The 142,514-nt window shown below is 44.7% G+C and overlaps 6 protein-coding genes and 2 pseudogenes across 7 annotated transcripts in view; 3 read left to right on the plus strand and 5 right to left on the minus strand.

The window, feature by feature from the left end:
- Window positions 1-1,758: 1,758 nt before the first annotated feature.
- On the minus strand, window positions 1,759-18,249 carry RRP8 (ribosomal RNA processing 8). The gene is made up of 6 exons (XM_043993815.1): window positions 18,244-18,249; window positions 17,606-17,688; window positions 16,724-17,102; window positions 11,892-12,114; window positions 2,226-2,322; window positions 1,759-1,795 (listed from the first exon to the last, which is right to left on the minus strand). The coding sequence occupies exons 1-5, from the start codon at window positions 18,247-18,249 to the stop codon at window positions 2,312-2,314; spliced, it is 702 nt and encodes a 233-aa protein (XP_043849750.1). The 3' UTR covers window positions 1,759-1,795; window positions 2,226-2,311.
- ILK (integrin linked kinase) lies at window positions 16,999-25,848 on the plus strand. Of its 2 annotated transcripts, XM_043992626.1 has the most exons (13): window positions 16,999-17,105; window positions 18,228-18,336; window positions 22,741-22,906; window positions 23,114-23,209; window positions 23,323-23,419; window positions 23,557-23,640; window positions 23,840-23,925; window positions 24,310-24,419; window positions 24,498-24,625; window positions 24,787-24,908; window positions 25,001-25,100; window positions 25,200-25,330; window positions 25,432-25,848. In XM_043992626.1, the coding sequence occupies exons 2-13, from the start codon at window positions 18,248-18,250 to the stop codon at window positions 25,579-25,581; spliced, it is 1,359 nt and encodes a 452-aa protein (XP_043848561.1). In that variant the 5' UTR covers window positions 16,999-17,105; window positions 18,228-18,247; the 3' UTR covers window positions 25,582-25,848. The 2 variants fall into 2 exon arrangements, with proteins under 2 accessions (XP_043848561.1, XP_043848560.1); XM_043992625.1 differs by having other exon boundaries at window positions 25,200-25,848.
- On the minus strand, window positions 24,370-28,024 carry TAF10 (TATA-box binding protein associated factor 10). Its single transcript, XM_043992627.1, has 6 exons — window positions 27,706-28,024; window positions 27,014-27,171; window positions 26,501-26,565; window positions 26,249-26,363; window positions 25,901-26,029; window positions 24,370-25,557 (listed from the first exon to the last, which is right to left on the minus strand). Exons 1-5 carry the CDS (start codon window positions 27,911-27,913, stop codon window positions 25,940-25,942), a joined length of 636 nt encoding a protein of 211 aa, XP_043848562.1. The 5' UTR covers window positions 27,914-28,024; the 3' UTR covers window positions 24,370-25,557; window positions 25,901-25,939.
- Window positions 28,025-31,678: 3,654 nt separating this feature from the next.
- Window positions 31,679-37,310, minus strand: TPP1 (tripeptidyl peptidase 1). Its single transcript, XM_043992624.1, has 13 exons — window positions 37,210-37,310; window positions 37,024-37,107; window positions 36,474-36,613; window positions 35,067-35,217; window positions 34,825-34,952; window positions 34,552-34,736; window positions 34,226-34,424; window positions 33,782-33,970; window positions 33,431-33,500; window positions 33,077-33,197; window positions 32,741-32,899; window positions 32,370-32,495; window positions 31,679-32,191 (listed from the first exon to the last, which is right to left on the minus strand). Exons 1-13 carry the CDS (start codon window positions 37,224-37,226, stop codon window positions 32,051-32,053), a joined length of 1,710 nt encoding a protein of 569 aa, XP_043848559.1. The 5' UTR covers window positions 37,227-37,310; the 3' UTR covers window positions 31,679-32,050.
- A 564-nt stretch (window positions 37,311-37,874) lies between these two features.
- On the minus strand, window positions 37,875-120,941 carry DCHS1 (dachsous cadherin-related 1). Its single transcript, XM_043992623.1, has 21 exons — window positions 120,687-120,941; window positions 102,357-104,229; window positions 84,725-84,913; window positions 84,385-84,616; window positions 83,723-83,959; window positions 81,063-82,106; window positions 77,931-78,124; window positions 77,545-77,641; window positions 62,211-62,368; window positions 60,989-61,850; window positions 60,658-60,897; window positions 60,194-60,319; window positions 52,590-52,799; window positions 51,256-52,143; window positions 50,899-51,012; window positions 50,310-50,521; window positions 49,970-50,124; window positions 49,568-49,698; window positions 49,135-49,418; window positions 42,075-42,213; window positions 37,875-41,658 (listed from the first exon to the last, which is right to left on the minus strand). Exons 2-21 carry the CDS (start codon window positions 104,160-104,162, stop codon window positions 39,032-39,034), a joined length of 9,945 nt encoding a protein of 3,314 aa, XP_043848558.1. The 5' UTR covers window positions 104,163-104,229; window positions 120,687-120,941; the 3' UTR covers window positions 37,875-39,031.
- LOC122746205 lies at window positions 53,575-55,086 on the plus strand (annotated as a pseudogene).
- Window positions 120,942-130,378: 9,437 nt separating the features above from the next.
- LOC122750401 lies at window positions 130,379-130,915 on the plus strand (annotated as a pseudogene).
- Window positions 130,916-135,061: 4,146 nt separating this feature from the next.
- The window catches only part of MRPL17 (mitochondrial ribosomal protein L17), a 14,277-nt gene continuing 6,824 nt past the window's right edge, over window positions 135,062-142,514 (minus strand). Inside the window, exon 3 of the mRNA XM_043995250.1 lies at window positions 135,062-138,786. Coding sequence (XP_043851185.1) covers window positions 138,529-138,786 — 258 coding nt within the window. The 3' untranslated portion in view covers window positions 135,062-138,528. The remainder of the gene's footprint in view (window positions 138,787-142,514) is intronic.

Below are 142,514 nucleotides of genomic sequence, written 5' to 3' on the forward strand. Positions count from 1 at the left end.
AAGACATTACTTACAAGAAAAGTGCAAATTAAAACTGCTCTGAGGCTTTACCTCAGACCCCATAAATTGGCAACAGTAACAAATTATGGAAACAAATTATGGAGAGGCTGCAGGAAGACACACGCTTCTGATAGTGTAGTTATGACCAAGTGCAGTTGTTCTAGAAAACAATACCCTTTGACCCAGAGGTCCCACTGCTAGAAATATATCTCAAGGAAGTCAAAGACAGGATCCACATGTGCCAAAATATGAACAGCACTCACTGTGATAGCAAAATGCTAAAACCAAAGTGTATATACCAACCAATGATTGTTTAGTTATTTTAGTCATGTCAGACTTTTCATGACACCATTTTGAGATTTTCTTGGCAAAAATACTGGAGGAGTACTTTGCCATTTCCTTTCCCAGCTCATTTTACATTTGAGAAAACTAAGACAAACAGGGTTAAGTGACTTATACAGGGTCACACCACCAGTGCCTGAGGCCAGATTAATGGCCCCTAATTGGGCAGTTAGGTGACACAGTGGACAGAGTGCTGGGCCTAGAGCCAAGACACTATGTGACCTGTTTGCCTTGGTTTCCTCAGCTGTAAAATTAGTTGAAGGAAATGGCAAACCACTCCAATATCTCTGCCAAGAAAATTCCAAATGGGATCAAGAAGATTCAGACATGACTGAAAAACAATGAAACTACAACCAAAAAAATGCAGTACATCAATGTAATAGCTATTTCTTATATGAAAACAATGAGAGGAAGAGATGCACCTTTTTCCTTTTGGTGGAAAGGGGGTACGAGGATGGAAATGCTGGCAGAGTGTCTGAAGAGCTAGTGAATTTTACTCAGTATTTTTTCCTTTTGCTAGAAGTTAGGGAGCTGGATATATTCAGAAACGACTGATATTAAAAAAGTAATCAATACACCTTTTTTAAAAAGCATCTACGATGTTCTTGGATTCTGCCTCTCCTATTAGTAAAGTATTCTTTGATATGTGACAGTCAGCATACCTCTGAAACTTGTTCTCCATGTTCTGGGTCAGTGATTTCTAGTCATGGCCACTGATCAAGGACATTCTCTATAGACCTATCTATCCTTCCTGCCTACTTAGCCCACAAAGTGGCTGCATCTCACACAGGCAGTTCATCTAGGTCTATTTCTGTTTCTGTTTCATTCTAGGGAGGCTTGAAACTTGCTGAAACCATGGATTACACAAAAAGTCAGAAAAGGGGCTAGGATGGGGGTTACAAAAGAGTCAGGAGTCAAACGCCACAAGTTTATTTCTTCAATGAGACATGGAAAGCTGGACAGAGGCTGGCATGCATCTTTCCCATCTCCACTCTTAGAGTTTGGAGCAGGCTGGCTCTCAGATCTCACCTAACTCCCATTTCTTATTGCATTTATGAGGAGAGATGAAGTTTATTGGTCTTATAGGTTGCCAGGGCCCCAAGTCAGGGCTTGAACCCATGTCTATGGATTCCCTCTTAGATCTCTCCACCCTGTTGCTTCCATACAAGTCAGCTTAGCCTTCGCACGGAGCGCTCACCTGCTGCCCTGGTCCATGTCCTATCACAGTGCTCCCCTGCACGAGCTTCTGCACTGTCAAGGGTCCTTCATGGTTGGGCCATAATAGTAGCTGAGTCATGATGCCTCAGGCAGGATGGAGGCAGAAAGGAGCCAGCCTGGGTCATCGGCGCTTGTACAGACATGGCCTCAAAGTCAGGCCTTGAAGGGGACCCTGAGCCTTGGGAGGTCCTATCTTGTGGAAGTCTAACAGGTAGAAGTAGCTGTTGGTTAGATCCTGGAAGGAGAGGAGATGGATCACATAGAGAACTGAGTATTAACTTCTCCTACGGCCCTCTTCACATCCTCTAGCTACTGGGGTGGGATGGAGGGGGACAGGGTGGGAAAGGGACTCCATCAATCAGTCACTGCCATGAGGTGGGGACTCTCTTCCCTAGTCACCAATTCTTCAGGGGCCAACAATTATAATTTCTACAAAGGGGGTGGGCAACTGAGTCAGTGACTATTATTCCTTCATATGCTTTCCACACCAAAAATTCTCACTGTCTAACCCATAGGACACAGGCTCAGGATGGATGTAGACATGGCTGAAATCCTGTGGCAGTGCCTAACCAGCATATCTGCATGAATTTGGGGGGGGGGAGGGAGCAGGAGGTTAGGAGTGGGGTGATGGGTGGGGCTGGGAGAAAGAGGGACATTCCTGTTACCTTGGAGACAAGCTTGAAGCCCAGCTGGGCTAAGGCTCCCAAGAAACTCCTCATATCCACAAACCGGCTGGCTACCTCTGCCACTTTCAACAGGCCTCTGTAAGGGAAATAAAGAAGATGAAAGAAGGAAGGAATCATGACAGAGTCGGATAGGGCAGAGGGGTACAAAACACAGTAGCATATTCAAATGAATGGAATAGATGAGAAAGTGTATGTGAGCTCATGCATGTGTGTGTGTGTGTGTGAGAGAGAGAGAGAGAGAGTGTGATAGAGAAAACTATCAGTGTATGCACTCACATAAGCAAATCAAGAAACTAGATCAGGGAAGCATGGTGGAAAGTATCTGGATAAAGAGTAATAAAGGAAGAAATAAAAGCAAAATTGTTGTCAGGGTACTTGGGCAAAGAGATTACAGGCCTGGCACAGAAACATGATATAGTAATGATAGGGGATTTCAACTATCTGTATATTTGCTAGAGCTTTTTCTCTGCCAAAAATTAGGCTGAAAAACTGATTTACCTTAAGTAGCATAGATCTACAGCAGTGTGGTAAAAAACAGCATACTTCTGAAGCAGCTTTTGAAGGACAGATGGGATCCTATGACCTGAAGATTCTACAAGGAAAGCTGACCCAAGAGCATCAGGAGATACTGAAGAATAGAATTCTGATAACACAAACACACAAATGATTCCCAAGATGAAGAAAATGGGAAACAACCTACCAAGACCAAAGTGGATGCACAGGTCATCAACCAATGTCTGTTTTAAAAGTACATGCAGGGGGCAGCTAGGTGGCGCAGTGGATAAAGCACTGGCCTTGGATTCAGGAGGACCTGAGTTCAAATCCAGTCTCAGACACTTGATACTTACTAGCTGTGTGACCCTGGGCAAGTCACTTAACCCTTACTGCCCTGCAAAAAAACCCCCAAAAACCCAAAAGTACACTCAGAGGGGGCAGCTAGGTGGCACAGTGGATAAAGCACTGGCCCTGGAGTCAGGAGGACCTGAGTTCAAATCCAGCCTCAGACATTTGACATGTATTGCTGTGTGACCCTGGGCAAGTCACTTAACCCTCATTGCCCTGCCAAAAAACACAAAACCCAAAAACAAAACAAAACAAAAGTACATGCAGAGATGAAAGTTGGAAGCAAGGGTAGATTCCTATGAGATATTTCACTTTTTTTTCTATTTTTGTTCATTCTTTTGACATTGTTTTATTGTTTCTTGAGGTCTCATGGAATCTTCAACGACCAATTCTAATTTTTAAGGAGTTCTTTTCTTCAGTGAGGATTTGTATCTCTTTTACCATTTGGCCAATTATGATTTTTAAGGAGTTATTTTCTTCCATTTTTTTTTGTGCCTTTTACCAAAAAGTCATTATTCTTTTCACAATTTTCTTATATTACTCTCACTTCTTTTCCCTGTTTTTCCCTCTTGCTCTTATTTGATTTTTAAAATCATTTTGCTCTTTTAAAAAATCTTTCTTATTAGGTAGGTCCCCGGCTTTCTCATGATTGTGACCTCTCTTCTCCACCCTAAAAAACTTCAACCCTGAACTGGATAATGGGTAATAGAGCTGCCAAATGACACCTGATGCTTTCTTTGCCCAGGGTTACTACAAGAGTCCCCTGGGATTTCTTTCTGACCAGGTATTCTGTCTCCTTATTGTCCGTGGGCACTGCTGCTGCCCCAGAGCACCTGTCACTCCCACCATGCCACAGTATCAGCCAGTTCCAACCTCAATGTCTGCAGACTTCTCTTTCTGTTTTCCTAAGCTGCCCTGGGCTGGAAAAATGATTCACTGCAACCTTTTCTTGAGGCATTCCTGCTCAGAATTCTGTTTGAAGTTTTCTGTGGCCATTTTGTAGTAGAGTTTTGGGGCACATTTGGCAGTTGTGACCTTTCACTCTGCCATCTGGACTCCATCCTCCCTCATTATGTAACACAATGGCAGATTCCTGAGTGGCATAATTGCATAAGAAAAATTTCAGGTGTATTAATGTTTGGTATGAGCTGAAGCTAGTGATGAATGCTAGGTATGACAACATGGCTTTTTAAACTTTACCTGGGAGCAAAAGGAAGATCAAGGAATAGAACACTTCTTGGAATGACTGGGATGATGAAAATATATGAGAAACAGACTGGGGAAGTGAAAAGTATAATGGTCTTGAAGGCAGAAGCTCTGGGACCTAATCCTAGTTCTATCTGTATGATCTTAGGCAAGTCACTTCTTCTCCTTAACCTCAGTTTTTCCAACTGTAAAATGAGGGGGGGTTTGGACCACTTGATCTCTATGGTCTGTTCTACCTCTAACCCTGAATGTTATTTTTCCCAAATCATGTCAGACTAACCACATTTTCTTTTTGACCAGGTTACTAGTTTAATCGGGGAAAGCCACAGCCTTAGGCTTTTAGAGTTGAAAGACCCTTAAAGGTCACAGAAGTCTAACTTCCTCACTTTACAGACTGAGGCTCAGGGAAGTGATGTGACCTATTAAGGTTTGAATCCAAATCCAGTCTTGACACATCTGCCTCTCCCAATTTCACATGGCATTTAATAAGTTCTTTCTTTCCCTACAGTCTTATGGATAAAATGGAAAACTTTAAGCTGGGTGATAGTATAGTTCAGTAGATTCCAAACTGCTTGAACAACTTAAAATGTCCATGGGAACAAGTGGGGTTCTCAGGTGGAATGCTCAAGGGACCTGCTCTTTGGTCCTGTGCTAGTCAATATTTTTTTGTCAGTGCTTTAGATAAAGGCTAGGTAACACATTGATCAGATTTACATATGACATGAAATGAGTAGAGATAGCCAACACACTGAATTACTGAGTTAAGATCCAAAGAGACCTCTGTCAGCTAGAAAAATAGTCTGAACCTAATAAAATGAAACTTAAGAGGGACAGATGTAAAGTAATACATTTGAAAGTTCAAAAATCCCCCCATATAAGTATAGGACTGGTGACGTATAGGTAAGAAATCATATGAAAAGACCTTGGCATTGTAGTGGGAAAGCTAATGTGATTGCAAGCTGCATTAAGAAAGGCAGACTAGGGCAGCTAGGTGGCGCAGTGAATAAAGCACCAGCCCTGGATTCAGGAGTACCTGAGTTCAAATCCAGCCCCAGACACTTGACACTTACTAGCTGTGTGACCCTGGGCAAGTCACTTAACCCCAATTGCCTCACCAAAAAAAAAAAAAAAAGGGCAGACTAAGATGACTAATGTAGAAATATGTTTAATGTGATTGTACATATACAACCTATATCAGACTGCTTTCCATCTTGGGGAGGAGGGAGAAAAAAAATTTGGAACTAAAAATCCAGTGAAAACAAATGTTGAAAGCTATCCTTATATGTAATATGTAACTGGAAAATAATAAAATAATAAAAAAAATAAAATAAACTACCAAAAAAAAAAAGGCCGAGTAATTCCCTTATCTATAAAAAGAGGTTGAATTTGATCATCTCAACAGCCCTTCTTGACTAAATCTGTCACCTACTACATTAATGTCCTACTAGGCCCAATCACATCAAAACCTTAACACTGTGTTCACTTCTGAGTGACACAATTTAGGAAGGACACCAACTGAAGTATGTCCAGAGTGTGACCAGGCTGGTGAGGAAACTAGAAAGAACATCATATGTGGATCGGCAGAAGGAAACAGAAACCCTTGTCAGATGTATGCAGAACTGTCACAGGGAAGAGGATTTGCTCTGCCCAGGCCCAAGTACAAACTCCAAGCAGTAAATGGATGCTGAAGAGCTATTCCTTCAGGAAATAGTTTTCTAAAAACTAGCACTTTCTAAACATGGAAAGGGCTTCTTCACAGATGCATTCAAGAGGAAGCTGAATGATGCCTTAGAAGGAAGGGTAAAGAGGGGATTCTTCCTCAGGTACAGGTAGAACTAGATGCTATGATGCTGTTTGACTGGGGGAACTGTGACTGGGTGGGGTGCAGTGGGGGGAGTGGCAGAGCAAGGCAGACAGTGAGGAGAAGGGATTCTTCACACAGACCCCCAGCTCCCAGAGGCCCTCATACCCTGGTTTCAACACTCGGTTTGCCTCCTTCAGGAAGTCGCTCAGGTTTGTTCCCATCAACGAAAGGCAGAAAACAGCAATGTCCACAGACTCATTCTTGAGGGGCACCTGGAGGGGAAGGTGAAATTATGAAAACTAGGCCCTATTACCTCAAGCAGAAACATGAATCCCCTATGAAAGGAAATGTGGGCGCTCAAAAGATGCTTATACCTATGGAAGTAAGGGTTTCCAGGGAAACATGAAGGCTCAAGGAATGAACTGATGATTTCCAGGGGCAGGGAAAGCCTTCATGGATAAAGTGAGGGATTATGGAGGTAAGATCAGGGTTAAATAAAACCTCGCGTGACTTTCTTGTGGGAGGGTAGGTCTAACATGAGGAGGTGAAGGTTTATAAGAGGGAGTAAGAGCTGACACAGGAAAGTGACACCTTAAATGAAGTTGAAGACATTTATGAGAAAGTAAAGGTTTCTGGGGACAGGTGAGGGGAAGGAGATATCTTCTATTAGAAGTTAAGAATTTGGATGGTGAAGTAAAGATTCGGAGAACTGGGATCTCACCTGGGCCATGTCACAGACTGTGACACGGGGGTCCAGTGCAGCCAGGTCAAAGCAGTGAACAGTGTTCCTGACACTAGAGGCAAGGCGACAGTCCCCACAACCAAAATCTGCCACAACCAGGGATGCTGGCCTACAGAGACGAAGAGGCAATAGTCAGAGGCCTATCTCAGTATCAATCCTAGTCATCTGGACCATATCCCCCACCTAACATGATTTCCTGTGACCAGTCATGTTACTGGCCTGGTCTTTACTTACATAACGTCCCCCTACACACAACATACCAGTTATTTGCCATCTCACCCCTCCCACCCCCACCACCTGCCTGGAACCTCTTCACCTCTCATCAGCCCTATGCCACCTCTCTCAGATATTCCTTCCCAACCTGTGCCATCCTCCTTTGCTTTTTAAGGGGTCCCTCCCTTGCTCACCGCTGTTTCAAGTGTTTCACGATTAGGTCCACAGGCTTCAAGGGCCATCGCTTTATTTGGTTCTGAAAGCCACGATGATAGAGCTCAAAGGCCTCAGGGTCTTCTTGGAATATGTGGCTTGCAGCACTGCTGGTCACAGAATAAAGCTGCTCATTGATGAAGCGGAAACGTGCTCCCTCAAGACGCTGCTTCATCTTTGCCCGTAGAATCCCACCCCGGTCCAGAGATGCACCTGGCTCCTCTGCTTCCAACTCTGCCTCACACTCCCCTGTAAGCACAGGGGAGATTTCCTCCTCAGGAACTGTAACGCTCTGTGGCTTTGGGGGCAGAAACTTATTCTTCTGTCTCCGTTTGTTCTTCTGGCGGTTTCTCCATTGTTTCCGGCTTAGCCTGGGTTCTTTGTCATTCCCATCTTCTTTTGGGCCCAGGGAGGTCCTTCTGAGGCTTACGTCATTCTGGGGAAGCACAGGGGCCAGATCACCATTCTCTGGGGCTCCAGAGCCTGCAGCAGGTAAAATTTTGGAGGGCTTTTTATTGGTAGGGGCTCCTGAACCTAAAGACCCTTAAAGTCACCCCAACCGTTCTCCAGCTCAGAGACGGATTGCTTCCAAGAATGAGAAGTCCAGATCCCAGAGAAGGCATCGAGTATAACAGAACTAAAGGATATCAGTGGAGAGGCCAAGGAATTCACAGGAAGCAATAATGAGAAAGAGGAGTAGATGCAATACTCCTAGATTCAGAGACATATGCACTGATAACAGGAGTAGGGCTTATAAACAAGGAAAACTGAAGCTTGTAAATGGGAAAGGTAAATAGTACTTCAAAAGTGTCTTTGAGACTTGCTGGGATGTCACTGGTACCTGGAATGCAGTGATAGAAGGGGCTCAAAAGGAAAAGAATGGGTAGGAAAACATCAAGAAGATTGTTCACTTGTGTAGAATTAAAAAAAAAAAAATGGGGGCAGCTAGGTGGCGTAGTGGATAGAGCACTGGCCCTGGAGTCAGGAGTACCTGAGTTCAAATCCGGCCTCAGACACTTAACACTTACTAGCTCAGCTGTGTGACCTTGGGCAAGTCACTGAACCCCAATTGCCTCACTAAAAAAAAAAAAAAGGCAGAAAGTTTTCTGTGTAATATTTATGAAAACTAATGCATGGAGTCCCAAGAAAGAAACTGGTTGGCGAATACCATAGACTGGACAGCCAGATGGAGGAAACAGATGACAAATTTGAGAATAGACCACAAGTCTAGTAAAGCGGTATGATAGGGGACATGATAGGGCACAGCAGAGAGGGAAAACAGAGCAGTGATGGGGCTAATTTTAACATTTACAATAGTGACCTTCTCTCTCTGCCCCCTTGAGTTCTTGCCCTCAAGAATCTTATACTCTTTATGTCAACTGCTCTGCTTTTGGCAAAAAAGCAAGTTCCAGTACATGTCCAGATAGTTAAAATCCCCCCCCCCGGGGGAGGGGAGCCTGAGGCTAATTCCATATTTTCAAAAATGCTCTCAGTCACTAAAAGAGAAACGAAAATTGTAAGAACTTTGAGGTTCTACCTCACATCAGATTGGCAGAGCTGACAAAAAAGGAAAAAGGCAAATGTTGGAGGGGGCTGTGGGAAAACGGGTGCTTTAATGTTAATTTACATTAATGTACTGTTGGTGGGGCTGTGAACTGGTTCGGCCATTGTGGAAAGCAATTTAGAACTACTGCCAAAAAGTTATTAAACTAGCAATACCACTACTGAAGCTAGACCCTCAAGAGATCAAAGAAAGAAGAAACAGATTATTAAGTTCAAGAATATTTATAAGCAGTTTTTTTGTGTTTGCAAAGGACTGAAAACTGAGGGGGTATCCATCAGAGTTGGGGAATGACTGAATAAGTTATGTTATGTGAATGTGAGGAAATACCATTGTGCTCTAAGAAATGATGAAGAGTTTCATAGAAACTGGGAAGACAAATGATGAAGAGTGAGGTGAACAGAACTAGGAGAACAATTTATGAAATAACAATGATATTGTAAAGACAGACTAGTTTGAAAGACTTGGGAACTCTTATCAACATAGTGACTAGACAATTCCAAAGGACTCATGGTGCCTACCTTCTGACAGAAAAGGGGATGGACCCAGAGTGCAGACTGAGCCATATTTTTTTAACATGACCAATGAGGAAATTTATTTTGTTTGATTATGCGTGTTTATAACAGAGGGTTTTTTTTCCTCGGAATTTCAATAAGGTAGAGGTTGGAGGGGGGGGAATAGGCAGGCGAGAAGGAGGATCTGTTAGAAAATAATTTTTTTTTTTATCAATCAGCAAGCATTTTTTAAATTTTTATTTTGGTGAGGCAATTGGGGTTAAGTGACTTGCCCAGGGTCACATAGCAAGTAAGTGTCAAGTGGCTGAGGCTGGATTTGAACTCAGGTCCTCCTGAATCCAGAGTCGGTGCTCTACCCACCGTGCCACCTAGCTGCCTCAATAATTTTTTTTTAAATATCATAGAACCAATACAGTAACAAGAATATCATTTGAAGAATAACTGTGAACAACTAAGTTATTCTGAATATTAAAAATACTCAGATCAACTACAAAGGACCTATGAAGGAAGATACTAACCACCTCCAAAAAAAGAACTGAGAAATACAAGTATGCATAGTATGGTTTCACATATACATACATACATACAAACAAATATATCTGTGTTAAAGGGTGGCCTTCTTTAGTGTAGGATGGGGAAGGAGACAGTTCAGAACTTAAAAATGTAACAAATAAATAAAATTAATTTTTAAAAAAAGATTATATATAATTCCTCAATAGGTTAAATGCGACATAGGAATTCCCAATAGATGGGAGATTTTCCAGATGTTCTTATTTCTAAAGCTTATTACACGAAGGCTCATAATAATATAGAGCTTCTTTAATGTTAATGACACTCATAGGCACTGAAAAAAAGATCAGTCTAACAACCTACATAGGAAGAACAAAATGGATGAAGAATGCTTATTGTCTACACATCAGGGTCAAACTCAAATAGAAATGGATCCCTCCTGGTGACAAAATGACTTAGAAAACCACAAACTAACATAATCTATGTTGCATTTTAATTTATTTTGTTAAACATTTCCCAATTACATTTTTATATGGTTCAGGCTACAGGAAGGAGTTTGAATTTGACACCTCTGGTGTAGACCATAACATGGAGCTGGATGGTAGCCATTCCATCAGTATACATGTGTGTGTATAATAAAATCTGTACTAGATACTGCAAATGCACAAATAAGGTGGTTCTAGAATTTAATAAGAGGAAGAGAATAGGTTGAATTTCAACTGGTAAATCACGCATGCAGTGATTTCACTGATCTCTCACAGCTCTAGGACTCCGTATCCTATCTTTTTCAACACCGATATGTTCCTAGAGATGCTATAGGGCTGTTATGATCATAGAACACTGCAATCCCTAAAGAACCAAATTCTGACCCTAACCCCCCCTCCCCCTCAACCAAGAGCAGAATGGGGAGAAGCCTAGTAACTCTAAGTAGCCTACCCTGGATTACCAACAATGACATGCACAAAATGTAGCATAAAAAATATTCAGGAAATTTAATATCAGAAGCATTACTTAGTTAATTATTTGAGTATAGTCATTTAGCCAGAGTGAAGAGAGAAATACAGCCCAGGGGCTGCTATAATGTAGTTGATGGTTGAGGCCTTAGGGGAAGGACAAAGGTTAAGAGACAGAAGGAAATCTACTTCCCTTTGTGTAAATGGGCCTCTGGCCCTTATACCCAGCTCTATGTATTTAGGTCTATCCCTGCTCCCATTGAGAAAAGCAGGAGTCCCAGGAACTAGGGACTGTACTTATTGATTCAGTTTGACAATAAGTATTTATTAGACCTCCTATGAACAAGGGAGGCCCTGTGGTCATCAATTGGGATACAAAGACAAAAGTCAAACAACTGCCTGCCAACAAGGTTACATTCTACTGGGGAGGAGGACAGGATGGGGATGGGGATAAGATGTCTGGGATTCCATGAACTTGGATGGAAATCTTGATCTAGTCAACCCATATATGAAAGAAATTCCCTTTATACTATACCCAACAATAAATCAGTCATCTAGCCTCTTTGTGAAGATCCTCAATGAGGCAGAATGTACTTCTTTTGGAGAGGGGAAAAGTCTATTCTATTTTTGTATAGGTCTAAGCATTAGGAAATTTTTCCTTTCTAATATCAAAACTAAATTTGCTTCTCAGCAACTTCCACCCACCACTCCAAGTTCGATTTTCTGGGGCCAAACAGGACAAATCTAACTACTCTGAAAGACTACTTGTGTGACTGTTCTGGGTTTTTTCTTCTCATCTGGCATGAAGTCTGACCAGGGCAAAGGACAGAGAGAGGATGACTCCCTTATTGCTTGAAGCCATACTCTACTTAATGCCACATGAGGTGAACTAAGTGGACCCTCTATGAAAGACTGATGAACAGGCAAATGTATATCACAAAGGATAAGAATGTATGAGTTGCAATCTGTACCACTGGAGGAAGTACCCATATTGATGAGATCTCAGATCCATTATAGCACCATTATTACTATTTGGAATGAAAAGGAAAGACCAAATACAACTAATTGGGAAATTCCTCCCATACCTTTGCTGTCTTCCTTTTTAGTTTTCACTCGCTGGACTGGTAGCTCCGAGTTTTCTTCTATAAGTGGAGCCTGTTTAGGGACCTTCTTCCTCTTTTTTCTTTTCCGCTCCCCAGAGTCAGAATCCGAGTTGCAGCCATTGTCCCCTTGGCTAGGGAGCTGGCAAGGCAGTGCTTCAGCCTGTAGTACCTGTAATGTAGCTTGGAGACGCTGGCGGCTGAAGCCCTGGGGGAAGGACAAAGAGTTAAGAGACAGATAGAAGGACATCCACTTCCCTTTGTGCAATGGGGCCTCAGTCCCCTGCACCCAGCTCTGTGTGCCTAGCTCTATTCCTACTCCCTGAGAAAAGCAGGAGCCTCAGGAACTAAAGACTGATCTCATTAATTCAGTTTGACAAGAAGTATTTATTAGACACCTACTATGTATAGGGCCCTGTGGTCATCAGTAGGAATACAAAGACAAAAATCAAACCATTGCCTGCCATCAAGGTGTGATAAAATAATGGAATCTGGCAGACACCCGGGGTCCCACCTGATTGATTTAGTATTGTTTGAGAAACCAACTAAGTACCTACTTGGGATGATTAGATTTAGGCCACACCCGGCCTACCCTGAGTGATGTATAATGATGATGTCAGCAGAGGGAACCACTCTCTCAGCCATCCAGCTTGAAGGACCTCCCTTTTGGGGGAGGGAGATAACTCTGAGGCTGGGAGCCTTCTCTTTCCTGTTGGTGAGCTTCTGAGAGCAGACTGGAGAGGGGGCTGCACAGCTGACTCCCATAGAAACTATGGACCCCAGGTGGTGCATTAACAGAAACGAGGCCAGCTGGAAGCAAGTTTGGGCATCGAGTCAGTCTTTGCTAAAGCCAGGGAGCTTATCCATTTTTCTCTTCCCCTATTCCCTTGTCCCCAGCTTTATTAACTTCACCTTTGTTATATATTTTATTCCCATTAATAAAACCTGATTTGTTTATGGAAAAGAGGCTGTTAATCTCCTTTCTTATTAGCCTGGAAGAAATAACTAAAAAGGCAGTTTGGAGGGGCAGCTAGATAGCGCAGTGGATTAAAGCACCGGCCCTGGATTCAGGAGTACCTGAGTTCAAATCCGGCCTCAGACACTTGACTAGCTGTGTGACCCTGGGCAAGTCACTTAACCCCCATAGCCCCACAAGAAGAAAAAAAAAATAATAATAAAGGCAGTTTGGAAGAAGAAACTTTAGACCTAGAGGTCCCTCATTATTTTCTGAATCCCAATATTACAGTGAACTACCCAATTAACTCTCCCCATACTAAATTTGGCCCTTACAAATGTTATATCCTACTGGGGAGGGGGAGAGGATGGGGATAAAACTTAGAAGGTAAGCAAGTATATATACAAAGCAAACACAAAGTTATCTTTTAAGAGGAAGCACTAACAACTGGGGGCAGAGGAGGCTGGATCAAGAAAATCTTTAGGTAGGAGCTAGCACTTGAGCTGAGTCTCCAAAAGATGGTGGTGAAGAGTAAAAAACATCCCAGGCGCTGGGACAGGCAACCTGTGCAAAAGCTCACATGTAGGAGATGGAATGCTAGGCATAAGTAATAGGAAGTAGGTCAGTCTAGCCAGAATGTACAGTGTATGGGGAAATAATATGAAAGAAGTCTGGAGAGAAACGCTTGCAATCAATGAAACATTTTAAAAATTTAATATACAACATTTAAAAAACCATACATAACTTTACAATTTAATATCTAGTCCTCATTGTCTTTTAAAACAGTTGTGTTTGTTAAGTTCTTGATAAAAAAAGAAAGAAGAAAGGCTGGAGCCTGTGACTCTGTTCAGACATCAGAGTGGGGTTCTTACACATGAAGGGATGACTCCTTCCTCTTCCCTGACTTAGGCACAGAATCATGGATTGAGAGCTGGAGGTTTCATTGGACATCAGACCTCTGGCCATCTAGTCTAATCCTCTGATTTTAAAGATTGGGAAACAGAGACCTGGAAAGGCTAAGTGACTTGCCTGAGGTCACAAACATAAAAAGGGAGAGACAGGATTTGAACCAAGGTCCTATGACTTCAAAACCAATGCCCTTAGTCAAACCTCCTAATTTTATAGAAGAGGATACTGAGACCAACTGAGGCAATGTGACCTGGCCCAGGTTTTGGGGTTTTTTTTTGAGGGGGAGGTAGGGCAATGAGGGTTAAGTGACTTGGCCAGGGTCACACAACTAGTGTCAAGTGTCTGAGACCGAATTTGAACTCAGATCCTCCTGAATCCAGGTCCAGTGCTTTATTCACTGAGCCATCTAGCTGCCCCCACTAATCATCTTTCAAAGCCAAGTTCAAGTAGCTGCATCCTCCTCCAGGAAGTCTTCCCCCCCTCTTTCCAAGCTGTTATCCCCCACTCCAAATCATTTAGCACTAACTTCTAAATTTCCTTGGGTCCTGATACAATCTTGCCAGTCTTGGGGTTCTGAGTCCTCATATCGTATCTTCATCTTCTATTTTAGCATGATCTCCACACCCCCCAATCCCTCCCTATTATCCTGGATCATTCCCACTTATACTGGCCTCCTTTCCCTTTCTTAATAATCGGGGCTCCAGAGTGTAATTCCATTCCACACACCATGGCCTTCTCCTTTTGAATCCCTGGTCTTTCTGCTGTTCCTGCACATCTGAGTCACCCCTACAACCTACCATCTGCACTTCTATTCCTGAGATGTCAATGATGGTGGAGAAAGTCACTAGAGTCATTGCAGATTCATGTTATCTTACCTCCTAGGAGTATGGCAGGACTTTAATTGTCATGTTGATGTCTGGGAAAGTTGAGTTATAAGCTGCTTTTTATAAGGGTTCTATGAATTCTTGCCTATTCTAAGTCGCCTTATTTTTTTAAATTCTGAAAAGTTTTCTTGAATTGTTTCTTGGAAATGAAGCCATTGAATTCTTCCCTTTTTCTATATGTTCCAGAATGTCAGTGATCCAGAGATCACTGTGTCTTGACTTGTCTTCTTAGCTTGTCACTTACATTGTCCTGGCTTCCAACTCCTTCCAGTTGCATTATTTTTTAAGCCAGTTTTTTCCTCTTCTGTGTTGTTTTCAATTTTGCCTTAATTCAATTAAATCTGTTCTTGGTTCTATTATATATTTGAGCTTCTTATTATATCCTCCAGATTGGTCATTTAAAAAAAAAATTCCTCCTAATCTTTTTCAGCATCTTTTAATTCTAGCTTCAGTTCATTTTACATTTTTCTTATCTGAATAAAATCCTCCCCTAGCCAAGTCTACCATCTTTCTGGATAGTGTGCATTAATCTCTTCTTCTTTGTCCAATCACTCATTCTCCTGAGACTCCTAAGATCCATGTTGTGCCTCCTAATTATGAGAGCTCCCAAATCTGTCTTTCTATACTTTCTCCCTAGGTGACCTCACCAGCCCCATGGCTATAACTACCACCTTTGGTCCTGGATCCACTTCTCTTTTCTCTCTACTCTGTTTCCCTAGGTTATTTCATCATGTCCCGTGACTATGACTGTCACCTCTGCTCTCAGAACCACCACCTAATTCTGGTCCTCATCATGGCTCCCTAGGACTGTTGTCAAACCTCTTAACTATGCCTTCAGTCTTTTTTTCTCATTAATTTTTCACACGTTCTATCTCTTATTTTGCTGATCAAAAATCTTCAAGGGTTCCCTACTGCTTCCAGAATAAAATTCAAACTCCTCAGCATGGCATCTAAAGTCATGAACAATCTGACCCCAACCTATCTTAGCCTCTTATTTCTGCCAATTTCACATAAACTACATTTTCACTGGTCATATATGTCTTGTCTCCAGCTTCAGTGAATTAACATTAGCACAGGTTTCCCCTGCCCAGATAGGAATGCACTCCTTCTTCTTAAGACTCCTGGGAACCTTTCTTAACTTTAACACTTAGCTGGGGGCAGTGAGGTGGCAATGGATAGAGCACTGGCCTTGAAGTTGGGAGAACCTGAGTTCAAATTTCCCCTCAGACACTAGCTGTGTGACCCTGAGCAAGTCACAACCCAAACTGCCTCAAACATCCGGGCCATCTCCAGTTGTTCTGATATATATCTTGCCACTGGACCCAAATGGCTCTGGAAGAGAGATTGAGGTTGGTGACTTCACAAAGACCTCCCTCACTTAAATCCAATTCACTGCAAGTCATGATATCACCCGAAAGATGGAAGTACAAAGAAAAACAAAGACTCAACTCAGTTGTTACCTCCTATAGGATGACTTCCTCCTCATCTTCTTCCCCATCTACCCACAATATCCCCTTTCCTCCTTCCAGGAAAATGTCGATTTCAGGTAGAAATTGTCACTTTTCATGCCCACTTTCCTAGAGATCCTTCTTCCTATCTACGACCCCCGGGAACTTCCACCAACACTTAGCTCCTAAATTAGGGATAGACCAAACCCAGACGTGAAGAGGACCTATCCCCCGTTCCCCGCCCCCTACCCCCAGCCACTAGAACAGGTCCTGGCACACAGCAGACCGGGATGAGTTAGAACGAGCAGCCCCAGGGTAAAGCTGCTCCCTCCTCCTCTGGCCGAATACTGGGGTACTTAGAACAGAGGTGTGGGTCATACGGACACGACACGTGGGGTGGATCATACGAACACTAGGGCTCCGCGAGTCCTGGGGCCCACAACAAAAGAAGGGTTAGGACACACGGACACTGGGTCCCAAGAACCCTGCAGCCTACGACAGGAGGGAGAGGGTGTCATGCAAACAAAGTGAGTAGGACACACAGCCATGGAGCTCACATGAACCTTGGGGCCCACGACAGAGGGACAGGTATCACCGACAACGCTCTGAACAAACACTCACCTTGGCACGGGGCCCCGGCCCGACCCGAGCGCACGGGAGCTGGGGCACGCGGGCGGCCGGGGCCGGGGGCTCCTCGGCCCACTCGGGCTCCTCGAACATGGGGTGCCGAGACCACGTGTGCCGCCGCCGCCAGCCAGGTACCAACCGGGATGAGCACTCACAGAGCAGCCGCGGACCAGCGAGAGGAGGATGTGAGCGCCCAGAGCGGCCGCTCCGCCCGCCGGGAACCAGCGAGAGGAAGCTGTGGGCGCCCAGAGAGGCAGCGTAACGAGGGGCGGGGCCAGACCGGGCCGGGCTCCGAGGCGGGTGTGGCAGGGCTAGCGGAGGAGGTTGCGACCGGAGCAGGAGGCAGGAGCGGTTGGACCTGGCCCCTGGAGCCCTGGTAAGGAATCGTGCAGGCCTGCACTAGCCGCTGCGGGGGGGAGGGGCCATGAGCCCATTTTACGGAGTAGGAAATTGAGACCCGAGGGTGAGAGGGAGCTGCCTGCGCTCCGCGGGCCTGGAGAGAGGGCGGGAGGAGTCCCGTATCTAGTCCCAGTGCTGCGGTCGGGTCTCTGTGTGATCCAGGGTCGGTCTTGACTCTCTCTGGGCTTCGGGCCCCTCCGCTGTCAGGCGGGGTTAGGGACCGTATGCGCCGGTGCCTCCCTCCCCCACCACCACCCTTGTTGGGGTGGGGGTGTCTCCGGGGTGGGGAAGGGGACAACGCCCAGCACCGACAGCGGTCTTTTTGCTGCCCGAGGGGCTTCTTCCCCTACTCAGCTTGGATGGTGTTGTGGTTTTCCGTCTGTGGGCACTCCCAACACCCACGCAGATAGCAGCTTCTTAGTTTACTGTCCGTTGAGTTGCTATGGCAGAAGAGAATTTATCCCCTGGGGGACAAACTTCTCGCGTGGAGCCTCCGCGCCTTGGCCCACCCGGTCCTCCCGAGACACACACTCTAGCTTGGCTGGTGGAGCCCGGGAGGACTTGGTGGAGAGGTTAGAGGCTTATCTGCACACTTCGGGCACTTGTTTGGAGACAATGCATAAATTAAAGGGTGGGTAAGGGAAATGTTGAAAAACGTTCCTTCTGTAGCTCAGACACTTTCTGCACCTCCAGTCTAGGTTCTTATGGCTGGGGAGGGGTTTCTCTGACTGTGTGTTGTTAGGGACCAAGTAGCAGAGAGTGAGTGAGTGAGTGAGAGAGAGAGAGAGAGAGAGAGAGAGAGAGAGAGAGAGAGAGAGAGAGAGAGAGCGCGAAGGATGGGATGGGGGGTTGTACCTAGATATGAATATCCCAAGAGTGCGACCTTCCTCTTGGCAACTGCTGATGAGGGGTCTTGAACAACCCAGGCAAGAAAGATGATCTGGTAAGATACAGTACTTAGGTGGGAGGGTGACCAACTTGGACATAATGTGGGAGGGAAGGTTAAGGGGATGACTAGCTCCTCTCTTTTGGGGGTAAGCTCTGATAACCTTTGCCCACATTGATTAGTGCCTCTCCCCCTATCCTCCTGACTACCCAGGGCCCCAAGGAGCTGCCATCATGGACGACATTTTCACCCAGTGCCGGGAGGGCAATGCTGTGGCTGTTCGTTTGTGGCTGGACAACACAGAAAACGACTTGAACCAGGGGTGAGAGGATTTGAAGGGAAAGTAAGAGAGGAGGTGTGGCTGGGCAGGGCAAGCAAGGCTCAGGAAACCTTGGCATAATAACGTGTATTGTTGGTATCTAGTCCCCAGCTCTGTCTTGTCCTTTTCGTGGGCAGGGTATGTAGGATTTAGTTTCTCTGATCCATATCTTGTCCTAAGACTGGGTCATATGGAGGGGACTGGTGATATTGGGTGGGATGTTTTGTTCTGCAGAAAAAATAAAGGAGAGACAGGACGTCCACAACAGGACTGGAAAAACATACATTGGAAGTAGAATATGTTTGATGAAAACACTGGAATAGGGTTTCAGGGCCTGGGTTCCTGGTACAGCTGAATAAGATGAAGACCCCAGTTCTTTCCATTAGGACCTAAGATAGATGGTAGGGGAGATGAGGTCCCTGTACACAGAACTCTGAAAGGCAGAACATGAAAGTGCTAGGAAATTCAGAAGAGATCACATGGAGATCTTGGACTAAATATTCATTTCTATGGTCTTAAATCTTTGATTCTATATTTCACTTTTTGCCAGGATTACTATAGTGGTAGATATAGTACAACTGGATTTCAGCATAGCCTTTGGCAGTGTTTTATTCTGTGTTTGTAAGATACAGAGTTGTGAGCTCTAGCCTCTAGTTGTCTAGACTCTGTGCTAGGAGAATTAGGCAGATTGAGACCCAAAGGATAGTGGCTCAGTGTCAGCTTGGTGGGAAGTCTCTAGTGAATTGACCCAGGCATATTGTTGACTTTCCTGCTCAACATTTTCATTATTGCCTTGAATAGAGGCCTAGATGGCATGTTTATCCTATTTGTAGATGACATGAAACTAGAAGTGATAGCTAAAAAACTGGACAACACAATCAGGCCCCCAAATCATCCTATGAAGCAATGGTCAGGCAATGGGGATGTTAAAGTATCTAGTCTTATTTTTGCATTAAAAACTTTAATTGCAAAATCCCAGGTTGTGAATGTGCAGTTTAACAATTCCTGTGGAAAAATCCTGGAGGTTTAAGTGGAATACATGTTGAACATGAGTTAATGTGACAATGCAACTAAAAATGCTGACTGCTTCCCAAGTCTCTTTCAGAGGCAGTCATTCAACACACATTTTATTAAACACTTACCCTTTGCCACACAGTGGTAGGACAAAGATAAAAATGAAACAACCCTTCCTTCCAAGGAGCTTCCATTCCATTGGGAGAGGGGGTAGATGCAACATGTATACACAACAATCCAAAGGGAATATAAAGTGATTGGGAAGAGCACTGATACTAATGACTGGATGGGGATGAGGAAAGACCTGTTTTACCAAATAGCACTTGAGCTGAGCCTGAAAAGAAGCCAGAAGTTCTAGGAGGTCTGTGTGAGGAAGGAGTTCATCGCTCTCATGGGGGATAAGCCTGTGTGTAAGGGCATAAAGGCTCGAGATGGGATGTCAAATTTGGAAAATAACAATCCAGTTTGCCTGAAAATGAAGCAAGGGAGAGTAATGGGAAGTCAGTCTGTATAGATTGGAACTTCATTGACAAGAGTTTTATAAATAAAAACAGAAGTGTTATATCGTAGTGGCAGTCGAAGCACTAAAACTTGATGGGAGGAATGATAGGGTCAGACCTGCATCTTAGAAACAATTTGGAGGCTATGGATAGAAAAGGCCCAATTAGGAGTCTTTTGCAGTAATCCTGGCAAGAGATAATGAGGGGCTAAAGAAGGGTGGTGCTCGTGTGAATGGAAGGAAGGGGACAGGTGTGAGAAATATTGTGGAGGTGAAATCTCACAAGACTTGGAAACTGATTGATTAGCTATGGTAGGTGAGGAAGAGTGAAGAATCAAAAATGGACTCCAGAGTGTTTGAATTAAGGTGACTGAGAGGAACAGAAATAGGGAAGTCAAAATGAATGAGTTTGGGAAGAGAGTTGAGTTCCATTTTGGACATGTTTAGGTTGAGATTCCTGTGGAACATCTTATTAGAAGCATCTAATAAATGGTTTAGGATTTAGGAACGAATTCAGCTTGAGACACTAAGTCTAGATATAATGATCTTAGAATCATCTGCATAGAAATGATAATTGGACATGTGGGAGCTGATGCAGTCACCAAGAAAGGATAGAGAGAAAGAAGAAAGGGGCAAGGTCAAAGCCATGGGGCCCACCTAAGTTTAGGGAGCCAAACCTAAATGCTGATTCAGCAAAGGAGAATGAGAAAGAATGGCCACACGGACAGGTAGAGAACCAGGAGAGAAAATATTGAGGAAGGATTTGGTCAGCAGCATTAAACATTGTCTGGAGGTGAAAGATCATGATTGCAAAATAACCATTTGGGGCAGCTAGGTGGTGCAGTGGATAGAGCACCAGCCCTGGATTCTGGAGGACCTGAGTTCAAATCCAGCTTCAAACACTTGACACGTACTAGCTGTGTGACCCTGGGAAAGTCACTTAACCCTCATTGCCCCACAAAAAAGAAAAAAGAACCATTTGGTTTTAGTAATTAATATATCTTTGGTAACCTTGGAGAGAGCATTTTCAGTCTAGTGGTGGGATCAGAAGCCAGTTTGGAATGAGTTGAGGAGAGATTTTAGAGGAAAGGAGTGTAGATGCCCTTTTTTTAAAAAAAAAAAAAGAATATTTTTATGAAAAGGAAGAAAGATAAAGGATGATAGCTTGAGGGAATGCCATAGCCAAATAAATTGTTTATTTAGGGTAGGGAGCATTTTTGTAGGCAGTAGGGAAGAATGAGCTATATAGGTAGAGATTGAAGATTAGGAATGGGGAAGGAGATGGAGGCTTATGGGGGAATAAGGGGGCTGGTGGAGCACTGCTGGTGATGACGGGGATGAAGTCAAAGGCACAAGTTAGAGGGGTTGACCTAGAGGAAAAGGGGGTGAATAGGGGCTGGTATTAAGGGGTTTTTGAGTTGTAGAAAAAGAGGGGAAATGGAGCCCACACAAAGGACTTCTGTTTCCTCAGACTAGGTCATCAGCATGGGGGGTGGAGGACATAAGGAAAAGAGATTTGGGCCAGGGCCAAAAGGAGGAAGTTAAGTGGAGTCAGTCAGGCCCAATTGAGATTAGATGATACAATAATGTAGTCATCCCAAGCAGCACAGTTATGTGACTTCTTCCAGCATTGCTCTATAGCATAGTGATTAGAAGAAGCTAAGTTTGGCACGAGTAAAGGCACAGGGAGACATAGGATAGGATATTAAGGTGAGATAGAAGAATTTCAAAGTTCTGGATTGTAGGAGTGCATTCTCTTGGGTGATGGTGAGAGCAAGGCTATGACAATCCTGTTGAAGATTAATGAAGAGGGAAGCCAAATCTTGGCCTTTGCTTTGTTGGACCTCATCTGGAATATTATAGGGTTTGGCTGGGTAGAGAAGAGGGTTGGAAAAGCTGACCTGTGAAATGGGGCATAGGGCTCTGCTGTAAGGAAAATGAATAATTAGAGCATCCTGGAAGATGCAGTAGAAATATTAAGTTCCTTATCATTCAACATCATAAAGTGGGTGGGGGAGGCCAGTTGTCAGGCTGTTTTAGAGGAAATTGTGGGTCAAGTATAAACTAGACCTGAGCAGTCTCAGAACCTCAGGGTTCAGCCACATTTGTGGCTGAAAGAAGCAGAAGAGACTAGCGGAATAGCTGCACTAACTAGAGCCTCTGCTCCACCCCTCTGGGAAATGACCCAAACCCTCCAGGCTCAGCCACACCCCTCCTCCTCAGACTAGCCAGTGCCCATTCCTCCTGGAGCCCTTGCCCCACCCCAGTCCTGCCTCTTCACTCTGCTTGGGTAGCCTTCCTACCCCCAGACCTTGTGGGAATTTCCTTTTATGGCTATTTGACCAGAGGCTCTGTGCTGGAGGCAGGCCCCACCCCCCAGCAGCTTCTGACTTCCCCCTCCGTCCCCAGAGTTTTTCCAGAACGCTTAAGGATTCTCCAGTTCTGGTGACTGTTGTCCTCTTCTAGCCAACAGATCCTGATGTCTCATTTCTGCCAGTTTTTTGTTCTGCCACTAAGCCCCATCCCCACCTAACCCCCATTAAAAAAAAACCCTCGTGTTTATGTAGAATTTTAGTTTTACAAAGTGTTTTCTTTGCTTCTCTGTACAAATTTTTTCCATTTTAGAGATTAGGAAACGGAGACTCAGAGAACTTAGATGACTTGTCCGGGGTTATATGTCCAGCATCAGCTAGAAAGAGACATATTAGGATTCCAGTCGTTTTCTATTCTACCCATCACACCAACCCTTAACTATGCTGTGACCTTAAATTATCTTTAACATGGGATTGATTCTACTTCCACAACCCACTTCTCAGGGTAGGGGCTGAAAGTACTCCATAAAACTTTAGACAATGTAGAAATGAGTTATGGCCTTGTTTATTCCCACCTCCTAGGGATGACCATGGTTTCTCTCCTTTGCACTGGGCCTGCCGAGAGGGTCGATCTGCTGTAGTTGAAATGCTGATCATGAGGGGGGCCCGAATCAACGTGATGAACAGGGGTGATGATACCCCCCTCCACCTAGCAGCCAGCCATGGGCATCGGGACATTGTACAGAAAGTAGGCAATCTTTTCTCTCTCTGGCTTTATATCATCTATATCAGACTCTTAGAGGAATGGGAGAAAAGGAGAAAGTCTGGCCCTTGGCACTGGATGCGGAACACCCACCTGCCAATACTTATCTGGTCATCTAGAAGATAATTGTCTGAGGGCGGGCTTGAGGTACTGAGTTAAAGGTGCATAAATGTCCTTTGTGTTTATTCCCAGTTGCTCCAATACAAGGCTGACATAAATGCAGTGAATGAGCATGGGAATGTGCCCCTTCATTATGCCTGCTTTTGGGGCCAGGACCAAGTGGCAGAGGTGAGGACTACGCTCATTTCCCTTAGGATCAGATTCCTGATCTTCAAAGGAAGTATAAACTTATGTAGTGGGGCGGGCAATAGCCCACTATGGTCACGTCTTCCCTTCCCCAGGACCTTGTAGCTGGGGGGGCACTGATCAGCATTTGTAACAAGTATGGGGAGATGCCAGTGGACAAAGCCAAAGCCCCACTTCGTGACAGCCTACGAGGTGAGCCTCACTTCCTATACTCTCATCTCCAACCCCCAAGATCTTTCATTATGAGGCTGTATATGGGGGGGGGAGAGAGGTTGGGGCTCTTTCCTGTCATCCTGTGGGGCTGTGCCCTTCATTATTTTCCTTCACAGAACGTGCAGAGAAGTTAGGCCAGCCAATGGGCCGCATACCATACAAAGACACCTTCTGGAAAGGGACAACACGCACTCGCCCCCGTGAGTTTGGAGTGGCTTGTTCTTTAACACCCAATAACTCAATGTACCTGCCTTACCATTCTACTCCTCAGTGCACTCCACACCTCCCCAATCCCACTAGCCTCAAAGAGGACTGGCCCTGGATACCTTCCCCAACCCCACTTCCCTTCAGGGAACTACCCTTACATAGCTCCCCTATCTAACACCCCGCTCCTCTCAGGGAACGGCACCCTGAATAAACACTCAGGCATCGACTTCAAGCAGCTCAACATGGTGGTGAAAATCAACGAGAACCAGTCAGGAGAGGTGACCTGTAGACCCTTAAGAACCCCTTAGTTCCAAGCCCAGATCCCCTAACAGCCCTAGCCTTGCCCTCCTAACCACAATCCTCCCCGCCCAAGCCTCCTGGCTGTGCTAATAATCTCACGATGTGCTTCCTCTTGCCCCTCTAATCATTCCTTTCCTTAGTTCACTACATAGAGGGAAAGCCCTGGATCCAGGAGACGCTGGGTTTGGCTCCAGCTTTGCTTATTTGGCTGTATCAATCACCTGATCTCTCTAGGTCTTAGTCTCATCTATTAACTCAAAGGGGTTGGATGAGGTGATTTGAAGTCCCTTCCAGCTCCAAATTTTGTGATCTTGTCCTCCCTGGCCCTAATCCCTAACCTGATCCTGCCTGTCCCAACCCAGCTGTGGAAGGGGCGATGGCAGGGGAATGACATCGTTATCAAGATGTTGAAGATTCGTGACTGGAGTACAAGGAAGAGCAGAGACTTTAATGAGGAGTATCCCAAACTGAGGTGGGGGAATTGGGTACATGGGTGGAGTGGGGGGGTTATTGAAGGGACAGCAACATGTTCATTGTCTTGTCTTTGCAGGATTTTCTCACACCCCAACGTACTGCCTGTGTTGGGAGCCTGTCAGGCACCCCCTGCCCCCCACCCCATTCTCATCACCCACTGGATGCCTTATGGCTCCCTCTACAACGTACTTCATGAAGGGACCAGTGAGTTGTCATTGTGCCCAGAAAAGGCTGGGATTAGAGTTGTGGACAGGAGAGGGTGGGAGCAAGAACAGGAGCCTGAAGCCAGCTGTCTGGTCTGAGGCAAAGGGGCTTTGGGGATTAGATTTGGGGTAACTCCTCCCTTCTCTGAACTTTACTCCCAGATTTTGTTGTTGACCAGACTCAAGCTGTCAAGTTTGCTCTGGACATGGCACGGGGCATGGCCTTCCTGCACACACTGGAGCCTCTTATACCCCGGCACGCCCTTAACAGCAGAAGTGTCATGGTGAGGCTCAAGGCTACAATGTAATGGGGAGGTCTAAGCCAACTGTCACTTGAGCACAGATTCCCCACTACAGCCTTTGTCTTTTCCCTCAGATCGACGAGGATATGACTGCCCGTATCAGCATGGCTGACGTGAAATTCTCCTTCCAGTGTCCAGGGCGCATGTATGCCCCTGCCTGGGTGGCTCCTGAGGGTAGGGGGGAAATGAAGGCAGACAATAGACTTAGTAGTGGGGAGGTAGGGGCCAGGTAAAGAATCAGGGTTCTTATACCAATCCTCTCCCTTGACCCAGCCCTGCAGAAGAAGCCAGAAGAGATTAATCGTCGTTCTGCAGACATGTGGAGCTTCGCGGTGCTGTTGTGGGAACTAGTGACAAGGGAGGTACCATTTGCTGACCTCTCCAACATGGAAATTGGCATGAAGGTCTGGAGGATGCAGGGGACATGTTGGGACGGAGGGGCAAGTAGAAGCAGATTTATGGGACACAGAGAGGTCCTGAATCTGGGGATTCTTGCTTGTTGTAGGTTGCCCTGGAAGGCCTTCGACCCACCATTCCTCCAGGTATCTCCCCACATGTGTGTAAACTCATGAAGATCTGCATGAATGAGGACCCAGCCAAGAGGCCCAAGTTTGATATGATTGTGCCCATCCTGGAAAAGATGCAGGACAAATAGAGCCTTACGGGAGGAACTGGGGAAATCTATCCCCCCCCCCTCCTAGCAGCAGGGCCCCTCCCTCCCCTGGCAACGGTACAGCCACCTCAGCCTTCCCTTCCCCCCAGCTTTAGGGGCTACCCCTCCTGCCCCATCTGCCAACCTTGGGGGGATGGGAGATGGCTCAGCTTTGTTTCACACCACACCAAGCCCCACTTCTCGGTGTCTCCCCAATGTGGGAGGAGTAGCCACCTGCCTCAATCACAATAAAGGTTTATTATGAAAACAGGCTGGTGTGGGGGTGGGTGGAGAGGAAGGAATGGGACAAATGTGTACACACCCACACACACCCCGGCCAGCCGGGGGGGAAGAGGTGAACTTAGGTGAAATAATGTGGCTTCTTGACATTAATGCCATATTCGCTGAGTGCAGGCGTCAGGTCTTCCATGGTCAAGGTATACTTTCGGTCCTTGGAAAGAAAGTTGAAAGAGCAATAGTATGAGCCTTGGTTCTTTCACTAACACATTACACATCCTGAGGCAAATAATTTAACCAATTTGGATTGAATTTCTGTGAATCTGACTTTCACAGGGTTAAAGAGGCCTACCAGCAAAAAGCTTTTGAAGTTCCACATGCCACCAAGAGCCCCAGGGGAGTGCTTAATACATCCTAGTCCCAATCTACTCACTTTGCTCTTGCTCCTGGAGCTGCCTGAGGCAGTGCCCTTCATCTTGCAGTGCTGTAGGGCATCATTGGCAATGTCAGAGATGAACTTCTGGGCTGCCAGGGAGATGAGCCGGACACTGGGAAGGTAGAAGGAGTTGGCAAGTGGGGATAAAACCAGCCCTCCCTCAAGATGAAGTCTGTACTTAGTGTACAGGAAGGAGCCAGAGATGCCCACTAAATGCTGGGGACCAATTTCCTGTCCCAAATCACTTACATTCTGGGATCAGAGGCTTCAAAACCAGCACGGTTCAGATAGTAGCCAGTAACAGCATCTGGAATCTGAGAATGCAACAAATTTGTAATCTTTAAGTACATACTGTATCAGGCACTTGGAATACAAAGAAAAAAAAATCAAAACCAGTCCCTAGCTTCAAATGGGGGGGGGGGGTGTATGTGCATTTACACACATCTATAGACAGAAAGGGGTTGAAGAGGGGTGATCAGTAATCAGGAAAAGCCTCATATAGATGGTAGCTCTTGAAATGATCCTGAAAAGAAAAAAGAACCTTTGGGAAGAATATAGCTATTTGCTATATGGACTATGACCCATATGATAAATGAGAGGAAAAGATAGATATATAGATAGCTTTGCTTATCAAAGCTTTTACAGTCTTGATGGAAAGATGAACCTCATAACTAAAAATTAACGATAGAGAGCAATGGCGATGGATTGGCCAGGAAAAGCTTGTAGGAAACTGAAAAAAGGTTGACTGGTAGTTATACATACTGTGGGTGTGTAGTCTTCCAGTTGCATGAGGAAGTCCACCAGGGGTGTACTAGACACAACAGGCTTGACCTCTCCATTGGCAGCCCCAGGTAGCACATATACCCCATTAGACATGGCACCTTCAGGGGGGGCAGTACCCCCAGCTGCAGATACTGGGACTGGGAGAAGATATTACAGGAATTTCAAATGAGAGCGAAGTAGGGAGAAGAATGTTAGGCAAAGAAACCAGTATCGAGTTCAAAAGGACGCCCTACTCCCACCTAATGATGTGGTCCTGGCTGATCCTGGGAGTTCGTAACACTCGGTCCTCTTCTCTCGAACTTCTCAGCCCCTCACCCTCCATTTCCTCGTTCCCCCAGAGCCCCAGAAGGCTCGCCGTCCCCCCTGCCCTACCCTTTTAGGGACCATCAGAGACTCAAGGGCTAGAAGGGCCCTCGGTCGCTATCCAGACAGTCCTCTCTGAAAAAGAATCTTCTACGATGGCAAGTGGTCCGCCAGCTTCTCTCTGCGGACCTCCTGGAGGGGAGCGGGGGTCGGGAGCTTTCCATCCTAGGGCAGTTCTGCTTTTGTCGGCACGATTTTTCGGGACGTCGATGCCTTAAGCTGCACCTCCCACTGAAAGCCCCAGTTCCCTCCAGCTCTCCTCACCCCATAAGGGTCCTGGCTCGCTCCCCCCCGCACTCCCCGCTCACCCGAGGCCCGGCGGTCGGACGTGTCCCCCCGGCCAGGGCCGGGGCCGGCGCCTCCCGCAGGGCTGGCCTTGCTCTCGGCTGGGGCGGGAGCTGGCGCCGGTGCTGGAGTCTGGGCAGGAGCAGGGGTCGGGGTGGGAGTAGGGGCCGGACCCGGCGGAGCAGGGACAGGGGCCGGGACCACTTCGGGGTCCGCGCCACTGCCACTCATGGCGCCGGGCAGGAGGCGGGGAGCAGCGGGGAATGGAACCCGAGACCGAGGACTAGGAGGACAGGACCGCTTCCGCTTCCGTTCACGGCTTTCCTCTCCCCCAAGCGACTTCCGTCTACTTCCGGCTCCAAGCCGCACCCTCCGAGCCTGTCGGCGCAACCGCGACGCCGAGTCCGATGGCCTGTCTTCGTTTTCTACTGGCTCCCGCTCAGCGCTCTTCTTTCGCCCCGCCCCCAGACCATAGAGAGGAGCGAGGCTAGAGGGTCTGCGGAATAGCTAGGTTGCTATGGAAACCGGCCTGTTTGCTTGCAGATGACTGTGAACGTTCCTCGTGGGGGACCCGGGGAGGGCCGGCCCGGCTTGGGCCCTATGTGATTCTGGTCCACGGCGAAGCCTCGAGCACTCTGTCTCAAATCCAAGTTCATCTGTTGCTTACTAGGTGGATGACCGGGTAATTAATTAACCTCACTGGGCCTGTTGACTTATCAGTTAAAAAAAAAAAGATGGTTGGGCTAGATGAGCCCCGCCCCCTCCGCCCCCAGCACTCCAACTCCCACTCCCGCCTCTTCCAGCGCTAAGCCAATGACTGGCCCCAGGGAAGCGAAGAAGCGTCTGAAGGAGGCAGAAAGGATTATGGAGGTATTGAGAATCTAGCCCAATAACCCCAGGGCTCTACCCCCACCCCCATACAATGTTCAAAAATCTCTTATGTCCCCACCCCGTATATGGCAAATTGCTACGGTAAACTCAACTCCACTCTTTACAGGGATTTTACTTTTATTAATCAGTAGCATCTACACTTTTAAGAAACGGTAACATGGGGGCAGCTAGGTGGCGCAGTGGATAGAGCACCGGCCCTGGAATCAGGAGTACTTGAGTTCAAATGCGGCCTCAGACACTTGACACTTACTAGCTGTGTGACCCTGGGCAAGTCACTTAACCCCAATTGCCTCACCAAAAAAAAAAAAAAAAGAAAAGAAACGGTAACATGAATACATTTGGCATTAAGTATGCAGAAATTGTCAGTTCCCTCTATTTTAGTTCTCTCTCCAATAGCTAGTTACTCATTCTTCCTGTAACTCACTGCACTGCCCATCCAACTACATCTCTTAATCTGGGCTATGTCTACTCTATTTTTGCTTTTTTTCTTCGTGGATTTTTAGGCTGGTCCATTTTCAAGTGGCCAAAATTCCCTTTCTTCTAGGAAGCTAACCCTGAGGCCAGAGGCATTTTTTTTCTTCCTCCTTTGTGCCTAGGGGTGGCATTTCCCTTGACAGTATCTTCCCCTTAAGACCTGGTCCATATTCCCCTCTCACACACTGAAGGGTATTGTAGTGAAAACTGAAAGCAGTGGAAAAGTGTTGGACTTGCAATCCCAGGACTTGGTTCCAACATTAATCTAGCTGTTTGCACTTGAACAAGCAATGCTTATCTATTGGTGTTTTTATTATGCATATTGTTAAATATCCTTTATTTGTAAATTTTGCACATTACACTTTGACATATTACATCCAAACATTTTTTGCAAGTGGTTGTGTCCTTAGCAAAATCTTATGTTGAGCTCATCATTTCTGTACAATGATACTTTTTGCCACTATGGGCAGCTAGTAATAGTGAATAGAGCACTGGGCTTGAAATCAGGAAGACATCTTGAGTTCAAATCTGCCCTCAGACACTGGAGCTGTGTGACTCTAGGCAAGTCACTTAACCCTGTGTGCTTCAGTTTCCTCAACTGTAAAAAGAACTGGAAAAGAAAATGGAAAATACTCCAGTATCTTTTCCGAGAAAACCCCAAATGGGGTGGCGAAGAGTTGGCCACAACTGATCAACAATAACAATTTGTAAAAAACAAAAAACAAAAAACAAACCCTGCTCCTGACCTTTACAATGTTATTTGTAAAGTGTTGTAAATTATTGTAGGCTAGATGACTTGTCACAGACGTTGTAGACTTTGTTTTTTTAACTGTAATGGTTTTGTCATACAATATCAAATATTATAATTATCTACATTATACTACACTGCCCCTATATGAAATGATATTTAATAATTAATATCTTGGTGAGATTCAGATTTCTCCCTTCTTTGGAAGTCCTGACTCTCCCCCTCCCCCTCCCAATTCAGTTTTTTCCTTCTTGATGAGATTAAATTAACTTTCTTTTGATCTTGATCAGCCCATCCCAACCCAGTTTGTGTTCTTCTACTCAAGCATAGGTGAAGACAAATTCATTTGTCTAGATGGGAAGACTTCCCCTTCCAAGAAGGGGCCACTCAGCCCACCCATTGAAAAGGATATACATATTTTTAATTGATTGGCCAAGACTGGGGGTGGTCTGGTATTAGTCCTTCATTTTAATATAACCCACTCTTCTCTCCAAATTCCTTACCTGCTTTTGTTTAAAATGTATATAAACCCCTGCAGTCCGTTACCTGGTGTCTTATTCAGCAATAGGCTGGTTAGTATCCATGATCACGTTAAATTTTCTTCCCTACTTAATAAAACCTTTCTTTTTCACAGGCATTGTCTTTCTCTGATTTCCTTCCCTTTTTAGGAAGACAGGAATTTAAATCTCAAGAACTGGCCTTTGCTTTCTCCAGTCTTCCCCTTTGGGGAGAGATCTAAATTCCATTAAGAGAGCGTTGGCCGGGGCAGCTAGGTGGCGCAGTGGATAAAGCACCGGCCCTGGATTCAGGAGTTCCTGAGTTCAAATCCGGCCTCAGACACTTGACACTTATTAGCTGTGTGACCCTGGGCAAGTCACTTAACCCCCATTGCCCCGCAAAAAAAAAAAAAAAGAGAGAGAGAGAGAGCATTGGCCAGGGGCAGCTAGGTAGCACAGTAGATAGAACACTGGCCCTGGAGTCAGGAGGACCTGAGTTCAAATATGGCCTCAGACACTTAACACCAGCTGTGTGACCCTGGGCAAGTCACTTAAACCCAATTGCCTCACTGCCCCTCCCCCCCAAAATACCTGCAGTCCGTACTTCAAGGGGGTTCTGAGGCTTAAATGAGATAATTCAATGAGAGGGCTGCTAGGTGGCATAGTGGATAAAGCACTGGCCCTGGATTCAGGAGGACCCGAGTTCAAATCCGCCCTCAGACACTTGACGCTAGCTGTGCGACCCTGGGCAACTCACTCAACCCTCATTGCTCCACAAAAAAATAAAAAGGAGAGCATTGGCCCCAGTTTTACATCATTTATACTTGTACACTGCTCCTGCCTTCCCTTCCCACTAGTGCCTAGCCCAGTATTCTGCACAGATAAATTTTTTTAACTTCATTTACTGTTCACAGGGAGAAAGATGATTGCATGGGTGACACTTCTTCCTTCCATCCCACTTGCAATCAAGCTTAGCTCCAGCCTGCTCCAGCCAAGTTTTCTAAAAGCAAGGTAAAAGGTCACGGTATCTGGAGCCTTCCCCACCTATGTTCTATTTTCTCTCCTTGGGTTACCAGGCAGTAAAAATTCATGTGGAAATCTCAGCAAATGACAAGGAGGTAAGGATCAGGCTCTGTTCTTCCCTGGCACAGGTGTCCTTGCTTACAAGCCATTTTCCTCACTTTGAAAATTAAACTTCTCTTTAATTCCCGACTCTCTCGTCTTTAGCCTGCTCTGTTCAGCTCCAGTTTTTTATAGGTCAGAGGCTGGTTCCACACAATATGCAGGTCCATGGGTCAGAGTCCAGCCCTGCTCTCAGAAGACTAAGGAAACAATGCCCTCTCTGCCCCTCAAGCAGTTCAGAACGTGGTAGAGAACAAGAGCACACAAGAGCATGGGCTTTATTTTCGTGCAAATACAAACAGCAGTGGGCAGTGTGGAAGTGTATCTGTGGGAAAGGGAACACTCATGAAGAGATGAGGACATCTATACTGGCTCTGACTGCCTGGGGCATGTTTGGCTGCAATAGCCTGGCAGGGAAAATTGAAGAAATAGGAAGAATTAAGCCCTACAAATATTGGTAAGGGGTAGTGATGTTGATCAGTGCCTAGGGAAGTTATAAGATTAGTTGTTGCAGGAGTTGACTTAGTGGCCACAGCAAGAAAGAGAGATTGTCTGTGAGGGGAGGATCAAATAGCAGGACCAGCAGCAGGGTAGGGTCAGGGTGGCATCCTTCCAGAATAGGGTTAAGATCAAGTCTCAAGGGTCTAGCAGTGCTTTCAACAGGGCAGGATAGTTGGGGGTTCCCCAACCTGTGACTGGGTCCCAGCCAGGCTTGGAGCAGAACCCTTGACCCTGTACCTCTTCATCCAGGCAAGCCTCATGGCAGCCTTTAGTCACCTGTGGATAAAAGGGAAAGGGCTTTTATATCTGAGGGCCTGTCCAAACCCCCTCCCCGCAAATGCCTCATAACCCTCCCATATTCTCTACAAACGTCAGCCTCTCTGTCTCTCCCATTTCACCCCTTCATCTCTTCTCCCATTTACTCCAACCCCCTAAAACCCTCCCTGCAACTTACGTCAAACAGGCCACGGCCCTGCAGTGAGTAGAGTCGAGGGTTGAGGAAGCCAAGAGGAGGACGGCCTTTCAGGAGTCGCTGCTCATTCACTAAGGACAGGAGGCCCCCAAACACAGGGGTGGATGCCTGTGGAAGGAGGAAAGGGTGCATGTGAGCTAGAGCATAAGGAGTAGAGGAAGGCAGCATGCCTCTCTGCTTGGCAGGATTAGCAGCAGGGATAGTGTGCGGCCTGAGGAAGGAAAGGGTACGAAAGGATTAGTAGTGAGGGGACAGGAGAGGCCCCATGGGCTCTCAGTGAGGCACTGAATACTCAAAGCATGAGAACTGGGACAGGGGAAGGACCGGAGAAGACAGTGCTTGGAGGGACTCACCGAAGTGCCAGACACCCAGGGGATGGCTACACGGTTGCTAACTACCCAATAGCCATCCGAGAGTGCGGCCACATCAGGATAGGCCCGGCCGCTTGCATTGAAGTATTGGGACGGAGGCAGTTGGGTGGAAGAGCCCAAAAAGTGGGACACGGCTTCATCCTAAAGTGGAAAAGAGAACAGTCATGGGTCCTCTGAGCCCAGCCTGATTCTCCCTCTCAGGCCCAGATGCAATTATCTCTCTCAGACTAGGAATATTGGGAAGGGCCATGTCCTTCCTCAGGACTTAGGCCTGAGCTCTCCTGGAGCCTAGAAGGGACTAAGTTATCACTCTCACACCTGGTACTGAGGCCTTGGGAAGATGTTACTGAAGCCACCACCACTGATGTAGTCCACAATCTCTTCTGTAACCAGGAAGGGATTCCGGAAGGAGGTCCCACCCACTGTGGTAACATAGGGGCTGCAGACATAGAGGTCACAGGATTAGCATTTGGGGATTTAGGTCAGCAGAAGGGGTCAGGGCCCCAAGAATCATAGGTTAGCCAGTCCTACAGGTCCTAGGTTAGAAGGTCCCAGAGGTCACAGGTCAGGGGTCTCAAAATTCACCATTAAGAGAAGAGAGTATCTCAGTTTGGAGTTATAAGCTTGGGAAAGAAGTAGCTAAGTGATGGTGGGGAGGAGGGTCACTGTTACCTGGAGGCTGGGAAGCTGGGACGGAACAAGTGGCCCTTTGGGCCTGAGAAACAGCCGGCACCACTGTCCCCTAATAGAAGAAACAGGGACAGGCCAGGGGTCAGTTTCTTAAGTCAGGAATTTGGAAAAGAGAGGAAAAATGAGGATTTCCTTGAAGAGGCTTAGGGGAAGTTAGGGATGAGGAAAAGAAAGGTCATTGGGTTGGGAAGAGATGGGAAATCCTGGCTGGGGTAGGAAATCAGGGTTAAGGACCAGGGTAGGAATCAATTCTATTGGATCATAGGGGTTGGGGGAAGAACGGGGCAGGTCATTGGGTCTTATATCAGAATCAGGGGTCCTAAGCACCAATACCGGAGGCAAAGAGCAGAGTGAGGCCTCGGGCAGCAGCCTTCATGAGCTCAGTGTTGACACGGTGAAGGTAGGCGGTACTGAGTGAGTCTTCATCATCCCCATAGCTCACAGTGTGTACCAAAGGTAATGAAGACTCGTTACTGAGCAGGAGGAGCCACTGCAAGAAAGGCTCCTGGGTCTCATGTCGGCCTGAGGGTCAGACATACCAAGGTCACTCTCTCTACCCTTAGATGGGGGAGCCAAACATGCCAGGGTCACCTTTCTCCCTTATGCCTATGCTGGGGGCTGGCCAACCACACTAGTTACCTTTCATCCTCCAAAGAAGGAAGGGTTCCTTAGGTTTGAAGAGTTTCTAGGGGGGATCTGTTAGGCTCGATTTTTGAGGGTTCCGAGGATTCTCGAGTTTTGAATCCCTGAGTTTGGGGAGGAGGGGGGATGGCCTACCGGGGCTGCTGTAGACCCAGGTGGAGATGTTGGCTCCAGCACTCATGAGGTACTGCACATCTAGACTGGCTTCCAGACCAGCTCGGCCATGCCCCTGCTGCCCAACCACTCGACTGACAGAATCTTTGTGAGGGAAGCTCTTTCCAAAGAGTTTCATGAACTCTTCAAGATCAGCATTATGGAAGTACTGCTCCAGGAACTAGATGGGAAGCAGGAGTAGAATAATAGAGGGAAAAGGTCACAGTCAGCTGGGTAACATAGGGAGAAATTAATTTTTCTTCTCAGTGGAGTATGTGCTCTATGTCACATATGGGAGAGGGGCTCACCTGGGCACAAGCCTGGCTATTGTTGGGAGACCCAGAGCCTACATCTTGTGCAGTCAAGTTGTATCTCTCACGAATCACAGCTGGAGTCACCCCCAAGTGCACACCTAGGGAGTCCTCCAGCTCCAGCCGTGGTCCTGGCCGTTGCTGTAGGGAAGATGCTCGAGGGAATCGGTGCAGTCCACCCACTGTGCATTGGGAGGAAGAAGAGTTAGCTTCTAGGGAGGACCCCATTTCCCTCCCTTCCCGACGTCCAATCTCCCCCAAACCAATTACCAAAATCCACATGGGCAGCCAGGACCCCAGGGAGGCTGTATGGGCGTGGGGACCTCACAACACGGCCTCCCCCCAGTCTCCCAACAAAGCGATGGAACTCTGCCCCAGAAAGGAGCTGCTCTGCTTGCCTGGAGATAAGAAGCCATAAAGATGGGAGTCAGAGATGACTAGAAGTAGGAGTGTGGGGAGAACCTTTACAGCCCCTTATCCCTCCTTCATTAGGCAGTTAGTCCCCCACTCACTGGACGGTCATCTGGCAGGTCAGGAAGTCCTCTGTGATCACTGTCTGGCAATCCTGGGCTCCCGCTGCTAGCAGCCATTTGTGTACAGTGCTAAGAGTGAGTGCTGATGGCCTCACCAGGGTAGCTACATCTGCCAGAGAGAGGTACTTCCCTGGTGGGAAGAGGGGGAGGGTAGATTGAAAGAATCATTGCTCTCTTCAGGAAACCTCTCACCAGCACAGGAGTTGGGAGCTCAGCCCCAGCTTTCAAGATCCTTGAGGGATGTTGGCTCATCACAGATCTCCTCACTTAGCTGGTGTTTTTTTTTTTTTTTTTGGGGGGGGGCAATGAGAGTTAAGTGACTTGCCCAGGGTCACACTGCTAGTAAGTGTCAAGTGTCTGAGGCAGGCTTTGAACTCAGGTCCTCCTGAATCCAGGACCAGTGCTCTATCCACTGTGCCACCTAGCTGCCCCTGGGCTGGTGATTTTTATTCTTTCCATTCACTAAGCTTTGTCATCACAATTCTTTTCTAGGACACCAAATCCAGTGCTCTTTTCCATGCTACTACACTCTACTCCAGCCAAGCAGGACTATCAAGTCACTCATATTTTTGTACCTTTGCTCATGATGTGCTTTTTCTGGAATGTGTAACCTTCCTTCCCCATACCCTCAAATTGCTGTCAAAATCCTACCCTACCCACTCTTTTTGTGTGTGTGTTTTGTTTTGTGGGGCAATGAGGGTTAAGTGACTTGCCCAGGGTCACACAGCTAGTGAGTGTCAAGTGTCTGAGGCCAGATTTCAACTCAGGTCCTCCTGAATCCAGGGCCAGTGCTCTATCCACTGTGCCACCTAGCTGCCTCCCTACCCATTCTTTATGGTATATCTCAAAGACCACCACTTCCAAAGAGTTTTCCCTGGTTTCACTCAGCCAGAGTTTGGAAATAGGGGACTGACGCTAAGGGCAGAGGTTGGGGCTGGATTTATAAGCTTGGGAATCACCTGCATATAAGTAGAACACCGTAAAAGATTGGTCAGGGGATTCAAGTTAAAGACAGAGAAAGGGGCTGTCCAGAGAGACAGGGAGAGAACTAATAGACAAGTCTCCCTAAAACCAATGGAGTAGAATATTCCAGGAAACAGTTTGGTTACCAGCTTCAAAAACTGCATTTTCCAAGAAAGAGAAAGAGACAAAAGCCCACTGGGTTTAGTACAATTGTGTGTTATGGGAGGCAGGGGGGGAGTGAGGGGGTAGGTGAGAGCCCCTGGCATGGGAGAAAGAAGGGATTAATTAATATGCAGCCTATACTACCCTGTGAGGGCCCATTCACCCACTCCATATATTCAGCCCTTGGGCACGGGAGATCCTCCCTCCAGTAAGTACTCATGTGCGCACACCGCACTGTCCCCCCCTCCCCCCCACACACACCGTAACTGGGGGAGCCAGGGTCGGACACATCCTGCACCAGCTTCTGCAATTGCTGCAGGTTCTGCTGCCTCAGAGCGAAAGTCAGGCTCAGTGATTCATTAGGACTCACACGGCCAAGGGACACCCACCCTGGCGGCGGCCTGGGGACATGGGGGAAGAAGTGTGCGAAACTGCAGTTTAGCTTCTGTTTTAGAGGCTCGTACCAGCCTTGGGGTGATGGGAGAAAGGGGACTACGAATGTTGGGGCCGAGGCTTCGCACCAAGGGCTGCTGGGGAATTGGGGGGGGTGGAGGGAGAGGGAAAAGGCAGTGGAAGTTGGGAGTCAAGGATCCATCGCTAGGAAGCGTCTGATGGGAGAATTGTGGAGAGGAGGGGTGGGGATTTGGGGAAGGGTTACGGGGGGTGGGGGGGTGGGGGTGCTACTCGCGGAAATAACAAGAATTCTCCTTATAGTACTTTCCCCAAATCAACCACATGGAAGAAGCGGGTAATCTAAGAGTTGGTGTGGGGGGAGCAGGGAAGCTGGACGAAGCTAGGGGCGAGCACTCACAGGAAGGGCTGGTCAGGCTCTGGACCAAGGCCTCGGGCACAGACACACAAGGCGACGAGCAGCAGCAGCAGGGGCCCGGGGACGCTGCGGAACACGGGGGGAGGGGAGGGCAGATGAGCTGGGCCGGGAACACCCAAGAAAGAACCCGGTCCCGAGCCCCCGCCCGGCCCCTGGCCCCGGGCTTACCAAACCTCTGGCCCCATGGCCGGCACTTGGAAATAGAAAGAACTCAGGTTCAGCGTGGGAACTTTCCCAGGTATATGGGCGGGGCGGGGTGGGGGACGGGCCAGGGGAACCCCGCCTCACCACAGACACGCGCAAACCCCGTGCCTGGGCGGGTCCTCACAAACAGAATCAGACGGCCACCCCAACCCCCACCCCGTGCGTATGGCCGCTCCGCACCCACGTACGCGCACCAACAGGCACAACACCCCCAAACAAAGGGAGGCAGCTCCAGGTACAAACAGTCTCTTTATTAAGGCTCCGGAGTGAGAGTATTTGGCACTTTGGGTCTGGGTACGAGGGCAGCGTGAGCTCCCCCTCACCCAATAAATAAGGATCCGGGGCCTTGAGGGGGGATTCTGGGAGCAGCAGAGCCCCCAGGGCAAAGCCCCTGCCCTGAGCTCTCCAGGGCTGGGGTCCCGAAGTCTTACCCCTGCAGAGTCCCCATTCTCCGAGTCCCCAGGACAGAACTCCTCTAAGCCCCTTTCAGAATCCACCCCCAACCCTGGACTATACCCAGGGCAGAGTTCCTACTCTTGTTTACTCTTCCAAGGACAGTGTCCCCTCAGTTTACCTCTTCCCGAGGGAGGCTTCCTCCTCCTCCTCCCGCCCCCCCCCCACCTGCCCCATTCTATCCCCCCCAGTTCTTAGCTGAGTTCCCACTGACAGCCTCCTTTCCACTCGCTTGAGAACCCCTGGGGACCCAGCCTGGTCTGCTCCTTCCTCTCCTGGGCTCAGGGAGACCAGCCTTGAAAACATCAGGGCTCAAAGAAGTAAGCCCCCTGCCTGGGAGTGGGGGTGTGGGGAGTGGAGGGACAGTACAGGTGCTGGTAGGAACCGAGGCAAAGAAAAGAGGGACCTAAGAGGCAGATTCTGGTAAATATATTGCCCTGCTCAGTTCTGGAGTTTTGTAAGATGGGAAAACCAGCACAGCACTGGTTTGGGGAGATGTAGGCAAAGGGAGGAAAAGGCAGTTTGGGGAGATAGAAGGACACAAGTGTTGTTCCTGAGTCAGTTCGCAAGGGAAGAGGATGGTCACTGACCCAGGTCCGGTTTGGGGAGGTAAACTGAAGGCCAGGATTGTCTGCTTTCTGGTAGGAGAAGGCTCCAAACAGGCTAGATGAAGTGTCTGACCATCTGGGAAGAGGGTTAGAGATTGGATGAAGACTGGGAGGATTCCTAGCCAAGGATGTCTGGTGCCAGATCTCAGAGCTGGTAGATCTGGGGAATGTGTTTGTGTCTATGTTGGGCTTCAGGTTGAAGATGGGAGATCTAAGAAAAGGGCGTGGTCAAGAAGGTATACATACTGGTGTAAACTTTGGGCTCTGGGGGAATATATATGATAAGCCCAGGTCAGAGGAACAAAGATTGGAACCCTGGGGACCTGGGATATGCATATACTGATTCCTGGAGACCAGGGGATGTAAGCTGGGCCTTTGTATATGCTGGGCCTCAAGAGTTGTATATGCTAGGGCCTGTAGGCAGGGTATATATATACTGGGCCTGGGCCCCAAGGGATATATATGCCGAGCCCTGGGGGAATCTAGGCTGGGCCTGTTAGGGCCCCTCTGTCAGGGTTGGTGACTGAATTTATTGTCTAGGAGGGGGTATCTCTGGGGAGCCAGATAGTATCCCCACCAGGGGGAATCAGTGGACCCTGGAGTAATTCCTTCCCCCAACCTAGTGATGAGAGGAGATGGAACTGGGGAAAGGCCTCTAGGGGACAGGCCACTGGGCTTATCCTGTGTCCTCATGACTATGCAGAGGGCCCTGGGAGCTTTCCAGTCTAGATATGTAGCTCTGCCTCATCAGGGGCCTCCAGGCCAGGCTCTGCACTCAGAGCTGAGGCAGAGGGTCCTTGTGCCACCCCAAAGGGGGAGACAACGGGGGAGCGGGCAGCCAACGGTGACAGTGAAGGTGAAAAACTGGGAGACATGGCAGCTGAGGACAGGGATCCTTCATGGCTAATGGGGGAGCGGTGGGTGGGCAGGAAGGGACCACGGACTCCTGGGCCTGAAGAGGAGCTAGCTGGCTTAGGGGGTACAGACTTAGCCCCAGGGTGAGCCACGGCAGTAATGAGGGGGGGTGGGTCAATGCGGGGCGCAGGCGGGCAGGGCCGTGCCTCGTCCTTGAGCCGAGCAATCTCAGTGAAGACACTGGCGAGCGGCTGGAACTGGGGACACCAGCTCAGCAGGTAGTCCCAGTTGTAGCTTCCCCGGAGCTCCTCTTCGCCCGCCACGATGGCTGTCAGTGCCCCTGCTACACAGGGTTTGCCATCAGCTGGGAAACCATAGTCTCCAGGAGGAGCAGGGCTCAGGCCACAGCCCCCTAGGAAGGCCCCAGCAGCGCTGGCAGCTGGTGGGCCCTCCTCTCGATAGAGCCCTGGGCCAGGACCGGGGAGCAGCAGCCCAGCTTTTCGGCCCTTGTACCAGGCATCGGGTGGTGGCGGCTCACAAGATGTATCACTCAGTCCATCAGCGTCAGCGTCCTGCTGGATACCAGAGTCAGGGCCACGGGCAGCCAATGAAGAAGCAACGCTGGCCACTCTGGGGAACTCATTGATCATCCGTATCTCATCGTCTTCGGCTGCCTCCGCAGAACCACGCCCGCTGGAGTGGGAAGGGTCCAGGGAGCCACCACGGGGGTAAGGACCTCCTGTACTAGGCCCACCGTATCCAGGTAGTGTCTGGTGGTAAAGGTGTTCAGAATGTGGGGGGCTGGGGGCATCCCGGCCTGGTTTTTGCAGGGAGCTGGTGCTAAGGGGGGCAGGTGGAAGAGTGGGCCCTGGGGCTGCCTCCGCCTTGTGAGCACGGGCACGTACCAGCCCCAACACCAAGGCTGCTAGTGCCAGTACCACCACCACACCCAGCGAGGCTGCCACAGCACCCACCAACAGCAGGTTGAGGTCAGGTGCTAAGCCTAGAGCTGTGTGGGTTATGTCCACAGTGACAGGTACTGCGGCGCTTCGGGCTCCAGGCAAGGGCCCTCGAGCCACCACCTCAAGCTGTAACTCTCGAGGTGCTTCCCTCCTTGCCCGACCCCCTCCCCCAGCTTCGCTGGTCCCTGTGCCTGGGGCCTGGCTGTCCACTCGAAGGTACAGAGCACCTGTGGTCTGGTTGATCCCAAAATATGGGGAGGGAGCAGAAAGGGAGTACAGGACCACACCATCAGCACCTCCATCCTCATCTGTGGCCACTACATGGCCTAGACTGTAGCCCCGCCGAGCACCCTCCGGCACCTGAAAGTGGAATGAAGGTGCTAGGAAGACAGGATCATATTCATCTTCACCAGTGACTAGCACAGACAAGGTGACTGAAGCTGAGAGGTTCCCTGCATCTGCTGCGCCCACAAGCAACCGGAAGCTACGGGTATGCTCATAGTCAAAAGGCACTCTTGCCCGAAGTTCACCTGATGAACCATTCAGTGCAAACATGTCCCAGTGTGTGGACCCCAGTCCTGGTCCTAATCCTGGCTCTAGTAGCGTGTAGTGGAGACGCCCAAAGGCCCCAGTATCCTTATCCAGGGCGTGGAGTGTGGTCACCAGTGTTCCTGGAGGCTGGTTCTCAGGCAAGCTAGCACTCAAGGTAAGCAAGGGAAAGGCAGGCCCATGCTCGTTAACATCTTGGACCTCCACAGTAACTGGCACCAGTGCAAAGTGGGCTCCGGGGGGGTCAGCTGCCTCAACCACCAGTTGATGCTGTGCCTGGGCTTCTCGGTCTAGCTGTCGTGCCAGCCGGAGGACACCTGAGCTTTCATCTAGCTCAAAGAGGTGTACAGGGTCACCAGAGCTGATTGTGAAGTGAACCAGACCATGGGGTCCAGGATCAGCATCAGAGGCTGCTACACGCAGTAACTCAGTGCCTACAGGGGTGTCCTCTGGCACAGCCACACGGTAATGGGGCTGGGCAAAGACAGGCGGATTGTCATTGACATCTTGCACAGTGATGACAACGAGGACACTTGTGCTTCGTGGAGGCTTCCCTCTATCTGCTGCACACACAGTCAAATTATACTCAGTGACACTCTCAAAGTCCAGTGGCTCAAGCAATACAAGGCAGCCCAAAGCCTGTGGGTCAGACCCACCCTCTGCCAGGTGCCTTTCCAACTGGAAGGCTTGACCACGGTTGCCACTGATGATAGTATAATCCAGTGTAGCATGGAGTCGGCTTTGGTCGGCATCTGTAGCTTCTAGGACTAAAACCGTGGAGCCTGGTGGGAGGTCCTCAGAAACAGTGATGTGGTAGTGGGGCTGGACAAAGCTTGGAGTGTAATCATTCTCATCCTGCAGCTGAATATGTACTGTGGCCTGTGCTGTCCGCCCTGGGACCCCATGATCTCGTGCTTCCAGCACCATGTCCATTGTGCCCAGACCTCCTGAGCTCAGAGAGGCTGCTTGAGTCATGAACAGGGTCCCTAAAGAGGGGAATATGGGTATTAGCAGGAAGAAGGGGAGTGCAGGGACGGGGGGACTCAAATTGGGAGTGGAAGGAAGCCAGTGGTCAGGATATGGCTGGGGGGAAGTAAGTAGGTGAGGACGAAACAGGCTGGAGAGAGTAGGGTGAGGGGTGAAGGCTGGACCAGGCCAGCAGGGGCACAAACATAATATTGTAGTTCTTTATGCTATCCCCCCATTATACTGAGCTCCATGAGGGCAGGAATCAACTTCATATCTTTCCCAGTGCACATAACAATTGCGTATTATATATTTGATTAATGTATGAGTGAATAAAAATGGGGCAGGGGAAAACTGGAGAAGAGATAGGAGTCCATGGAGGAAAGGCAGGGAGCGAGGAGGGAACTAGGGAATGAGGTGGGGAGGGAAGTGGCACCATTGCTGGGGTCGATGTCAAAGCCCTCTGAGGTGGACACCAGGTGGTAGGAGATGCGGCCATTGTCCCCAGAATCAAGGTCAGTGGCAGAGATGGTGAGGATTGCACTGCCTGGAGTCGTGTGCTCTGGCAGAGTCACCTGGGGAGAAAGGATGGGTGTGAGCTTGACTCTGGGAGCAGCCTGGTCCTCTTCGTGCGCTGAGCTTCTTCCTAACTTTCTACCTACCCTAGGCTTGGGAGCCATGGCTAAGGCTCCCTAGATGGGGATGAGAGAGGGCTGGAGCAGCCCACCTGCCTGATAGTGGACTGACTGGGTGCGTAAGGTTTGATGAAGGCAATGTGCAAGAAAGGAAATGACCATCGCATCTTTGGGACAGTCATTGCTAAGATTTCAAGGGACTCTAGGGTTTTTCCCAGGATGTTAACAACTAGGGACTATACTTCTCCATCCCTATACCACTTAATCTTCTGTGGGCCTTGTGCCCCAAAAGAGGGAGCCATGAGGGTCCTACTCCTCTTGTGGACCCTGCCTTGCCCCCTAGCCCTTTCCTGCTTCACTGCCAGGTCCCAAGCCCTTGACTCTGCCCTCCTCCCAGGCTGCCTGGTACAGCTGTCCCAAGAGCATTCTCCTCCTAGGGCTGTCAGTGCTCCTATTCTGAGCTCAACTGTGCTATTGAGGCCTCTGTCAGCCTATCATTTCCCACATCTGTCAGACTTTGGGCTCCCCAACAAAGATGTCTGAGAAAATGGACATCTTTTATATCTTACTAGTTGCCTGTGCGTTTACTATGTGTAAGTGTGCTGTGTTTACCCATGTGTTCCCTTAACTGTCTTGTCTCTTTGGAGGTCTTGAGGTGGGGGTTACTTAGCCCGTTAACTTGGGGCAGATGAATTTATGAATGCTGCCCCACCCTGGTAAAGAGATTACCGATACGTTCCTGTATTCATTAGGCTTTTGGCACCGATTTGTGGCTATGATTCCCTAGAGAGGTAGTCTGCTGGGCAGGTTTTAGATTATTCTTACCTTCCCATATAATAAATGGCTAACATTTGTATAGTGCTTACTATGCGCTGGGCACTATGCTAAGCCCTTTACAAGTATTTCATCTGATCCTCACAACAACCCTGGGAGGTAGGTGCTATTGTTTCCATTTTACAGATAAGGAAACTGAAACAGGTAGAGGTTAAGTGACTTGTTCAAGGTTACACAGCTAGTCTGTATTTGAACTCAGGTCTTCCTGACTCTAACCGCAGCACCGTATCCGATGCACCACCAGCTGCCATGGTTAAGTCATTCTCTGTTTAGTCCAGAACAGGGGCAAACAACAGGGGTTAGCTAAAGGGTGGTGTCCCATGTTACACCGCTGACTCACAATGAACTTCAGTTCACTAAAACACCCAGTTTTTTGTATGAAAATTATTTCCTAGCTATGTCATTCCATCCTGAACTCTTGCAGTTGATTTTATGAATCCAAGTGAAGGAGTTAATAGTTATTGCTGTTTAAATTTTTATTCTTATATTTCTCCTATTGTTCTGGCCTATAAAGGTTATTTTGGATCCTGACTCGGTCATCCAATATACTGGTTATCTCTCCCAGTTTCAAGTCATCCACAGATTTCATTATGTCATCTATGGATAGCTTACAACTTTGGCCTGGAACTTTTCCTCTGACTACCTAAGACAGGTTTTTATTTAACTTCCAACTGGTTGTGTTTATAGAGAGTTCCAAAGAGTAGTTATTGAAGGTCTTCAATGACTCCTAATGGAAAGAAATGGCAAAGTAGTGGATGTGAGGAAGTAGGTCAGGGACAGGATGAGAACAGCATCTTCCAGCAGATGAATCTAGGGCCTGAGATAAAAGAAGGTAGCCCTAATGGATTAGTTCTTGTAGAACTTGGACAATCCATTTGGTTTGAATTGACCTATGGAAGTCTGCAATAGCCATACTAGAACCAACCCAATATTGTTTGTATATGGGATGTCCTTAACTTCTGTCCTTGGGGCCGTTGCCTATGTTATAATTGATGAACCCACTATTCTGTCACCCCCTTGCTGCCAACTTCCAAACCTAGGAAGCTGGAAGAGGCCTGGCCTCAGCTTCTCTGAAAAACAACATCCGTGAGAGGGAGGCTTTGTTTATGCTTCAGGCTAGCTGGCCACTACTCCAATGACTACCCTGTCAAAGGCTGACAAAATACTACAAAGAAAAAGAAGCACCACAAACTGTGCTGTGATATTCTGCCCGTGGGCCTGGTAGAACTTTCTAAAGCCTCTTCATACCTTAGTCCTAGATCGTCTCTGGAGACCAGAGGCCTACTATGATTGTGGATGCTAATTTATGCATGTGTGACATCTATAACTTGGCCAGGGACCCTACTGAGAAGCCCAACAGCCTGCTGTTGACGTTCTGGGACTCTAGTTGTCCCTCAACTTCATTACCAACTTGCCCTATCCCAAAACTAAATCATTTACATCACAGAATATACTCTTACCAGAATAACTCCTCTGCTCTGAACCACTTCTCCTAGTCAGGCTACCTGTTCCTAAAGGTGTCTTGCCTCTATGATTCCCAGAATCAGACTCTCAGAGCTCAAAGAGACTTCATTCAGTGGCCATCTAGCTCAACTCATAGACGATCAGGAATTGCCTTTACAATATCCTTGACAAATAGTCACCCAGTCTTTGTCTGAAGACCTCCAGTGATGGGGAATCTACCTTTTTTTCCTTGATTTTTTTTTTTTTGGCAGAGCAATGAGGGTTAAATGACTTGCCCAGGGTCACACAGCTAATAAGTGTCTGAGGCTGGATTTGAACTCAATTCCTCCTGACTCTAGGGCCAGCACTATTTCCACTGTGCCACCTACCTGCCCAAAAGAACCTACTTTTTAAAGACTGTGTCTCCCTATCCTGACCAGACTGAAAATGATATGGCCCTTCACAGGTTGATCACATTACTTATTGGAACAGGAGATCTAATCTACTCCATTTCAAACTTGTCTCAGTTTATCCTCTTCTTGGGCAATCTTGTGGGCTCCCCTCCACCTCTCTGCTCCTGTTGTTTCACCATAATTATTGCTGGACTCACTGGCTTAACCCACTGCAGCAGAATTCCCAAGCCCAAGAGATGCACCAGCCTCAGCCTCATTAGTAGCATGGATTTCAGGTGTGTGCCATCACACCCAGTGGTGCCTACTCTGCCTCTTGAGACAACTCATTTCCACTTTGAGATAGGTCTAATTGTCAGTAAATTTTTCCTTATTTTCAACTGAAATCTCCTTTGCTGCACCTTCCACCTACTCTTCCAAGTTCTGCCCTCTGAAGCCCAGCAGAAATCTCTACTGGAGCTTGTTCCAGCAGAATCTCTTTCCTCATTCTTTCACATGATGGCCAAAAAAAAAAAAGAGAGAGAGAGAGAGAGAGACAACTTTCATGTCTCCCTCTAAGTCTTCTCTTTTCAAGGCTAAACATCTCCACTTCCTCCAGTCAATCCTTGTATAATTGTTTTTGGCCCATGGACCCCATTAGTCTCCCTCTTCTGGAATGTCCTTCTCACCACTGTTCAAGTTAATGGTTATCTCCTCTAATGGTCTTTATCAGAAGAAACTTAACTGGTATCCATAATGAATTAAATGATGAGACTGTTTCCAGAAGTAATGAGAAGTCATCTGCAGTTACATTGATATTTTGAGGTGACTGGTTATAATCTTTCTCACAACTAAAACATTTTAAATAACTGTCTTTGTGTTTTTACTCAGTTATTTTGTTGATAGATTGGATAGACAGTAACTTTACTGTTTATTTAATCCTAAGAGATTGGGGGGTTTTGAAATAGAAAAATATGAGTAACCACTTACGGGAAAGGAGATTTATCCAGTTTATTAAGATGATAAATTGAGATGGGTTTTCAACTGGTTAATAATAATACATATTGCCATTTGTTAATTAATGAATAAGTATTCAAAAACTCCTCTAAAATACCCTAGAATTCAGGATGATGAGAATGAATATAGTAAGGAGTCAAGTAGCAGGCTGAGGGGTGACCTAAAAGTGAATGGGGTCTACTCTGCTTAAAGCCTGATATACCTGATAAGACTTACATCTGGGATTTTTAAAAAATATTTTTTGTTTCTCATAGGCAGTTTTTCTGATTGTAAAAATGCAAAGTGCTTGACAGTGCTGTGTCTTTCCCTGTCAGAATATAAGCTCCTTGAGGACAGAAATGGTCTCTCTTTTTTACTTGTATTTGTATTCCCAGACTTCAGCAAAGTGCTGGCACATAGTAAGCATTTAATAAATGCTTTTTTATCTTTCTTTCCTTTCTCTCATTTCATTTTATTCCTGTTCAGATTGTATCTTTAATGATTAATTTAACATAATTGGTTTGCTAAATATAACTTACATCATTACCATTTTTGAAATGGAGAATAAGATTTTTAATACACTGTGATGCTTTGAACTGATAAATCATAAGAGTGCCCTATTTTAAGAATATTGAAAAGAAAGTTAAAAGTATTGGGAAACTGTATAGGAATTCATAGCAAAGATCAGGATTGGAAAAATCCCTCACTTGATATTCTGTGAATTACTTGATCTTTTGTATCATACAGAAATACTGGTTACACCAATAAGAGAAGACAGTACCTGGAAACTTATTTAGACACCCTCTTCCCCTTGTGGGAAAGAACTGATCAGGAGAACAAAAGCCCTAGTGAGAGAAGGGGGTCCAACAGCAAGGAGACTTAAGGGAATTTTTAATTGTCAAGAAGAGACAATCCATTTATGAGAAGGGCCACAGCTAGCTCTCCTATAACAGAAAGAAATGGTTTATCTATAGGTGAGGCAAGGGCTAGATCTCCAGAATAGAATGGGAAAGTACCATGAGTGAAATTTTGTAAGTCCAAACTGCCATCTTCTAAGAAATAGAAGACCCTGTACCACTGAGACAATAAGAATCATGGGAAGTGTCGGTCATACCTGTAATGGATTCACTGCAGACCTGGCAGTTCTCTGACTTAGAGAAGAGGAACATATCGATGAAAAGTCTTCAAGGAGAAACATGAGTCAGCTGAAGGCCAGAAAACCAGGCAGTCTGATATAACATGGTAAGAGTGTCTGCAAATCCCACAGGATGATTTCAATGATGGTGAGATTCCAGAGAAAGCATATACTACTTCCTGCCCTTCTCCTATTCAATGTGTAGGAGAAAAAGGCAACAAAATTCATGATTCAGGTAGATGCTAAACTGAAAAGACTTATACAGAAAGGGACAGCAATACTGAATGTATACAGTTAAACTGTATAGCAAGTACACAATGGTATGGCACACCCACCAGATATGCATGTGACTCATCCAGTTCTAGAGACGTAATGGATACCACAACACTTTTACAAGGTGATGAACACAGTATGCAAAATGCACAACAGGAGTGCAGTTGCCAAGAGGGATTCCCAAAGGGGAGTCCCAACCTTGATGAACTCTAGAGCAACCTCTGCTGTATGAACTAAAGAAGCATCCCACTAAGATAATGCAATTTGGATGGCAGAGTTGACAAAGAATTTGTGAAAAGGCAGAACAGTAGACAAGAGTGTTCTATTTGTAAAATCAAAAGACCAAGAGAACAAAGGTCTCAACAGTTGGATGCAAGAGCACCCCCAGCACATATTATGTACAGTAATGAATAAAACAGAAGATCTGACTCGTTATAACTGTCGCTTGGGTGAATCACATGAGTGATGAATGTATACAAAAAAGGAATGTGGGGTTGGTTTGTGAGAGGCTGAGTGCCAAAGAATCAACATCAGGAAATGAAGATGGGGACCAAAGATTGAGGTTGTCCCAGAACCAGAAAAAGTAAAAAGGACCTCATCCTCAGATTACACAATTTGATAAATGACTATCAGCAACCGGGTGTGGGGGAGGTGGGGGAGAAGAGGGAGAAAATTCAGAATAGACAATACAATTGAGTTTTCAAAAGAGCTCACCAAAGAGGCAAAACTGTCTTCTGTTACGTATGTGGATTAGATGGCCACAAATATGTTAAGCACTAGAGAGGAGAAATTCCGTTCAGAGCAATGCCACCAAACCAACATCAAGAATGGTAGTGCATAGAGCCTGCATTTTCTTATCAACAACTGAAGCAAGATGATGAGGTTTTGCTGAAAAACTCAGGTGTTCCCAGACCATTGAAAAAACTTGTTAAAGTTAGCATTTTACAGGTACTTTAAGGTCTGCAAAGTGCTTTATGTTCTCTCATGTGATCCTCACGACGACGACGACCCTGGGAGGCAGTTGCTATTATGACTTCCATTTTATAGATAGGGAAACCAGAAACCCCAGAGAAAAGCTTCAACATTTGCCACTGGGGCTGAAAAAGAAATGGGAGCATAAGATAGAGCAAAGGCTTACATTTCTGAGAATTTTTGGTAGCCATGCCTCAGTCATAAAAAGACGGTAAAGTCCTCAAGAGATTAGCTTGAGACAAACTATTCAAAAGTGCTCAAAGGAAAACTGCTGCATTGAAACAGCAGCTCAAAAATGTTGAAGCTCACCTTCTTTCCCTTCATGGAACAGGCAGTGTTTTGAGGCAGACACTGCACATAGGAACAAAATCACCCTACCCACAATTAAAGAGGACCCCAGTTCAGACAAGTGGAAAGGATTTCTTGCCTAGAACTTCAGCTAAAGATTTCCCTAGGGTAAAAAGACAAACCAAAGAGTTTAGAAATAAAGGTAGTGAGCCTCTAATATCAACTAACTAAGCTAAGTTCCTCAGTTTTAGGAGACTTGAGGGACAATTGAATCTAACCATCTTTTATGGTGGGGAAACCGAGGAGGAGTGGAAGAGACTTGTTCAAAGTCGTCTACTGAATGAGTTGGGAGTTGGTGGCAATGAGACCACAAAGAACCCTTACACTGAGGTGTTTCTGTTTGGGGGGATTCTGGGGCAGAGGAGGGGCTCAGGAGAAGTCTTGGGAACGCTGTAGAGGAGTAGAGGGTATGAGGGGAAAACCCTAGGCATCCTTGTAGAGGCTATGGAAGAGGGCTCAGTGCAGACATACCTGATAGAGGCTTTGAGAGAAGGTGGGCGCATTGTCGTTGACATCCTCTACCTGTACCGTGAGGTTGGCACTGCCCTCATGCTGCCCATCACGGGCTAGCAGGTGCAACTGATAACAGTCCATATTTTCAAAGTCAAGGGGCTCTGTGAGTGAGATGCGGCCTCCATAGCGCCCCACACTGAAAGGGCCCTGGATCCCAGGCGGGTTCAGCACATACCACAGGGCAGGTCCTGAGTCCACATCGTTCCCTGTCACCCGAGCGATCTCTGACCCTAGAAGTGCATCTACAGCATACATGAGACATAGGACATAGGTGTGGATACCCATATGGGATGGTACCACAGACCAAAAACATGAGCCATATAGGACATAGGTAGAGACACTCACCCTTCACAAATAAGGATGCTACCCCCAAGCCGTAGGTCACACTTACCTTCTGGCACTCTAACCTCCCAGGGCTGGGGGATGGTTGGCCGGTTGTCGTTGGCATCGATGACCAGCACGGTCAGTGTGGCTGAGCCCACTAGGGGTGGGGAGCCTCTATCTGTGGCCATCACCACCAGGCTGGGGGCACAGGATCAGGGAGGACCAGGTCAAGAATCACAGGATTGGGGTAATGGAAAAGGTGAGGGCTATTAAGGGTAGTTGGACCTTCAGGAAATGAAGACAGTGGAAAGACACTGGGATAGGAGGAAACTCAGGAAGGAAGGATACCAGAGGGATACTGAGGGGACCTCTGGAGACATAGTGTGGGGTGGTGGCTTTGGGCACGTGACTGGGCAAGGGGAAGAGAAATAGAGGGCCTGTGGATTGGGGAAGGGAGCTGAGTCCTCACCGAGTCTCTGCCCAGATCTCTCGGTCCAGGATGGCTGTGGTGGTAATCGTACCCATAGCTGGGTCTATGTGGAATAGCCCCCGAGTGGCCTGGGATGGAGCCAGGCTATAAGTGACTTGTCCCCCTGGGCCCTGGTCCAGGTCATCAGCCTCTACCTGGAGGTGGCAGGAGGACAGAATAGGGCCCTGATCTCATCTCAGCCCCTGTCCCCAGCCTATGAGTGTGATGTAGAAAGTCTGACAGTTCAGGGCCCACCCCCATTCATGGTCTGTGAGGCCCTCCTTTCCCTCCACTTTCATCCATCTAAAGTCCTTCCCTCCTCCCCCCTCCTGCCCCCCACCTTCAGGAGAGGCCCAGACAAAGGCCTTGACTCAGGTACAAATGCTGCATAGTGTGGCTTTAGAAATCGTGGAGCATTGTCATTAGCATCCTGTAGGCTCAGCGTCAGCACTGTGAAGCCAAAGGAACCACCACTCTCTGCCTGAAGAACCAGTCGCAGTCTTGGACTTGTCTCGAAGTCCAGTCCACCTGCTGCCTTCACCGAGAGTGCCCCTGGGGGAGCATGAGAACCGTCAGATCTCAGGGAGGCCTCCAGACATTCAGTATCAAGATGATGATAACCCTGGCAACCTCAAACCTGCCCCACCCCACCCCATCCCCATCTCCACCACTAGCCACTCCTACTGGGATACCACCCATAGCCCCACCTCACACCTTGGAGATTCTTAACCAAGATCCTTAACCATAGTGAGGACATTTCAGTAGAGTGTGAAGCTTTCAGATAGCAGAGACCCCCTCCAATTTCTCACAACTTAGCCTTGTCCTAACCTCAGAGAGTTACTCCCTGACCTCTAGACAATCCATTAGATGGCAGACATACCCAATCCTTAAGGTAAGTTCCCCCACCCCAGAGTTCCTGTACACCCTACCTGTGCTGGGTTCAATGGAGAAAAGATCATGCTCATTGCCACTGAGGATGCTGTAGGTGATAGTGCCTGTGGAGCCCCCAGCATGGGTGGCCTGGGGGGACACAATGAGGGTCCCTAGGAAGAGGGGGAAGGACTCAGGGATGGAGTTCAGGGGTCAGGATCAGATCCCGGGGGAGAAGTATTGAGGGATCAGAGAATGAAGCATCATAAGCTAGATTCAATCAAGGAGTTGAGTATGATCAGGAGTGGGAAAGGATATGGAACAACTCTTGGCCCATAGTACTCAAACACATGCATGCCCCTGGGGGTGTTTAATGGTCCCCATTCCCACCTCCATTCCATGGCCCTTCTCCGCACCTGGTGGGGCATCCTCAGGAATAGCAGCCTCACTGCTGGGCCGGGGAAATCGAGGGCCACGTTCAGTTTCTCCTTGTAACCCCACAACAACCACACCAGTGGCAGAACGAGCTGGGCGGCCAAGGTCAGTGGCCACAATGAAGAGTACACGGTTCCGGGGGCCCAGGGCAGCGGGTGGGCGTGCCAAGCGGATCTCACCGGTGTATGAGTCCACAGAGACACCAGGGGGTGCAGGCCCTGCCAGTCGGTACAAGATTGAGGCATTGGCACCAGCATCACGGTCCTCAGCCCTTAGTGTGGCTAATATGTGAGGACCCAGGGAACCCTGGCCCAGGGCTGTGCGAGTGGGGCGCAACCGGAGCCGTAGGGGGCTGGCTGGGAAGGCAGGTGCATGGTCGTTAACATCACGCACGGTAACAGTGACAGACACACTGGAACTGAGCGGCCCAGCTGCAGCTCCATCCACAGCATGCACTACAAAGCCATAGCGAGCCTGCCGCTCACGGTCCAGTGGAATAGCTGTGCGCAGTTCTCCTGAGTCAGGCTCCAGCAAGAAGGCACCAGCCGCACCTTCACCCATATAGTAGGCCACACGTCCATTGGCACCAGCATCAGGATCACGAGCTTCCAGCTGAAGCAACAGTGTCCCTAGGGGTGCATCCTCAGGTACCTCTACTGCATAGGATGGTGCTGTGAAGGTGGGTGCGTGATCATTGGCGTCTAGCACCGTCACAGTCACCAGCATTGTGGCACTCAGTGCAGGCTGGCCTCCGTCTCTGGCCGCCACCAGGAGCTGGAATGATGGTTCTGCTTCTCGGTCTAGGGATCGCGCTGTGCCCAGTGTCCCCGATACTGCATCTAAGATGAAGGCTCCTGATAGGTCGCCATCTGCTAGACCAATCCACACACAGACATAGGAACAGAAAAAGAGAGTTCAAGACAACCACAGCCAGAGAAATAAAGACAAATGATCAGAGAGAGACAATAACAAGAGAGACAAAGACAGAAAAGCAAACATGGAAAAGAGAGGTAAGAGATAAGAGAATTGAGAGGAAGCCAGAAGTAGAAGAGAGAGTGGAACTTAGTTTGGAGTAGGGGGGACAGGACCCGTGAGGATGGGGAGGTGGGATGGAGTCCTGTGTGGGGAGTAGGAGGTATTTTGTGGGAATGGAGAACAATAACGTGGTCCTATGGAAGGGTGTTATGGTAGGTCGTGGGGAGGTAGAAAGCAGTTACATGGACAGGTTGTAGGAAGGTTGTACGGTGATCTTAAGGGTCCCAAAGAACCCCTGTTGTAGGGAAGGCCCTAGGCCCCGAGTTTTGATGTGACTTACTCAGTATTTGATAGTTAATCTGCCCATTAGGGCCAACATCAGGATCTGATGCCCTAAGCACGGTCAGTGTCTGGGGATCCTGGCCCTCAGGAACCTCCAGGGAGAGGTGGGAGCTCCCAAAGGCTGGTGCGTGGTCATTCTCATCCTCCACAGTCACATGCACTGACACATGGCTCAGCAGGGGCGGTGAACCCCCATCTTGGGCATACACTGTAGATACATACTGTACTCAGCACAGATGCTGTCCAAACTAGAGCATGGTGCCCTAGGTACATACATGCACACACAGTCAACATTCCGCCCCCTCTACACACACACAGGCAGATGCAACTAAGTGGGGCCAGTGAGCCCCATCCTGGTCATACACTACAGGTACATGCTGTACTTAGCACAGATCCTATCCTGGGAAGTAGAACCAGTACTGTGACACACCCCTGGCCTTAGCTGTTAAGCTACACATGTACATGCATGGATACCTGGTCAAGAATAGGTGGGTAAACTCACTAACATAGACTTCCATACATATAAAAATATACCCCACTCAAGTGCCCAGATGTATCCAAGCATGTGCCTGGATATGTATATATACACCATGATTAGTACATGTTCTGGGGTGGCTAGGTGGCGCAGTGGATAGAGCGCCAGGCCTGGAGTCAAGAAGACTCATCTTACTGAGTTCAAATCCTGTGTCAGACACTTGCTACCTGTGTGAGTGGGCAAGTCACTTAATCCTGTTTGCCTCAGTTTCCTCATCTTTAAAATGAGCTGGAGAAGGAAATGGCAAAGCACTCCAGGATCTTTGCCAAGAAAGCCCCGAAGGGGGTCATGAAGAATCAGACACGACTGAAGAATCACCACCACTACCAGAAGAGAAGTAGACATATCCCATCATCCCCAGGCTTGAAAAATGTTCCATTCCTAAACAAGTAATATATAAATGCACACACACAAATATGCACTCACCAACATACAAGTGTGTCCAGGCATGCACCTGCACACATGTATGTATGTATATCATGCTGAGCACAAATGATCAATTATACTGCTGTTCTTTCAGTTGTGACAGAGCTTCACACTAAGCCCATAATATGTACATTTACACACACACACACACACACACACACACACACACACAAAACACGCAACCTCAAGCATATACCTAAACAGCTAGGTGGTGTAATGGTCAGAATGCTTGACCTGGAGTTGGTAATTATGAGTTCAAATTTGGCCTCAAACATTTCTTAGCGCTGTGACCTGGGGTAAGTCACATTTTAATCCCTGTCTACTTCAGTTTCCTCATCTGGAAAATAGGGATAATAATAGCACCTCTTTCCCAGGATGGTTGTAAGGATAAAATAAGACCATGTTTCCAGCATTTAACACAGTGCCTAGCAAATATTAGGTGCTTAATAAATGCTCACTGGGGGATGAATAGTTTATCTTTAAGAGGAGTGAGCTTCCCAGGAGTCAGGAGAGTTAGATTCTGCTCTTAGTTCTGTCACTGAATTGTGTTACTTCAAGCAAGTCATTGCCCTGTCTGGCCTTCAGATTCTCCATATTCAAAACGGGAATTATACCAGTTGTCTTTGTGTCCCTCACAAAGCTATTCTGTGGATCAACTGAGACAGGCAAACTGACTAATAAAATTTATCTCATTTGAGAAATGAAATTGAGACTAACTGTCAAAAAGGGGAATGGGAGTCCCTTGGTAAGAAGGAAATTCCTTTCTCATTATTATAAGCCTTCAAACATCAGCTTGATGTCAACTTGTCCCATGATAGAGGGATTTTGTATTTAAGCACAGATTGAACTTGATGTCTACTGAGGTCCCTTTTGGTGTTAAGATTCTGTGATTTTAATGAATGTATTAGACTCTGGTAATGCCCAACATGAAAGGCAAACAATAGTGCTGGGACACAAAAGAGATACATAGCTACCTGGAGTTGGTAATTACCTCCTTGAAGCTATAAAGGAACTTTATATCAGCACATCTAGCTGATAATCAGTGGAATGCATATCATTAGAACCTAGCTGTGGGGCTTCCCCTGAAGAAGCGAGTGCCAGACAAGTTAGCAGGAAAGGAGAAGATATTAGTAGAAAAGACTATCCAACAGAAATTCATGACTGTCAGCATTTGAGAATCCCCTTTGTTCCGTGGACAAAATGTTATAGACCACAATATTGGTTTCTATAAATGAGTTATTACAAAAGTTGGAGCCACTTGAACAGGTCAAGTTTGACTTAAGTTTCTGCTTATACAATAAATTCAATGTTTTGGGTTTACTTGGCCACTCAAGGAATTGATCCCAAGGAATATCTAGTAAAGCAGAAAATAGAATAAGAATTTTTGTGAACAGAGTCAAAGAAATTACAGATAAGGAAATGTCTGCCAAACTGGATAAAGTAGCTGCTTCAAGATGTGTAAGAAATGCTCTCTGGGAAGCCAAAGCCAGAACAAGGATCAAAGTCCTCAAATAAAGTAAAAAGTAAAAAGTGAATTTTTGGTTTTGTTTGGTAAATATTCAGAAACTAGCTGTGGAACAGAAGGTTCAAAGAATGAAGTATGGATGGAGTGTAACTTTGTCTGGAAGTGCCAAATTAGAGAGTGATCAGTAAGTGACATGACTGGAAGCTGAGGGTATCGAGTTATTTGTTTGTGAGTTCATTGGTTTATGCGTTGGAAGGAGATCTCTAGGAATTTGTAGGTGACTCTGGGTGTGGATTTCTACAAAGTGTCACTCAGAAGTTTCACCATTGTGTGGAGGCAGCCTTGGGCTCTGGAAGACTATGCCAGCAGAATGCAAACTCTACCTAACAAGTTCTACCATGCAAGAAAAGTTTTGAGTACAATCGTAGCACAAGACTATATTGGCTTTCCAAGGATTAACCTAGATAAAGACTGAGAAGCTCATCTCCAACAGAGGGACCATTTGGTAATTCACTTTTTGGCCATGAAACAAAGAAAAATAGAAAATGGTCCTCATTCTTGTGCTTCTGCAATGAAATGGAAAGAGGAGCAGAAAAAGTATCACAGTTTTGAATGCTGAACAAGTTGTCATATATGAATGTTATGGAATACCACTGTGTTGTAAGAAATAATGAGCAGGCAGATTTCAGAAAAACCTGAAAAGACTTACATGAACTGATGCTGCGTGAAGTGAGCAGAACCAAGAGAACACTGCACATAGTAACAGCAACATGGTGTGATGATCAGCTGTGATAGACTTAGCTCTTTTCAGCAATACAATGATCCAAGACAATTCCAAAAGACTCAGAAAGATGGAAAATGCTCTCCACATCCAGAAAAAGAATTATGGAGTTAGAATGCAGATCAAAGCATGCTGATGGGGGTTTTTTTGTTTCTTCTTTTTTGTGATTTTCTCCTTTTGCTCTGATTCTTCTCTCACAACATGACTATAATATATAACCTATATCAGATGACTTGCTGGCTACGGAAAGGGGGAGGGAAGGAGAAAAATTTGGAGCTCAAAATATTACAAAAATATATGTTGAAAACTCTTTTTACATGTAATTGGGGGAAAATATTATTTAAAAAAAGAATCACACCCTTTTGAGGCCTTCTATTAACATTAACTTGGCTGAAGGCACTCTAAATATATTCTTGTCCAGTAATTAACAAGATGTGATACTAGAGCAAGGGAATTGTATCAATCTGGGTTTTTTTTTTTGGTGAGGCAATTGGGGTCAAGTGACTTGCCCAGGGTCACACAGCTAGTAAGTGTTAAATGTCTGAGGCCGGATTTGAACTCAGGTACTCCTGAATCCAGGGCCGGTGCTCTATCCACTGTGCCACCTAGCTGCCCCTAATCTGGGCATTCTTAATAACAATGAAACTAGTAGACCAAAGGATGTTGCAGCTAAAGAGAAGAGTGCCTCATAGGTGAGACAAATAAAGGAGTTGATTTAGTTGGTTTTATTGTGTGTTCAAGGGCAACAAACATAATTTTATGATATATTTTATATTTTCTACTGCCTAAGAGGAAACCTCTCATGGGTTTGCTTGTGTTGCCCTTTCTGGTTTGAGATGGAGAAAGAGAATAAAATGGAAGCTTTGCATCTGTTTTGCTATGAGACATCTTTGCTGAAAGCTGTTTTGTTGTTGTTCAATCATTTTCAGTTTTGTCAGACTCTCTGTGAATTCATTTGGGGTTTTCTTGGCAAAGATATTGGAGTAGTTTGCCATTTCCTTCTCCGGTTCATTTTACAGATGAAGAAACCAAGGCAAACAGTGTTAAGTGATTTGGCCAGGCTCACAAACAGCTAGTAGTATCTGAGGCCAGATTTGAACTCAAGAAGATGAATCTTCCTGACTCCAGGCCTGGCACTCAAGTCACTATGTCACCTAGCTGCTTATGAAAGCTATTTGGACAAAGGAAAATACTCTCCTATTTGGAGAGCTCACTGAGAAAAGGCTACAAAGTCTTACTGCTTTCTATAGCTGGAAAGGGAGGAAGAAACTGTTCAGAATCCCAGAGCATATCCAAGAGAGCTTAGCAATTTCTCTGGTTTAAGGTTACTGAAAAAGCATAATACTTTTTTAGTACCCTGTCAAGAATAGCTTTGTGTTAAAAAAGACTTTAAAGCTTTAAAAAAAACCCAACCAGCCCTACTTTAATGGCTCAAGAATAGCAGAGAGGCAGCTTTTCTTTTCCCCACTTATATTTCTCCCTGCTAGGTACCTATATGTGTATGTGTGTGTCCATTCTCCCCCTACTGATGCTGTGTACACTGCTAGAAGAGTGTGACTCAGGTTTATAGGGGAACTATTATATTTTTTATTATATCTATTTTTACCTTCTATTAACAAATGTTTTGATTATTCTTGCTTTTGCTTTGTTTTGTAAATGTTCCATGTTTAAGAATCAATGGTATCACAGTATCATCAACATTGAGTGTTGGCCTACTGTGATGGACTATATTCTTCTCACCAATGCAATGGTACAGAAGAGTTCCAGGGAACTCATGATAGAAGAGGATCTCCAAATCCAAGAAAAAAAAAAAAGAACTGTGGAGTATAGATGCTGATTGAACCATACTATTTCTTTTGTTTTGGGTGCTGTTGTTTTTTTTTTTCTATTTTGAGGTTTTGCATCACTGCTCTGATTTTTCTCTTATAACAGGATTAATGCAGAAATAGGATTAATGTTATTATGCATATATATATATGTGTGTGTATATATATATCTATATGTATATAGATATATAGATATAACCTATATCAGATTACCTGCTGTCTAGAGGAGGGGGGAGGGAGGGGAGGGAGGGAGAAAAACCTGAAATTGTAAAGCTTGTATAAACAAAAGTTGAGAACTATCTTTACATGTAATGGAAAAAATAAAATACCTTATATGTAAAAAAAAAAAAGAATCAATGGTATCATTGTAACTAAATGATTTTGTATAAATGGAAACCATGCTGGTGGGGCTCCAGGAATTACACTGGTAATTAGTAGGAGTTTATCCCTCTCTACATCATGGATACTCCTAGGACCCCAAGAGAGAGTTTGAATTGTAGCTATGTGGCTATTCTTCTGGGGATACCACCTGATCTGTCAAAAGTTGGTGCAGGGAGGTGAGCAAGCCAGTCCCAAACTAGGGAGAGAACCTGGAAAGATTTTTTGGGGGGGAAGTGCCACTGAAGAGGTTTGTGTTGGAGACAATAAAATTATGAGGGCATAGGGGAATCCATTCCCAAGGTATCTGAAAGAGGGTAAGATACCAAAATCTTGGGGAAAAATCTCAGACCTTTTTTATTTTAAAAAGTGACCAACCCCCCCCCCCCAAACAAAAAACAAAAACAAAAAGGGGGCAGCTAGGCAGCACAGTGGATAAAGCACTGGCCCTGGATTCAGGAGGACCTGAATTCAAATCTGGCCTCAGACACTTGACACTTACTAGCTGTGTGACGCTGGGCAAGTCACTTAACCCTCATTGCCCCGAAAAAAAAGTGACCAAAAGAGGATTAATAACTACTGGCTCATGGGGCAGCTAGGTGACCCTGGGCAAGTCACTTAGCCCTCATTGCTCTGCAAAAAACAACAACAACAAAGAAACAAACAAACAAAAACAAACAAAAAACCCCCTACTGGCTCATATTGCTACTTTATTATCTCTTTAAACTTTTTTTGAGAATAACCTATAATTGCATTTACCTTGATAAAGGTATGAGAAGGGAGTATTTGCAGACTTCTGCAAATAATTTTTTCATATCAGACTAGATCTCAACAGTCCTATTTGACTAAAATTTGTAAAGAAAAAAAGAAGATACCACTGTATTATTTGTTGACTATTTTACAAAAGCATGTGATTTAAAGAAACTTTACCAACAAGGTGTCACTCATGTGTATGTGAAATTATACAAGATTCCTTCAAAGATGTGACAACAAAGGTAATCTTGTTTGACATTATACATATTAATCATGATATAAAACAGGGACATAGGTCCTTGACAAATGGGTTTTTTTTGGGGGGGGGGGCAATGAGGGTTAAGTGACTTGCCCAGGGTCACACAGCAAGTAAGTGTCAAGTGTCTGAGGCTGGCTTTGAACTCAGGGCCTCCTGAATCCAGGGCCAGTGCTTTATCTACTGAGTCACCTATCTGCCCCAGCCAAATATTTTTGCATTGGCATGGAGAATATCCAACACGACTTATCAGTTTTGCCCTATGGTCACTTTCTTTTTTTGGGTATGGGTTGACCTAAAGGACTGCTATGGTCCCTTCCTATTCTAAAATTCTGTAACTCTGAGCATGACCTAGAAAAAGGGCCACAAGCAGGTCTCTGGTTTGTGCTAGCAGATTCTACCTTGTGGGAGTGGGGACCCAAGGCCAGAAGCACACATTTGCTTCTCAGTGCATTAGTTTGGGAGGCAGTAATTAATTAATTAATGGATCTTTGGAAGGTGGAAATGAGGATAGTTTTTAAGTGAAACTTCACTAGTGTTTTTCAGACTGGCCCCATAATTCAGAGTGAAGTTACAAGGGACTATGGAGTGATCTAAAGAATCCTCCCCTTGTGACCAAGAATCCTCAAGGGCCCTTTCTTCCCATGTAATTTCTCTATAACTGTGCTAAATTTCTGACCAAACCAAAAGACCTGGACCTGTCTGCCACTTGACATCCTAAACTGGTTCCATATGATTCATACACTTTTGGAGCCAGAAGCCTTAGAACTAGCTTAATCCCTTCATCTTCCGGAGCACCCAACTAAAGCCTTGAGAGAAGGGACTTACTTACACAAGGAGTTAATAGCAGACCCAAGACTTGAACCCTAGTCTTTTGGCCTGTCCAGGGCTCTTTTCTTTATTCCATGATGCCTCTGACAATTATAAGAAATTTTATCTCCTCACTGTCCCTTCTAGGTCAGAGACCTGGCCCATCAGGGACAGGATCTACATACTCTGTGACACCCTGTGTATGGGAGGAAAGCAGATGTGGTCTTAGTCTAGTTTGTTGTGAAGGAAGTGATGCTCATTGTTCCAAGGGTTTATGCTCACTATGGACTTTGTCAAACACAGTCTCAGTGCTTCCCAGAGACCCTTCACACTCATCATGCAAGCTCCCAGCATCCCTTCCAATTCCTGTACCAGTCAGGTTGATCTCCTGCTGCTCTTCTCTGTCCAGGACCTGTCGAGTAGTGAGGACTCCAGTGTTTGGGTCCAGGGAGAAGGTGTCACCAGAGACACCACCATATGTCACTTGTCCATTAACACCTTGGTGGAGAGGGAATCAATCAGTGTATGTTTGGGGAAGTAGGGGAGGGGGAAAGAGATGACTTTTCTCATCTCTGGCTTTCAAAACCGTTTGAAACCCCAGCTCCCTTACACTTGCCCTAGCCCAAGGTTCCTCCATCCCTGTCTTCCCATTGCTCCCAATTCCACTGTCTACTTCCAACCACCATGCCACCCAGTTTTACATTCCTCAATACTTCCTTTCCAATACCCTACAAGTGCAGCCCTTTCACTTCTCACTGCCCCTTCCCAAAGCATTCAGTATGTTCCCACACTGGTCTCCATCCTCCTGATTCTGCCTCTGTCCCCATGCATTGTACCCAAGTCAGGGTCGGTGGCATGCAAGGTGAGCACAGTGGTGCCGGGTGGACGGTTCTCAGGCACATGGACGTGGTATGCTGCCTGTGGAAAGGTGGGGGCCTCATCATTGATGTCAACCACACTGACTGTCAGCAACTGAGTGGCTGATCGGGGAGGGGAACCATGGTCTGAAGCAACCACAGTCAACATGTGTTCAGCTTGCTGCTCCCGGTCTAGGGGTCTTATGATAGACAGTGCACCTGGGAGGGAGAGCAAGTGTTCAAGGTTAGCCCCCCGGCTGTTCCCGCTCATGAACTGTAGCTCTCATTCCTGCCTCACCCACACACTTACCAGTGCTAGGATGCAAGTGAAAGTGTCCGTCACTGTTGCCACCTGCTAGTTGGTAGGACAGGCGGGCAGCCTCACCCAGGTCTGGGTCACGGGCCACCACATAGAGTGCCACAGAACTAGTTGGTTGGTCCTCAGGAAGCAGGGTGGTATGGGGTGAGACAAAGACTGGGACATTGTCATTCTCATCTGTCACAAATACCCTAGCTGAGACACGTGTGCTGCGGCGCAGGCTGATATTCCGGGCCTGATCAGTTGCCTCCACCAGCAAGAGCAGGGCAGGTGTGGCCTCACGATCCAGGCCTCTGGGGGCACTGAGGGCACCAGTGCGGGGATCCAGTCGCAAGGCAGGGACTGGGGGTGACTGGCGCAGCAGGCGGTAGCGCACATCACTATTTGGGCCAGGCCCATCTGCATCTGCAGCTTGGAATGTGTAGATTGCAGCTCCTGGGGGTGGGTTCTCAGGCAGTGCTAGAGTTAGTGGGTCACGGGAAAAGGTGGGTGCATGCTCATTTTCATCCTCCACACGTAGCTCCACACGTAGCAGCCGAGGCCCAGGAGAGTAAGTTGGAACACCCCCACCCACTTCCTCAGCCCTCACAGTCAGGGCTCTCCATGCTGGCCCTGCTTCAAAGTCCAGGGGCCTGGCCAGGTACAGCTGACCTGTGGCTGCATCCAATGCAAACGTGCCCTCAGGGTCACCTCCACCCACCAATGTGTATGTAAGTACCCCTTGGGGGGCCCCTGGAAGTGCCACTGATCCCAGCAGGGAGCCTGGCTGAAGCCCCTCTCCTGCTGTCAGTGTCAGCACTGCTGGGGCTGCTGAGGCATCAGGAGCTACTGGAGATCTGGTCCGGGGCAGCACCTGCCAAGAGAAGGCATGTTGGGTTGGGTGTTTGGGGTCAGGGGGATATAAGGTTGGCAGATTCAGGGCACGGAAAGTGAGGGATGGAGGTCTAAGGGAAAGGAGGGGCCGAGAGTTCTAAAGATAGAGGGATACAGAATTTGGGAACAGTGGGTTTGGAGACAGTTGGTTTGGGAGATTTGGCTTTGAGATAGTAGGTATTAGGTTAGGAATGAGGTTTGGGGATTTGGGGGAATTAGAAATGATGAGACTGGCATTTGGAATTGGGGGAAGGGAGACTTGAGGTTGGTAAATGGGGTTTTGGAGTTGGGGGAATGGAAGCTTTGAGATCTGAGGTTTGGGGGCTGGTGGCTTAGGTACCTGTAGGAGCAGCTGGAGGCTGGTGCTTCTGGGGGGGCTGCCCTGGTCCTGAGCATTCACTGTTAGCACAAAGTGGGGCCTTTCCAGTCGACTCAGGGGCCCAGCTGTGCTCAGCTCTCCAGAGTGAGGGTGTAGCAAGAATAGCTCTGAGCCAGGGCCTGGGGAGAAAGGGAGAAGGAAAGGCCTAGGCCTGAGCCCCACAGATAGGCAAGTGACCTGAGTGGGAACTCTCTCCTCACAAAGCTCAGGCCCCATGATTCAAAGTCTGAATATGTTCCGTCATTATGTGTTATTGATTAGCCCTCAAACTTCACTTAATACAAGGCTAAGACAGCATTCTTATATGACTCTGCCCTCATAGGTTCCAGTCCCAATGGAACTCTGATTGCAGCAGCTTCTTATTTCCCTGCCTTTGCTTGCTTTCCCCCGAATTTTCTGGATCTGGGGCCAAAGGGATAAGGAAGTGAAGGGCTGGACATCCCCTTCAAGGCCCTACCATAAAGTCTGATTTATACTGGCAAACTCTGAAAGACCCAGACACAGTGTTTTGTAATGGCCTTTAGCTCAGATTCTTGGTGGTTTTTCACCCACCTATCAGGAGATCTGGAGGAAGCTAACCTCATGGGCAACCCAGGGAGATTCTTGGGCCCAGCCTGTTGAGGTAATGTACTAGATTCATCTGTTAGGTAACCAAGAGTCAGAGTCAATTATCACCACTGGCTGGGTGGTGCAAACAATACTGTGCTCATGGGACCCAAACTGCCCAATGTGTGCTCCCAGTATGGTGCTGTAGGCCAGTATTGTTCAGTTCTCACACACTTCAATCCCCAGCAGAAAAGGGGAATGGGCTCTTTTGAAAATTAAATGTTGGGGGCAGTTAGGTAGGACAGTGCATAAAGTACCAGTCCTGGATTCAGGAGGACCTGAGTTCAAATCTGGCCTCAGACACTTGACACTTACTAGCTGTGTGACCCTGGGCAAGTCACTTAACCCTCACTGCCCCCACGCCCCCCCACCAAAAGAACTTCACATTCTGGTTTTTTTTTTTTAAAGAAAATTAAATGTTGCTTCACTAGAGCTGAAATGTCTCCTTGAGGCTAAGGACTATCTCACTTTTGTATGTATCCCTAGCACTTAGTAGGTGCTTTGCAAATGCTTGTTGCTTGTTTGATGTTGGGGGATGCTAGGGAAGTTCCTCCCTCATAGCAAAGAGGAAGATTTATTTCAGCATCACCTGGCATGCTTGGGAACAACACTAGTGCTTTCTTCTAGGAGTGAGACAGGAGAAACCAGGACAGAGAGGGGCTGCCTGGTAACATAACAGAATGCTACTTTACTATAAAAAATGACAAAAAGGATGGTTTCAGAGAAACCTGGGGAGACTTCTATAAACTGATGTAGAACCATGAGAACATTTGATATAATAACAACACAGTAAAGAAAAACAAAAAACGGATCAATGAAATGACCAACCACATCATCCAGAGGACTGATGATGAAGACCTCCTGACAGAGAGGTGTTGCCATCAAGCTGCAGACATATGCATTTTTGGACATGGCAAATGTTTAGTTTTGTTTTGCTTGGCTGTGTATATTTGCTACATAGAAAAGAAAATTAATACACTGATACCTTATCTTCCTGTAAGCTCGAGGAAGCTGGTAACAGGCTGCTTATTTACCACTGTACCTTAAGTGTCACATGTGCTACATTCCAAGTGTTACTTGAAGCCTATACTTATTCACTCCGTTGTTCATTAGTTAAAAGAGTGATGGCAATTTGGAATTAGGCCCCCAAAGTCACTAAACTGTGCATACCCTTTGATTCAGTGATACCAGTACTAAGCCTGTACCCTTAAGAGTTCAAAGAGGAAAAGACTACATTTCTTTTCCAAGAATCAAAGATTTTTCTCCTTTCTATTTTTTTAAGCTGGAAAAGTGCTTTCAGTTCAATAAGAAATGCTAGGAAAAGCTGGATAGATATGACAGGAAAATGGGTTTAGCATAACAACCTATACTATATATACCACAGAAATTTCCAAATGGATTAAAAGAACAAAATATTTAAAAGTCACAAAATTTTTAAAAAGCCACATATCTCAGAACTCTAAATAGCACACTTAAACACTAGTTGTGACATGAACAATTCTATGAGATGAAACAGACTACTTATATAAAAACAAAACTTTTGCACAAATAGTCAGAAGACATAGTTCAATAAGCATCTCTAATAAACATCTGACACACAAAATATATAGGAACTGATACAAGTCACTAAGAATGAAACATTCTCCAATAAATGTCATCAAAAGATGTGAATAAAGTTCTCCAAAGAAGAAATATGAACTAACATGTATCATCTCCTATATTAGGCTTTTTTTTCCTGATGCAGATAATTATGTCTCCTCTTCTCAAATAAAAGTTTACTGTGTAACACTGTAAATTGAATGTCTCAACATCCTGTTGTTATTTTTTGGTTGCAAATCACTGAACTCCATAGTTTCCAAAGAATTAAATTTGAGGGTTCCTAAAAGGATAATGGAGAGGCATATGTGAAGTAGACATCAGAGACTTGCAACATTACAAATTTAGAATTGTGTAACAGGAGTGGCATAAAAGGTGTCATTAGATAAATGTATCACTAGAAAAAAAAAATGGGCCAGTCACAGTTACAATTAGGATCAGCCCGGCATGTTGGGTAGGTGCCAAGTAGAAGATTTATGGCAGGACATGAACAAAAGCCACATGGGATAGGCAAATATGGAAAGATCCCAGTCTGCATCATTAAAGAGGAGTACTTACTGTGAGAAATGATTATTAATAACCGATATTTTGGGGAGATTCAGAGGCTCTCCTCTTTTCTAAATTCCTCATTTAAAAAAAAGTCCCTTCTTCTTGGAGGACATTACTGAATGAGACTACATTAACTCTCCTCATCTTGGTCAGAATCCACCCAACCATGCAAAGAATTTAATTTAGAGTGAGGAAACTCATGTTCTACTCAAGCTTCAGTGGAGACAGATCCTTTTGTCTATATAGTAGAACTCTTCTCCTTCTAAAGGTCACTCTGGCCCCTTATTGAAGAGGGAACACATTCTTTGAATTGATAGCCCAAGGCTGGGGGTGAATGGAGGTAATCTCTGTGCAGGGGTCAATTCTGGGCCCTACTGACTACTACTGTTTCAAGAGTAAAGCTGGGGGCAGCTAGGTGGCACAGTGGATAAAGCACTGGCCCTGGATTCAGGAGGACCTGAGTTCAAATCGGGCCTCAGACACTTTATACTTACTAGCTGTGTGACCCTGGGCAATTACCCCATTGCCCCACAAAAAAAAAAAAAAAAGAGTAAAGCTGTGAGCTGGGGAACTATGATTGTCTTAGATAGTCTAAGAGAGAGAGATGGCTAAGTGACTATCCCTTTGTTAATAATCTGCTGGCCTTATTAATAAAATGATTAAATGACTCAGAAACTATATCTCTCAAATTTTTAATCATCACACTTTCTAGCTGTGTGACCCTGGGCAAGTCACTTAACCCTCATTGCCCTTCAAAATAAAAAGGAGGAAAGAATGAAAGAAAAAAAGACAAATTTTTAATCATCATATTACATAAAACCATAGATCTTAGAGCTGGAAAAACCTTCAGAGATCATCTAGTCCAACTCCCTTGTTTTTACTGTGGAAGACTCGGAGTTAAGCATCTTTCTCTGTGCTTATCAAAGAAACCGACTCTTTGTGGGCTAAAATGATTTCTGGTCCCTTTCTGTTTTGTTACTTTGGCAACTGCTTTTCATTCTTCTCTACAAAATGGTGATAATCAGTGTCTAAGTCTTTTATGTTATCCATTTCCTTTTTTGGGGGGGGGTGTCTTAGGTTGAATTTGAGATGTAAAATCCCTCACTGTGTCATCTCCTTATTAATCATCTTCATAACTTGGTGTTTATTTTGATCTTTACTTTAACCAGTTAGTGAGATCATGTTCTCTCTGAGACTGCACCCAATTTCTTTTATCTCTTGTTTGAACATAGTTGATTGTATGTTATTTCCCTTGTTATATTGTGAGCTACTTGGGAGCTGGAATTGTTGTGTTTTGTTTTCTTGCCTTTTTTTGTATGCTCAGCAGTTAGCACAGTGCCTAGTACATAGCAGGTGCTTAATAAATGTTGTTTGAATGACTGATCCTCCATCTCCTCAAAATCATGATATGGAGGCAGCTAAGTGATGCAGTGGATAGAAATTTAGGCCTAGGGTCAGGAAGACCCAAGTTCAAGTCTGGCTTCAGATACTAGCTGTGTGACCCTGGACAAGCCACTTAACCTCTGGTTGCCTTAGTTTTCCTCATCTATAAAGTGGAGATAATAAAAATATCCCCCTTCCAGGGCTTTTATGAGACATTTATAAAGTGCTTAGTGCAATGCCTCAAATATAGTAGGTGCTGTATAAATGTTAGCTATTATTAATATATACAAGTGCAAATCTTCAGCACAGTGCTTCAGTGCTTAGCATCATGTCCTAACTGTAGCAGATACTTAATAAATCTTCATTTAATTGATTTAAATACAAACACTTTGCTTCTTCTATTTCTTGCCCCTGAAGGAACTGTTTTAGCATTCCCCCCCCCCATCTTCCCTGTGCTCTTCTTCATACTTCACACCAGATATCAAAGTACCCAATGACTTAGTTTGGAGAATCTTGCCAAGCTCTTTCTTCAAAGAGCCCTCTATTTCTTCATCCTCTAAAACCAAAGCTGATGCATAAGCTGCAACTATTTTCATGGTGGTTTGTTTGTTTATGCTTCTAAAAACCCCTGACAAGTAGGCTGTGGAATGTTCTTTCTGCTTGCCTTTGGGGGCATGATAAAACCAAATCAAGCAGTTACATTATTCACTTCTTTTAAAAGAACCTGAAAGTCATCCTTCTAGTATACTAGTATACTTTCTTTTTAAATTTATAGCATGACTAAAAAATATAAGAGTGTCAAAAGCCTGAAAAAAACAGTGTCAGGAACACTAAAGGCAAAAACAATCCAAAGGTGGTGATGAATGGTAAGTATAAAAAAATACATTTTCTACTGATGTTGGGTACAAAAGGAAGCTACAAGGTAGGAAAGAACTCAGGATGGATGATGGTCATTTCTTGATATACACTCTCTTTCTCTTAGTCTGAGCCTATTCCTTTCTCTTTCTCCATGTTGACATGTAGGCAGCCCCCAATGGCACCAATCATATATCAGTGTTTTAGCTTAATAGGTTCACAATTTTGGAATTACTCCACAAGGATTGCCATTAGCACCAAACACAGCTTGATCTCAGAGAGGGGATGCAGGCTGGTGATGCTCTCTTTCACATCCCTTACTTAGTTTTTAATGACTCTGCTATTCATCCTTTGTTCTTGAAGAAGACATTATTATTATTATTATTATTAATTATTGTTATTGACTCTTATGTTCCCTAAATGGAGGTTTGCTCACTGTGACAGCCTGAACCCTCTAAAGGTCCATTCTCAGAGGCCTGAAAGTATTCTCAAATTGTTCAGGCGTTCACACCCAAATGACATGCCCACTCATTACACATATTCAGGCCCACTGACAACAGACTCACAATTTACATACACTGATTAACTAGATAATTACTTTCTTTCTTCCCACACACTCTCATTCCTCCAGAGCTATGCCTTCAAATTTTGCTCAGAATACACTTTACCAAAAAACCTCCTGGCATTTGACTTCCACAACTCCATTCCACCGATTACCAGAGTCAAGAGAATATCCTGGTTCAGGGGTTCAACAAATCATTTCTAAAGGAAGCTTTAGAGGGAAAATTAGCTGCCTTTTTGTTTGGCATATTCAGACATTAACACCACTAAATAGGAAAAGACAAAGCTAATCAATGATGACTTTCTTCTTGTTTCTTCCACTAATGAAAATGATCTCCAAACTGGAAAGAGCAGGGGAAAAAATGGTTCACAAAGAGCTAAAACCTAAGATATGTGACTGCTGAACTGTTATAAGCAATCTCTGAAAAATCATTGAGATTTATCGCAGGACTGGACATAGAGCATATTATTGACCTGGATTTCACAAAGGAGAATAAGGCTAAGTCAGTTTGTTTTCAATTCTTTGCAAACTTTTTGAGGGTATTATTTAAAGTTTGTTTTGTGAGTATTTAGAAAGTGAGAAGGAAATCAGCAACAACCAGTATGACATAATTAAGATCAAGTTCTGCCAGGGTAACCCCATTTACTTGTCTGACAGGCTTATTGCACTGGAAGATAAGGGAAATTTTATGAACACACTGTATTTGGCTTTCAACAAGGCATCTGGAAAATTCATGATATCTTTGTAGACGAGATGGAGAAATGTGGACTAGGCGATATTGTTATGAAGATAAGAAATTGGTTGTAATGTAGAAATGTTGGGGTTTTTTTTTTGTAATGGAGAAATGTTAACCCTCTACAGAGGTCTCTAGTAGAATGCCATAGGAATCTAAATTATTTAATCTTTTATCATTGACCTATATGAAGGCATTGATGGTATACTTATCAAATTTGCAGATGACACAAAACACAAAACAAAATAGGAAAGAGAGCTAATATATGGATAGCAGTAAGGATCCAAAAAGATCTTGAGAGGTACAACCCAGTGCTTAATTGATCTAAAGACTCTAGCTACAGGGTAAGAACTCATTATTCAACAAAAACTCTGGGGAAACTGGAATTCAGTCTAGTAGAAACTAGGTATAAACCATTATCTCACACCACATATCAAGATAAGCTCCAATAGATAACATGACTTAGACAGAAAGGACAATACTATAAATGAATTGGAGGATGAAGGAAGAAATTACCTGTCAGATCTATGGATAGGGGAAGTGTTCATGATCAAAAAAGGATAAAGAGAACCAAAGAAGACAAAATGGGCGATTCTCATTACATAAAATTTAAAAGATATTTGCATAAACAAAAATAACACAGTTATAATAGAAGGAGAAAAGAATAACTGAGTTGGAGGAGAATCTTTGCATTAAGTTTTTCTGGTAAGGGCCTCATTTCCAAAATATATAGGGAACTGATTAAAATTTATAAGAATAAAAACTATTATCTAATTGATAAATGGTCAAAGAGCATGAATAGGTAGGAAGGAATCCAAGCTATCGATAGGGGAAAAATCACTAAAAATTAGAGAAATGAAACTTAAAGCAATTCTGAGGTTCTACTTCAAACCCATCAGATTGGTAAAGCTGACAAAAAGGGAAAACGACATATGCTGGAAGGAAACACATGAATGCACTGTTGGTAGAATTGTGAATTGTTGCAGCTATTCTGAAAGCAATTCAGAACCATGGTTCCAAAGTTATTGTGCATATCTTTTCATCCAGCAACATCACCACTGGGAGACAAAAATCCCAAAATGATCAAAGAAGGAGGAACCTATGAACAGAAATATCATAGCAGCTCTTTTCATGGTAGCAAAACTGGAAACTAAAGGGATGGAGAGTTTCAAAGTTGATTATCTTTACAATTGTTAAGATTGTTTAAGTTATTTCCTGGTTCTGCTCGTTTTTACTCCATATCAGTAAATTGTTTTCCTTGTTTTGCTCATTTTACTTTGTATCAGTGCATACAAGTGTTCTGAAATTTAATAGGGATGACCTGCATATAACTGGTGGAAAACCGCTTAGTGAGCAAATTAGCAAGGATAATAAGAGATGGAAATAGTCAATATTAGAAGGGCTATAAGAAGATAGGATCACTACAACACTATTGGTGGAATTGTAAATTAGTCCAACTATTCTGGGAAAAAAAAATTAGAATTCTTCCAGAAAAGTCACTAAACTTTTCATACATGAATATTCTATTCTGAGGCATTGGGGCCAGGAAAATCAAAGACAGAAAGAAAGACCAGATACAGTATATACCAAAATATTCATAGCATCATTTTTTTTTTTGTGGTAGCAAAAATCTGGTAACAAAGTGGGTGCCCATCAAGGGCTATGGAAATGGCTGAACAAATTCTAGTATGTGAATAAAATATAATATTATTTCACCATAAAAATAATAAATTGGAGGAAGCTAGGTGACACAATGGATAGAGCACCAGCCCCAGAGTCAGGAGGACCTGAATTCAAATCCATCCTCAGACACTTGGCACTTACTAGCTGTGTGACCCTGGGCAAGGCATTTAACCCCAATTGCCTCATACCCTCCCCCCCAAATAAAATAAAAATAAAAATAATAAATTTCTGGAATTCAGAAAAAATAGAAGGATTTGTATGAGCTGATGTAGAGTGAAATAAGCAGAACTGAGGGGACAATATGCAAAATGACTACAATAATGAAAATTTAAAAACATTAAAATAAAGTCTTAACACTGGGTAATTGTAAAAAAACAACATTGCTTCTGGAAAAGAGATAAGGAAAGTTAACTCCTTTTTTGTAAAAGGGTAGGGGACACTATGGGTCACCATGTCAGTTGGTTTGTAGGTGTTTGTTTTTGTTTTTTTTTTAAGCTCATGGGGAGAGCTATTTCTGGAAATTTCTATGATATAAAAACAAAAGGAAGCAACAGATCCTATTAAAATGACCAGCACAAATGATAGTATCATGGTATTATAATATTTCAATGGATCTGTGATCACAATGTGAATATTCCCTCCATTCATGCAGATTTCAACCTATTCTCATTCTGGGTATTTTTTTAAAATTTTCTCCTATAGATCCTCCAGCATAGATATAGTTTACTGGAGGGAATTCCTATTGGTCTTTTTACATCTCATGAGTACCAGTGCAGCATCTATAATACATCTATTATCCTTTGCCTTTGTATGAGTGGCTTACCTCTGGGGGGGGGAGGGGAAGAGAGAGAGAGAGAGAGAAAGAGAGAGAGAGTTATTTAGTGCTAAGGGCCTTCTTGTATTGTTATTTATTTCATGGGTTGCTGTGACCAAAGTATTTAAACCTTCATGCACCTCTCTGTATTTAGCTATTCAGTTATGGAACAGTAGACTGTTGTTAGGACCATTCTCAAAGCTTCTCTTGCTTGTTAGAACTTAACCAAGGCTCTTCTGGTATAGCCTCTGAGAATTCAGAGTCACCTTCATGACATAATGAGCCTCTGGGATAAAACATTCATATTAAATCTGGCTTTCTGTAAACACTTTCCTGGATACTCAGGCTGCCAGAGCCTTTCCTTCTGAGATCACCTTCCATCTTCTCTGTATAGATCTTGTATTACCTAGTTATTTGCGTGTGTTCTACCCCATTATACTGTGAACTCCTTGAGTAACGGGATAGTATTTTTGCCCTTTTTTGTATCCTTAATGCTTAGCACAGTGCCTGGCACATAGCAAGTACTTAAAAATGTGTCAGCTGCTAGGTCATTGGTGATTGTTGGCTACATTTTTATTTTTAAACCAATTCCTATACTTGGGTTAAAAAAAAAGGATTACATGAATGAAAACTGGAGGAGGCATGGCTAGGCAACAGTTAAGTGAAAAAGGTTAGGGACTTAGTAAAATACAAGCTCAATCATATTTTACTCCATTTATGTAAAAAAAATACTCTAACAGTAATTAGAAAAGTGGGAAAGGCTGCTTTGAGAGCTAATCAGCTCCCCATTTCTGGATGACTCCTTGATGGTGATGGTAAGAGAGTTCCTGGGACAGTAGGGTTGGTCTATATGCCTTCTGAAGTCCTTTTCAGCTCCAAAATTCTTTAAATCTCTGAGAAGGCCCACACACTTGAAATTTTGTTCCTCTGGTAGTGTGCCAACTTGTTAGGTTACACTAGGTTGACTACATTTATTGTACTAAGTCCTATGCTTGGGTTCAAAAAAATCAGCTACACAAGTATAGGATGGGGAAGGCATAGGCTAAGCTTCAGAACATATGAAAAAGATTTGGAGGGCTTAATGGATCTCAAGCTCAACATGAATCGGTAGTGTGACTTGGAAGCACCACCCCCATCCCCAAAATAAACCCTAACAGAACTTTATGCTATGTTAATAGAAGCATAGTGTATAGAAACAGGGAAGTGATAATTCAGTGCTTCCCTTCTTTGATCAGACTTCATCTAAAGTATTATTATAAGCAGTAATAAGTGGAAGTTGAAGAGACAGGTTTCAGTTTTGTGAAAGGAAAAACATGTCATTAACAACTCTAGCTGTCTCAAAGTGGTATGCACTTCCTCAGGAGCTAGTTCCCTTCCTGTTATTGGAGGCCAGATGGCTCCTTGTGGGTGCTGTAGAGAGAATTTCTAGTTCTGTAGGGTTGGACTACATGCTTGCTAGGATCTCTTTCAGCCTTAGGTTTGTGAGTCTATAAGATGGTCCATGTGCTTGAAATTCTGCTCCCCCCAGTAGTGTGTCAACCACTCAGTCACTGCCCAAAGATCCCCCCAGAACAACAATGGTGAAGTTAATGTTTCTAGATGGACTAAGAATGATGATTTTTAGTAACCCTGTAGGCCCATAAGTGTATGGCTGCAGTGCAGTGAGGAGAGGGTATGGCTAGCTTGTCACTGTTATACAATGAGGCTATTTTAAGCTAATTCCTTGCATAAATTCTTTGAGAATACTTTGTCCTTCCCTCTCCATAGGATTTTGCTGACCTTGCTCCATGCAGACCTCTTCCCAGCTTGGACCACAAGCTCTCAGACATAGTTCATGATGGATGTTTATTCATTCATTCATTTGAAAAGAGGTCTCCCTTCTCTTTATGACTCCTGAGTGCCTGAAGCTCTTGCAGAAATCTGTTCCTGAGCCTGAACCAGACTCTGAAGACTGAAGTGCCCAATAATAATATTTGACACTTTAAGGTTTACAAAATGCTTGACAAACAGGTGGCTCTCATTTAATCACTAGGTTCTGTGAATCCTCATGTTGGTGAATTGCAGGGCTTCTTGGAATTTTATGGATCCAGTTCATACAGTGAAACCAAGTGCCCTTGAAACCCCACAAATCACTGATGAGACTATCTGAACAGATTGTACCTGCCTGGACCAGTGAGCCAGGAGCCCACACCCCTGAGAGGCATGGCAAAGCAGCCTGAACATCATCCATTGTGCTTACTTCCTAGGGCTTTTCAGAGCCTGTTGGTTGGTGTAGTCATATCTAGACATTGAATAGAACCCAGAGAAGGCCACCATTTTCTCTCTGTGCTGCCTGGAGTGGCCCTATACCACCAGACCCCAAGATGGAACTCTTTTCTGGGTCATAGACATCAGGGACGTTTTCAGTGCTGCTGAACCAGAGCTAGTGGTTTATATTACAACCATTTTCATCTACTTCTGAGACCCTGCCTGGTATTTGATAAAAATTGTTCTGGGTTCTCCTCTGGTTGGCACCAGCACCAGATGTCTGCCAGACTCAATGAGTGCCAGCTTGAGAAAACAGCGATGGAATTTAGAGGTTCAAATATCTTAACTTGGCTCCCATCTTGATCTTCCTAGATCTTTATAAATAATTGCAGAGACTAATGTGGTTAAACTCACAAAGGAAGGGACTGGCAGTGGGGTGACAATCTTCCCCTCAGAGGCCCTTGTTATACTCCTTCTACAAGTTAACCTTGACAGAGAAGAGTTCCACCAAATGCTAGAAATCTACTTGTAGTTGAGCCTGCATTTGGGGCATGGAGACCCCACTTTGAGAGAGGTCAGCATTTTATCATGGTCTACCCAGACCTCTGAGAGGCAGCAGGTCACTATGGAAGGCACATTGGCTCTGGATTCCAATTCCATCACTAATGCTACCTGAATGACCTTGGGCAATTTCCTCTTCTGGGTCTCAGTCTTCTCATTTATAAAATGAGAGGGTAGGACTGAATGGGCTCTTAGTTTCCTTCTAGTGCCGAGTCCAAGAACCCATGTTGCTTTAAGAGTCTGGAAAACCCCCAGGCTGCACTTCTCATCGGTTTTGCCAATATCTGATTCAATATCTATCAGCTATTTTATCCAGGGATTCTATAATTGGTGAGCAAATATCCTGTCACGAAAACTAGAAGTTGAACACTCAGTTGATCTGCCCCCACCCCACCTGACTCTGTCGCACAAATGCTACAATTGTTCAGCTGAGGCTGGACCTCCTGGATCTGTTCTGCTGGCAGCAGGAACAAGACAGTAATATCTAGGCTTAGCTATCTGTACTTCACATGGCTGTGACCTCTGCACTTGAATGAAAGTCAGTATCAACTGCCACCTGCGTCTGTGTTTTGTCCAGAGATGTCTGATGGATGGTGCTACACAAGAGGCTAGTGTTAGGCATGAGGGCCCATTCAAAGCCTTACATGATGTCACTGGAGAACTTAAGTTACCATAAATGAGACACATCTGCTGATAGGTCTGTCTGTGCCTTTACCATGAGCTGGAGATGCTGGCTGGTTAGTTTCAATTTCCGCTGATTCCTCTCCATAGATAATTTAAAAAAAAACCAACAACAGACATTTACACAGAACTTTAAACAGCTGTAAAGTTGCAGCTAACTCAGCTCACAGTCTAGTGAGCAGGTCGAGTGGCTGGCCAGGGGCAGATTATAGGGGTCTCTACTGGCACTGAAGTGGAACTCTGACATTTTGCCCAGGATTGTATACAGGACACAGTCTTGGGTGGTGGTCCCAGGTGGGGGAGGGTCCCAAGCACGCCAGTGCTTGCAACCAAAGTGAACCAGATTTGTTTCCGGGTTAAAGAGCAAGCAGCCTGTGGTTCCTTACATACCAGAACACAGGCCAGTTGAGCTGAGAACATGCCTCTCCTTAAATCTTACCACCTGGAACCCCCTGAAATTTGGGACAATGCATCAAGGAAGCAGTGCTCCACTTTAAGAAGGAGTCAAAAGTCAAGAAACAGCTGTGAAATGTTTTACATCCATCATCTCTCTGAACTTGCCTACAAGCCCATAAGGTAGGGAGTACAGGTGTTGTTGTACTCATTTTACAAATAAGAAAATGAAGGCCGCAAGATATGTCTGTGGTCAAACAGCTAATGAGGGTTATGGGTTGGGGGCGCAGATTTGAACCCAGGTCTAACTGAGTTCATGTTCAGCACTCGATATAGTATACCCTGCTGGCTCCATCTGATTCAATTCAACAGACATTTTAAAACATAGCAAGACATCCCTTGGTAGGGCCGATGCTGGACTTCAGTGCAAGGACTTGCCATCAACCCAGCAGTGTTAGGCTATCTTGATGGCAGTGCATACCTAGAGCAAGGCAGTTTACTTCCTGCATCTGAACAGTCCTCCATACTCCTCATCTCCAAATGGACTCTCCCTCAGCTTATTCGTTTATTTTTAGGCTACCTGACTTGCAGTCCTCCAGCTACAGAGCCCCCTTTCCACGGCACATCACTCCTAGTCTGACGGCCAAACGGCACAGACAGATCTTGGAATGGTATCTCCAAAGTGACACCTCCTAATAACTCCTGCTCCAATGGGACTCATGCTGGCTCATGCTGTTTTCTGGGAAGCTCCTGAGCAAGGACAAAACCTGCATCTCTCCTTTCCTATCTCCACAGAGTTCTCTCAGCTACAACCTGTGCTCTCTACTCTCACAGGGGACCCCACTAGTCCATGCCCTCTTTACCTCTCCCTTAGACGACGACACTGCAAAAGCCTCCTCACCGGTCTCCTCTCTCCATTCTGCACGGCGGCTGCCAAAATGATTTTCCTTAAGCTTGGATCTGACCGCATCAGCCCCCTACTCAATACACTCTAGTAGCTCCCGATTTATTGCCTCTAGGCTAAAACAAACTCCTCCACTGGACTTGTAAAGCCCTTCACAACCTGGCTGCAGGCTCTCTCTTCCCATCTCAAGATACATGACTCCCCTTCCCATACTATGGAGCAGCCAAACTGGCCTTTTCTCCATTCCTCATGTATAGTGCTGTTTACATACCACACAAGCTGATAACAATCTGACCCCTTGGCATCAGTCCTTGGCATCTTTCCTTTACTCAGGCTGCACTGCAGACTCATTCCCATGGGGTTCTCGCTACCACACACCTGGAAGCTCACTTTACTACTGGACTACTGTTCACATCAGGAACATCCTTGCCCCTGCAGCCTCTCCCTCTGATTGGCTGGCTCCTCCCAGAACCTCCATTTTCAGGAGGAGGCCCCGATCAATCATACTTTCATTCCTCTTTTGGGTATACTGCTAAGTCAAGGGATTTTCTCTAGGTGGCTTCTGTGCCTCGAACCTTTAACCCTTCCTTCCCCACATACCTGCTTTTTTCAGCTCCCTTTTATGTGTTGTCTCCCCCCATTAAAATGTAAACTCTTTGGGGCAGCTAGATGGCACAGTGGATAGAGGCCTCGGAGTCAGGAGGACCCAAGTTCAAATCCGGCCTCAGACACTTAACACTTATTGGCTGTGTGACCCTGGGCAAGTCACTTAACCCCAATTGCCTCACCAAAAAAAAAAAAAAAAAAAGTAAGCTCTTTGAGGAGAGGGACTTTCTTTCTTTCTTTCTGCTTGTATTTGTATTTCCACCATTTATCCCAGTGCTTGGCACATACTAAGTGTTTAATAAACACTTCTTGAATTGGCCTGATTTGACTCCAAGTATTTGCTAAGGCTGTCCTCTATGCCCGAGATCCTTTCCCTTCTTACCTCCTCCTCAAAGAATCCTTCTTTTCCTTCCAGGAATATATCAAGCATCATACGTTATAGGATTTTCCTGATCCACCACAATTACCTAATATTTGTATTTATTCCATATATATGTATATGTACACATATATGTATATACATATATATTGTGTATATACCCACACAGACACATATAAAATTTTTTTTCTATCTCCCAGTAGAATATAAGGTGCTCAGGCAGCTAGGTGGCACAGTGGATAGAGCACCGGCCCTGGATTCAGGAGGACCTGAGTTCAAATCTGGCCTCAGACACTTAACACTTACTAGCTGTGTGACCCAGGGCAAGTCACTTAACCCCAATGGTCTCACCAAAAAAACCCCACAAAGAATATAAGCTGCTCAAAGGCAGGGGTTGTTTCACTGTTTGTGTTTGTACCCCCAGCTCCTATTGGTATGCCTAGCACATGGTCCGAGATTAATAAGTGCTTACTGATTGATTATTGATTGACCTTTTATTTGCTTACAGCTGGGTCCTGAGACCCACATGCTTAGGTCCCATGTGACTCAGCCTCTATACAAAAGCCTCACGTGGCTTCAGTGACCACACAGCTCAGTACTCACATGACTCTGCCCCATGCAGACCCAGTATTTACACAACTCAGGTACCAGTACTCAGTCACATGGCTCAATTCCCACCCAGCTGAGTGACCAGACACCTCAGTCCTCACACAGATCCGTTCCCACAAGCTTTACCCTCGTACCTGTCATGCTGTATAGGACTGTTCCATTTTCTCCTTCATCTGGGTCCTTTGCCTGTAGGCGTGTGACAAGGGTTCCAGGAGGGATGCCTTCCAACACCTGATGAGACATGGACACAAGGTCAACCCTGACCATGACACTATTAGGGTTCCAACAATAACCATATAGGGACCTCTCATCTTCTGACATTGAGCACCTAGTGTCTACCCTCTCTCCTCTTGGCCTGCTGATCCCTTCCCTTCTTTCCCTGTTTTAGCATAAGTACCCTCCTCCGCTTTATGGGGAACCCTCCCTTATGCCCTGAATGAGGATGCCCTCCATCCCTCTTCCCTGCATGGGAAGCACCTCTCCTTCTCCCATTTATGGGGAACATCCCATCCTATCTCACCTGCACAGGAAACCCGCCACCAGCTGCCCCCAGGGTATGTAGGAAGGTTGGGCTGTTGTCATTTAGGTCCAGCACCATGATGTGCACTGTGCCTGTAGTGCTCCGGGGAGGAGCACCTCCATCTTGCACTTGTACCAGGAGCTGGTAACTGCTCTGCTGCTCACGGTCTAGGCTACGTCGTGTGGTCACTTCTCCTGGGGAGTGAGGGAACAGGGGAAGGGCAGGGGAGAAGAGAGATGAGGGACCCGAGGGAACTGGAAAGCCTAGGCCCAGGGATTTAAGGAGGGCAGAATTCAAAGAACTAGGAGGACTGGGGCACAATGTACTTGGCAGAAGCGGAACTCAGGGTGCTGAAGGGCCTGGACTCCTGGAAGAGAAGTCCAAGGAATTAGGGACTTGGGTACCAGAGTTTTGAGAGCATGATGATACAGAAACTGGAGGTTTAGGGCGCAGAAACTGGTTCAGAAAACTAGGGAGCCAAAGCTCAGAATGGTGGGAGAGTGGTATCAGTGTTCTGGGTACTGGCTAAGCTATCTAAGAAAAACAATGAAAAACAGGAAATTCATTGCACAATTTAGGGTTTTGTTTTTTGTTTTTATTTTGTTAGGACATATCCTCCTCAGAAATGAAAGCAAGAGCAGGTAACCTGAGGTGAATAGAAGGGAAGAATGATCCACAACAATGTGGCCAGGAGCATTGACACTCAAGCTTGAGCTGAAGCTGATAATCAATGCCGAGGAAAAGTAAAAAAAAAAAAAAAGTGTTAGTTTTATTTTGTTTTATTTTAGCTAAATTCAGTGCAAGAGAAAGTTCAAAGAAGGGATAGGAACACATGCTTGGGTAGATAAGACACTGGTAATGAGAGAGAGAAGACAGAACTACTCAACTCCTATCTTGTTTCTGTTTTCTCTACAAATAATATTGATATCTGAACTGGGAAAGATAAAAGAAAAATTAATAAGGAGTTAAAATACTAGAATATGATACGAGAGTGGCTAGCTACCTTCAATGAGTTCAAACTACTAGGCCAAGACAAGATATATCCTTGGAGACTGAGAAAACTTGTGATTGTGACTACTGAGCCATTGTCGTGGTTTATAGAAACGGGAAGATCTCAGATTCTTCAAACTCTAGTCCTAGGGGCTTTAATTTGATTCCTGGTAAATTTCTAGAATCACTAAAAAAGATAGTTTATAATAATTTAGAAAGGCAGCAGTAATCTAAGAACTAGCATATCTTCACCTAAAATAGGTCATACCAGGCTACCATAATTTAATTTTTCAACAGGGCTATTACTAAATAGGTGAAGTGAGGAAGGCTGTATAGACATAACTATATTTTAGCAAAGCACTTAACAAAGTCTCTCGTAATATAAAAACATTCCATTGTTGATATTAATTATTAAATTTATTAAGTATTCATATAACATATTATTAAATTGATATATAATACATAAATATGGAGAACATGTAGAAATGTGGGCTGGATGACAACATGATTAAGTGTATTTGGAATTGGTTCCAGTATAGTATAAAGCTTTGTGGCAAGTCAGAATACCAGGGTTTAAATCTTAAGGAGCGTGGCTATTTACTACCTGTGTGACCCTGGGCAAGTCAGTTAAACTCCCTGGGGTTTGGTTTCCTCATCTGTGAAAAAGGGGAGTTGGAGTGCATGGTTTCTAGGGTCCCTTCTACATCTAAATCCAATGGGTATGTGTCAATCTGGAGGGAAGTCTTTATTGGGATGCCACAGGGATCAGTCCTTTGCCCTTTCCTCTTTAGCAGTGACTTAAAGGAAGACAGAGAGGGCATGCATAGACAGATTTGTAGATGGCACAAAGTTAGAAGAGATAGCTAACAAATTAGGTGATAGAGTCAAAATCCAATCATGTCTCAACATGCTAGAACATTGGGCAGAATATAATAAGATTAAATTTAATAAGGACAAATACGTAAAGTTCTAACCTCAGGTTTAAAAAGAGCAATTGTATGAGATTTGGGAAAACAGTTGAAAAAAACAACCAAGACACGTGAAAAAAAATAGTAGATTTGAGTTGAATGAATGCTCAAATTAAATCAAAAGTGAACACCATCTTAAGTGATATGAATTGAGGTTTGATGTCAAGGCCTAGGAAAGTACCTAGGAAAGTACTTTGCGCTACGTCCTTTGCCCTGCTCAGACCCCAGTTGGAGCACTGTCCAGTGCATTTTAGAAAGACATGAAGAAGCTGGGGAATGTCCCAAGGAGGGCAGCCAGAACGGGGAGAGGACTAGATAACAAAAGATACAAAGGAACTGTGGGTGTTTGGTTGGGAGGGAAAAAAAAGACTTGGGAAGGTGATATTAAAACTTTTCAATTAAAATCCTGGAGTTATACCCGTATGAAAAGGGAGACTAGCTGGGCCCCTGAAGGCTGAACTAGGAATGATGGTGGGAAGAGAGAGAGGGTGGATTGCAGAGAGGCAACCTCATCTCAGCAAAGGGAAAGTTTCTAATGATTAGGGCTGGCCTAATGAAAAGGAAATCCCTCGGGGGTCAGTGAATTTACCGAGTCGTCATACTAGAGTGGGAAGGGACTTATTGGGTGCTTTAGGCCAATGCACACCTGAAAAGAGATCCGCTCTACAACGTTCCTGAGACTGGCTATGCAGTGTTCACTTAAAGACCTCCAGGGATAAGAAATTCACTACTGCAAGTCATTTATTTCCTATTTCTGAATGTCTTTAAAACAAGGCAAGATAACCAGTTCTCAAAAATGGTTGCAGGGAGGATTCCTTCCCAGATATGCACTGGACTAGATGACCCCTTAGCTGCCTTTAAGTTCCGGGCCAGTGATCCTATGGTCAGAGCTGTGGTTAGGGTTCAAATTCCTGTACAGGAAGTAGGAGGATAGGGTTGGGGGTCCCACTGGGTTCTGTATGGATGTGGAATGATTTGAATTGGATTCAACATGGAATCGGATAAGAGATCCAGAGGGTTTCCCTGGTCTTTGGGGAGGGGTGGGTGTGGAAGGGTCAAAGATGGAATGACAGGTCTTTAGGTCAATGAGGAAAGAACCAGGATTCTCACTGATCTGCAGGCGGCCAGGAAGGGATAGAACAGATGATAGGGTCAGAGACCTCAGAAATTTTACCTGTCTGTGGATGGATGTGGAAGGCCCCACTCTCATCTGGTGGCTGCAGTAGGTGGTAAGTGAGGTGCCCATTGGGGCCCGAGTCTCGATCGGTGGCTGTAATGCGGCCTGCAGTAGTTCCTGGTGGCTGGTTCTCAGCCACAGCAAGGAAAGTGGGCTCCTCAGTGAGACGGGGCCCATGGTCATTCCTGTCTCGGATGCTCACCCTCACAGTGGCTGTGCCGGTCAGACTCCCTTGACCATCCCCAGCCACGGCCAAGACTGGTAATGTGTATACTTCCCATGCCTCATGGTCCAATGCTGTACGTACCCAAAGCCACCCACTACGTGACTCCACACCAAAGGCTGTACCCACCCCATCTGACTGCAAGTGGTAGGATATAGGGGGCCCTCCCTTAGGGCCCTGTGCCCGCACCTGCAGGAACTTGGTGCCTGGGGCTGTACTTTCAGATAGCTCCACGTGATAAGTGGGGTTGTCAAACTTGGGGATCCCACCTCCACCCCCAGTGTCAGTCCCTATACCAGTCCTGGACCCTGCCTCTTGCACAGCTACTCGAAGCAGGAAGCGGCTGGTCAGGGGGGGTGAGCCACCATCACGTGCTTCCAGCTCTAGCTCATGGGCCAGCCCCCCCAGGTGCCTCACCAATTGCACATGGCCTGTGGCAGGGTCCACGGCAAAGGCTCCTTTTCCCCCAGCCACCAGTGCGAAGGTGACATGGCCACTGGTACCACTGTCAGGATCAGGAGCCCGCAGTGTATACACAGGTGTGCCTGGACCAGCATCCGGGGGCAGCCACACAGTATCCGTGGGTGAAGGGAAGGCAGGTGCGTTATCATTAACATCATCCAGCAACACACGAACCCGGGCCATGGCAAAGGCTGGAGGAGACCCCATGCCTGCACGCACCTCCAGCTCTAGCACTGGCCCCAGGCGCTCCCTGTCCAGCAGACGCCGTGTCCGCAACAGTCCTGATGTCCCATCCAATGAGAAGAGGCCCTGGGGGTCTCCCCCAGACAGTGTGAGGAGCACAGAGCCTGGGCGGCCTGCCAGAGGGAGTGAGAAATTGTAAGGCCCCTCCCAACACTAAGCTCAGGGGAGACATACAGCAAGGGGCACAGCTAAGGCTGTATATGTGGGAGGGCCATTCCAGCCTGGCTTATTCCGCACCACAGAATGCTTCTGTCCAGAAATGACGGACTGTGACTTGAATCTGAGTGAATAAATATGTGTGAATACATTATCGACTGTATGAATGTGTCTGGTATCTCAAGAGTTTCAAGTGTGTATAAATGTGCTATGTAAATGAATGTGTGTATTACCTGGAGAGGTGACGGGTTGTGAATGTGTGAAAGTGTGTGTTGTGTGAATGTGTTGTGCGAATAAGCGTACTGTACCAGGAAGGTTGTGAGAGTTCTTGTGGGGCTGGGGTGGCAGTAAGAGTACATAAATGTGTGAGTATACAAGTGTGTGACACCTAAGACAGTGTGTGGTGTGTGTGTGTGTGTGTGTGTGTGTGTGTGTGTGTCTAAGTTTGTGGTCCCCAACTCTCCTCTCTCCCTTAATATCCAGATCCAATCTTGTCCATGCCAAGTCTGGTTGATTACAGTTCCACGGTATCTCTTACATTCCTCCCCTTTTCTACATTCCCTTGATCACTGCACAGGTTCAGACCTTTATCACCTTTCACTTGGACCATTGCCAAAGCCTCTTAATTGGTCTCCCTGCCTCGTTCTCTCCTCTTCCCAACCCCACCTCCAAACTCAGATACCAAAGTGATTTTCCTAAAGCCCAGGTCTGATTATGTCATTCCCTTGCTCAAGAGGAAGCTCTGGTGGCCTCCTGTTGCTTCTAGGATAAAATGCAAACTCTTCAATTGGTCATTAAGAGTCCTCCAATATTCCTTTCCAGGCTTAGCACACATTCTTACTTCACCTACCCTTCAGTTCAGCCCAACCCACCTGTTCTCTGTTCCTCCCTTCTCCCACCTCCACGGCTTTGCCCAGGCTTGTCTGTCTCCCATGCCAGGAATGCACCTCTTCCTCTCTTCCACCTCCTCTAGAATCCTTATCTTCCCAGCTTAAGTGCCACTTCCTTGATGAGGTCCCTTCTGACTCTCCCTAGTTTATTTACTTAGAGTCGATGCGGTGTTTCTCTTTATAAAATGCAGGGTCTCTGAGGACAGACTTTTATTTTTGCCTTTAAATCTCTAGTCCTTAGCACAGTGCCTGGCATGCCAGTGGGCTAGAGACTGGCTAGGTGGTGCCATAGTGCACAGAGTGCTGGATCTAAAGTTTGGAAGACCTGAGTTCAAATTCAGCCTCAGACACCTAAAAGCTTTGTGACCCTGGGCAATTCACTTAATCTCGGCCTGTCTCAGTTTCCTCATTTGTAAAGTGGGGATAATAGTAGCACCAATCTCCCATTTTATAGATAATATCTACAAAATACTCTGCAAATCTCAAAGCTCTATATAAATACCACCTATTGTTATAGCTGTCATGAGCACTTAATAAATAAATGCTGGTTGATTTTACTGATGCAGATAAATGTGTGTATATGTGTGTGAGTAGGTAAATATGTTATGAAGTGATGAGGAGATGGTAAGTATATGTATGTAACTATATAAATGTGTGGCACTGGGGGGGTGAGTATGTTTTACCTGGGGGGTGGTGTGCCCGTATGGTGCCCACACTTGTTCCTGGAGGTACATCCTCAAGCACAGAGAAGACATATTGTGCTTGCTCAAAGACTGGAGGTGCAAGAGGCCCGGAGATGATGCTGATGTTGACCTGGGCATTGTGCTCAGCTCGAAGGCCACCAGCATCCTGGACACCAATCTCCAGCTGCTGCACAGAGTCAGCTCGTCCAGAAAGGGGCCAGGCCACAGATACTAGCCCTGGAAACAGAGAGGAAGAACAACCAGGATGGAGAGAGCAGGACACAGAACACAGGGCACAAAGCACAGGATCAGGACACACAGGATGACAAAGATCATGGGTCAAGTTACTGAGCACACAGCTCAGGAGACCCAGAATGGAATATAAGACACAAGGACATGGAGCACAGGATATAAGTATGGAATAAAGAGAGCATAAGGCATAGGAAAATGGAGAGAACAGAGGAGGGGATGGGAAATGAAGCTAGGAGTGGAGTGCCCCAGGCACATACTGAGCAAGTTAGGAGACCACTCTGGGAGTGGGCCGGAGAAATTCCAGTAACAGGATGGGATGATCGTAGGCAATAAGGAAGTCTCAGGGAGCGAAGAGCTAAGGGAACCAAAGTTCCCAGTACCAGGGGCTGGGGTGTATTCTGGCTTCTTACCAGAGTCCTTGTCCAGGGCAAAGAGCGGAGGGCTGTTCCCAGCCAGGATGCGGTAGGTAAGGGTGCCATGGGGACCTTGGTCAGGGTCATGGGCACTGACCCTCAGGACAGCTGTGCCTGGTAGGCTCTGGGTGCTCACACTGGCTGCATATATCCTTGGGTAGAACTCGGGCCGGTTGTCATTCTCATCTGACACAAATACCTTTACATAGACAAGTGACTTCAAGCCACCCTGGAAGGAATTGGAGAGCGAAAAGTGAGAAGGTGAGCTGAAGATACCATCCAAGCAGGTTTGGCCTCCCCACCAGGGGAAATGCCCCTCCCTGTCTTTCCTCCTTACCCCATCCACAGCGGTAACGGTGAAGTCAAAGCTGGGGGGTCCTTGATCACGGTCCAGACTTCGGGATGTGCACACCTCTCCAGTGAGGGGGTCGATCTGGAATGGGGGTGGGCCTATGGAGCTAAGCCCAGCTCCCAGTGAGTAAGAAAGGAGGCCAAAGGGGCCGCTGTCTGCATCTGTAGCTGTCACCTGTAGAGGGAAATGTGACTTTTCTTGAAGGTTTTTCTGTTGTTTGTCTCCTCCTATTCTCATGTACAACCATGAGACTCCTAAAGGAGCCAGGGCATCCGTAGCCATGATAAACATGGGAACACATGTCCTCCTTCATTTGATCTGTAACCCCCTAAAAATAACCCTTCCCCTAAAACAACTTTAAGATATCCTATACTGGGGGCTGCTAGGTGGCACAGTGGATAGAGCACTGGCCCTGGAGTCAGGAGTACCTGAGTTCAAATCCAGCCTCAGACACTTAACACTTACTAGTTGTGTGACCGGGCAAGTCACTTAACCCCAGTTGCCTCACTAAAAAAAAAAAAAAGATATCCTATACCTATCAAATTGGCTAAAATGATAGAAAGGGAAAATGACAAATATTGAAGGTGACATGGAAAAATTGGGACACTGGTGGAACTGTGAAGTGATTCAACTATTTTGGAGAACAATCTGGAATTATGCCCAAAGAGTTATAAAACTGTGTATACCCCTTGACCCAGCAATACCACTATTACATCTGTTTCCCAAGGTGATCAGGGCAAAAAGAAAATAACTTATATGTTCCAAAATATTTATAATAGCTCTCTTTGTGGTAGCAAAGAACTGGAAATTGAGGGGATTTCCATCAATTGGGGAATGTAACCAAGTTGTGGTATATGCTTGTGATGGAATACTACAATGCTGTAAGAAATTTTGAGCTGGTTGATTTTAGAAAAAGTGGAAAGACTTGCATGAAATAGTGAAAAGTGAAGTAAGCAGAAACAAAAGAATGTTGTATACAATTAACAGCAATATTGTTCAAAGGATAATTGTGAGCACTAAGTTATTCTGAGTACTGTCAACTACAAAGGACCTATGAAGGAAGATTCGATCCACCTCCAGAGAAGGGACTGAGAGAGAGAAGTACACGTTGTATGGTTTCGCATATATTTATAAATCAGCATCAAACTCTGGCCTTCTCCAGTGGGCAGTGGGGAGGGAGACATTTTGGAACTTAAAATGTAACAAAAAATCAAATAAAAACCCTTCCCCCATCTTCTACCAATGGGAGAGCAAGCTGCTCAGAGGAAATCAGACCTGGACTGGAAAAATAGGCCCAGCGCCCATGCCTACATGATCAGGCATCTTAAGGGCTGCACACTCCTTGACTCTTTCTTTCTCTTAATTATTCAGCACAGCTATTTTAACCCCAACCTTGACTGAATTAAGGAGATTCCCTAACTCACAGGGAAGAGTTCTCAAACCTTAGGGTAAGGTAAGTAGCTACCTGAGAGAACAAAGGAACCAAAATCTCAAGAGATAGAAAGGGTTTCAGAGCATCAAGTTAAACTTATATCTGAGAAGCAATCTCCTCTAAAATGCCACTCCCCATAACAGAAGACTTGAGCAAAGTAAGCAGAACCAGGAAAACATTTATACATTAACAACACTGTAAAGAAAAACAACTTGAAAGACTTAAGAATAATGCCCAAAGCAATGACCAACCACAATTAATCTCATGAAATATGCAGATGTTTGTTGATTTGTAACAATGGAGAGCTGGTGGACTCAAGGTGCAGAGAAAAAATGTTTTTTTGAATATAGCTCAATGTGGAAATTGCTTTTGCTTGACTGTATATTTGTTTCAAAGGTTTTATTTTTCTTTCTTTTTCAATAGTGGTGTTAGAATATTTTGATGATCAGGCCTGATTTTGGGGGCTGAAGCTGACTGGAGGACTAATCTGGGGACTGTTGACTATTTGGCTATCTGACTTCGTTAATTTAATATGGGCCGTTTATAAAGTTCCACCACACTGCTCCCAAACTAATAGACTAAAGATTAAGAAGGCTCTTAACTAAATAATCAAAGCAGAGTTTATTTATGAGATACTATTTCAAATTAGGAATACAGGGAAATAAAGTACAACCTGACTGTTTTCCTGGTCTCTTTCCCCTGCGTCTCTTTCTCACCTGCTGCACTTGGAACTTCTTTAATACAATTAGGGCCTTAGCCGCCTCCGGCCTCAGGGCATGTTACACTTTCCCTGGTTTGTATTAAGGCCTGTAACCTTCTGTCTGTCTGCTCTGTCAGTTTGCCCTTTGGCCTCTCTTTTGCCTGCTCCTAGTCCTTCTCTTCTTCTCCTGTGTCCTTGTAGTCCCGTCTCTAGTCTCCCATCTTTGCTGTCTCCTCAGCCGCCTCTTGACCTCTTCTTGTCCGTCCGAACCCCCGAGTCTTGTCTATCGAGTCCGTCCTCTAGTCTGTCCTTCTTTATCTAGTCCATCTCCTTCCCCGTCTCCTTCCTCCTTTTTCTATCTAACTCCCAGGTCTATATATACCTTTTCTTCTCTCCACTCAAATCTTGGGGCTTCCTTCGCCCCCACAGACCAAGCTAATCCACCAGCCAGAGCTGAAGCTGGTGGGGGGGGGGGGTGTGCTCTGGAGCCTTATGCCTCAGCACAGGACATCCGGGATCCTTCAGATAGCTCCGCTCAGGTCGGAGCTGGGGGCTTTTTTTTTTTTTTTTACCACCAGCTGTCTGACCTGGCGTCTTGTATAGCCCACGGGGCTTTTTCACTCAGCTGAAGCTGAGGAGGAGGGGGAGAGACCCTGAGGGGCTAAGGCTTTCTAATCTCAGCCTAAAGGTAGGGTCCCCAAATCAAAATAAATTTCCACAGTGGAGAGAAGTGGCAAGAAGAGGAATTAGATTTTTGTTAACTGAAAAAAATAAAATTTAACAAAAAATTCGTGGACAGATGTCACCCTAGAAGGAGGTTTCTAAGGAAGTACTTGGTACCCCAGGAATGTGACTTTGGGATCATAATCTGCTTGACATTTTTACCAATGACCTAGGCACAAATGGTATGTTTATCAATTCAGCAGGTGACTCATAGTTGGGAGACACAGCTCACATGTTTGATGATAGTCAAGATCTCAAAAGATCTCCAGAGGCTGGAAAGAGGGTCTGGAGCTAATGAGGTAAAATTTAATGATAATAAAACTAGCTAGTATTTACACAGTACTTTAAAGTTTGCAGGTCCAGCTCTCTATCCACTGTACCACCTTACTGCTTCTAATAGGGATAAATGTAAAGTCTTGCATTCAGGTTAAAAAACTTAACTGTATTAAAACCATCTTTACATGTGACTGGACAAAAATCAAATACTATTAATATTGGAAAAAATAATTAGTTGATTGATTAGATAATTTAAAAAAACCAATTGTGAAAGTACAGAAGGGAAAGGCATGTCTAGACAACAGTTCATGTGAAAAATACTTCAGGTATTTTAGTTGACTACAAATCTATCTACCTGCCAGGGTTATTATGAGGATCAAATGAGGTTATATTTATAAAATGCTTAGTATAGTGCCTTGCACATAGTAGGAGTTCAAGAAATACTTGTTCCCTTCCTTCCTTTAAAAGACCAGAGGAGTTTGAGGAAAGGCTGAAAGAAATACAGTGAAGAGGGGTAGTACACAAAAACCAGCTTCAAATATCTGAAGAGTTGAGGTATTATCAATGTTTTGTTTGGTTCCAGTGGAAAGTTCTAGAATCAGTAAATGGAATTGCAAAGAAGACAAATGTAGGTCTGACTTTAGCTAAAACTTCTTAATAATCAGTGATTCCAAAGTGAAACTGGCTGCCTTGGGTGATGGTTCCTTACCTGCCCCTTATAAGCTTTTTAGGAGAGGCCAGATGATTCCTTTCATGGAATGCCAGCCTGTACAGGATGAGAGACTAGACCAGAAGAATAGCTCCTTTTTTTTTTTTTTTGAGGCAATTGGGGTTAAGTGACTTGCCCAGGGTCACACAAGCTAATAAATTTCAAGTGTCTGAGACTGGATTTGAACTCAGGTCCTCCTGAATCCAGGGTCAGTTCTCTATCCACTGCGCCACCTAGCTGCCCCAAATAGCTCCTTTTTTAATCTAGATGTCTGTGATTCCATGACTATTATACAAGGGAAGAGAAAGGGTTTTTTTGTTTTTTTAAATCAAGCCCAGAAATGGACAAGTCAGGGAAATTGAGCCTCTGACTGGCTTGGCAGGAATAGCTCTTGCCAATCCTTTTCCTTGCCTATCCTGTCTGGGGAACACACTAGAGTTTTTGATTTCAGCCCTTGGCCATTTCTCTGCCTACTGTCCAGGTTAAGGGCTGTGGTTGGGGACTGGAATCCCAGTAGGGTTCTTATAACTTGTGAAGGACAGGATTGGTGAATGGGGTTTTGAATGATTTCATTTCAACAAACATTTATTAAGCTTCTACTACATTCAAGGCCTCACTGCTAGATGCTGGGGATATTAATGTGACACTTGTTTCAGGAGGATTGTCTTCTCTTCTACTTGCTGCCTTCAGTTTCTAAACTTGACAGTGACAGCTGGGAACTGGAAATGCAAGAGGAATTACCCAGAACTGTGAACATGACAAGTCTGTCACAAGAGGTCATTAATTGTCTTCTTGTTATAGCCAAGAATCTGGACTCCTTTTTAGCACCATATTGTAGAGAAATGTGCCATACAAGTGAACCGAGGATATATAGGGTAGAAGTTGCTTGTGACCTAAGAAGTAAGGGATTACCCCCTAACCCCAAGTATCTGGGGGTCAGAGGCCACAGCCAGATGTGGATATGAGACACCAGTAAAACTTGGCAGAGCTCAGCTAGAGGAGAAGGCAGAAGAAGTATACCAGGGAGCTGAGCAGAGTTTGGGGGAGGGAGGAATGGCAAGTAGCCATCCATGAGAAAATACCGAGTTGCCTCTGACCTTGGATCATCTGATGAAATGCTAACCCAGTGCACCAGAATAGCATGGATACTGGTGAAGCTATTTCTCCCCTTTCCCCATTTAGGATCCTGCCTCTGTCATCTAATCCCTCCTAGGTTTATGTCATATACCAATTTGATTAAGCATTCCTTTATCCCTAATCATGCCTTTATCCAAGTCATTGATGTAAGTGTTCATCACAATAGAGCCAAGGACAAACCCCTGAGAGACCTTTCTCTAGGTGGATATTTGATCCATTTAGCATTGGGTCATTGAGGTAGTTCTGAACGCATCTATCACCTATTCTCTTAGAAAATAGAATACAAGTTGGGCTTCCTTAAAAGGTGCTCTGGGAATCCCTGGCTGGAAATGGAAAGAGTACAGATTTTTCAATTTATCAGTTCAATTTCATTCTTTTTTTTTTTTTTTGTGAGGCAATTGGGGTTAAGTGACTTGCCCAGGGTTACACAGTTAGTAAGTGTCTGAGGCTGGATTTGAACTCAGGTACTCCTGAATCCAGGGCCGGTGCTTATCCACTGCACCATCTAGCTGCCCCCTCAATTTCATTCTTAACTATAATGATAATATTGTTTTCCTTTTGGGTCATCCAAAATTGGGAAGAAAATTAGAACAGTGACTTTAAATTTTATATCTGACAGTGAGCTGAATGAACCCCACGCAGAGCCTGGGAAAAAGATGTAAGCACTTCCTGATATTAGCCCAGAGATCCTAGGTGGCAGTTTAAATCGTCAAAATTGTTGTTTGTTCTTTGTTCCCAAAGAGAACCATGATATTGGGGTGATGTCATGACTTGCACTGAATTGGATTTTAAGTGAGGGGGGATTATGCAAGGTCACCAACCTCACTCTCTCCTCCAGAGCCATCTGGGTCCAGGACAACTGGAGATGGCCCCAGATGTTTAAGGCAATTGGGGTTAAATGACTTGCCCAGGGTCACACAGCTAGTAAGTGTCTGAGGTGAAATTTGAACTCAGGTCCTCCCAACTTAAGGGTCAGTGCTCTACCAATTTTGCCACCTAGCTGCTTAATCTTCAAAATATAAAAGGAGAGGCAGCCCAAGATAGCCTGGCAAACATTGGCTCTGAAATCAGAGGAATTCAATCCAGCTTAGAATTCGACTTCTAATGCTAATCACTTGTGAGAGCTTGGGCAAATAATTCCACCTCCTTGGGCCTCACGTTCCTCATCTGTAAAATGTGAAGGCTGGATTGGATAACCTCCAAGGTCCCTTCCTGCTCTTGATCTCAGATCCTACGGCAGCCAAACTTGGGGTGCCCCTCGGTGGCCTGTACTAAGACTGCACTCTAGCTATTCTAGAGCATGCCTTACTAGGAGGCACGCAGGCACCAGTGCTTACCCGTCTGACTTTCTTCTCCCATTGTCCGTGTAAGGGGGATACTACCTTCAGCAACCTGATAGGCCGATTTTGCTGTTGTTCAGTCGTTTTCCAATCTTGCAGACTCATTGTGACATATGGGGTTTTCTGGAGTGGTTTGATATTTCCTTCTCTGGCTCATTTAACAGATGAGGAACTGAGGCAAACAGGGTCAAGTGACTTGTCCTGGGTCACAGAGCTAGGAAATGTCTGAGGCCAGATTTGAATTCAGTCTTTCTCACTGCAGGCTGAACACTCTATCCACTGAAGTACCTAGCTGCCCCTCATAGGTCATGACAACCCTCTACACAATGATGGAAAAATAACATCACATCTCCCATTAGGGAGCTGCATTCTACTGAGAGATACAACATATAAGTAATTAAATAAATACAAAATATTGTGAGGAGGGAAAAGAAAAGGAGAATCAGAAAAAGTTTCATGGAAAGGTCATACTGGGACTTAAAATATCATAGTTGTATCCTTGTCCAGGAGTGTACTGTATAGTCTTGCAAACATAATCAAATGGGGCAGCTAGGAAGTGCAGTGGATAGAGCACTGGCCTTGGAGTCAGAAGGGCTTGAATTCAATTAAGTCTCAGATATCTACTAGCTGTATGACCCTGAGCAAGTCACTTAACCCTGATTGCTTCAAAAACATGCATAATCAAATAGGCTTTAAAATGAAAAGGAAGGGGGGCAGCTAGATGGCGCAGTGGTTAAAGCACCGGCCCTGGATTCAGGAGTACCTGAGTTCAAATCTGCCCTCAGACACTTAACACTTACTAGCTGTGTGACCCTGGGCAAGTCACTTAACCCCCATTGCCCCACAAAAAAAAAAAAAGAAAAGAAAAGGAAGGGAGGAAATGACCTACCTACATCTACCAAACTAGGTAACAAAAAGAGTACCTATAATGAAGGAAGAATAGCAGTGGAAACACCCAGGAGACAAAAACCAAGAAGTAGCCAGGCAGTAGAGACCCTGAACTCATACACAAGTGCATGAGATATCGGTAGCAAGTAAGAGAAACAAGACAGCCTACACAAGGGTGCGGATTTGACCACACAGGACTTGGTGGGATGGAACCCATGAATGAAATAGGACTGGCAGGGCATCGTTGAAGGCAATGCTACAGACCACCTAGGCAGCAAGGGGAAACAGATGGAAGAGTTTGGAAAATAGATCATAAGACTTTCATGAACGCATAATAATATGGTAATCATAGAGAACTTCAGATATTTAGACATCTGCTGGCGCTTGCTCTCTCTCACAAAAGCAAAATAGCTGCTCATTTTTTTGGCTTGCCCTAAAGTTAGATAAGCCTTACACTTCAAAAGGAAGAGGAAACAATGAGGGGAACTGCCGTTCTTGCCCTTATCCTCACTGACAGGGAGGAACCCGTTTGCTGCTCGGGTGGAAATGATGGAAACCTCAGAGGGAAGTGACCACAGCAGTTTAGAATTTTTGATCTAGAAGAGGAAAGTGAGACATAGTCTGACATGTGTCCCAGATTTGGAGAGAGCAGATTTCAAAAGATTCAAAGAAAGAATAAATACGACACAAAGGCCTAAAATTCCGCTGGGGGGAGGTGGACAGTAGAAGGAGGCATCGGAGGAGAGAGATGAGGGCTAGAGGACAAGAGAAAGCTCAGTTAGGGCTAGATTTAAAGATCTGAGAGCCAAGGGAACTTAAAGGAGCTGATGAGATGACAAAAGAAGAAATCCTCTGGTCATCCCCCCCAGAAGGAGAAAGAGATATTTGTATATCTCCATGAATATTCATATATTCCACACACATTAGGGTGGGGGAAACTTGCACCTAGGGGCAGTGACCTCCTCCCTAATTCTAACCCCCCTGCTTGCTTTGGGGACAATCCTTCCATTTTCTCCTACAAAGCTCCACTTCCGTTGAAGCCTGTCAGTGCCTCTAAAGGTAGAGGTCCCCTGGGGCCCTTTCCTTGGCCTTCTCTTTTCTCTCTATGTTCTTTCCCTTGTCATATCACTAACTCACACTTTTTTCAGCCCATGCCTTCACTAACACTGTTCCCTATGCCTGGGATGTCCATCCTTTTTCTTTTCACTTGTGGAATTCCGAACTATCCTTTACAGATCAACTCAAACGCCACCTCCTTTCTACTTTGATGGCTCTCCTATCATTGGTGTTTCGTCCATAGTCACCTGTCAGACTCCTGTCCATGCTCTACCCCCAATCTTCTGAGGAGGGGTGGGGTGGAGTGGGGTGGGGTGGGGGAGAAGGCAGGAGGTGTGTGTGTGTGTGTGTGTGTGTGTGTGTGTGTGTGCGTGTGAGACCCAACATGCTGAAGGTCTTCCTCCAGACCTCCTGACAATGTGTGGACAACAGTGAGGCATACAATTGTCCATCAATTCTACCTCACTCTCATTTCATGATCGGTCCACCTTCTTTCCTGGTTATATATCTCTTAGTTTCTTTTTTTAAAAAGTATTTTGTTGATATACTTCTCTCTCCCTCCCCCCTTTTCTCCCCTTCCCTATCTCTTTTATTTATTTATTTTTGGAGGGTGGGGTGAGGCAATTGGGGTTAAGTGACTTGTCCAAGGTCACACAGTTTATAATTTTTAAGTGTCTGAGGCCGGATTTGAACTCAGGTCCTCCTGAATCCAGGGCTGGTGCTTTATCCACTGTGCCACCTAGCTGCTCCCCCATCTCTTTTTAAAAATATATCATTTACTTCCTAATGACTCCCCACTTCCTGCTTATTGACTGATTGATTGAATAGACCCTTCCTTTGTAATCAATAAGAGTCAAGCAAAACAAATGAATACAGAGGCCCTATCTGCTCATGAAACTCCACAGTAATTACAACACCTCATTCTATACCTGTCATATATCCAGGGGCAGTGTCATATAATAGCCCTTAGGGCACTAGACTTAGTCATGAAGTCCTGATGTCAAATCCTGCCTCAGATATTTAGCATCTGGGTGACCCTGGGTAAGTCACTTAACCTCTCTGTGCCTCAATTTCCTCATCTGTAAAAATTTCCTCAGTCTGTAAAATGAGGGGGTCATATCCTTTAGCATTTAAGGTCTCTTTCATCTCTAACGCTATCTTTTACACCACTTCTTTTGTATGACCGTTCAATCATCCATCCACACAGGGAAAAACAGGTTGACAAAGAATGTCTATTATCAACAAGTACTGACTTAGCCTTACTATATGCTGAGACATTGTACTAGGTTGGGGATTCAAAGTCAAAAAAATAAACAAACCCTGTCCTCAAGGAGTTTACATTCTATCAGGGTCTTTCTTCTGGTCCAACATCCATCTTCTCCATTGCCCTCTGGATGACCCAAGGCTTTAATTCTTTAGAGACTGTGGCATCCCTTGACTCAAAGCCATATTAAGCATCGCCAGAAGAACAGATTTATTTCAAAGACAGGCCTTTGTTTCAGGGAGGAGTTTAGGGTCATTAAAAGCATTTCCCAAAGATAATCCAGCCTGCTCTCCTCTTCCTGCTCAACTCTGGGTTCGTTTACAACGTCTGGCCAAGATTCTTGTACTCCTTACTAATGGTTCAGCTCTTGGGGCTGTTCAGAGAATAGTGTATCACAGTTTGGACAATGGCCATTCTTTATCAACTTGTTTTTTCCCTTGTGGAAGGTTCCTTCAAGGCCAAACTCTGATTTCACTTGAAGGACTTAATGCATCCAGCACAAGGTTAGGTGCAAACAGGAGAGCCTGTAGGGAGCCCCTATCCTGTGTGGACTCTGCACTGCTTTTCCCCCTAGATGATGACAAACCCCTCCGAAAAGCATATTTCTCCCTGTTTTCTGCCTGCATTGTTATTACGAATCAGAGGGTTGATGAACAAAAGTTATTTCAGTTGTTAGCATCTTTCAAGGAATCACATATTTAATGTACATGTTTGATACCTTGGAGGATACCTGTTAAGACACTGCTTTGCTCTCCCAAATGGTTTTTTTCATAGTCAACAAAAATTCAGTACAATGTGATCTTGAGTTTTCCAAACCTTCCAATTAATTGAATGCTTGTAAATGTGTGTTTTGCTCCAGAGTATCCCTTGTGAAAGCCTGGAGGTTCCCTTTTCATACCTTCATCAAGGATGTCTTTGATGTATGTGTAGACTATTCTCATATAGCTTTTGTAAGGATCGGAGAGTACATCTGTGGGTCAAAAATTAACTGATATTTTCTCAGGTGTCTTTTTTTTGGTAGGAATATTTGTGTTTTTTTTTTCCTTCAAGGCATTTGGTACTCTCCCGCTTTTCAGATATCTTGAAAATTACTCTTTCAACATCCTTAAAAACATTCAGCATAGATTTCCTTTGTGCATACTTGCTCTAGGGAAGCTACTTCCCCATATTTCTTCTTGTTAGTACTATTTCCACAGCTTCACACAGTACATTGAACTGTGAGAGTCTAAATGTGGTGCTTCTACTGTCTTTGATGGAGTAGAGATTGGTGTAGCACTCTTGACAGGTGTTTTCCATTTTTCTTCTGTTTGTTGTGCTCCTTCATTTCATCCTTAAGTGCTCTTGGGATGCTCTGGCTTATTTATTCCTCTTCCCATACTCTGTACTCTCCAAACTGGCCTTCTCTTTCTTTGTTCTTCATCCATGGACCTCAATCTCCCATCTCCATACCTTTGCAAAAGCCATCCTCTATGTCTAGAATGCATTCCTTTCTCACCTCTCCCTCATGGGATTTCTCTCTTTCTTCAAGATGCAGCTCAAGGAGCACCATCTTTTCCATCAAGTTTTTCCTGATCCCCCACAACTGTTAGTGTTCTCCCTCCCAAGCTACCTTGTAATCAAATACCTTGTATTTATTTATATTCATATTGTATATCCCTCTACATGTACTTATTGTTTTCCTTGTTAGACTATAAGCTCCTTGAAAGTAAGGACTATTTTATTCTTTATTTATTCCCTTGTTTATTTATCGTCATTCCCAATGCCTAGGACAGTGCCTGATACACTATAGGTGCTTCACCCTGAAGACATCTAGTCTGGGGTTACATGCCAATTCTCGTATCAGCCCACTCCACTTTTCAAATAATTCTTCTAACTGTGAGGAAGTTTTTCTGGACATGAGGCCTAAAGCTGCCTCTTTGTAATCTCCGCCACTTGCTCCTAGTTCTGCCCTCTGAGGCCAGGTAGAACAAATCAGATTCATAGAACTGCAGAATTCGAAAACTGGAAGGGGCCTCAGCAGCCATCAGGAAGGTAATCAAAGCTTATGTGTCAGGCACCATTCTAAATGTTGGGGATACAAAGACAAAAGCAAAATCTCTACCCTCAGTGAGCTTACATTTTTTGAGGGGAGACGTGCACAAATATAGATACACACAAAATATATACAAAGATAAGGAGGTAGAAAGAACTCAGCAAAACTCTGGAGATGTTTAGCCTGAAGAAAACTGAAGGGGGAGAAACCACACAGAATACCTGTCCTCAGGCATTGGAAGGACTGTCACATGAAGAAGGAATTCAGCCGTCCTGTAGGCTGCCCAGAGAAGAGTTGGGTTCCCTCACATTGGAGGTCTTCAAGCAGAGGTTGGCTACCTACTTTGGCTGTCTTATAGTAGGGATGCTTTTTATGTATAGTTTGAGCTGGATGGCTGCTGGGGCCCCTTCCAACTTTATCAGGTCTTTTGTCTCCCCAAGGAGAACCTGGAGACCATCCTTCCCTTTAGCTGTGACTTCCTTTTGTCTTCTGGTTTCATTCATAGTGCAAATGTCAAAATAAGCATGATGAATTGCCTGAGTGTGTCACTGAAGCAGGATCTCACATTTAAAGTACCAAATGCTGAATTAATATTTATAGAAAGTTTAAACCAGAGGTTCTTTTTTTTTTTAATTTTTTTTTTTGCGGGGCAATGGGGGTTAAGTGACTTGCCCAAGGTCACACAGCTAGTAAGTGTCTGAGGCCGGATTTGAACTCAGGTACTCCTGAATCCAGGGCCGGTGCTTTATCCACTGTGCTACCTAGCTGCCCCCTAAACCAGAGGTTCTTAACCTGGGGTATGTGAACTTGCTTTTTTACATACATACATACATACATACATACATACATACATACATACATACATACATACATACACACACATACACATGCTCTGTATTTATATATGTATACACATGTGTATATGCACACGTGTGAATATGTGCACAAATGTGTGTCAATATACACATGCATACATATATTTATGTGTAACTGTATTCAACATAACTGTTTTCCTTTGTAATTGTATGTATTTTGTTTTATGCCTTAAAAGACATTTGATCAGCGGGGTCCATAGGCTTCACCAGACTGTCCAAAGAGCCCATGACTCAAAAAATGGTTAAGAAATTCTGATCAAACTGTGATTCTTAGCACTAACTCCCACAGTGCTCTCTCTGCACATAGTAAATGCTTAATAACACTTTGCTGAATCGAAACAAAAAAACATCTGAGTAGTAGACACTGAATGTGGACCTTCCTCTGAATATGGCCTCAGGACCATGTTCTGAAAGACCCCTTGTTTCCAATCTATAAAATGAAAATAGTAATAACATTTCCCTCCTAGGATTGTTTTTTTTAGGGGGGGTATGAGATAATGTTTGTGAAGCCCTTTGTAAACTTTAAAAAGCCACATAAATGCTAGCTATCATCACCACCACCACCATCATCATTTTGGGGCAGGCAGGACCAATAAGATAAGATATACTTTTTGTGTTCTAGAATGTTAACAGGTGGTCTTCAAGGGGATAAAAGAAATGAACATTCTTGTCTAAATCTCTACAACCAAGGACAATTAGGACACACTTCACTTCCAACAAGGGTGCCAGATGCAGAATTTGAATTATGGCTCTGCTCCTTAAAATCTGGGTAACCTTGCCTAAGTGCCTTCATAGCTCTGTATCTCATTTGTAAAATGAAGGGGATGGACAGCATGATCTCTGATGTTCCTTCCAGTCTAAATATTAGGGCATCTAGGTGGGCAACAAATAGAGTGCTTGGGCCTAGAGTCAGGAAGGCCTGAATTAAAATTCAGCCTCAGACACTTACTGGCTGTGTGATACTGGACAAGTCACTTAACCCTGTTTACTTCAGTTTCCTCATTTGTAAAAACTGAGATGGAGAAGGGGATGGCAAACCACTCTGGTATCTCTGCCAAGAAGACTCCAAATGGGGTCACAAAGAATCATACATGATTGAAATGACTCAACAACAACAACAACAACAACAACAACAATAATAGAGATGAAATGCCCTGTAGTAGAGAGAGTGCTAGATGGGCATCAGGAAGAGTTTGGTTCAGGTCCTGACTCATACCTGTGTGACCACCAGCAAGTCCTTTTAAGCCTCAGTTTCTTAGCAAAGATACAGGAGTGGTTTGCCATTTCCTTCTCTAGTTCATTTTACTGATGAGGAAACTGAGGCAAACAGTGACTTGCCTAGGGTCACACAGCTAGTAAGTGTCTGAAGCTGAGTTCGAACTCAGGTCTTCCTGACTCTGAACCTGGCATTCTATCCACTGTGTCATCTAACTGCCTTTGTGATCTCTAAAGCCCTAATAAAGATGATGGCTGACATGCAGCATTCTAAGGTGTGCAAAGTGCTTTCCATATGTCACTTCATTCGCTCTCTCCCCAACCTTGGGAGGTAAGGTGCTATTATTCTCCTCACTTTACAGATGAGGACACTGTGACCACAAGAGCTTAAGGGTTATATAGCTAAGGAAGTATCTGAGATGGGATTTGAACCCATACCTCTCTGGCTCCCAGTTCCACACTCTCCACAGCACCACCTAGCTGTCCAACTATAGAAATGTCAGTTACTATTATGATGATTACCATCATGAGCTAAAGGGCTTGGAAGCCATGGGGATCATCAGGTCTTAGAAACTCCTGGATCCATTTCTAGTAAACCCTACTGACTGTCCTTCCTCTTCTACTTGAATGTGCTGCCAACTCTTCAAAATAGATCTATTCCAAACACAACTTATCCTTTTCTCTGTCAGTCTCCCCACCTCTGGACTTCCTTGGTTTTTTTGTTTTGTTTTTGTAGTTTTGTTGTTGTTTGTTTGTTTGTTTTTGCAGGGCAATGAGGGTTAAGTGACTTGCCCAGGGTCACACAGCTAGTTAGTGCCAAGTGTCTGAGGCCGGATTTGAACTCGGGTCCTCCTGAATCCAGGGCCGGTGCTTTATCCACTCTGCCACCTCTGTCTTGTTTCTTTCAAAAGCATCACCATCCCCCCTGCCCCCCAACAACTGCTCCTCCTCCATCTTTGTTCCTTATAGTCCACCAGTCTCCAAGTCCATTTGATTCATTCCCTGTAATATCTCTAGCATCCACTAGAGACTAGAGAGGTAGGTAGGCAGTAGCACAAAGGGGAGTGTGCTAGACTTTGAGTCAAGAAGGGCCTGAACTTTAAACTCTGGCTCAGACACTTACTAGCTATGTGATTCTGGGCAAGTCAGTGAACTTCTCTCAGATCCAGCTTCCTCATCTGTAAAATGGGGATAATGATAGCACCTCCCTCCTCGGGTTGTTTTGGGAATCAAGTGAGACAGTGTTTGTAAAGTGCTATATGAACACTGGATATTACCAGCCCCTTCATCTCTCCATCCATAGGTGCTCCTCTAGGTAACTCTTGTATTGTAATAGTTTATTTTATTTTATTTTTTTTTTAGTGAGGCAATTGGGGTTAAGTGACTTGCCCAGGGTCACACAGCTAGTAAGTGTTAAGTGTCTGAGGCCGGATTTGAACTCAGGTACTCCTGATTCCAGGGCCGGTGCTCTATCCACTGCGCCACCTAGCTGCCCCTGTAATAGTTTCTTAACTGAATCAGCATCCCAGAGTCTCCTGGATGGAAGGAACCTCAGAGAAAATCTAGTCTAATGTGTACCAGAACAAGAATCTTCTCTCCAAGACAGCTAAGTGGTTAGCCAGCCTTTGCTTTAAGATCTAAGGATGCAGGGGCAGCTAGGTGGTGCAGTGGATAGAGCACCAGCCCTGGAGTCAGGAGGACCTGAGTTCAAATCCAGCCTCAGACACTTAACACTTACTAGCTGTGTGCCCCTGGGCAAGTCACTTAACCCCAAATGCCTCACTAAAAAAAAAAAAAGATCTAGGGATGCAGAACTCACCACCTTCTGAGGAAGCCTATTCTACTTCTGTACAGCTCTATTAGGAAAATTTTCCTTAACATCAATTAACCGATTATATTAGATATGTGTGTTATATAACATATAATTATATAATTAATATCCGTTGAGATCTGTGTTCTGTCTCCTTGACTTCAGTCTCTCCTCCCCATTCTCATTCATCTTTTGGATTTTGAAGCAGCTTTTTCAAATGATTCTAATGACCCCTGAACTGCTAAATCTCATGGCCTTTTCTTAGCCCTTATCTAACTTGACCTACTGTTGATAATCTCCTCCTGAAGAGGATCATGGCATCGTAGGATTTAGAGCTGAAAGGGACCTTAAAGGTCAACTAGTCCAAACCCTTAATTTTAAATGGGGATACTGAGGTCAGAGAGATCAAGTGATTTGCTCAAGGATTCAAATCCAGACCCAACCCTTTTCCCATTATACCACACTTCTTTCCCAGAATTACGTAAGTCTCCTCTCTCCTGGTTCTTCTTTTGTTTATCCAGCCACTCCTCAAATACTCTCTTTTTCTTTTTTTTTCTTTGTGAGGCAATTGGGGTTAGGTGACTTGCCCATAGTCACACAGCTAGTAAGTGTTAAGTGTCTGAGGATGGATTTGAACTCAGGTCCTCCTGAATCCAGGGCCGGTGCTCTATCCACTATGCAACCTAGCTGCCCCTCCTCAAATACTCTCAAAGCTCTGTCCTGAACCCCCTTCTTTTTTTTCTAAATTTTCTCCTTTGTTGTTTTTTTTTGGGGGGGGGAAGATAGGTGGCACAGTGGATAGTGGCTCTGGAATCAGGAGGACCTGAGTTCAAATATGACCTCAGACACTTGACACTCACTAGCTGTGTGACCTTGGGCAAGTCACTTAACCCTCATTGCCCAACCAAAAAAACAAAACAAATTAAATTCTCTCCTTTGGTGATCTCATCTTCTCCACTGGATTCAGGTTTTTCAAATTGAGACACCAAGCCCTCATCTCTCTCCTGCACTCAAATCGTACCTCCTCAACTGCCTGATAAACATTTCCTTCTGGTGATCCCATCGGCTTCTCAAATTTAACATGTCAAAGGAGACAAGGTTTGAAAAGCATATTATAAACCTCAAAGTACTATAGAAATGTCACTTATTATTATTTTGAGCAAAGTGAACTCCTTTCCTCTCAAAATTTCCTCCACATTTCCCTATTTCTGTTGAGAAACTGAACTGACATCCTATTTACCAACATCCTCCCTGATCAGGTCTGAAATCTTAGTCATGCCTGACTCTTCACTTTCCCTCACCCCTATATCCAACTAGATGCCAAGTCTGGTTTATTCTGCCTCCACAAGACCTCCTTCATCCATCCCCTTTCTTCAAAGCTGCACCCTAGTTCAGGCTTGGACTATTGTCCCAACCTCATCATTAGTCTTTCTGCTTCCAGTCTCCTCTCTAAACCACCCTTGACAAAGTTGACAAAACCTTCCTAAGTCACAGAAATGACAGATCACGTCACTTTCCTGCTCAAAAATCTGGGCTCCATCTTATAGGCTCTAGGACTAAACACCTACTTTTGAGCTTGGCATTTAGAAGCCATCATAATTTGGCTCCAAATGACCTTCAAATCACCCCCTTTTAGAGACTCTACCTTCCAGGCAGTGAGATGAGACTACTCGGTAGGTGTTCCTTGAACTTGGCAGCTCATCTTCTGCCTTGAGCCTTCCCAGAATTCTTATCTTCCTCCATGCCTCAGCTCACAGGGCTAGCTTTTCCTTCCATGAAGTCTTCCCCAAATCTATATCACCCGCCCCAGGCCTCTTCTCCTCCTCAAACAACCATATATTGACCAGTTTGCTTTTTTCTTTGTATTGCCAACCTCTCACAAAGTGTCCGGCTCACAGGATGTACTTAAAAAATGTTTGTGGAATTGATTTGAAGCAGGAGGGAGAAGGAAGGGGGTTGGGGGGAGGGGCTAATACAGGCTAAAGACAAGGATTATTTTACACCTCCCCCTGGCAATTGTTAACTGTAGTTCCATCACTGCCCATCCCTTTATGACCCCCTGGGCTCATCTCTACTTTACTGCTACCATTCCTCCCCTCCTACCACAAATCATTTCTCCAGACTTTCCATGTGCCTCCCCCCAAGCTTCCAGGGCCTCACCTGTAGGAAGCAGGTGCCAGGGACTGTGCCCTCAGGCAGGGAGGCATTGTAGAAGGTCCTCTTGAACACAGGTTCATTGTCGTTCACGTCTTGTAGGACCACTTTGACCACGGCTGTGGAAGATAAGGCAGGCTGTCCCCCATCGGTGGCCAGCACCGTCAGCTGTGGCCGCGGTTCAAGCTCATAGTCCAGTGGGGCGGCTGTGGTAATTACTCCTGTAACTGCATCAATAGCAAACCAATGGGCATGGGTTCCAGGCATAATGCTATAGGCCACATTGCCATTGGGGCCCTGGTCAGGGTCACGGGCAGTGACCCGGGTCACAAAGCTGCCAGGGAGCACGACCTCAGGGAGAGGTTCAGGTTGGTAGAGCAGGCGATCAAAGGCTGGTGCATTGTCATTGACATCTGTGACATGAAGGACAAAAGCAGCCTCTGCACGCAGAGGAGGGGACCCAGCATCGGTAGCGGTGACTCGGAGCTCATAGGCATCTTGCTCCTCTCGGTCTAGCCGCCGAGCCACACACACCAGGTAGATAACACTGTCCTGAGTGGTCAGGGCAAATTTCCCATCCCCACCCTCCAGGGATACATTGACATGTGCATAATCCCCATCATCTGGGTCAGACACTGAGATTCGAGCCACCAGCTGCCCTGGCTGTGCACCCTCGGACACACGAGGGGAGCCATCCTCACTAAGGAAGATGATGGTCATGGTGGGTTGATTGTCATTGGAGTCACGCACATGCACAGTGACAAAAGCTGAGCCCACTTCAGGATGAGCTCCCCCATCACGGGCCTGTACCACCAGCTCATGCACCCGCCGCTGCTCAAAGTCCAGTGGCCGCTCAAGTCTCAGTAGCCCCGTTTGGGCATCGATAGAAAAGGGGCCATCACCATCACTCTGCCGTCGATTGATTTCATAGGTCACAGCGCCATTGGCCCCAGCATCAGCATCAGCAGCAAATACCTGTAGGACGGGACTGCCAGGGGGGAGGCTTTCAGACACCACTGCCCGGTATCGACTCTGGTTGAAGGCAGGGGCATGGTCATTGATGTCCACCAGGGTCACATCCAGCAGTGCCTGGGCTCGCCTAGGGGGTGTCCCGCCATCATAAGCTTCTAGCCGCAGGGTATAGTGTGAGCGGTTCTCACGGTCTAGCTCCCCACTGACCACCAGCTCAGGCACAGGGGAACCATCAGGGCCAGGACGTGTTTCTAATCGGAAGGCCTGGCCAGCCCCTTCCCCAGACAGTGCATAGCCCTGGGTACCCAGATGGCCAGCATCAGCATCATGGGCAGGCTCCAGGGGGTAACGAGTGCCAGGGGCTGTGTGCTCTGGTACCTGAAGGCTGGCACGAGCCTTTGGGAAGGCAGGGGCGTGGTCATTGATGTCAGCAACACGCACCGTGACCTCCACGGTGGCACCATCTGGTGTGACTGCAGTGAATTGGTAGTGGTCTCGGCGTTCTCGGTCCAGAACTCGGGCAGTCCGCACCACACCACTCTGCTCATCTATGGCTAGGTCTGTGCCCACACCACTGCCCTCTTGGGCAGAGATGAAGTACATATGGGGAGTTGCTGTGTCCGCAGGCAGTCCTGCACTGATGTCCCCAATCAGTGTGCCGGCTGGCTGCTCCTCATCAATCTGCAGGTCCAGGCTGCCTGCCTGGCTCTGTACCCCAGGTGCTTGTGCCCCCAGAAGCAGCAGCAGCAGTGGCAGCAGTGGGAAGGGCCGGGGGGATCTTGGGCCCATTGAGGGGTGGGGAGTAGCCCGCTCAGCCTCCTTCTCTGACTCCAGCTCCATGTCAGGGATGGTTCCAGGCCTGACTCCAGTGCCTGCTCCTGTTTCTCCTCCAGCTCTGGCCCTGATCCTGTGAGGAATGCAGAGGAGAGGTCAGGCATGGTTGTGGGGTGGGATGGCCTAGCAAGGTTTTGGGGTCAAGTTACTGGACCTATGGGCCTGGCAGAACTGGGGCATGACAAAAGACCGCAGACATATTTGTACGTTCTTCGATGCACACAGAGACGTATACATAACACAGAGACAAAGAGACAAACACATACACACGTGGACTCTAATAAATATGCTCATGTATATATGCCTACACCACACACACACACACACACACACACACACACACACACACACGCACACACGCACACACGGGTGTGAGCTACATGCAGTCATTCAGCTCAGTGGCTTTATCCCCGACCTGTAGGTCCTTTGGGCCTGGCTCTGGGACCGCCCCCATCACTCCCTGTAGTAGCATCTCCCCTCGTCATTCCAACTTCCCCCACTTCTTTCCCACCTTCTCCCAGGTGGGAACATGGTTTCTTTTTTCTTGGTTCTATGGTGACAACCCACCCCCTTCATCCTAAAACTGTCCCTAATCTGCTCCATCCCCCAATCTGTCCTCCTGACTCACCACCAGTTGGTTCTTTCCTCCCTCTCCCCTCCCCCCTGCACCAGTTTTGGGGCCACAGCTGGTTCTCATTAGGAAGAGGGGGACCAGGGCTGCTCTTTAGGGCCTGTAACTTGATCCCCCTTTCCCTTCCCCCAAACCAAAAGCTCCCCCTTCCCCTCCTCCCCCCCCCCCCCGCCCCCAGCCCTAGCCCACAGGCTCAGCCTGCGCCCATTTTCATCAGTAAAACTCAGCTGGGGATTCAGTGTCTAGGGGAAATTGGGGGGGGTGAATTGTTAGTAAAAGGGGGAGTGAGTGTGAGAGGAGAGTATGTGTTTATGTGCAGAAAGTACAGATGGCCAGTGAATGAGGAGAGTATTATGAGAGGGGAGGGGCTGTTGTGAGGGAAGTGTGTGCAGGGAGTCTATGTGTCGGGGGAGTGTGTGTGAGAGGAGTGTGTATGAGGGAGAGCACTTTGTGTGAGCTGAGCATATGTAAGAAAGGAGTGCCCTCTTATCCTGGGTGTTTTCTTTTCTCTAGGTTTCCATCACACTATCCTGGTTCTCCTCTGGCCTGTCTGACCATCCCTTCTCAGTGTCCTCTGTTGGATCTTTGTCTACATCACATCCACTAATGGCCAGTGTTCCCCAGGCTTCTCTTCTGGGCCCTTTCCTCTTCTCCCTCTAAGCTATTTTACTTGGTGATCTCATCAGCTCCCATGGATTCAATTATTGTCTCTATACTGATGATTCTCAGATCTATTTATGCAGCCCTAACCTCTCTTCTAACCTCCAGATTAAAATCTCCAGGTGCCTATTGGACACCTCAAGCTACACATCTTAACCTCAACATATCCAAGACTGAATTTGTTATCTTTCCTCCTAAGCCATCCTCTCTTCTGAACTTCCCTATTAGTCTCCAGGGCATTGCCCATGCTCCAAATTACCCAGGCTCACAATCTAGGTGTCATCCTCAACTCCTTACTCTCTCCCATTCCACATATATATATATATATATATAAAATTCTGTTGCCAAGGCCTGTAGATTCTACCTTTAAATCACCCTTGGGATACTATTGTTTCTCTTTTTTTGCGGGGTAATGAGGGTTGTGACTTGCCCAGGGTCACACAGCTAGTGTCAAGTGTCTTAAGTCTGGATTTGAACTCAGGTCCTCCTGAATCCAAGGCCAGTGCTTTATCCACTGCTCCACCTAGCTGCCCCCGGGATACTATTCTTTCTGTCCTCTGATCCTGGAACCTCCCTGGTGCAGCTCCTCATCACCTCACAGCCAGCCTATTGCCAGAGCTAAAATCCTGCCTTCTACAGCCTTTCCTGACCACCCCCCTTATTTCTCAGGCCTTCCCTCTGTTATATGTGGCTTGTCTGTACATAGTCTCCTCTCACTAGCTTGTGTGCCCCTTGAGAGTGGAGATCATCTTTGGTCTTTGTATTCCAGTACTTAGTACAGTGCTTGGCACATCGTTCTTTCAATTGTGGCACATCATTGTTTCAATCGTGTCTGACTCTTTGTGACCCCATTTTGGGGTTTTCTTGACAAAGATACTGGAGTAATTTGCCATTGCCTTCTCCAGCTCATTTGCCAGATGAGGAAACTGAGACAAACAGGGTTAAGTGACTTGCCCAGGGTCACACAGCTAGGAAGTATCTGAGGACAAATTTGAACTCAGGTCTTCCTGACTCCAGGCCAGGCACTCTATCCACTGCACATATAGCTGCCCTTGTTACACAGGAGGTGCCTAATAAATGCTAAGAGGTTAAGGGACTTACCCAGGGTTACAAAGTCAGTATGTAGCTAAGACAGGGCTAGAACACTGTTCCATGTAGCTATGAAGCCAGCTCTCTATTCAGTATACCATGCTGCCTATAAAGAAGGCACTTATGAGTGTTTGGAGAATTTAATTGAAATTCTGGCTTAACAGATGGAAAATTTTCCCAATAATTAGAGCTGTCCCAAAGTGAAATGGGCAGCCTTGGGAGGTACTGCCATCATTGAAGGTCTTTAAGTAAAGGCTATACAACCATCTGCGTCTGGGATTCCTGCTGAAGGACAAGCTGGACTAGAGAGTTTCTTAAGTTTCTTCCAACTCTGAGATACTGTGATTTGGAATATGTATGAGAGAGGAAGGTGTGAGGAGGTCATATGTTTGGGGAATGTGGGAACATGAAGAAAGTGTGTGTGTGTGTGTGTGTGTGTGTGTAAGTTAATGTGTAGAGAAAGCGTGAGAAGAGGTATGTGGGAATTATGGGAAAGAACCTGGGGCAACACGTGTTGGCTCATGGTGTGTGTGTGTGTTTGGGCGTGTGGGGGGCAGCATGTTTGGGGGAACTGTCTGGGGAAATGTGGGAAATGTTTCTTGTTATAGTCACTCTGAAGGGCTATAAGGGTCCAGTGGTTAGACAGACAGACAGAGTTGTGTGTAAGTACTTGGATGGTACTGAGACTAGCAACTTTAAGACCAGCAGGATCCTAGAGAACAGGAAATGATGGGGAAGCACAGGGAGATGAGCAGAGTCTAGGCATATACAGAACTATAGAAGAGGATAAAAAACAGCAGTGGGGCCCAGGTGGGTATAAAGTGATGGGAGAGAGCAGATAGCAAACCAGCAGGGGTGGGCCAAAACAAAGAATGAGAAAAGAGAGCCTACTAGCAGAAGCCAAAGAGGCAGAGGACTCTAGGGAAAGAAGGGAGGTTAGTCCAACATCTAAAGTACACAATGAGAGAGGACAAGAGGAAGACTGTTAGGGCTCATGTGGGCATGGATCTCTGAAGAGGGGACAGATTAGTTAAGCCCAGGCAGGCACAAGGTGATAAAAGAGATCAAAAGGACGCAGGGAGAAAGAATCAGAGGGAAACAAAAGAGACCAGTAGTGTCCAGGCAGGGAGAGGTCAGGGGATGGACCAGCAGAGCCAAAATAAGTAAAGGGTGATAAGAAGAAATAAAAGGAGATGTGGAGGAAAAGGGGTAGAGGGAAAATTGGATGGGAGAGACGAGAAGAGTTGTGGAGTCATAAGGGTGTTTGTAGAATGAAAATAGGAGAGACAAGGAGAGAATTCTGCTTAAGCTCTAAGTCTGGGAGACCCCAATGACCAGACCCAGCTGGGCTGAATGAAAGAGGGCTAGACACTGAGACAGAGAGAGGGACAAAGACATTCAGAAAAATCCACATAGAAGATTCAAGTACAGAGAGAAAAGCAGATATTGAGTTAGAAGGAGGAAAGAGAGAAAGAGTCAGAGACAGAAGCAAGACAGAGAGAGGTGGAAAGACAGGTAGAAAATGAGACACAAAGACAGAGAAAAGAGAAAGAGAACAAAGCATAGAGGAAGAAAAAGTAAACAGAAGTGGACAGGCAGGGGTAGGGAGGTGGGAGAGTAATGACCCAGATATGGGTGAGCTGAAATCCCAAGCGCCTTCGTTTGGAGGTGGAGCTGAACACAGACCGGGCCTCCTCTCTCAGTTTCCTGTCTTGTTCTTGAGCCTTGGAGGGCAGGAGATAGGAGAGAACAAGAGCAAGGGGGAGAGGTAGAGGGAGAAGGGACACAGACAGGCAGACTAAGGTCAAGGGTAAAAACAGGACAAAAGATACGAATACAGGAGAGAGACTGCAAGTGGAATATAAGAGGAGAAAGAGGGAGAAACAAGGAAATGAGAGAAACAAGATGTGAGGTTATGGCCATACAGGGGAGAAACTGAGGGTCTGTGGGTAATATGAAGACAGGAAGGCCAACTGGCAAGGGAAGAGACTGAGACAGAGGGAGGGGCAGGGGAGAAAAACAGCCAGATAGGGTAGATGCCTGGAAGAGAGGGGTAGGGTGGAGAAATAGACGCTGGATAGACAAGAGGGCTGATAGAGCAGGGAGACAGATAATGAATGAGTAGTGTGGGGAGTTTCAGGGTAGGGAAGACACAGAGATAGAGGTCATGCCAAGGACCAGTAGGGAGAAACATGGAGAGGGAAAAACAAGCTGCTGGTAGGGAGAGAAAGAGATGAGAGTGTAAATAGAAGCTATGGAGGGTGAGAGACAAGGGGTAAGAGTAGGGGAAAAGATAGGGACAGAAATAGAGTTAGACATCAGAGAAAGGCAAGTAGGTGACCAGACAATAAATTAGAGTGATGGAAGCAAAGAAAGAAGAGGAAGATGCCCCTGCTTAGGGGAACCTATGATCTGAGAGGGAAGGTGCAGTTGCGGCTCAAAGGGAATCTTGTCTTAAAGGACAAAGACACAAAAAGACACAGAAATTGGAGGGGGTTGAGGGAAGGTGAGAGGGCAGGAAGAGGCAAGAAGGAAATGAAACAGACACAGAGAAAGGAATTAGAATCAATCCAATAAACATGTATTAAATGCCTACTATGTGTGAGGCACTACAGAAGAAAGAATCACAGAAAAGTGAAATGTGTATAGATGAGAGAACATAAAAAGGAAAGAGGAAGAGAAGCGAAAGGAGACAGAAATGGAGACAGAGTTAAGGAAGGAGGGGAAAGAAAAGGGAGGGAGGGAGGGAGCTGAGTGGAGCCGGGCAGAGGGAGGAGGGGAGAGAGCAGGGAGAGAGCCAGGAGGGAGCTCCGTGAGGACAAAGAGGAGTCTAAGCAGGAGGGGGAGGAGGAGCCACGGATACGGCAGCCCCCTACCCAGCAGGCATGGAGATCAAGCCAATGGGATGGGGAGGAAGACCAGGGCAGTTCACCCTCCTCTACTCCCAAGGGATGGTTCTAGGTAGACACCCAAAAGAGACTGGGGAGAGGAGGAGGGGAGTGAGGGGAGGAGGAAAAATGTGTGTTGGGGGGGGGACAAAGGGGAGAGAGAGGAGGGGGCAGGATAGAGAGAGGGAAGAGAAAAGGGGAAATAGACGAGCGGAAAGATCTGGGAGATTAGGCAAAAGAAGTTGTCTACATAGTGGAGAGTAAAAGGAGACAGGAGACAGAGGAGAGATAGAGATGAAAGAGAAAGGAAGGAGAGAAGGGGTACAGAGGAAAGACAGAAAAGATACAGAGAAGAAAGGAAAGTGCCAAGAATACAAAAAGAGGGAGAGATTAAGAAAAAAGAAATAAAAGGATGATGACAGAAGGAGAGAGAAGAGAGGCAGAAAGGAGAAAAGGTAGGTTAGAGAAGGGGATACAAGAGGAACAGCACAGGAAAAGGGAAAGAGAGGAGTGAGAAAAAGCAGGACAATAAGGAGCGAGTGCAGGGGTGAGGAGAGAAAGATGGTAGGACAGTGGAGAGAGAGAGAGAGGGGAGAGAGCGGGGGAAGAGTAGGGGAGAGAGAAGGGGAGGGGAAGAGAGAGAGAGAGAGAGAGAGAGAGAGAGAGAGAGAGAGAGAGAGAGAGAGAGAGAGAGAATCAAGAAGAGAGATGAGAGATACAGGGCAGAGGGAATGCCTGACAAAATAAGACATACAGAGAGCAAAGAGAAAAAGGAGCCAGGGCACAGAGATGAGGAGAAAGAAAGAAGAGAAATGGGGAGAGTCAGGAGAAAGAAGATGGGAGGGTTAGACAAAGGAGACAAAAGGCAGAGAAAAGAAACATGGAAGAGAGAAGGTGGCCAAAGGGAGGGGAAGTAGAGAAAGTGAAAGACAGGGGAGCAGAGGGGAGAGAAGGGTGACAAAGAGGAGGGGGAAGAGAAAAGGAAAGTCATTTAAATTTTGAATCAACTTGAGTTGTAAGAAAGGGAACAAAAAAGAGAGAGAGAGAGAAGGTGGAACAGAGGGGAGAGAAAAGCCATACTGAGAAAGGAGAAAAACTAGGGAGAAGTGTGTGGGGGGGTGTTAGTGATAAGAGAAAAGGGAACGAGATTAAGGAGTGGAGAAACAGTGGGGAGTAGAAGAGACAGAAGGAAGAGAAGGGACAGAAAGGAGAGCAGGAAAAGAAAAGAGAGAAGGCAAGAAAGTCAGAAGAGAATGTGACTAGAGGAAAGAACATACAAAGGGAAGAGAGGAAAGACAAGGAGGCAGAGAAGAAGGAAGAGTGAGGAAACAGTAAAAAGAGAGAAACACACAAGTAAAGAGAATAGTGACAGAAGAGAGAAGGGAAACAGGAGAGATTGCAAGGCAGAAGGAAAAGGAACTGGGAAGAGAAAGGGGAGGAGGCAGGAAGAGCAGGGCAATGGAGGAGAAAAAGGAAAGGAACTGAGGAATCCCAGAATGTTGGAGTTTGAAAAGACTGTCAAGGGAATCAAGCCCAACTCATTCGAGTACAGGAATGGCCTCTGCACCATCTCTAGTGGGTACCTGGAGGGCAAATCTCTGCATCAGATCCTTTCGGCAGAGAGGTGGTGGACACAGATGAAGAACTAGGTTTATGGTTTCAGAAATGAAATGGCAAATGGATAATTTGTTTTGCCCTCCTGTATTCATTTTTGACAAGGGAGGGCTCTACTGGGGAAAGGGCTGGGGGTGGGGGAGTCAGTGGGAAGTTACAATGAAGGGGAAGAAAAGAAAACAGCATCAATAAAAAAAAATTTAAAGAGCAGTCAACGCCCCTGCTCCCCCCCCCCCCCCCCCCCCGCAATTGTGCCCTTCTGTAACTTCACTCCATTGTCCCTATTTTGCCTTCTGGAGCTAAGCAGAACAAAGCTGATCCCTTCTCCCCACAACAACCCTTCAAATACTTGAGCACTGCTATCATCCTCCACTGTCTTCTCTTCTCTAGGCTAAACACCCTCAATCCCTTCAGCTGAGCCTAGATCCTTGTATGGCATATTCTCCAGGCCTCCCAGGACCTTGATTGTCTTCTTCTGGATCCACTCCAGTTTTCTAAGACCTTCCGAAAAACGTGACGCACAGAACTGGATGCAATTTGGTCCAACCACAAGAGAAGACAGCACTATCACCTCCCTCACTTGGAGCCATCACGTTTCTTTTAATGCAACTTAAACTTTCAATTAGATTTTTTTGGCAGTCATGACAGACTGTTCAATAAGTTAACAAGTATTTATTAAGTGCCCACCATGTGCCAGGCTTTGTGCTTGGCACTGGGGCTACACAGACCAACATGAAAATAGCCCCTGCCCTCAAGAAGCTTACATTCTACTAAGAAAAAACAACATGCATAGATAAGTAAATACACAAAGTATAAGCAAAGTAATGGGGGGACACTAATAATTGGAGGATGAGGAAGGACCTCCTGTAAGAACCAGCACTTGAACTGAACTTTGAGTACAGCTAGGGTCTGCCAAGAGGTGAGGATGGAAAGGAAGAGCATTTCCAGAATGCCGTACACAGTTTGTGTAAAGGTGGGAATGTAAGAAATGGAGCACTGTGTAGGAGGAACAGAAGGTAGATCAATTTGGTTGGAATATGAAATCAGTCTGAAGAGATAGGTTGGAGTCAATCTGTGAAAGGCTTTAAATGCCAAGCAGAAGAGTTTATAATTTTATCCTAAAGTTAAAAGGGAGTCACTGAAGCTTACTCAATTGGGGAATAACATTGTCAACCTGTGTTTTAGGAATATCAACATGGCAGCTATTTGGAGAATGGATTGGAGAAGAGAAACACTTGAGCTAGGGAGTCCCTGGCTCAATCACTCAATTAGGATGTTGTTCAGCAGTCCAGATGAGAGGTCCAGAGGTCCTGAACTAGAGTGGTGGTCATGTCAGTGGAGAGGAGAGACATATGAGAGACACTGTAGAGGTGGAATCTTGAAAGCTGATTAGATATTAGGGTGAGGAAGAGGGAAAGATTGAGGATGACTGGTTGGTTGACTGGAAGGATGGTTGCATCTTCAACAGAAACAGAGAAGTTAAGAAAAAGCGTTAGGTTTAGAGGGAAAGGTAATGAGGGCTGTTTGGGGGATTTGAGATGTCTATGGAACAGTTTGAGATGTCTATGGAATATCTACGTAGAGGTGTCCAACAAGAATTTGATATAGGACTGCATCTCAGGAGAAAGATTAGTACTAGATTTATAGAGTTGGGAGTCATCTACATAAAAAAGATAATTAGATCAAGGAGACCTGATGAGATCAACATTAGAGGGTCCAGCCTGGGGTACACCCAAACATAGATGATGATCCTACAAAGGAGACTGAAAAAAGAGCAGTCGGGGCAACTAGATGGCGCAGTGGATGGAGCACAAGCCCTGGAGTCAGGAGTACCTGAGTTCAAGTCCAGCCTCAGACACTTAACACTTACTAGCTGTGTGACCCTGGGCAAGTCACTTAACCCGAATTGCCTCACTTAAAAAAAAAAAAAGAGCAGTCACAGAGACAGGAGGAGAACCAAGAAAAAACAATGTCATAAAAAACCCAGGAAAGGAGTGTCTGGGAGGAGAGGGTGGTCAACAGTGTCAAACACTGCAGATAGGGAAGGATGGAAGAGAACTGAGAAAAGGCCATTGGAGTTATTAACTAAGAGATGATTGGTAACCTTGGAGAAAATAAATGGTAGGTAGTACCAGAAGCTACAGTAATGTATGAATTATGTGACAAGTAATTATTTTTATGAAGTTTCACTTTGTGACAGCAATGGTCATGAGCATATGCTTCTACTGACACTGGGCTGACTCATAATATCTGACCTTGATGAGATGAAAATGGACTGATCTGGCTCCACCAGTTTAATTAGTACTGTCATTAGAATGCTGTATTTCATGCCATACATAGTTCATTGCTCTCTTTTGTTGTGTTTTTAATTCTGTGGTTTTTAAGGATGTAGTATAGGGGCAGCTAGGTGGTGCAATGGATAGAGCACCAGCCCTGGAGTCAGGAGTACCTGAGTTCAAATCTGGCCTCAAACACTTAACACTTACTAGCTGTGTGACCCTGGGCAAGTCACTTAACCCCAATTGCCTCACTAAAAAAAACAAAAACAAAAAAACAACAACAAAAAAGAATGTAGTATAATATTTCAAGGAAACGTACAAAAGTTGTAGTTCTTAAAGAACACAAGTCACTGTTAGAGATAGTGCAGTACCTGCTGGTGTGGGGAAGTCAAGCATTCCAACGATCATTTAAGTTCATGGTGAAACAAGATTAGTTGCACTAGAATGTAAATGAAAGTATGGTTCAAAACAAAAACAAAAACTGAAAAATTATTGTTGAAAAATAGCTTTTTTTCCTTCAGGTCAACGAGGGTTAAGTGACTTGCTCAGAGTCACACAGCTAGTAAGTGTCAAGTGTCTGAGGCCACATTTCAACTCAGGTCCTCCTGAATCCAGGCCTGGTGCTTTATCCACTGTGCTACCTAGCTGTCCCCTGAAAACTAGCTTAATCTTCAGAAAACTAGTAAAGACCCTCAGGACGTGGCAGCTGGAGGGGTTGTTACCATTTCTCTACAGTTCACAGTCTCTTGAAATTAGAAGAATATAGAGAAAACCAATGAAAAATAAGTGCTAACTCATTTACGAAGAGAGATTGCTTGTCATGGGCATGATAATAAATACAGAGACTGAAGTACTGAAGTTTGGGAAAAGGTAATTTTTACTTATGAAACTCACCTTTTCATTCAAGGCTATATCAAAACCTTTGTTGGAAGTCCTGGTGAGCCTATAAGATCTGAGCATCTTCAACAGACTATACAATAGCTACCCCAAAAGTGTCAGAGACTTTTTACTTCCAGTGGGCCTAGATGTCTAGGGGAATGTCTAGGGGCCTAGATGTCAGGGAAATAATGAAATACAGTAAATATAATTACACAGTGAGAAAAATAATTATTCCAAATTACAGAAATTCCCAAATGGTAATGAAATACCGCATCATGACTTTGTACATTTCAGTAAAGATTAAGTAATACATTTAAGAAATGAAGATTAGGGGGCAGCTAGGTGGCACAGTGGAGGACTTGAGTTCAAATGCAGTCTCAGACACTTGACACTTACTAGCCATGTGGCATTGGGCAAGTCACTTAACCCTCACTGCTACACACACACACACACACACACACACACACACACACACACACACACAAACAACCAAAACAAACACATTTTTAAAAAAAGAAATGAAGATTAAACATGCCTCAATCATCTTGGAGTTCATCTGCTTTAAATTCCCATTGAAAATCTATGAATTATACTTAAGGTTAGACTTGGAAAAAATGGAGTGTTTGTCAATAATATCCAATAATGCTATCCAATATGATAAAAGTGCGGTTCAGAATGAAAAATCAAAGAATACGTCAAAACCTTGTGAATGAATGTCAAATCATGTGAAACAAACGAACAAATGATTACACCAAAAGATAACACATTACATTTTTTTTTTTAAAAGCTCATTGTGTTATAGCTTGAACTAGAAAGGCTATTGGAGGGTATGTAAACCAACCTCCTCATCTTACAGTAGGAAAAAACAACTGAGATCCAAAGAAGTAAGGTGATTATCTCAAGGTAATAAAGAGCATGAGGAACAAAGGCAGTATTTGAACAAAGGTCCACACGCAAAAACTCACAAGGTGAATTGTTTTACTTTGTCCCAATTAATTCACACACCATTGTAGATTTCAGGGAATTGAGAAGTGTATAGGAGAGGAAGCTGAGGCAACTGTAGAACTTAGAGATGGAAGGGACCTTAGACGTCAACCAGTCTGATTCATTTTACAGATGAGGAAACAAAGGCCCAGAGAGTTACCCTAAGTAACATAAGTAGTAAGAACCAGGGTCAGAATTTGAACCCAGGCCCTCTAGTTCCAAATGCAATGCTATTTCCATCACACCAGAATTTACTTATATGCAAATATTACAATAGATCCATAAGATGGTTAATACAACCTTAAGATGTACTAAGTATAAAATACAAGACCAGGGAGGTGAAAGTTCTGTATTCTGTCTTGATCAGACCATATCTGGAACACTGTGTTTAGTTCTAGGTACCATGTTCTAAGGAAGGCTTAGATAAGCTGGAGAATCCAGAGGAAGATAACCAGGATAATGAGGAACTTACTGTTCAGGCCATTTCAGTATCTGTTGAAGAAACTGAAGATGTTTAGCTTGCAGAGAAGAGAAGACTCGGAAGGGCATCTTTAAGTAGAACTCAGAGCAATAGGGGATAATTGCAGGGAGAAAGCTTTAGGCCTTGATTTCTTAAAGGAAAGACTTCTTAGAGATCATCACTTTCCAAAAGTGGAGTAGGCTGCCTTGAGATATGATGGGTTCCCCTCTGCTGGATATATTCAAACACAGACCAGATGACCACTTGATAGCAATACTATAGAGGGATTCCTGTTTAAGGAGTGTGTGGGGCTGGATTACCTCTGAGGTCTTTTCTTTGAGACTTTGAGATGAAAGAAAACAAACCAACAATAAGGAAGTGGTAAGAAAAGAGGAGAGACCTGTGTAAAGGTAAAAAGGCAAGCAAGCTAGGAGACAGGAAAGCTAAGACCGAAAGTGTGAAGAGAATAAAAGAAAGAGAGAGGCAACAGGAGATGTGTAAAAAGAAAGATAGTGGGGAGACAGAAAGGTAAAGGGAGCTAGAGGGTGGGGAGAAGGGGTACAAGGAGTTTCAGAAGAGAAGTGGAGAGGCAGCATTGGCTCGCTGGAATTGAATTGAATTGAAATGGAGGTAGAGATGGAAATGTAAGATATGAGATACTGGGAAGACAGAAGGGATACTGAAGGGACTGAGGGGAAAAAGAAGTCAGGGGAGAAAGAAGAAGAGTTACAGAGAGGAAAGATAATAGATACAAGATAGTACAATGGGGTCAGAGGAGAAGGTAGAAGGGACTAGAGGAAAGAAGAGACAAAGGAGAGAATTCCAAAATGTGAGAGCTGGAAGGGAAAAACACGGGACCACAGGAATCAGATCTGGAAGAGATCTCAGAGGCCATGTAGTACAAATGTCTCATTTTACAGATGAGAAAACTGAGGCTCAGGGAAGTTAAGTGGTTTCCTCAAGGTCATGTGCTAATTAATCAGGGACTTGAACCCTGGTCTTCTGCCTCCTTTGTGAGGAAAAGAATCAGAGTAGAAGGGAAGGATAAAGATTGAGAGAAAAGCTCTTAATAAATGCTTGTTGAACTGAATGGCAAGAGAGAATTGGATTTTTGGGAAGGTACTAACAAACTTGAGTGTGTCCAGACAAAGGGGACCTCTCTGAGCCTGGAGAGGACCAGAGGGATCACTCAAGGAACTCAGGATGCTCCCTCACCTAAACTGAAGACCTGGGAACAGGATAGCTGTTGAGAATTATTCCAAAGGCTTTCTGTGGCAGGTTTTGCCAAGCAGTCTGAAGCTTGGGCATAATGTCCAGCTATCAACTGAGGACCAGTGTCCAAAGTCTGGAAAAGCTCATCACCAGGTTAGCTACTATAGGATGAATTTTTCAGCCATGGAAACTTTCAATCTATTCCAGAACTACTTCCCACTTTTTGGTGGTCTATTATATATTATATTTTCATAGTCTTTACCATACACAAAGCACTTTCATACACACAAGTGGTGGTTTTTTTGTGGGGGGGGGGTTGGGGGTTTTGCAGGGCAATGGGGGTTAAGTGACTTGCCCAAGGTCACACAGTGTCAAGTGTCGGAGGCAGGATTTGAACTCAGGTCCTCCTGAATCCAGGGCCAATGCTTTAACCACTATGCCACCTAGCTGCCCCACAGACAGTTTTTCTATGGTAGGAAGGGCAGATTATCCCCATTATGAATGATAAAACTGAGGCTTAGAGAGAGGGAATGTTTCATGCACAGTCACTCAATAGAACCTCTAAGTAGCAGAGCTCAGCCCTCTGTCTTCTGAATCTAAGTCATGTTCTTTCCCCTCTACTAGGCTGTATTTTATATCAATATCCCTCTCCTTGTCTTCTCTTTGAAGGCTCCCCATCACAAGCCATGCAATAATCTTTTTTTTTTCTTCTTTCCCTTTGCATCTTTTGCCATTATCTATCTGTAAATGTATCTTTTGTCTGCTCACTTCTTCCTATTCTATTTTCTTCCATTGGCTTCCAATGCTTGGAATATCCTCCCATGTTAATCAGGCTAAAAGCTGTACTTTAATTCATTAGGTTCAATAAGAGACCTTTCCTGATTTCTACCCCACTCTCCTTGAAAAGTTATTAGGGGAGCAGCTAGGTGGTGCAGTGGATAGAGCACCGGCCCTGAATTCAGGAGGACCTGAGTTCAAATCCTGCCTCAGACACTTGACACTTACTAGCTGTGTGACCCTGGGCAAGTCACTTAACCCTCAATTGCCTCACCAAAAAAAGAAAAGAGAAAGAAAAGTTATTAGGACTCTCTCTCTTTAAATTACTTTACACATTTTTCCTATTCACTTGTGCATAGTTGTATGGACTCCTCTCTGCCTGCCCCTATAGGATGTGAGATACTTGAGGATAGTGAGCTTCTGCTTTTCATCATTATATCTCCATCACCCAGCACAGTCTGGGCATGTAGTAGGTGCTTAGAGCATATTTGTTGAAATATTGAGCTGATTGTTTTGCTTTGCCCCAGAGAGCATAACTAGGAGAAATGGGTGGAAATTGGAGAGAGGCAGCTTTAGAGTTGATGTAAGGAAAAATTTCCTGACAATCAGAGCTGTCAAAGTGGAATGAGATGTCTTGGGAGATAGCAGGCTCTCTTCACCTGAGGTCATAAGACCAAGCCCTTCATTTTACAGATGAGGAAACTATGCCCAGAGAAGGGACATGACTTTGCTAAGGTCATCTGGGTAGTAAGTGGCAGAACCAGGATTCACGCTCAGATCTCTTGACCCTAAGTTGTGCATTCTTTTCCCTGTCCCACAGTGCCTCTCACTATCCCAACACCAGCTAGATGATGCCAACGTCTTAGGGTTACTGTAAAAGGGATTGCCATTCAGGTATTTCTGTGGGGTCCCTTCCAAAGCTGAGAGTCTGCCACTCCATGGAAACAGAGGAGAAAGTGGAAAAAGAGGAGAAAAAAGAAGGGATGGAGGGAAATTAGAAAAGGCAGAAGGGGATCTATAGTGATAACATTAAGGGGGAAAGAAGAAAAAGAAGCTGAAAGAAGAGGAGAAAGAAAGAGATGAAGAGAGAAGAGAAAAAAGTACAGATTGGGAAAAAGGACGACGGAAAGAGAAATGTGGAGGGGGAAAGACTACAAGGCAGAAAGAAGGGAGACTAAGGAAAGACAGGTGAAAGATAAAGGGGAGAAAGGATGGGATCAGAGGAGAGAAAGAGAAGGAAGAAAGGAGACTGAACAGAGGACAGAGAAGAGAGAGAGAAGGTACCAAAAAAAAAAAAAAAAGGGACTACCTTTTCCCTTAGTTTTACTACAACAGAAGTAGCCACTTTTTGATGCACAGGAAGAGACTACTAGTGGACATGAATGAGGTCTTCCCCACTGTGTGGAAGCCTTGCAAATATGGAAATGGAACTCAGAGAGGTCGTGGTCTTAGCATTAGGAAAAAGCCTGCCCGTGTGGCAGAGAAGACAAACTGCCCCCACCCAGGGACATGGGGAGGTCAGGGAACTATGCTCCAGACTCAGGCTGAGGTAGAACCTCTGGGAATGGGTGCCAGTGATATGCAGGTGTGGGTGGATGCGCATGCTAGGAATGACTGGCCTCAGGGAGTGGCTGCTTCTCCTTTGGGGTGTGAGGGCAGCTGAGACCTGAGGTGTGGGGGTGGCTGTGTTGGTGTCTGAGGTGTTTAGGCAGCTGTTAAAGTGGGTGTGGATGTCATGTGTGGGCAACTGTGATGGGGTCTCCTCTGGTCTCCACAGAGAAGGATTGCTGGGGTATTGGTGGGCAGCTGTGATAGAATCTCCTGTGGGGTGTTCAATCAGCTGTCACAATGTTATTTGGAGTTTGCTTTTGAAGGAGGGGCTATGAATCTTTCTTTTTTTTGTCTTCCTATCCCAATTACCTGGCATAGTGCCTGACGCATGGTAGGCGCTTAATAAATACTTATCAATTAAGTGTGTAGGTGGTTGAGACAGTGCTTCCTCTGAGATACTTGAATGGCTATGACAGTGTCCAGGGCATGTGGGCAGTTGTGACAGTGGCCGGGAGTTTGCGGGTGACCACAAGGCACAATATTATCCCGGCCCTTGACCCTGTGGTTTCCAGTCCTGCCTACTCCACACTGCATTCATTCATTGTGCCATTCAGATCCTCCCCTCCTCCACAGTAGGGACTAAGGTAACTAGCCCCCTTCCAAACGGCAACTATCCCAGTTCAGTGAGACTCAAAACATTTCTCCAGTTCTCGTTTCTGCATCTCCAAAGAGAGAAATCAGGCAGTTTACACCCTGAACAGGATCTATGTTGACCCAAATGAACCAGCAGGCACAAAGTCTTAGCCCGAAGGGACCAGGGCAATGATCTGATCCAATCTTCTCGTTTTAGAGGAGGAAAGAAAAGGCCCATATGTGGGAAGTGACTTGCCCAAGGTCACACATAGTAAGTGATATATTTGGGACTAGAAAGCAAAACTCGACTCCCAGGCTAACACTTTTTCTACTTTTCATCTGCCTCTTTTTCTGTCTCTAGTCTTTCTCTTCTCTTTCTGTTTCTCTCCATTTTGGTCTTTGTCTCTGTTTCGGTCCCACACTCCACATGCAAGACGTCCCGACACATACATATGGGTGCACATGCACACACTCACACAACACTCACACAAGGAAAGCCACTTATCCACTCCCCGAAGCCACACGCTCACATACACACGCTGACCCACGGACACGCAGGCACACTCGGAGACGCACACATCCTCCCACAATTATACACACTCCAACACACCCGGCCCATCCAGGCTCCCCGAACTCACACACTCACACACGCACACGCAGGGCCCCCGACCCTCCTTTCGCTCCCCCTCCCCAGTCCCTCCCCACAGCCCCATCCCTCCCCCCCCCCCTCCATTGTCTCCTGACTCAGAACAAAGCCCCAGCTCAGCAGCCCTGGGCCGGGAGCTGGGGGCAGTGGACTCAAGGAGAGAAGGAGAAGGGGCCGGGGGCCTCGGGCTAGGGGGAGGGGGCCGGAGGGGCCGGGCGGGCACTGACCTCACCGCCGCCTCCGCCGGCGCCTCGTCTCCGGGCCGCCCAGGCGGCCCGCTCCGGGCTCCGCTATCCGCCCCCCGGGGCCGCGCCCGACCGGGGCCCGGAGCTGCTCATCCTCCGGCGCTTTCGCCTCCTCTTTCTTGGGCTCTGCCTCCGCCGCCCCGCCTTGGCTGCCCGTCTGGTCCCCACTCCAGTCCCGCAATTCGGCCGTCAGTCCCTCCGCCCGTCTGTCCGGGCGCCGCCTCCCGCTGCCGCCGCCGCCGCCGCCACCGAGGAGTCGAGATCCCCCCGCCCCTCGGGCCCCCCCAGCCCCCCGAGCCCCCCCACCCCAGCCGCCTGTAACCCGAGCCCCCGCCCCCCTCTCCGCGCGCCCTCCCTTTCTCCCTCCCCCGCCCCCGCCCCCTCCCTTCCTACGTCCCGGCCCCTCTGCCTTCTCCCCAGCCCTCCCTCCCTGGTCCAGACCTCCTTTCCCAGACTCAGGCTCTGGGTGAGCCCAAACCTCCCCGACTTGGTCCAGGTCGACCTCCATCCCCTTCTCTCCCATCTCCTTCTCCTCCTACATTTCCAGGATGGGTTTGAACTAGATGATCGCTAAAGTCCGTTCCAGTTTGAAATCCATAATCCTATGATCCTTCTCTCTCTCCCTCTTGGCATTTTTCTTTTTAACCCCTTTTTTCTCCCTAATCCCTATTTCTTTTATTCCCCGCTCTCTCCTTACTCTTCGTTCTCCTCTCTCTTTCCTCCATTCCCGCAATTCCCTAATCTTGATATCTTTCTCCCTATCACTCTTCTTGTTTTCTTACCCATTTCCTTCTCTCCCTTGTTCCCATCTCTCCTATGCTACATTCTCATTCTCTCTCTCTCTGTCTCTGTCTCTGTCTCTCTCTCTCCTCCCTTCTCTCATTCCATTTCCCCTATCCCGTGGCGCTCTCTCTCTTTGATTCATCCCTTCCTATCTACACAATTCTCTTTTCTTCCACTTACATTTTCATTCCCCACTCCATTCTTCTTACTGATCCCTTTTTTCTTCACTTATCTTTTATCTCATCCCCTTCTCCCCAAATACCCTTCTTGTATTCTCTCCTAATTGCTTTCTTTCTCCTATCCCTTCCTTTTCCATCACCCCTTCCTCTCAATCTTATCTTCTTTTTCCTTACTATCTTTTCTCCTTATTCCAGAATAAAAGAATTCAGAGAGACCTTAAAGGCTGCTTTAGCTCTGAGTGAGATTTTCTCCAACTTTTAGATATTGGTGATTTAACTATGGTAATAATCAGTATTATATGAGACAAATGGTGATTACAAATGGTGATTAAGTATTCTTTATTCTCTTAAATTGGTCAGTGTGTATATTATATCACTTGTTCTTTATGTGTTCTGAATATTCTTTAGTGGCTTAAGCTAATGCTGTAGTTATGTTCTTATGTATCTGTAAATTGCTTCTTGGTCATCACCTTTCTACTGTGGTTTTCTTTTTGCGGGGCAATGAGGGTTAAATGCCTTGCCCAGGGTCACATAGCTAGCAAGTGTCAAGTGTCTGAGACCACATTTGAACTCTGGTCCTCCTGAATTCAGGGTTGGTGCTTTATACACTGCACCACCTGGCTGCCCCCTAACCTATTCTCTTTCAATGAAATCTCTCTTGTCTCTTCATTTCCCCCTTTCATTCCCTTTCTTTCTTTCTTCCACCCCCCTCTCTTTTGGATCCCTTCCTCATTGATTTCTTCCATCACCTTCAGATCACAGTATGCTTAGATTTCAGTAATAATGCATGTGATTGGGGGCAGCTAGGTGGCACAGTGGATAAAGCACCGGCCCTGGATTCAGGAGGACCTGAGTTCAAATCCAGCCTCAGACACTTGAAGCTTACTAGCTGTGTGACCCTGGGCAAGTGACTTAACCCCCCATTGCCCTGCAAAAAAATAAATAAATAAATAAAAATGCATGTGATTGTGCTTGTGGATAAGCTGTAGAAATATGGAATAGATGATAGCATAGTTAGGTAGATTTTGAATTGGTGGAATGGATTGATGTTGACTTGCATAAAGTTTAGGAAGGACATGAAAAAAATATGACCAATATGCTGAGGAGACTAGAAATCACATCAGATGAGGATGGCTAGAAGAAATCAAGGATGTTTCTAGAGAAGAAAAAAGGAAAATGTAATAGTTAACTTAAAGTATTGGAAGGGTTGCCATGGAGAAGAGGGATTGCACCTATTCTGCTTGGCCAGAGAGGGCTGGGGAGGGATAAGCATTTATTAAGTACATGCCATGTGTCAGGCACTATGCTAAGGATATTATCTCATTTGATTCTTAGAACAAATATGTGAGAGAGGAGCTATTATGATCCCCATTTTACAGTCGAGGAAACTGAGGCAGACAGAAACTAAGTGACTTGCCCAGGATCACATAGTTTGTAAGTAATCTAAGGCTGAATTTGAACTCAGATATTCCTAACTCCAGACCCAGAGGGCAGAATAAGATGGAGAAAGGTCCACAACAAAGTGCCTCAGGGATCTATACTCAGTGTTGTGTTAATTAACATTTTTTATCAATGGCTTACACAAAGGCAAAGATCATGTTATATTTGTTAGATTTGCACAAAACCTGAAGAGGGGCTAGATAGCTAATGCATAGAGAGGATCCAAAAAGATATTGACAGGCTAATATAATGTACTGAATTGAACTAGATGAAATTTAAAAGGAATAAATATAAAGTTACATACTTGAGTTCTTAAAATCAACTTCACAAACACAGGATTGGAGGCGACAGCCAGGCAACAGTTCTTGTGAATAAAATTTGGGGACTGTGTGGACTACAGTCTCATTATACAGCTGCTAAAAAAAGCAAATGTAAGTGAAAGCTTTATTATTAGAGGCACAATGTTCAAGACTACGGAAATGATGGTCTTGCTGTACTCTGCCATTGTTTAGACCACATGTCTAGTGTTATGTTCAGTTCTGGGTGCCACATTTTTGGAAGGACATTAATAAACTGGAGTTCGTTCAGAGTGGGGCAGCTGGGCTAATGAAAGGCCTCAAGATCATGCCATATGAGGTGAAGAAACTGGGAATATATAACCTGGAGAAGATCTACAAAGACAACATGACAGAAGTTTTCAAGCATTTGAAGGGCCATCTGTTGGAGGAGAAATTTGATTTGTCCCAGTTGATTACAGAGGGCAATGGGTGAAAGGAATTTGAAAAAACTTCCTAATAATTAAAACCATCCCAAAGTGCAACATTAATTGTTGCCAAGGGAGATATTAGATAGTCCCTCAATTGTTGGGAATGTTGCAGAAGGGATTATTTACCTGGTAAGGGTTAGATTAGATGGCCTTTAACATCCTCTCAAACACTTAGATTCAGTAATTCTATGTAAATGATTGAATTCAAATCAATTCAACAAACTTATTAAGTATCTCTTTCATCCCAGACATTGTATGTCTTGAATGAATGAATGGAAAAGGCATTTATTAAAGGTTACCTGGGCTAAACTCTAGGGATCCAATATAAAAGTAAGCCAGTCTTCAAGAAGCTTATAGACCATGTATATGGCAGTGGTGATCAGCAGTGGAATAATACAGTCTTTGAAGAATGAAAAATGAGTAACACTCAAAGCGAGAACTTAGTGAGTGTAAGCAGACTTCAACATGGAATATACAACGAATGAACTATGAAAAAAAGGGAGTTTTTTGTTCCAGAGAAATGTATGATTAAAAGAGATGGCATGGTCACATGACATAGGATTAACAATATAAAGCTGAAAGACTTCTCAGAGGACTTCTAGTCAAGTCTCATTTTACAGATGAATAAATAGACTTAAGGAGATTAAGTGACTTGCCCAAGGTCACACAGGTAGCAAATGACAGGTGTGGGGTATGAACCCAGGCTCTCTGAATCTAGAACTCTAGTCCAATATTGATGTCAAGAGAAAGTGAGAAAAAAAAAGAGAGAGAAAGTGAGGAAGGCCCCCAGGATGTTAAGTGGACCCCCAGTGGGAAACTTTGGAGAGAGACAAAAGTTGTAAGGGATATGCAGTCATGGCTGAGTTGTGAATATCCATTTGAATATGTCCACAGCACTGTGCTAAATGATGGAGATGCAAAGACAAAAATGAAGTAGTTTCTGCTCTCAGTGAGCTGATATTCTACGGGGGTGGAAAGGGGAGGGTAAAAGAACTGGGGAAAATGTAAGACAACCAAAGATTCCTAAATATATATCTATGACTGATCTCTCACTTGTGTTCCAGGTTGTCTTAAGCTTCTGAAACCACATCCCCACCAATGTGGACTGATATCAACTTAATCTCACAGGTTCCATACCAAGGTAGTATATTCCCTTACTCCCAAAACCTGTTGTCCTTTCTGACTTCACTACTTTGTGGCACCACCATACACTCAGTCTGCTATGTTCCAAGATTTGATGTTATATTTGATTCTTTCCATTTCCTCAATTCGCACTTAACAAATCCTCTTGTTCTCTTATCCCATTCATCCCCTTTGCTCTATTTCCATTGATACCACTCTAGTACAGGCCCTCATCACCCTCATGGACTATTGAAATAGGTGCCTACTAGAAGAGTTTTGTAGAGACTCCCCACCTCAAGTCTACCCTGAATGCCACTGATGGACTAATTAATTGGATAACTCTGTCTGGAGCTGTGCTCTGATCTTAAAACCTTTCAATGATTCCTTTTTGCCTTACAGAAAAAAAAAATTCAAATTCCTCTAGCTGTCATTCAAGATTCTTTACCATGTGATATCACCTTATGACTGCACCCTTATCTCATGACTCCCTTCCCATAGTCTATATTCCATCAAAGCTGGACTATTCTCTGTTCTCCAGACATACTCTGTTTTTCTGCCTTGGTGCCCTTGCACATATTTGCTCCATGCTGGGAATGACCTCCATCAGGCTGCTTCCCCTACTTGTTTACATTACTACTCATGCTTTGAAAGCCAACTTAGAACTACCTCCTGCAAGAAACCTTTTCTGATTGCCTTCAGTTGGACCTCAACTTCATTCATGTTTCTCTTTCAAACTTATGGTAGTTAAATTCTAATTATTTTTGTATGTGCCAAACCCTACTCACCACTAGACTGTAAGTTTTATGAGGACCAAGACTGTGACTAATTTAAACTTTGAATCTTGCCCGGAACCTATGCTTTGTATGCAGTAGACACTTAATAAATGTATTCAATTTTAATATAGTATTAGGGGTGGCGCAGTGGATAAAGCACCAGCCCTGGATTCAGGAGTACCTGAGTTCAAATCCGGCCTCAGACACTTGACACTTACCAGCTGTGTGACCCTGGGCAAGTCACTTAACCCCCATTGCCCCACCAAAAAAAAAAAATAGTATTAGGAAGAGCAAGTTGGAATATGTCCAGAGGAGGGTTAGAATATTGAAGTGATTGGAGATTTTTTTCATTAATAAACATTTTTATTTATAGTTTTGAGTTCCAGGTTTTATCCCTCCCTCCTTCCCTCTCCTTCCCCCTCCATGAGGTGGTAAGCAATTAGATGTGCATTATACATGTGCAATTATGTGAAACATTACCATATTAGTCATTTCATACAAGAAAACTAAAAGAAAAAATGAAAAAAAGTGAAAAATAGTATGTTTCAGTCTGTGTTCAGTCAATATCAATTCTTTCTTTGGAGGTGGATAGTATGCTTCATCATTAGTCCTTTGGGATTGTCCTGGATCATTGTATTTCTGAGAATGTTCAAGTCATTCACAGTTCTTCATCAAACCATATTGCTGTCTCAGTGCACAGTGTTCTCTTGATTCTGCTCACTTCACTATACATCAGTTCATACAAGTCTTTCCAAGCTTTTCTGAAATCATACTGCTTGTCATTTCTTATAGCACAATAATACTCCATCACCACCATATACCAGAACTTATTTGGCCATTCTGCAATTGATGGGCATTCCTTTGATTTCCAATTCGTAGCCACCACAAAAAGAGCTGCTATAAATATTTTTGTACAGATAGGTCTTTTTTCTTTTTGCGGGGATGTCTTTGAAATATAAGCCTAGCAGTGGTATTGCTGGATTAAAGGGCATGCACAGTTCTACAGCTCTTTGGGCATAGTTCCAAATTGCTCTCCAGAATGGTTGGATTTTTTCACAATTGTACCAACAATGGATTAACATCCTGGTTTTCCCACATCCCCTCCAACATCCAATATTTTCCTTTTGTGAGAAAATAATGGGATTTGGAAGATACTGTAATGATTGGAGTGACGCCACCTGCTGGAGAGTTACTGTAGGAAAGCTCCGCCATGAGGAGAAGGTGTCTGAAGGCAAGCCATGTGGTCAAGGTCCTTGGTGTCAGGAAGTGACGTTTGCTTGTGGGTACTGTCAATCAAGGCTACCAGCCAATTAGCTTGGAGCTGTGTATGCTTGTGGGGGGGATGTTCCCAGCTTCATAGGAGGCGTTGGGTCCTTTTAGTTCCTGACCTCACCATAGTGGGTTGGATGATGGGTTCTCTTAGAAATAGTTAGATTTTTACCTTTCTCTCTGATCCTAATGCTCTTTAATAAATACTTAAATACACTTGCTAAAGCTTATAATTTATTGGTGACCATTCATTAGATTTTAGATAGTATAGCTAGGATTTTAGCTCCATATATCTCCATATCTTCTTTGGTCTTAAATTCTTCCTCTGTTCATAAATCTGACAGATAAACTATTTCATACTCTCTTAATTTGCTTATGGTATCACCCTTTATGTGTAAATCATGTACCCATTTTGACCTTATTTTAGTAAACCATGTGAGATGTTGGTCTAAAGCTACTTTCTGCCATACTGTTTTCCAGTTCTCTTAGCAGTTTTTGTCAAATAATGAGTTTTTGTTCCAGAAGCTTGGATCTTTGGGTTTATCATATACTATATTACTATAGTATCATTTATAACTATTCTATTCCACTGATCCACCTTTCTATTTCTTAGCCAGTACCAGATTGTTTTGATAATTACCACTTTATAATACAGTTTGAGATCTGGTACTGCTAGACTACCTTCTTTTGTATTTTTTTCATTGATTCCCTTGATATCCTTGAGCTTTTATTTTTCCAGATGAATTTTGTTATTATTTTTTCTAGATTGTAAAATATTTTTAATAATTTGCTTGGTATAGCACTAAATAAATACATTAACTTAGGTAGGATTATCATTTTTATTCTATTGGCTCAGCCTACCCATGAGCAATTAATTTCCCAATTGTTTAGACCTGACTTTATTTGTGTGAAAAGTATTTTATAGTTCTGGATACATAATTCCTGGGTTTGTCTTGTCAAATAAACTTCCAAGTATTTTATATTGTCCACAGTTATTTTACATCGAATTTCTCTTTCTATATGTTGTTGCTAGACTTTGTTGGTAATATGTAGAAATGCTGATGATTTATGTGGGTTTATTTTGTATCCTATAACTTTGCTAAAGTTGTTAATTGTTTCAAGTGGTTTTTTATTGATTCTCTAGGATTTTCTAAGTATAACATCATATTATCTACAGAGTCATACTTTTGTTTCTTTGTTACCTATTCTAATTCCTTTAATTTATTTTTCTTCTCTTATTGTTAAAACTAACATTTCTAATACAATATTAAATAATAGAGGTGATAATGCGCATCTTTGCTTCACCCTTTATTGTATTGGGAAGGCTTCTAGCTTATCCCCATTAGAGATAATGCTCAATGATGGTTTTAGATGAATATTACTTATCATGTTAAGGTAAGCTCCATTTATTCCTATGGTCTCTTGTGTTTTTAATAGTGTGGTAAAATCATGGAATTTGGCAGACCGATTGGAATGGGCCACACCTGTCCTGTGCTGAGTGATGTACGCTGCTAATGTTCAGGTACAGAATAAGACATATTTTTTGGATATGGTTAATATGGGAATTTGTTTTGCTGTATGTGTATTTGTTCAAGGTCTTTATTTGTTTTTAATGGAGGGAGATGTTGGGGACAAAAATGGATTTTTGTTAATTGAAAAAAAAATTCAGTAAAAAACCTCAGTGTGGTCTAAGTAGGGAAGAGAACAAGGGAACTATTGCCATATGATACTTCATCTATTAATACAGCCTAATGTCACATTTTACCACTAAAAGTCTCTGATACCTTAACATGTTATGGGACTCACTCTGGACTCTAAAAGACTATGTCAGGCAACATGAACTTAAGCAGGTACTACTAAACTGGAAATGCTTTGAGCACAGATTCATGAGTCATTCAAGAGGCAGACTAATTACATGTCAAGAAGTTAAGCTTCCAAAGCTTGGTCACCAGTGAGGAATAACCAGTGATCAATGAGGAAGATGCATGAGGCAGCTCATAAAGTTGTTTTTTAAATTAAATTCTGTTTTTTTAATGAACTAAATTCTGTCTTCTCTCCTCCAACTCCCCCCCTCCCAAATGTAAAAGAAAGAAAAACAAAGGCCCTGGTAACAAATATGTTAAGCAAAACAAATTGCTGCATTGGCCATGTTATTTATGTCTCAATCTGCATTCTGAGTCCATTACCTCTCTGTCAGGAGGTGAGTAGCATGCTTTATCATTGGACAGAAGATATTTGAACAATTGTTTTCTCATGAGGGAAATCTCATGAGAAATCGTGGTCAGTTACAAATGAAATGGTAGACTAAGACATGAAGAGGTTGCAATCTGCATCAGATAAAAGAGTAGTCACCATGATGGGCCTTTGTAGTTTATGTTGGCTGCAACATAGTAAGACTGAAGTAGAGATGGAAGGGAATTTATTATCTTATAGTCTTTTTCATATCACAGATGAGGAAACTGAGGCCCAGAGAAGGAAACTGACCTGTCAAAAGCCATACAGAAAATAAATTGCAGATCTGGGATTTTTGAACCTAATCCTAATCTAAATTAAATTCATCTAAAATGGAATCCAAACTGTAAATTCAATGTTTTTATCACTGCCCCACTCCCAGCCCATTACCCCATGTTTCTGGGAATAGTTTCTTTTTCTTTTTTTTTGGTGAGGCAATTGGGGTTAAGTGACTTGCCCAGGGTCACATATCTAGTAAATGTCAAGTGTCTGAGGCCGGATTTGAACTCAGGTTCTCCTGAATCCAGGGCCAGTGCTCTATCCACTGTGCCACCTAACTGCCCCCTGGGAATAGTTTCTTAATCATATAGTCAGAAATGCAGATTGGAGGACCTGGCTAGGATTTGTATTAAATCTATGAGTATCTGAGGCAGGGAACAACTTCCTCATTGTCACTTGGGCTGGGATTCCCCCATCATTTTGTCTGCTAATGACAACTGTGTGTGGACAAAGGGCAGGTTGATTTTCCTCCCAGAAAAGGTCCAACCAATTAAAAATACATCTGTCCGGTGCTCTGTCCACTGCGCCACCTAGCTGCCCCTGGAAACACATTTAAAAAAATGTTTTTTTCCTCTTTGACAATTCCTCAATCTGAAGTTTTGGGGTTTTTTTTGACTGTTTTCTCTCACAACCTAGCTAATGTGGGAATGTTTTCCATGACTACTCACGTATAACTAATTTTGAAATGCTTGAGTTCTAGTGGGTGGGGGGTGGGAATGGAGGAGGAAGAGAAGTTGGAACACAAATTTTTTTTTAATTGATGTTAAAATTTGTTTTTACATATATCTTGGAAAATAAAATTCTATTCAATAAAAAAAATTACATCTGTCACTCTCTGGTGAAGGTACCAACACTGCAGCCGATTGGAGTCGGCAGTTCCTGCCTCTCCTCCTCCTGACTCACCGCTGTTCCCTCTCACTGAGGAATAAGTCGGTCAGGAAGCCGCTCCGTTGCCATGGCATTCAAGGACACCGGCAAGATGCTTGTGGAGCCCGAAGTGGCCATTAACGGATCCGGATCACCCTCACCAGCCACAACGTGAAATCACTCAAGAAGGTGTGTGCTGACCTGATTAGAGGAGCCAAAGAAAAGAACTTGAAAGTGAAGGGACCTGTTGGAATGCCCACCAAGACACTTCGAATTACAACTAGAAAAACTCCTTGTAGTGAAGGTTCTAAGACTTGGGATCGATTCCAGATGAGAATCCACAAACGTCTGAAATTGTGAAGCAGATCACTTCTATCAGCATTGAACCAGGTGTAGAAGTTGAAGTCACCATTGCAGATGCCTAATCAATCATCTCTTTTTGAATAAATTGATTGCAACTATTAAAAAATACATATGTCAGATTTATGGACAGAGGAAGAATTTTGGACCAAAGAAGATATAGATAGCAATACAAAAGGTAAAATAGATAATTTTGATTATGTGAAATTAAAAAGGTTTTGCACAAACAAAACCAATGTAACCAAGATTATAAGGGAAGCAGAAAACTGGGAAAGAATTTTTGAAACAGGTATCTCTGATAAAGGCCTCATTTCTCAAATATATAAAGAACTGAGTCAAATTTATAAAAATACAAGTCATTCCCCAATTGATAAATGGTCAAAGGATCTGAACAGTTAGGTTTTTGTTTTTGTTTTTGTTTTTTTTTTTGGATGGGGCAATGAGGGTTAAGTGACTTGCCCAGGGTCACACAACTAGTGTCGTGTCTGAGGCTGGATTTGAACTCAGGTCCTTCTGAATCCAGGGCTGGTGCTTTATCCACTGTGCCACCTAGCTGCCCCCAACAGTTAGTTTTCAGACAAAGAAATCAAAGCTATCTATAATCATATGAAAAAAATGCTCTAGATCACTATTGATCAGAAAAATGCAAATTAAAACAACTCTGAGGTATCACCTCACACTTATCACAGTGGCAAATATAACACAAAAGGAAAATATTAGATATTGGAAGGGATGTGGGAAAGCTGGGATACTAATCCACTGTTGGTGGAGTTGTGAACTGATCCAACCATTCTGGAGAGCAATTTGTGTAGCAGTGGAAGAGAGGGGCAGACCTGTGGGTAAGGAAGCCCTGAGTTTAAGACCTGCCTTTAACATATAATAGCTGCATGGCCATGGGCAAGCTGTGAACTTCTCAGTACTCCCCAAGAAATTCTCTAAGACTGTAATTGATGAGATGCTTAAGGAAACTATAGCTCTGAATTTAAAAAAAATTCATAACCTCCTATGACCATATCCTAGTCATGAGGTTCATCTTACCAAGTCCTAGTGATCCTTGTTCAGTAGAATTTGCCTTCCCCTCTCCCAACCACATGGCTTCGATCACAAGTGAAAGCTTCATGCTGGAGATGAGTCAAAGTAATCTGGGGTAAGCAAGTAAGATGATTTTTTATAAGAAAGTGAAAATCTACTATCTTCTGGGATCCCAGAAAGCTGAAAGATTTCGCCATCTGACTTTGTACCATATACTGTACTCTAGAGGTGATATTGTACGAAGAGTAATTATAATCTTTTGATACCATTTTTGGTACATATGTGTTCATACTCTGCATTGTACATACTACCTGCCTCTATTCCATAAGGAATAAATACCAGCAGGACATTTTTGTATGTAAAATTAAAATTATTGATGATTTATTTAATCTACCAGACATAAAACCAACATAAACCAATAAACTTCTACTACTCCCAATTTTATAAATGAGAAGACTGAAGAAATAATGTTATAGTTCAACTTTTTCATTAACCATACCTTATGCAATTGTGCATATAGATACCTACGGTGGCTAGTGATATTATTGCTCTCTCTTCTTTGTATATTTCTTTTTGTGAATCTCAACAGGAATGGATAGTGGATATCACGTTTGACAAACCTAAGGAAGTTCCCCAGTACATCCTGAATTGATACCCCCATAAAAATGGCAGACCTCTCTATTATTGCTGCGATATCAATAAAAATCTTTCACTCCTCCTCTTCCTCCTTTTCTCTTTTTTCTCTTCTCTTCCCTTCCCCCCCTCCCCCTCCTCTCCCTTCCCCCACCACAAGCACCTGTAGATAAACACTGTAATTCCTTGAACCAAAGCTACCCCTCCAGCTTGCTCATTCTTCCATACCTTATCACTATGACAGTCCCAAATATCTTCTGTGAGCCTTCTTCCCTTCTTTCTCCTGACACAGGTTAGGTTTCTCAGCATCTCTAGATCCTTCTTCCTGTTTTCATTCTAAGGACTTTATCCATTCTTTCAAGGAACAACACATTTTTCCTGACTGTATTTTAGCATGTATACTTACAAAATTCACAGATGTCACGGGAGAGCTAACATGATTAATTACAGTCAAAACCCCAAAAGATAACAATTGGTTAAAACAAAAGATTGAATCTAGTAGGGGTAAATGTAACATTCTAAACTTGGGTTGTAAAAAATCAACTACACAAACACAGAGAAGTGGGGTATGTGTAGTGCTAGAAAAGTTTCAGGGGAAAAAAAGATTTGGGCGTTTTATTGGACTTTTGAGCTTAGAATGAGCCAACAGTGTGACATAGATGACAAAAAACCCAACATATTAAACTGCATGAATAGAAGATTTTTTCCCCCACCTCTTGATGGATGATGCTCCAAAGTGACTCAGAACCAGAATTTCACCATTATTATCAAAAGAATGACCATCGTCTGGGATTCTCTCATCGTCTCAGGGAGTGACAAATGTCTGGATTACTTCTTCACTGTCCCAGGGAATAACCAATAGAATATGAGCTACTTAAGGACAAGGGCTACTTCATTTATGTATTTGTATCCTCAGATTGCTGGGGACTGCAGGATTTCCTCATTATTCCTACTTGTGGTGACCCTAGCCAGGATTTGCACATCAGTGTCACACAGATTGATCAGGGCCAGAACTGTCCACCATTAAATCACACAGTAGCCTCAGCCAAGATTTCCCATCTCTTCTCTGAAGAACGTTCTCCATCATTATCCCAGAGTAACTAAGATATAGGATTATACACTGAAGTTCCAGAGTTGCATTAGAGGCAGGATTCCTCTCCTGCCCCATCTCCCTTATCCCTGAGAGTAACCAGGGCAACATTCTCTTTCACTCTTCTAGAGGACCAGGGTCAAGAGTCACTTAGAGCTGTCTCAAAGGGACCAAGTCCAGGATTACACTATCATTGCATACAATGTATCCACAGTCCAATATAATACACAAACTCTGAGGACATGGAATTTATTTCTTCATTATTTTCTTTGTATTCACAGTTCCTAGCACAGTTAACTACCCTTAAGTCCCTGTCTTAGCCTTATCGACAGGCTGTTCTTTCCTTTTGCCTCAGCAACAAGAAGATATTCCAATGTTGGTACTTGGGGAAAGTCTGGATGTCCCATCTACCCTGAATCCAACTTGTTATGTGACTGAAATATGTGTAAGGGGCTAAAATTCTGGCTAGTCTAAAATATCTAATGAGTGGTCACCAATAAATTATAAGCTTTAGCAAGAGTTAGACTCAGCATTTATTAAGGAGAATAAAAATTTGGTGAAGAGAGCGCATTTTTTCCTCCGCTCTCCACAAGAGTACTCACAAAAGAGAGTGAGAGCACCAGCCTCGCCCCCCTCTTCCTCCTATAAGCAAATGTCACTTCCTGACGCCAAAGAAAAGCCACATGTCTTGTCCTCAGGCACCTTCTCCTCATGGTGGAGCTTTCCTTTGGTAAATCTTCAGCAGGCAGCTTCCAATCGTTGCATATGAAAATATACAGAGTACTGAAGTTGGTTTTGTACTGAAAAATTTTGTAGAATCTGTCTCCCAATTGGTGATTCTTCTAATAAAAACAATGATTTGACCTGCCAATCAGAGTGGTCTTTATTCCACAACATAGGTGATTAATGTTTGTTGTACTGAACACTCTTAGTTGGTATGCCTAGTTCCATCATTGTCCCACATCTCTCCTCCCTTTGGAGAGTCTCCTTGAAATGGTGATCTAGAAGTGCCTTCACTTCCCCCTCACTTTGAACTCTGCTACCTGGTTTCCAAAATCATCATTCAACTGAAACAATTCTTTCCAAAGTTACCAATGATTTTTTTTTTTAAGTGAGACAATTGGGGTTAAGTGACTTGCCCAGGGTCACACAGCTAGTAAGTGTTAAGTGTCTGAGGCCGGATTTGAACTCAGGTACTCCGGACTCCAGGGCTGGTGCTCTATCCACTGCGCCACCTAGCTGCCCCCACCAATGATTTTTTAATCGTCAAATCTCAGAGCCTTTTCTCAATCTTCATTATTCTTGATCTCTTCAGCTTTGATGTTGTTCATTACCTTTCCCTCCTTCATGTTTTTCTTTCTAGGTTTCTATAACACTGCTCTCCCCTACTCATCTGGATGGTCCTCAGTCCTTTGCTAAATCTTTCTTCAGTAATGCTAGTTAACTATGGACGTACCACAAGGGTTTGTCCTGGGCCATCATTTCCCCCTTTACTAACACTTGGTGATCCATGGATCTTAGTATTATCTCTATGCTAATGATTCTCAGACCTATCTTTTTTTTTTTTTTAGTGAGGCAATTGGGGTTAAGTGACTTGCCCAGGGTCACACAGTCAGACCTACTATCTAGTCCTAATCTTTCAACCTCTAGACTCAAATCTCCAGCTGTCTTTTGGGACATCTCAAGTTGGATGTCCCCTAGATATATATATATATATATTTTTTTTTTTTAAGTGAGGCAATTGGGGTTAAGTGACTTGCCCAGGGTCACACAGCTAGTAAGTGTCAAGTGTCTGAGGCCGGATTTGAACTCAGGTCCTTCTGAATCCAAGGCCTGTGCTTTACCCACTGTGCCACCTAGCTACCCCTTCCCATAGATATTTTAAACTCAGCATGTCCAAAACCGAATTCATTACCTTTCTCCTAAGCCTTCTCAACTATTGTTCTATTGTTCGGGGCACCACCACCCTCCTAGTCACTCAGGCTCAAAATCTGTCATCCTTGGGGCAGCTAGGTGACACAGTGGATAGAGTACTGGCCCTGGAATCAGGAGGACCTGAGTTCAAATCCAAGCTCAGACACTTAACACTATCTGTGTGACCCTGGGCAAGTCACTTAACCCCAATTGCCTCACAAAAAAAAAAAAAAATTAAAATCTGTCATTCTCAACTCTTCACTCTTTTACCCCTCCTCCCCACCCATCTAATTTGCTGTCAAGTCTGGCCAGTTGTATCTAACATTCTTCCTATATACCCCCATCTCTTCTCTTACACTGTCATGACCCTGATGCAAGACCTGGCCTCCTACAAAAACCTTTTGGTGGGTCTCCCTGCCTTGTCTCTCTCCAGTCCGTCCTCTGTTCAGGTGTCAAACTGAGCTTTCTAAGGCACATAGCTGACCCATATCATCTCCCCTATTCAATAAATTCCAATGGCTAGCACCTCCAGGGTAAAGTAGAAAATCATTTATGACCTCCCTCCTTCCAATCTTCTTACACTTTGTTCATTTCCATTCACTCTGTGGTCCAATGACACTGGACTTTGTGACAATTTTCACTGGCTGTCTCACATGCCTAGAATGCTCTCCCTCATCTTCTCTGCCTTCCTTTAAATCTCAGGTAAAAAAATCCCAGTTTCTAAAAGATTTTTTCCAAATTCACCTTGAGTTCCTCCCCTCTGTTGATAATCTCCAATTTATCTTGCATATATTTCTTTGTACAGTCGTTTTCGTGTTGTCTCCATTAGACTGAGCTCCTTGAGATGAGGGACTGACTTTTTGCCTCTTTGTACTTCTAATGCTTATCACAGTGTCTGGCACGTAGAAGACATTAAGTGCTTGTTGACTTGACTTGAAACCCCACTACTGCCCCACAGTGTCTTAGGCCAAGACTTTCCCATTAGTCATAAGGAGTAAGTTCCAGGACTCCTCCACTATTGAATTAGTGATCAAGGTTGGGATTCCCCCATCATTGTACCACAGAGTGAACAGGGCCATTATTTTTCCATCACAGTTCTATATATGAGTAGGGCTAGAATTCCCTCTCACAGACCCACAGGATTACCCCACTTAGGGGTAATTCACTGTTCTAAAGAGTAATTAGGACCTGTCCTAATCACTGTCCTGCTGTGTGAGTAGGAATAAGATTATTTTTCCATTATTCCTGAGAGTAACCATGACCTGAATTTTCTATCACTGTACAATAGTGACAAAGAGTGATCAATCAACACTGATTAAGAATGAGGATTTTAACTTTCCCAGAATAACCAAGGCCTGGATTCATCATCACATGCAAAAATGACCCGGGTCAGCTTACATCATCACCAAGACCAAGGTTCCCCATTAAAGTAACCAGAACTAGATTTTGGGGGGGGGCGGAGCAATGAGGTTTAAGTGACTTGCCCAGGGTCACACAGCTAGTGTCAAGTGTCTGAGGCTGGATTTGAACTCAAGTCCTCCTGAATCCAGGGCCAGTGCACCACCTAGCTGCCCCTCAAAACTAGAATTTTTAACTATACCCAGAAATGGCAATGTCTAGGTTTCCCCATCAGTGAATTGGTAGTGACTAGCCTCAACATTACCATACAGACAAAACCTATTGCTAGGATTCTTCCATGACTATGCCAGGAAGGTTGACCTGGTTCAGGACTGAACAATACTCCCATTTCTGTTCCTGAGAGCTGGGCCAAGACCTCTCCACAAATTCTCCTTTAGGGTTACCATATTTTGAATCACCAATGCTAGTATCTCATCATTTTACTGCAGAATGAGCAATTAATTCCCTTAAAACATTATTCTTGAAAGTTCCCAAGACTGGCATTTGCCGTCATTTCAAAGTGACCAGGCTTGATAATCTTGTTTTAGTTATCCCTTTATCACCCTTCTTTCTATCTCCCCAGGTAGTAAGCAGAGTCAGAGGATTCTATCCCTGATGATTTCCACTTAGTTTCCAGAAGGTAATTTCTTATCTATATTTAAATTTTACATGTGCTAATCTTGTGATAGTTGTGGACTTTGTGGGGTGTGGATTTAGGGGTGGAGAAAAGGGTGTTGACTTCGGATTTCCTCTAAGTTTTGTGGCACCTAAGCTCTAAGACTCCCCATATGAATGAGTCTCACTGCTCTGCAGGGCCGGATTTCCTCCCTCCCCAGAAAGCAGACTGAAAGTCAGTACATGGGAAATATTTCCAGGAAATTCCCAGCAGGATCTACATCCTGATTCCCACCCTAGGCTGACCTTATTGCAGCTGTTTTTGGGATTCCCCCTTAACACACCTATTCACACGGGTTAGCCAATATGTTTGTTGGGGGGCATTGGGATAATCCTCCCCAGCTTTATCCCATCATCTTCATCCCAATCCCGCAGTCTTCAAAGTCTTGGGGGAAGAAGGGGGTGTCTAACAATAATCCCCACATCTGAAGTGTGTAAGTGGGGGGAGAAGGGGAGAGTCAGGGTACAGGGAATAAGCTTAGCCCACCCAAGGGTACTACAGATAGTTGGGGGTAGAAGTTCTGTGTGTCGCTGCCTGGACACAGACGGGTAGTTGTAATGTCCTTTGAAGCTTCTGGTTTAGGTCGGAGACTCAGGGGAGAACTGTCCAGAGCCAGGTCTTCCAAAGAGAATCTCACCTTAGAGGCCAGGGAGAGAAATGGACAAAAACAGCACTCAAACGACACACGACAACTGTATAGGAACCATCTATTGTACAAAGTAAAGCCTATCAGTTTTTTTCCTTCCTTCCTCAGGGCAAAATAGAATGACTCCAGGGACAATGGCCTGCCCCACATATGCACATTTATCTCTTGCTCTGTTCCTGTGTCCACAGTGTGGCTTAGCCTGAGGTTCCCTAGTAACATGGAAGGACATTAATCCTTAAGTTCGAGGGAAGCCAGAGAGAGGAAGGTGATACAGGCTGTTTGCCCTCACATACTATCAGGTCAGAACATCCCAACAAGAACACTGTCTTCTGGGCTGTGCTGCTCTCAACTACACCTTGGGGGCTTTATGCAGTAGATACTGGGGGCTTCTGTTCCAGGTCCTGGCGAAGACCCAAAATTAACTGATTGAGGAGTGTGCGATTGTTGTCCCGACGCGGCACCACCAGCGGAGGGAGGGGGTTTCCCTTGTATTCAATCACAGCCATCTTGGCCCGGTCCAGGTTTTCACGGTTTGGAATCTGAAACATCCTTGTATAGTCTCCAGTTTGATTGCTGAAGCGAGGGGCCAGTGTCTGGAACAGCTTTGGGATCAGGTCCTTCTCCTGTGGGATGGAAGTGAGTGAAGGAGAGGCAGAAAATAGTTTGAGTCAGAGGAATACATCATGAGGAATCCCTGCACCTAAGTGACAAGAGCCCCTTTACCCAATAAAGGGGTACAGGTAAACTCTCAATGTTTCTCTCTCTCTCTCTCTCTCTCTCTCTCTCTCTCTCTCTCTCTCTCTCTCTCACACACACACACACACACACACACAAATACTGCAAGATTTAGAAGGAACAGCAGACGTCAACTCTAAGAAGCTCTTTTATAGCTGAGGAAATAGACCCAGAAGCAAAATGACTCGCCCAAGTCCATATGGCTAATAAGTAGCAGAGCTGAGATTTATTTTTATATACCCCAGTGTCTTCTATACTGTAGGAACTTAATGTTTGCTGAATTTAATATAACAGGCTTCTAAACTGCTTGCTTTGCCTTAACATTATGAAGTATATAGTATGTGTCACTCATTTTGCATTATGGACTAGGAAATTGGAATCAGGCTGAGAAATTTGCCCTGGGCCACACAGTTATGCAATGTCTGAACTAGGCCTCCAATTCAACTTCTCATTCTAAGATCAGTGTTCTTTCTGCTATATCACAGTCCCTCTCAGTGGTTTTAATCAAGTCTTTCAAATAGCCAGGGGAGTACAAGGAGAAGATATCAAGTCTACCAAAGAGGAGATAATGATGGTACTTACATAGGGCTTTAAAGTTTGCAAAGCTCTCTTATATACATTATCTCATTTGATTCTTACAACATCTCTAAGGGGTAGGAATCACTTGTGTTATTAATCTCCATTTTATAGATGAGTGAACTGAAGCTCAGAAGCTGTTAAATGACTAGCTTATATTCATATAGTGTCAGAAGTGGGATTTGAACCGAGGTCTTTCTGACTTCAAGCTCATCACTCAACACCATCTGCCTCTCTAAGAGAAGTAGGTCATTAGATTTAAGTAAAGCCTTCTGGACAATTTAATTTCTGCTGGAGAGCCTCACACAAAGGCAGCTGAAGACATTTACTACATCAGGACTTCACAAGCATCATATCTTGAGAAAAGGTGGGAAGCCTATGATAAAGCCTCAATATGGAGTCACTAATGAAGCAAACAGGAACAGGAACAGTTTCCCACAGCAAGCTGGCATAAGATTCAGCCACAAGAGCTATGAACAAGAACAACATTGGACTGAGGATCTTGCTTCCAGCAAATATGGAGTACAAGGGGAACTTTGCTGGGATTGCAGGGGCAGCTCTCACTTCCAAGTAACAGCTATGTATGAACAAAGTGCAGGCTAATTCCCCCCTAGAGGAAGTAAAAGGACTGGAGGAAGGCCTCTCTACTCTTCAGGCCATGAGATAGAAGATCATGTTCTTAGAATAAGTGGAAGAAGAAAAAGTAGCAGAAGAGGCAAAGGAGAATCCTATCCCACATTAGAATGGCAAGATAATGTGAAAAGAAGGATGACTAAATGCCTGGAATTAAGTAATAGGTCTAAGCCTCTGCCTCTAGATGAGGTGATATTCTCAAACGAGTATATTACAGGATACCTGGACAAATAGTGGAAATAGATGGAGTCTAGAAAAAAGATCGCAAGCCCAGCGTGAAGGCATCATATAGTGGTAATGCATTTCAATTATTTACAAATCTGCTATAGCTTTCTCTGTCAAAAGTAAAGCAGCTAATAAATTTTTGATTTGTCTTAACAGTAATTTCATCCTTCAAAAGGTTGAAGAATAAGGAAAATGACTATTCATCACCTGATTCTGACGAATATGGAATAAGCTATTGAGGCGGAATAATGGAATCTTAGGGGGAGAGTGACTAATCAAAGAATTGTTGATTTGGGAAGGAGAGGAAAATCAGGGAAAGCCTAATGCATATCCTGATTTCAAAAGGTTCAGGGAAAGGAGAGGTAGGATTCCATGGCCTAATATTTTTATACAGATTAGTCTGCTCAAGAGTATGGGAAAAGTATCAAGAATGAAAATTATAAGGAGGCAAACAACATTTATTCCAATGAGGAGGAAAAAAGGTGTCTAAAGACACTGATATGGATGCACAGGAAATACTTCAACTAATATAGATTTAAAAGATATAGAGAAAATGGAGGGCAAATCAGGGGATTAAAAAAAAAAAAAAAAGAACGGCAAAGTCCTACCAGAAAAGTGTCAGCAACACAAAGTTGGGAAGGAGCAAAGGCTTGGAATGAACATTAAAGATAATCAAAAGAGCTTTTTTAGTTACACAGGGGAAAGAAAGAGTAAGATCCAAAAAGGGGTAGGACCACTTCTCTGGGTAAATGGGACAATGGTAACAGAAAACAAAAATAATACAGAAATACTAAACTCTTGTTCTGTTTTTCTTTCACGGAGAATGAGCTTCTGTTTAAGAAAAACAAAAATGGTTAAGAGTCAACTGGAACTCAAAATAAGTGAAGAGATTATAAGAGTATATGATACCTGTACTCAGTGAGCTTAAGCAATTATAATTTCCAAACTGCTGTCAGTGATCTTTGAAAAAATGAATAGGAGATGTGTCATAGCATTAGAGAAGAGAAAATGTGCCCTGATTTTCAAAACAGAGAGAAAAGTCTGAAAACTATAGTAAGCTGGCTTTAATTCCTGGCAAAATTATAGGACATACTATTAAAGGGATGATTTGTAAAGTGAAATGGTAATCACTGAAAGGTTTCTTTGAGAGATCTTGGCTAACTAACATTTTTATTGAGGGAGGGACAGAGTTAACGGATTGGTAGATCAAGAGAATTTTTAGATATAATATACCTATATTTCAGCAAAAGCATTTGTTTGTTTCTCATTGTAGACCAGGATTAGTTATTAATGATTCAATATGAATTTGGAGGGAGGTCTCTACTACAATGGCCTAGGAATCTATCTTTGACTTTGTGCTTTTTAACATTTTTAACAGTGACTCCGATAATGCCATGCTTGTCAAATTTGCAGATGACACAGGGCCAGAATAGCTAAAAATGCTATTTAACAGAGCAAGGGTCCAAAAATATCTCAACAGACTACGATGATGGGCCAGATGAAATTTAATAGGGATAAATCTAAAGTCCCACTTTTCAGTTAAAAAAATCATCTTTCCAAGTACATGATGATACAATAGCATGGCTAGATTAACATTTTGGGTGGAAAATAATAGGAGTTTTAGTGGACTGAGATCAGTAAGAATCAAGTGTGCCATCACAAATCAAAAAACCTAATGCCATTATGGGTTACATTATGAAAGGCAGAGTATGCTAAAGGAAGCATTGTTGTACTCCGTCCTGGTCAAACTGGATCTAGAGAATTATATGTGGTTCTGGGTGTTACATTTTGGGAGGAATATTGAGAAGCTTGAATCCAAACAGAGGAGAGCAACAAGACTAATGGGAGGATTATAGAACATTCTGATGAGGAGGAAAAGGGGAGCTGTTTAAAGAGATTGATGAGGATATATAAGAAACTCCTCAACCAACACAGCTGGATCAAGTGAAGGCACTGAGGAGGCTTATATTCTAGAAAAGACTCATTCAGGGAGCATGGGATAATGCTCTTCAAGTCTGCCACATGGAAGGACTATTAGATGTGCTCTGATTGGCCTCAAAGAGAATAACTACAGACAAGGAGGAAAAGTTATAGAGAAACAACTTTAGGCTTCCTCCAGATCAAACGCAGGCTGTATGACTTTTCCTGGATGACACAGAAAAGATTTTTATTCAGATATAAG

Source organism: Dromiciops gliroides, chromosome 3 (genome assembly GCF_019393635.1).
Source record: "Dromiciops gliroides isolate mDroGli1 chromosome 3, mDroGli1.pri, whole genome shotgun sequence".
Taxonomy (NCBI): domain Eukaryota; kingdom Metazoa; phylum Chordata; class Mammalia; order Microbiotheria; family Microbiotheriidae; genus Dromiciops; species Dromiciops gliroides.

Coding starts and splice junctions, on each gene's coding strand:
- ILK (XM_043992625.1), top strand. CDS start 18,248: ATGGACGACATTTTCACCCAGTGCCGGGAGGGCAATGCTGTGGCTGTT. Junction 23,210..23,322: donor GCCAGGACCAAGTGGCAGAG/GTGAGGACTACG, acceptor TCCCTTCCCCAG/GACCTTGTAGCTGGGGGGGC. Junction 23,641..23,839: donor GACAACACGCACTCGCCCCC/GTGAGTTTGGAG, acceptor CGCTCCTCTCAG/GGAACGGCACCCTGAATAAA.
- RRP8 (XM_043993815.1), bottom strand. Junction 17,103..17,605: donor GCGGAGGCTCCACGCGAGAA/GTTTGTCCCCCA, acceptor ATTCCTTACCAG/GGCTCCAGGGGCCAGGTCCA. Junction 12,115..16,723: donor GGCCGGGGCCCCGTGCCAAG/GTGAGTGTTTGT, acceptor TCCTTCCCCCAG/GGCTTCAGCCGCCAGCGTCT.
- TAF10 (XM_043992627.1), bottom strand. CDS start 27,913: ATGAGTGGCAGTGGCGCGGACCCCGAAGTGGTCCCGGCCCCTGTCCCT. Junction 27,172..27,705: donor GTCCGACCGCCGGGCCTCGG/GTGAGCGGGGAG, acceptor ATCTTCTCCCAG/TCCCAGTATCTGCAGCTGGG. Junction 26,364..26,500: donor GAAGCCTCTGATCCCAGAAT/GTAAGTGATTTG, acceptor CTACCTTCCCAG/TGTCCGGCTCATCTCCCTGG.
- TPP1 (XM_043992624.1), bottom strand. Junction 33,971..34,225: donor CTGGGTCTACAGCAGCCCCG/GTAGGCCATCCC, acceptor TCTGACCCTCAG/GCCGACATGAGACCCAGGAG. Junction 33,198..33,430: donor CCCAGCTTCCCAGCCTCCAG/GTAACAGTGACC, acceptor CTATGTCTGCAG/CCCCTATGTTACCACAGTGG.
- DCHS1 (XM_043992623.1), bottom strand. CDS start 104,162: ATGGAGCTGGAGTCAGAGAAGGAGGCTGAGCGGGCTACTCCCCACCCC. Junction 82,107..83,722: donor ACGGGCACACCACCCCCCAG/GTAAAACATACT, acceptor TCCCTCTGGCAG/GCCGCCCAGGCTCTGTGCTC. Junction 77,642..77,930: donor GTGGCGGGTTTCCTGTGCAG/GTGAGATAGGAT, acceptor ATGTCTCATCAG/GTGTTGGAAGGCATCCCTCC.